Raw genomic sequence first — 143,158 nt, 5'->3', positions numbered from 1 at the left:
CACCATGATAATTGTCGTAAAGCAATGAATGTGTGAATACACATGCACTTTCACAACTAAGCATCGCAAGCTAACATCCGATTAATGAACAATGACAATAGGTTAAACATTGATTTGGATCAAAATTCAAGTATTGATGGCGATCAATTGCGATTGAATCGAGATCGATGATAATGATTTATTGACAATTGATAAATATAATATAGAACATTGATTATATAACAAATTAAATATCAATATGAGAGTCAAGACTCAAGAACAAAAACTAACATATTACTCATGTGATATCAATCATTGATCTCAAAATACATGATATTTAAAATGTCATTATAAGTTGGAAGATATCAAAATCAAAAGATCTATAATTAAATGATTGATATAACATAATCCAAGTGTTAGAAAAATCAATTGACCAAGTTCTACGTGATAGTCGAAATGTGTAGTATGTTCATCAGCTTCCCCTTTTGTTAGACATGGCTTAAAGGAACTTCTCCGATATGCACAATCGGGTGTGGGGTGTCATCTCCGGTTTCGACGATTCCCGGTTGTTCCGATTTCTCTAAAAACGAGACTCTTCATGACTCATCATGGGGTTGGACGCTCCGGAAGTAGTCTTCTTCATCGAGTTAGCCTTGTGCTTCATCACGAAGGCTGGCCCTTTACTGGTTTTACCGGTTTCGGATCCTTCCGATCCTTCCGCGTAGTGCGAGCTTTGCCGGTTCTCCCGACCGGTTTTTCCGGATCCGGATTTGTCCGAATCGGCGCACTTCTTCCAGCACTCGCTTCCCTTGTGGCCCTTTTTGCCACAATACCAACATCCCGTGTTGGCCTTTCGTTGCCGGTTCCCGGCGCCACTTTGACTCCTCCTACTTGTGGAGGGTCCGGAATTGCTGTCGGCACCACCTCTGTGCCTCCGGTCCTCTTGCCGACCGCCTCCATTGCGTGCCGAACCACCTCTCCCAGCACGTCCATGGGGCTGATCTGTCTCCATGTACAACATCCGGTCGTCCGATTGAGTGGGGCTGATGGCGATGCTTCTTCGTATGACGTTGGTTCTCCGGCGTCCGTAAAGAAGATACCAGGAGAGTATCTCTCCGGGGGTTGCGATAGTCTCTCGGATCATCGATGTATGACTGTATTGGTTGCATAAGGTGTCGTGGTCAGATGGTCTAGAGCCGAGTCATTTGGTTGTGTCGTGTCTGACACTACCGAGCTGGTGTTAGAGGGTTCAACTACCTGTGAAGCTAACCGTGTGTTGTGAGTTGGGCCTTCGTGAAGGTTTGGCACATCAAAGAAAATTACCCTTCGGACTTCAATCGGTTTTTCGACTAATTGATGCATGGTAGACTTGTTGAACACGACGTCCGAACATCGGACGATCTGTCTGTGCTCGGTGTCCCAGAGTCAGTATCCAATTTTGCCATCTGGTCCATAACCGAGGAAAATACACTTCCTAGACCTTGGTGCAAGTTTGCGGCGATCATCTTTTGGGATAAGGGCATACGCCTCGCATCCGAAAATCCTCAGCTTGTCATGATTCGGCTTACTGCCGGTCCATAATTCCCGAGGGAACCGAAGTCCTAGAGGCCTACTCGGCAACATATTTCTTATGTGTACTACCGTAAGTAGGGCCTCTGCCCAGAAGCCATTCGATAGTCCGGAGTGTTGGAGGATGGAAATTAGCCTTTCTTGAATTGTTCGATTCATTCGCTCGGCAATTCCATTCTGCTCTGGACTGTGGGGTGCCGTAAATTCTTGTCTTATGCCGCATTGTCGACAAAATCTGATGAATTCCTCTAATTTGAACTCTCCCCCGTTATCGGTCCAAAAGCATTTCAATTTTCGGCTGGACTGATTCTCAGCCATAGCGAGCCAATCAGAGAAGATTGAGAACACTCGATCTTTGGTTTTGATCGGATAATTCCACACCTTCCGAGTTGAATCGTCAATGAAGTTGACATTGAAGTATGAAGCACCGCCAAGAGACTGATGTGGCATAGGAGCACAAATGTTCGAGTGGACCAAATCGAGCGGACTCGATTCTCTCGGGGCGGATGATGGGTGTGTTGCAGCTGTCTATTTGCCATATTGGCAATGCTCGTAGAATTGATGATCCGAGAAGGAGAGTTTGGGGATGTATTCAGCTCTAGATAAGTGCGTGATGCCCGCCTTGCTGAGGTGTCCGAGTCGTCCATGCCATAATGATGACACGAGGATGTCAACCAAAAACAAGTCACCCTCTCTGAGGGTGATGAGCAAAGGATACAATGAGTCTATTTTCAGTCCTCGAGCAAGCAGGAGGTTCCCCATGTGGAGAGTCCACCCTCCTGATAAGAAGCCAACATGAATGCCGTCTTCATCCAATTGTCCGACTGAGATCAGTGGTTTGGAGAGCTCAGATACATGTCGAACATTGCGTAGTACTAATGTAGAACCACCTGCAAGGTTGAGCTCTACCGTGCCGATTCCAATTATGTCGCAATGTTGCGAATTTCCTACTCGAACTGAGTCGGAATGTCGGGCCGTGTATTGCCGGAATTGGGATCGATGAGGAGTCACACGAAAGGACGCACCCGAATCTAAGAGCCATGTGCTCGATTCTTCAGTCGTAAGCAGAACTTCTGATTCGACTGGGTTCTCAATTGATAGTACCTTCAGGTCGTTTGATAATACTTCAGTTGTAGAGCCGACGTAGTTGATCTCCTCGTGTCGGCTACTCTTCTAATCAGCTCGTTGAGCTTTATCGTTTTTGGCCTTGAGTGCAAGACAATCGGCTTTGACGTGTCCGGGTTTCTTGTAGTAGTTGCAGACTCAATTGTCCTGGGACTTGCTCCGACATTGTTGATTGTTCGGGTGCTGTGAAGATCCTCTTCCACGGTTGTTCGATCTATCGGTCGAACCTTGTACTATGTAGACATTGTTGGCCTAATCGTTTGCAAATGATTTTCTTCGAGCCGCTTCAGTCAGAATTGCACTTGTGACTGAGGAGTACTTGACGGCAATTGTTGACGCATTGCACACGGTTGTAACGAAAGTTTCCGAAGAAGGAGGGAGACTACTCATAAGCAACATTGTTTTTAGTTCATCGTCGATAGTCGTCCCCTGGGCCGCAATTTGGGAGCTTAAGCTTTCGTACTCGTTCAGGTGTGTCTGGACCGAGTCAGGCTCTTTCATTTGAAGGTTATAAAGGCGCTGAATCAGGTATATCTTGGTGGCGGCGACCTTCTTCCACAATTGGAAGACAGTCAAACATGATTGCACTATGCAGTACATGGACTCTGATAGGTGCATTCGAATGGTGGCTTGAACAATTCTATCGAGCTTTTCCCATTAAAAAAAGGCATGTATCCTTCTCGAGGGTCTTCATTCTCAATGGGGTCTATTTGCCCCTTGACTAAAATAGTCCTGCATGTGCTCCTTCTAGAAGTTGAAGTTCGATCTGTCGAATTTCCTTAGACTCATCTCTGATGAGCCGGATGTTGATGCCATATGTGTTGGTTTAATAGACTTTGTCTGGAGTCAGCTACGGACTATGGTGGAGTATAGCAGCCGAGCTCACTCGATGTCGTTCTAGTTGGAGTTGGGCACAAGTCGTGTCGGTTTCGAATATAGATGAATCCTGTTCGGAGTGACTACAGTCAACTGACTTAGTCGAATTGAAACCGGATTTTCCGAACACAGGTCGTGTCGGTTTCGAATATCGATATTCTGAGATTTCCCAACACTGATTATGTGTGATTCTCTTGGCCGATCCTGTTTCGGGTACTTGCACTTATGAGAGGGACGGAGCTAATTGGTCCTCCCGAAAGTCGTTCAGCCGAATGAAACACAAATTGGGGTTGCTCCTGGAGTCGTGTTTGCTTCGAGTGGTTACGACGAGTGAGGGGATAACGTCAGATGACCTATTTGATTTCCGCCTAATCGAGTGAGCTAAGGGTGTGACTTCAAGAGTGATTTCGAATAGTGGAGTGCAGAACTTCAGTTGTCTCTCTTCGTCAAATGTGATTTCAAGAGGAGTTGCCAATCAAGATCTTCAAGGTGTATAGAAGAAGAGTTGCCGATGGAGGTTAGATAGATGGTGGCGACAAACTCAAACAAAACCATGCTTTGATAGCATATGTTGGGAGCGTCGTCATTTGATGCGGAACAAGATCAACGCTCCTCTAGTGGAAGATCATAAGTAGATACAAGATCACAATGGATTGATGGCAACATAGACAGAGAGATAGGAATGCAGCTAGTGCGTTAGAGAGAGAGAGAGAGAATAGTTCAACAACTCTATAACTAGGTTACAAAGTCAGTTTATATACTGACTGACTTAGGGCAATTGCCCTTTTCACTATTTACATAAATAGCCTAACCCTAGCGTGTACAAAGGAGACAGTGTGAATACGTCCATTAGAAGCCCATATTCAACACTCTACCACAAGTCAAGACTCCGTAATGTAAGAACGAAGAACACCAAATATCATTTATTGCAATGCAAAGTCTCGATTTCAAACTATTATCACCAATTGCAGACTCCCAGAACTGTCTCCACTGGCTTGACAACAAGTTTCCATATTTCTGGATTTAAATGATGCTCTTGAATAAAAAGAACATCAATCCTACCTATCAAAGACTTCCTTAGCCGACGACGGAAAACACTCCTTACTTTACAACAATGTCTACCTCCTAAGCCCCGTACATTCCATGAAATAATATTTAACCTATCCATCATTAATGTTTTGCCCTCCTACTCTCCTTTCACCAAGTGCAACATCTCTACCCTTCCTTCCATCCGTTGAGGCCTGTAATTGTCTCTTATTTGACCAAATGTCTTTCCTAGTGAACTTATGTGCCCGCACTAGCATATGTTTATCTACTATAGAAACCCTATCGGAAGACCTAGTAGTCGTAGTAAAAGCAACTATATTCCCACAATCCATGTCAACATGTGTAAGGTCTACCTTGCCCACTTCATTTTTTTTAAACTCATTCAAAACTAGGGACCTATTAGCTTGTTGTACTTGATCTAAAAAAAGTTGTTTATCCTTATTCCATTGATTATTAACCTTAGAAACAAATTCTACAATTTGTACCTTCAAAAGTATGGCTTGCGAATTATGTTCCACCTGGTGTTCCTTTGTGAAAACTGGGAGGGAAAAACCGCCATCCACTTTACTAATCCCTGCATCCTTTTCCACTTCTTGCAAAGAGTGGTACGTGTTAGCTTCAAGTAATAACATTGGATTAACCATCGTACTAGTCGGTTTAAAAACATGTTTAGCAAAAATTGTAGACCAACCATCATTATTAACATCTGATCTATTAGGTGGATGGGCTTCAATGTTCAAACGTCGCTTTTGACAATCTCGACCTAAATGACGAAATTGTCGACACACAAAACATTGATAAGGCAAACCTTGATAATATACCTTTTGCACAACTGGTGGTTTATTTATAAGTAAATTAGGTAAAGAAATAGTTGTCGGTAAACAAACAGATCTTGGTGCGAACAACCGAACAACTGGGACCACACCCACTCTATTTGTCCCATAAACCTGTCCATCACGTGTGGCAATGACTTTACCTAACAAAGCCCCAATGCAAGGAAGAACATTCCTCCACTCCTTCCTCAAACCAGGGAATATCGTCGTAAAAACCATACTAGACTCTTGATCCTACAATATCTCATCTACCTTAACATTATGCGACCATTTATGAAAAGATACCCACACACCTTCCACGCCTGCCTCCTTAATTGCTAATAGCCTAGTGACGGATTCGTCACCTGCAAATTCCACATGGACATCCCCAAGACATGAATTGAATGTCGAGGAGGCTATCCGCTTCCTCCGAGAAAGTAGCGTACAAAGTGTCATGGACACACTGTGACATAAAGTATGACGGAGTTCCGATCTATTAATTGGCGAACCCTGTACCTGCACTACCAAGGAGAAAGCCTCTAACCGTTGTACCTTACCCAAGACTGTAGCTTTATCCTCCTCGGACAATACAAGGTCGACTGACTCATCACACAGATGAGGCGAAAGTTGGGGGTGCACCAGCCTCCCCTGCTTGCGTATACGGTGCAACCGTAGATGATGTATGGGGCTTAGTCGTGTTGGAAGCACCTCTCGATGTGGTCACATTGTTCGTGCCACACGCGACCTGTTCATTTTCTGTTTGCTTGCTTTCCATGGCCTTTTGGTCTTCGCTAGACAACCTTACCAATCGGGCTACATCCATTTGGTCTTCTCTTTCTCGTTTTATTTTTGATAATTGGGTCACATCCCATTATTATAATCCATTGTCTCTTGGGCGAAATTTGGGCTTAGAAGATGTTAATCTCCCTCTCTCTCATGCACACACACACACACACACGCACATCATTGCATATACATCTGATCCTCCATAACATTAGTTTTTGTCCTTTACATCACCCTCTCTCTCTATCATATAAGGCAAAGTAAGCACAAATCTTCATTCCATTAGAGGCTCCTTAGCTTATAATCTCACTTTAATAATAAGCAAATAGCTAACCCTCTACCTAAGAGTGCAATAATTGCCTTGGAATAGAGTGATGATTGATTAGTAGAGGCTGGGGCTATCTCAAATTTACTTTGAGGCCTACAAGTGAATTGTCTCAGTAAAAGGTGAGTATAGGTATAACCGTATACATATTTTCCATGTGCCTTTACCTCCAAGCCCGAGTATTCTACCATGCTTTATATTGGATGGTTCTTAGTGCTTCTAAGGGTTAATTCCCTTTAGCACCAACACAAGTGAGTCACATTGGGAAAAGTTAAGTATAGATATACATATTCGCCATGGCTTTGTCTTTCGGCATACTGAGTGTTCTACCATGCTTTATATTGGGTAAAACTTGAAGTGGAAGAATATTCACCAACTAAATTACCATGTTAATAGAGTTGATGGGATACTTTTGTTGTAAATGAGGGGGTGGGGACTATGATCACTTTGGTGAGAAGGCCAGAGTGAGTTTTGCTGAAATTTGATGGTCTTTGATGTACTTTGTTTGCAGTATAATTTGAAGTAGTGTTTTTTTTGGAAAATAAAAAATAAAAAATAAATTATGGTGGCTCAACTCTTATGAAGTTGTGCATGCCTTGTTAGAGTACGAGAAAATAGACACATGAAATGTGATTTATTAAGCTTTATCTTTCATTTATTCCTTATTTACTATTGAGGACCCATAAAAGGGTTTGATTTGTTAAGGTTGGGCGAAACAGTTAAATCCAAAGGGACATGGATTTATAGTGTAGGGTAGCATCGCGTTTCAATGTGCTTCCTGTGGCATGCTTATCGGTTTGGCACATTTGGAACAGGCGTTGCAAGTTTGTTTTTCAGCAATACAAGCTAATATGCAGTGAGATGATGCTAAATATCTTGTTTCAGCTGGTAACTTACTTGTGAGGATGTTACAAATAGATTGGGGAGGAATCGTATGAAGCAGAAATGGCAAGGTCCAAGTTTATATTGAATTGTGGTGGTTCTCCCATGATGGTCAAATCGTCAATAGGGCCTAAGTGGAACTATCAAGCACTTAGGTGGTTGTTTTCGCCGACAACTCCCGATATTGTACAAGGGATGAAAATATGTAAAGTTGGGGCAAAAGTAAGTTGCCATAGTTTCACTACTCAGGTAACTTGGTTGTGCACGTGCCAATAAAAGAGTGAGGTGAGATAAAAAAAGGAGGTGGGGATTAGTATTGGATTCGTGGGGGAGAAGGGTAGCTGTTACCCGTTCCTTTGGGTGAACACCTTCGATAGATCTGCGGCTATCGGTATTCAAGGGCGTGGTGCGTGAAGGCTCGTAACAGAGACGTCGTGAGAGAGACAATGATCAGAGATAAAACACTAGCAAGATCTTGATAGGCGTGGGCGGCGTTGAAATCATAGGTATGAATCAAAGCATAGACACATGGAGCAAAATGGGCACAAATAAGATATATTACTGTGACAGAAAAAGGATTACAGAACACGGCCTACGGCCGGTGACCTTACAAGATTATCTAGTTACGAGGGACTAAGCTAGGTGGTGGCAAGGTGGTCTGGTTGGACTGTCAGTGCGGGGGGTTGAGTTTGGTCCGGGGGTGTCATATCTTCTCGGGTGTCCGCCTCAGGTGCAGTCAATTCTTTTGGTGGGGGTGTGGGTTCGAGGGCGTTGACCTCTACTTCGACTAGATCTGGTATCGTGTGGGCGTCCATGGGAGGTCTGTTGGCCGGGGCAAGTTCCTCCTGTGCTGTGTTCGTGATCCCCTCACTGGAAGGTTCTTCCTTCTGCTTTGTGGCCGTTGGAGGACTCGTTGGGATGGCTGCGAGTCGTTCTCGTTCGAAGGCTTCTGCTTCCAGGCGAAACAACATCTGACCGTCATTGAAGTCCTCCAGTATTTGCTCGATTGCCGCGGTGTGAGATTTTGCCAAGGACTGGTAATCCTCGGTTAAATCTGCACGCAGGTTTTGTATGCTGGCTTCGTCCATTTTGTAAAAGCCGCGGCCCTCCTTTCGTCGGTTCTCGGCGTCGGCGCGTAAAATATGCAATTCGGCAGCTTGGGCTGCCCATTCGTCTCTTGCGCGACTTAATGTTTCCTCGACCTTTTTGGTGAGGTGCTGGCGTTGTTTCTCGATCAGTATTCTGATGCGTGTCTCATCCATGCCGGGCTGTGCTCGGACGACTGCTAATTCCTGTTTTAAGCCGTCGACCTCGGCCTGAAGCTTCTTTGCTAGTAGTTCATAGGTGGCTTGAGTGTTCTTTGCATCTGCGGTTACGAGCTGGATAGACTGCTTGTAATGCTTGGTGAGTTCTTTGGTAGCTTTCTCCCATTCTTTTTGACACGCGGCCCGGACTTGTTCCCGTTCGACGATTCTCTCTTCTTGTAGGGCGAAGTAGGAATCAGATAATTCGTCTTTTTGCTCCGAAAGTAGCTTGCATTTGATGAAAAACTCGTCTGCCATTTCTTTAAGGGTCGTACGCTGACTCTGCAGCTCAACATTCTCCGCAATCATTCTCTCCTCCCGTTGGCGATTTCTTTCCTCCTGCCGGTGGTTCCAGTCTTTCGCATTGTCGAGCGCAGCCTATAGGTCTAGGACCTCCTTCTCTTTCTTTGCCACTGTGGCTGCGTATTCCTCTAGCTTGCTTTTGAGTTCGGCTTCTTTGCCCGCGGCTTGCGCTTGTACCCAACCCAGTGCTTCGTTCTGCTCGTGTAGCCTTTGGTCAGCCTGGGCTCTAATCTCGGCCATCTGCTTGGAAGCTTCTTCTTTTAGGCGAGCCATCGCCTCCTGATGCTGTTGTTCGTGTCTCTCGGTTCGCCGTTGTTCTTCTTTCAGCTCCGCTTGGTAATCCCGGAGCGGGGGTTCTGTCTGGGTTGCCACCTCCTTGGGTGGACGAGGGGGTGGTATCTCGGTCTTCTCCATGGGTGTGGCCGCCTCGGTTGTTGTGCAGGCATCGACCATTTGTAACGAGTCCGTTTGTGTGCTGGCTTGAATCGTTAGGATTGAATCTGTGATGGTGCTTTCATCCATCATTGTTATGCGTGGAGGGGCTAGGAGGGCCTCGGTGGTCGTGGCCGGAAGGCTCAAGAGTTGTTGTTCCGGCCAGTTTTGCTCCCAGGCTGCCAGCTTCTGTTTCACAACGTGCCATAATTCCGTAGCCATCTTAGCCTGTTTTTGGTCTATTTTTATCTTTCGGGCCATGTCTTTGGCTGCCCGCGTAGTGCAATCTAGGTCCCTATATGCCTCGATAAGGGCCGTGTTCAACTCGGGGACCTCCATGAGGAGAGCGGCCTGTTTTGCTTGCTTCTTTCTCCCTATTTTTTGTAAAGCCCTGTCGTCCTGGGGCTCAATTTCACCTAATAGCGCGCGTTGAATAATTTTTGTTTCGGCGTGCTCTTCCGCCATTCGAGCGGCTGCCGCGACTTGGGCTCTGGCGAGGAAGTCGACGAGCTCGAATGTCGTACTGAGGCATAGGAGCACACTAAATTCGTAAGCCTCCGCGGGGAGGTCTTTATACCCGAGGACTTCATCCTCCAAGATCTGCGTTGTTTGCCCATGCTCGATCTTTCCCTGGTTCAGCGATGCCTCCTCAGGGATGATGGCCAGGTTGCTCTGTCTGACAACTAAGGCTTGCTCCTGTTGTGGCTCTTTCTGTTCTGCCGAGGACTTGCGGTTGAGTCGTCTTCTCTTGCTTGGCTGGGTTTGGGGTTCTGGGGCCGGTAGTGTCGTTTCCTCTGCCTGCTTCCTTTTTTGGGGTCGTGGTGGTGCTGCCTGCTGTGTGTTGGGGCATGGGCTAGGCCCTGGGGAAGTTACCGAGGGGCGCGACGTTGGCTGTCGAATGGTGACATCATCTGCCGTGTTGTCCTCCGCGGCTATCTCCTCCTCCCATTCTTGGCAGGTCTCGGAAACTGCCCTTTTTTGTTGGGGTTGGGTGGGTGGTGCGGCAAATGCGGGGTTTTGGTCCGCGGCAGGAGGTGAAGGTGATGTGGGCTCCTCCCATGCTTCATGGCTGATGGCAACGAATTTCTCTCTCTGCCTTCGTGGTGGTGGTGGGGACGTGAGTGTGCGAGGGGAAGGAAGAGAAGAGGGTGGGTATAGAACCACCAAAAAGTGGGTAAGAACAGACAACATCTTCTTACCGGACTGGAATGAGGCTAAGGCGGCGCGGAGTCCTTCGCCTGTGATGATTCCCCAATCGACTTTGTTTCCTTCATACGCGCTGATGATGATGGCTGCCTTGTTTTGCGGCATGCTCGTCGGGTTCGTATGCACGAATGCATACTCCATCAATATACGAGCAATCTCCCCGAAAGCTCTGTTGGGACCGCCATACGTGCGATATGCCTTCCTTGAGGCTGAGTACTCACTGAAGTACTCTTTCATCTTCGATGCCGGGGTTATGTCGACCTCATGGTCCCCTCCCTGTTGTAGGTCCAAAACAGCCCGAAGCACGTTGTTGGTGATGGCTTCGGGACAAATATGTTTAGCCACACCTTGGGCATCTGGGTGCGCGGGGACATCGATGATCTTCAGGTAACCGCCCATTCCTCGTTCCTGGAGCCAGGCCTGGGTTTCTGTTGAAGCGGTAAGAGGCATGGTGGAGATGGAGACGGGGTTTGACTGTGTGGAAGAGTGAAGAAGAGTGATGAAGCGAGGGCGAGACAGAGGAGGAATAACAGGAAGGGGAAGTTCAGCAGAGGGGCTATGAGAGCGAAAGAGGGCTTGAGAGCAAGAGTGTTTAGAGCGATGAGAGCGAGGCGGGGTTTCTGAGCTTGAGAGCGATGGAGATTGGGAGCGATAATGAACTTCAGTGTCTGTGCTGCGTTTTGGAAATGGTTTTAGTAACTTACTCCTAGGGTTTTGTGCCTGAAGCGAATCCTGAAGATTCTGAGTCGTGGGTGCCATAATAAGTGACTAGCACCACGTGTCCTGAAGGTGAGTGGGGTGCTTCTAGTGCTTTGCATGTGCTTAAATAGGTACTAAATGAGTGGTGGCGAGGGGTGCTCCTAAATTTGTGGGTGCCTAGGTGGGTGGTGTAGGTGTAGCTAATCGGTGGCTAAACTATGGTTAATCCTACCTACTTTATTAATTTCAAGAAGGTGGGTGAGTCCTTATTCAGGGGGACATGTGGCCTCCTCCGTGGTGGTTTCCCGAAACGGGTTGGGTGGTGTAGTGCCTCGATATGGTCGAAGTCGGAAACCATTGGCCCAGCTTTTGACAGTGTCGCCGGCGAGTGTGCCGAGCTGGAATGTCCCTTTGAACTCGTCGATAATCCAGAATGGACCGGTCCACCGAAATCTTAATTTTCTTGGCATAGACCCGAGTCGTGTTTGAAAAAGAAGAACCGGTTTGCCGATGGTGAGCTCCTTTTCCAGCCCGTTTCGATGTCGGTCCACGAAAGCCTTGTGTTGTCGTTGGCGTTGTTCGAGCTGGGCCATACTCTCTATCCTATCTTCACCGAGTTCGAGGAGTTGTTCCAACCGGTATTGCTTGGATTGGGCCTCGGGGAGCCGTGCTTTGATTTGAACTCGGAGGCTCAGGACTTGGAACTCGACAGGCATTACGGCTTCTAACCCAAATGCCATTCGAAAGGGGGTTGATTGGATGCTTGTTTTGAAAGTCGTACGATACGCCCACAACGCGCTCTGGAGTTTGTCATCCCAATCGGTCCTGTTTTCATTGACGATCTTCTTTAGTATGGTTTGGAGGATTTTATTGGTCGATTCCACCAAGCCGTTTGCCTGTAGGTAGTATGGTGTGCTTTTCTTGTGCACCACCGCGTAGTGGTGTGTAAGCTCACGTATTATATGATTGATGAAGTGCCCACCTTGGTCACTAACGAGCTCGATTGGGCATCCGTAACGGCACCAGAGGTGCTCGTACATGAATTTAGCCGTGGATGCCGCCGTGTTGTCTCGGAGTGCCTTAGCCTCGACCCATTTGGTGCAGTAATCCGTGGCAACGATAATATACCTATTCCCTGTACGGGCCGCGGGTGGTTTGAAAGGGCCTACAAAATCCAAACCCCATTTTTGAAATGGGTCCAACGGAAGAATCGGCTGGTGTGGCATGCGTGACTGTTCCATTGGTTGTCCCAGTCGTTGGCACAAATCGCACTGCCGACAAAACTCGTGAGCGTCTCTCTTCGTTGTCCGCCACCACAATCCACTTTGCCAAACTTTCCTTGCTGTGGAATCCCCGACGTAGTGCCCCCCAGCTACTCCCTGGTGGGCCTCCTGAAGAACGGCGTTCTTCTCGAATTGCCAAATCGCTCGGCGCCATATGCCGTCTGAGCCTTTGTGGTAGAGAATGTCCGAGACGAGGCAAAAATTCCGGCTACGCACTGCTAGGCGTTTTCTCGTGTCAAGGGACATGTGCTCGGGAGGTAAACCGGTAGTGAGAAAATGGGTCATCTCCGTGATCCATTCATCTTCGTTATCGTCTGGTATCGTGGTCAGGTTAAATAGGCTGGCGTCCGGTAGCTCGTCGTACGTTGTTTTCGCCGGTTCCCCTGACTCAAGACGACTCAAGTAGTCGGCGACGGCATGTTGTACCCCGGGTCGATGCTGAATCTGGAAATCAAACTCTTGGAGTAGGAGCATCCACCGAGCCAATCGTCCGGTGAGGGCTTGTTTATTGACCAAATAAAGAAGGGCCGAGTGATCCACGTGAAAGGTAAATTTCCGGCCCAAGAGGTAATGCCGGAATTTATTAATGCTATAAATCATACCGAGCGCCTCCCGCTCAGTGGTGGAGTAATTCTTTTCCGTGGTCGAGAGCCGTCGGCTAGCGTAGTACACGGGCCTATACCAATTCGGGGGTGTGCATTGCATCAGGGCACTTCCGATGGCGATGTCCGAAGCATCTACGAAGACATGAAATGGTTCGGACCAAACCGGAGACTAGACCACCGGGGCATGTGACAGCATTAGTTTCAGGGTCTGATAGGCCGTGACCTCGATTGATGTCCATTGGAAGGGAAGGCGATGGACTGCTGCATGTAAAGGTGTCGCGAAATCGGCCAGGTGTCGTATCATTCGGCTGTACCACCGGATCTGTCCCAAAAATCGGTTGTGCCTTAGCGTTCGAGGGTGCGGTGGCAGTCAGGATTGCCTTTACTTTATCCGGGTCCATAGCGATGCCTTCTTGACTGACAATGTGGCCGAGAAGGTTGCCGCTAGTGACTAAGAACGCGCATTTCGCCGGGTTTAAGCTCAATCGAGCTTGGCGACATCGGTCAATGCAGAGTCGTAACTGGGTCATGTGTTCCCATCGATGGCCATACACGGTGAAATCGTCGAGAAAGACTTGCATGAACGCTGGGATGTAGTCTTGAAAGATTTCGGTGATGATGCGCTGGAACGTAGCTGGCGCCATTTTTAGACCGAACATCATTACTTCTGCTACAAAAACACCCCATTCCGTGACGAAAGTGGTTTTCTCCTGATCCTCCGGGTGCATTCTTATCTGGTTATAGCCGCTGAACCCGTCGAGGAAACTATAGCATTCGTGGCCGGCTACCGTGTCGAGGACGCTGTCCGTGAATGGAAGAGGGAAACCGTCGGTGACTGTTGCCACGTTAAGCTTCCGATAGTCGACGCAGACGCAGATTTTTCCGTTGTTCTTTGGGACCACTACGATCGGGCTCAACCACGTGGCCCGTTTAACAGGGCGAATGAAGCCCACTCGGAGTAGTTTGTCGATTTCCTCTTTGACTTTAGCGGCGTAGTTGGGGTTCATCCTGTAGCGCCTCTACTGAACCGGCCGAGTGTCGGGTAAGATGTGAATTTGATGTTGGTAGTATTGAGGATCCAGCCCCTTCATATCGGTGTAAGACCAAGCGAAAACATCCTGGTAGTCGGTGAACAAATCGTACGAGGCATGCCCGTTCTCCGGTTGGTAGATTATTGGCAATTTGTAACGTATGGGGATTCTCGTCCGAGCCGAGGTTTATTGTTTCCAAGGTTGATGCTTTGACTCGTTGTGAAATGGCGAGTTCGCGTTCGAAAGCCTCCCGAGCATGGCGTAGCTCGGCAACTGTGGTTGGATCTGGTTCATCTTGGGGTGGTGATTCCTCCGTGACTTCCTCGTCTTTAGGTGGCTCGATGGTTGGTAAGGCATTGATTTCGAAGAGAGGGATGATCGTGGGATGATCATCTAGGAAGTCATCGACCTCCTCATCGGCCAAACCGTCAAGCATATGGACCCCTTCCGCGTATAACGGTGAAGTGTTGAGGGCGACGGGGACTCGTTCTTCAGTGATGATTCGGACTTTTGTCTTGCCTCTTCGGAACGAGATCATGTTGCGTTGCCAATGTGGCTTGATATTCGTTGTACGCAACCATGGTCGACCTAGTAACATTGGGTAGGCGCCTTGTGTCTCCAGTCTTAGCACAATGGCCGAGATCGTGAACATGTGGCCTCCGAGTGTGAAGTCGAGGTGGCGGATTAAACCAATGGGGCGAACAGAGCGGGTGTTGGCCATCTGAAGCCAAAAGGGGCATGGTTCCCATTGATTCAGGCCGAGGTTGTGACACGTTGACTCGCTAATAACGTTTACGCCGGATCCGCCATCGATGATGCATCCGTGCAGGTCTTGTCCCTTACTGATGATTCGCACGGCTGGGTTCTGAGAATCCATGAGTGGTGGACCAGTTCCTGCCTCGGTGAGGTGTACCGGTGGCGTCACGGGCTTAGTATTGGCCTAGAGTGCCGCCAGGGTGTCCCGAAATCTCGGCATGAGTGGTAACAATTTATGTAGGGGCAGCGATATGCGGGAGTTGGTAAGAACATCCCATAGCTGGTCGTCCTCCGACGACGTGGATGGTACTGAGGTTTGTGGTGCTTCACTGGGCCCGTCTCTCATGTCAGTTTGCATGCGCACGACATTATTTTTATTGGCCGTGTCGATCCATTCTTTTGCTGCCTGACGGACTTCATCCTGGATTTGCCATTGAGTAGTCTGCGCTTTACTCCGGGTAGTGACGGTTTGAACATAGGCCATGATACTGTTCACCGCGGGTGCCTTGCCACGGTTGGTTGTTGGACATTGCGTGGCGTAGTGGCCTGGTTGGTTACATTTAAAACATGTAACGTTGGCCGAGCTGCTGGTGTCCGCTCAGTCTGTGTGTGGAAGTTGTTGTTGTTGATTCTCAGTCTCGTTTGGTGGTGGGTTGTTCCGAGGTGCGTTGGAGTTGCGTTGGTCATTTTGAGGAGCGTCCCGTTGGCGGTTGTCGTTAGGTCTTCTATTGTTGTGTGTGTTGCGGTTGCCGTTTCGCCGATCAATGCGTGAGTTCCGTCGATCATACTAGTCATCGTGATCGTCATCATATCGAGCATAATCGTCGTGCCGGTCATCGCGATAGTGATCACGACGGTCATCACGTCGGTAGTCGTCGTCTCAGCGCCGTTGATCCAGGGATCGCGGTCGGTCGTTATCCTGGTCTCGGTAGACATATTGCTTGTCCTGCCGAGAGTATGTATTTCGTGGCTCGATCTGGCGGACTGGTGCCGCCGTTGTGCGGTTCAACATATTATATTCGCACTGCTTGACAGTGTGAGCTCGAGAATGACATATCGGACACTGTGGTCGGTTGGGACATTCGAGGGCCAGGTGCCCTGATCCTGAACACGTCGTGCATTGGAGAGCTTGGCGAAAGCGATTGTCCTCTTGGGGAAGAGCGTTTTGTAAGGATGTCATCGAGAAGGCCGCGCCGTGCTGGGTCCGATCAAGGGCGAGAACCCGCGCTATGACTTGTTCGATAGTATGGTTGGCGAAATTTGTAAGTGCGAGAGTCGTTCGGAGAGGCTCTCGTAAACTGGACAGGAAAGTGTCCGGTATATGTTATGCCGAGACATCATCGGCCACTTGTCTGTAGAGATCTTGGAACCAGATCGTGAACTGCGCGACCGTTTCGTGCGGTTCCTGGCATATAGACAAGAATTGATGGAGCAGTTCCTGTTTAGGCACCTCGCGATGAAAAAGTTCAAGGAACTTTGTGCGCACGATTTGGAAAGTGGTGGCCTCTCCTATTTCGAGGCGAGAGTACCATCGTGTGGCCGGTCCATCGAGGGAGAGTGTGAACTCGGCAATCTTTGACGCATCGATTTCGGCCGGCGTGAGGCGGTGCGTTGAGTGGTTGGCCTGCCACGTGGATATGAAGGCACGGATGTGTGACTCTGCGTCTGGTCCGTCGGTGTATCGTGGGTATGGGTACGGCATGATGTCGTATTCTGGGTCTTCTGGTAGCACCGGAAAAGGGTTTAGTTCCGGTTGATTGACCTCTGGAGGGCTCGACAGGGGTTTTGGCGGTGAATCAACTCGCGATCGAGTATCCGGTGGCGAGGATTGCACTGGGGAAGCCTCCAATTGCTCGGGAAAGGATTGGTCAGTGACCGCCGAGTCGGAAGTTCCTTGGACTGGCTCAGAGCGTCGGGCAGGTGGCCGAGACCTCGTGGTGCGAGAGGGCGCCGTAACGGCGGCTGGTGGTTACCTTCAACGAAGTTTGCTGTGCACTCACAGCTGTAACCGGGCGTGCCAAATTGTGTTACCCGTTCCTTTGGGTGAACACCTTCGATAGATCTGCGGCTATCGGTATTCAAGGGCGTGGTACGTGAAGGCTCGTAACAGAGGCGTCGTGAGAGAGACAATGATCAGAGATAAACCACTAGCGAGATCTTGACAGGAGTGGGCGGCGCTGAAATCATAGGTATGAATCAAAGCACAGACACATGGAGCAAAATGGGCACAAATCAGATATATTACTACGGCAGAAAAAGGATTATAGAACACGGCCTACGGCCGGTGACCTTACAAGATTATCTAGTTACGAGGGACTAAGCTAGTGCTTCCGCCTATATTTTTCTTCTCTCCTGCTCTGAGGTAATGGTCCTCGTTTAAATAACGTTTCCCCTAATACATAGCCGAGCCGTTAGTGGCCCGTGATACTCGGACTCGGCGTTTGCTAATTTCATAATTTTACATTTCTGTCCTCTGGAAAACAGTAGCACAAGTTTTGCTGAAATTGTTTTGTTTGTTTTGGAGTTGATCCATCGAGTTGTATATATTGATCCCTCTAAGGTTAGCCCAATTGGATCTTCCTGCTTGAACTTTGTTGTATTTTATTTTGCTAACTAATGCGAACTAGTGTTTTTTGGACAAACAAAACTGTGATTTGTTGATATTATGAGAGTTTCAAATTTGACTAACAATGTATCATGGCTTGGGGGAGATGTGGAGACTCGTTGTCGCGTTGTTACGCGCGTGCGTGGAGAACAAGGTGGGACCACTGGGGTCTTGGACCGAGGAATAGGTGAGAAAAGGGAGAGAGAGGGAGACACGCTCACACACGTATAGACAAAGAAGCGCACGGGAACGCGGCCCAACAACACAGGAGACATGAGTTGAGCAAGAGATAGAGTATAAGAACACTAGTGTATGTATATGAATATATGTATGTATTTGTATGTATGCAGACGACTCGAACGGTTACAATTGATCAGGTCGGCGAGATGGATGCCGACTCCTGATCACCCACGCACACAGGGGAGCAAGATGGAGATTCTGTCGGAAGCATACGGGGATTCCTCGGAGCAGATTCAGCCTCTCGAGAACCTACGCAAAAGAAAGCTATGGAGAACGACAGAGAAGAAGAGCTCGGTCCCAGTCCGACAACACTTCGTCCCCTCTAGCGCGCGATACCTTCTCTCCTCGTCTCCCTCTCTTTTATAGCTCAAGGAGGGAGGTCGTTTCACCCGTTTACATCACATTAATTCGCGCTCGAGCTGTCGAATCCGCGCCGCCAACAGTTCCTCCCGACTCATCTCATCCCTCTAGTCCACCATGGCCCACGAGGAGATCGTTCGCTCTGTTGGCATGATCGGCTTCTGTCCGAACATAAGGTCTGCCGGCATGAACCCGGTTACCGAACTGTGCGTAGTCCGGTCCGCCCACAAGGCATAAGGTAGCAGTCGTGGCCAGTTCCCGACTTGGCCTCCGCATGCCCGTACTAGCGCTTTGACAATCGGCCCGTGTCCGTGCTCTACCTTCCCGTTCGCCTCCGGATTGTACGTTGTGGTGAGCAAAAGTTTGACTCCTAGCCGGTCGAATAGCTCTTCGGCCTCTTCTGCGTCCAACTCACCACGGTCAGCCACGATCTTCCCTACGCACCCGTATCGACATACCACGTCCTCAATAAAAAACCGACACACGGCTGCAGTCGTCTTGTTCTACAGGGCTCGGCCTTCAACCTGGTTCGTTAGATCCTCCCGAGCCAGCACCACATATCGCATCTGTCCTACCCCCATTGGCATCGTCACCAAATCCACCATCCACTTGAAGTGGACGGTCGGAGGGTAGGTCGGGTGAAGCTCGTCCCGGTGTTGGATCATGGAGTGCACCTAACAGCTTTCGCAAGTCGTCACGAACCGATGCACGTCCCGGTATAGTCCCGGCCACGAGTACTTCCCCTTTAGTTTTTTGAACATGGCCCACGTTCCACGGTGTCCAGCCCAAGGACTATTGTGGTACGCCGCCAGCAAATCCTCCTGTTCCTCCTTCTTCGCCACCACTCGGAGCGGGATGTCGTTCCTCTTCTTTGGGTGCTGCCATATGTACCCGTCCTGGAGAAAGAATCGGTACGCTTTCTTCCGAATCCGGTTGGCCTCATCCTTTGTCCATGCCGCGTCCGGTGTCATTGTTTTCAGGAACCCACCGATCTACAGCCACTCCCCGTTGTACTTGCTCTCGTCGAAATCGTTAAGCGTTGGAGTGCATTCCCTGCCGGTTGTTACGTAAGCTGCCTCGAAGAAGTCCACGCCGACTTCCTCTTCCTCCGAAACCATGCCGCCCTCGTTTTCGAACCTCGCCCTTGAAAGCATCTCAGCTATGGCATTGTCTTTCCCGGAAATGTGTCGTACTTCCGGATTCAGGGACTTGATGTACGCTATCCACCTGAGCATTGCCAGGTCCGGCATCGCGCATCCGGAAACCATGCCAAGAATTGGCAGGCAGTCCGTCTCGATAATTACCTCTGTCCCGATCAGGTAGTCTTTATCGGCCTTTACCGCCGAAACGATACCCCAAAGCTCGCGTTTAACCTGGGCATATCCTCGTTGTCACTCGTTGAGGACCTTCGCGCCGAACCAGATCGGGAAACGCATGTCGTCCTCGTCCTCTTTGTTGACGACCCATCCGATCCCGGTCGGACTCGTGTCTACCGTTACGTAAATTGGAGTGTCCTTTCCGTAGACAGCCCTTCGGAGCGCCGGAGCTGCGGCAAGTGCTTCCTTCACATTCGGACAGACTCCGTATGCTCGTCTCTCCACTCGAATTTTTGCCCCTTTTTCAGCAACCCATATAACGGCTCCGCGACGTGGGCGTAATGCGGGATCCATATGTGGTAGAACGCGAATGCTCCCAAGAACCTCCGAACCTCTGTGACCGAGCTACAATCGTGCTTCATCGTGGAGATGGCTTCTACCTTAGCCGGAGACGGTTTCCGGCCGTACGACCCACATAGGTGTTCGACAACCATGATCTCTGATTGCCCGAAGGCCGATTTTTCCCCGGAGAAGGTGAGCCTCGCGCCCTCTAACCTCCGCAGCACCTTCTCGCAGTCATCGATGTGCGTTGCCACGAATTTCCGGCACCCATCCGGTCCGATCGTCTCGTCCTATTCCTCCACCGGGCATCCCTTGATCAGGACGTCGTCCAAAAATGGCACGGTGATGTCCGGGATACAATCCCTCAGCACCTTGTTCATTGCGTTCACCATGTGAGCCACCGAGTTCGTCCCTCCTTGTGGTAGGGTACACATCTGTACTAGGCCGAGAGGAGTTCGCATTGTCGTGATGTCTCTGCTCTCTATGGCTAGCTGGAACTGATTGTACCTCGAGTAGAGGTCACCGACAGAATAGATCGACCTTCCAACGAAGGCCTCTGCGAACTCGTCTATTGTCGGTCCGATCCCTGCGTTACGGATGGTCACCTTGTTGACCGGTTGTAGGTCTTGGATGAAGCGCAGCGTGCCGTTCTTCTTCGGCACCGTAAACCACCGATTCGAATACGGGGCACTCGACGGTTCGAGGATGCCCATCTCCACCTTTTGCTTTAGGAGCTCCAACAACTTCGGGATGTGAGCTCTTGGCACCGGAATCGGCTTGAGACTCCACGGTACATGCGGTACCGTGAAGATCACCATCGGTTCGACAACTATCGGGTCTACACACCCGATCTCCTTCGGTGAGAATGCGAAAGCTTTCCCGTGCCTTCCGAGCATTCTCCGAAACCGGTCCTCCTCCGCCGGCAGTAGGAAGCCGCCCCCACCGACCTTGAGCTCCCGTAGCGTTATGTCGGTGAACCGGTGCCCTATGCGGGCCGGATTTCGTAAACTCGGGTCCGACGCAACCCCCTTTATTCGCAACTCGCTGCCCTCCGGCAAGGGAGCCGCGACTGGCCTCACCTTCCGGTCCACAGTCTTGTACCTCGTGTCCACCTGGGCCGTCCGATCCGACTCAAGCCCTCTACTGAAGTCCACGATGACTTCGTACATCCTTTCAGAACATACCGGAATCGTCCGGTCCTCTTTAAGGACTCCTCCGACTACCTCTCACAGCTCCCCCAAGGTATCGTCGAAAGAGACCGCCTCCACGGCTCCGTTGATTTCCTCTCCAGGGCCGAGGATACCACATGCCCGAAGTCGCTCCTCCGCCCTTTTCTTCTTCCAGCCAACGACGTCGACTATTGTACACCCTCCGTTGTCGGAGAACCAAAATTTCCTACTTATAGTACAGGTCTTCTTCGCTATCGTACACTTGTGGGGTTTTCCCGGAGTGTCCGGACTATCGCGGCCCCACGCCTTGATAGCCCTCTCTAAAAATCCTCTCGGCTTTCGCCCCCGAGGTTCTCGTGGTTCCGCTCATGGTTCGATCTCACCGTTAGGAACTGGACCGAGTGACGCCCATCCTGGCTCTTGACCCTTGCATAGGCCGAGCTGTTGTCCAGCACCTTGGTCTCCATCCGTGTTGCTGTGATGTACGGTTCTCCTAGTATAACCAGATGTGAGGACGTCTCCTGCACGAAGAAGTGTTGGTCAATCTCGACATCGTCGATCTTTACTCGTACATTCGGGCAGGCTCCATGCAGTTCTTCGGTGGCACGCGTCGCTGCCTGTATTTTCCACCCGTGCTTGGTGTTGATCGGCCATTTCCCCTTCTTGTAGAAGTCCATGGACATCAAATTGATTTCTGAACCGTGGTCCACCAACGCCACCACCGGTTCATGAACATCTCTGATCTTCACGGGGGTCTCCGTGGTCGCTCTGGCCCAGTGCGGCCTCGAATAGTGGCTCTCCGCCAACTCGTCTTCCAGCGCCATGTCCTCTATGTGCGTCGTCCGCACCTCCATCGGCTTCTTCGGTTCTGTCTCTGTCGACAACCTCTTCCTCTTCACCAAGTCTACGATGGAGTCGTGGAACTCCTTCTTGGCGATCCCGAGCACTTCCCTCAGCGACAGTTCCACCTTGCTATTGAGGATTCGTTCTTCCAGGACCTTTCGTAGGTCCGTGGATCTTTCAATTTCTGTGCCCAGCCAGTACCCGCCCCTCTTGGGATTATCCTAGGCGCCGGTTACATCGGCCTCATTCCGCCTTTGCCCGAATCGAGTTTCATATCGTTGCGAGGGCCCGGCCCCTCCGGTTTTTCCTACCCGCTTGTCCTCCACCAGAGCCTCGTAGTTTTGACAAGCGGCTTCGACGAAGCCCGTCTTTTCTTCCATCGGGTCACTCCACCCGATTACCTCCCGGACCCATTTTTCCGCGCAGTCCGCCTCTTCTTTCCTTAGTCGTGCGCCGGTGAGGCCTTCTAGCATCGTCGGCCAGAACCCGGCTTTGTTCGTCTTCGGGGCCTCGCCACCTCCGACCCGAATACCAGTTGACGCCGAGTAGTGGACGGTCTCCGCATGACGAGCCGCCGCCTCCTCCATCAGCCTTTTCATACCTCCTAGCCTGAGTTTAGGTCCAGGGCCCTTCGGGTCTCGCTGGCGTGCACCCGACCGTTCCACAGGTACACCACGTTGCTGCTCATCGCCTCTGCGAAGTCCCCGCAGTCCTTCCGGATGTGGCCAACCGCGTCACACCACATGCACCTGTTTCCAGCCAGAGGTCGTCGGTCACGGGCCTGTTCGCCACCATCCCTCCGTGCTTGGGCGATCTGGAGATCCTTTACCATCCGTGTCAATTCCTCCAGAGCTGCTCCCCCGGACGAGCCCTTGACCATACCGGTCGAAGCCGATCTGGTCTCGAGCCAATCTCGGGTCTCTTCCCTTCGCGTTGGTGGTGTTGGCTCGAGCTTCCTTGCTGCGACAGAGCCCGCCCCTGTCGATCCTTTGTCAACCCATTCTCGCCGTTTGTCGAAACGGCCACAGACCCTCTTCACCAAGTCAGCCCGTCATCAGTTTCCAATAGGAGGCCTACTTGCTCCCGATCTTGCTCGTCAACTGACTTAACAAACAATAGGACACGACTTGTGTCCAGAATGGTCCGGTCAAGCACCGAGAGGCGCGCGAAGCGTTCCTCAAACTCCCGGAGGAGCACCGACACGTTCCTTCCTTTGTTGGGGGTCTCCACCCACTCCATGAAGTCCCGTTTCGAAAGTCGAAGCGCATCTTCAAGCCCGTATTTTTTATGGAGCCGACCTTCGAACTCCTCCCAGGTCTGGCTCTCGGCCCGTACCTCGAGCACCTCCGTATGGATGCCCGGCATCGCCACTCGAGGGAATCCAACTAGACACTTCTCTTCCGGAATGTCCCTCATTACCATCTCAGCCCGGTAGGACGCCAAGTAGCTCGTGTCATCCTTCCCACTAAACCGGCTGATCGTACCGACAACCGCCTCGATAGCCCTATCAAGGGCGTCGGTGCCTTCGTGCGCACTCACTATACGGTCCACAGCCAAAGCCATGGCTTCTGCGAGGTCCGACCCCCTCATCTTCTACTCCTCTGCCGCCTGTTCACGTCGGGTTCACCAAAAGATGTCGCGTTGTTACGCGCGTGCGTGGAGAACAAGGCGGGACCACTGGGGTCTTGGACCGAGGAATAGGTGAGAAAAGGGAGAGAGGGGGAGACACGCTCACACACGTATAGACAAAGAAGCGCACGGGAACGCGATCCAACAACACAGGAGACACGAGTTGAGCAGGAGATAGAGTATAAGAACACTAGTGTATGTATATGAATATATGTATGTATTTGTATGTATGCAGATGACTCGAACGGTTACAACCAATCAGGTCGGCGAGATGGATGCCGACGCCTGATCACCCATGCACACAGGGGAGCAAGATGGAGATTCTGCCGGAAGCACACGGGCGTTCCTCGGAGCAGAATCAGCCTCTCGAGAACCTGCGCAAAAGAAAGCTATGGAGAACGACAGAGAAGAAGAGCTCGGTCCCAGTCCGACAGCACTTCGTCCCCTCTAGCACGCGATACCTTCTCTCCCCATCTCCCTCTCTTTTATAGCTCAAGGAGGGAGGCCGTTTCACCCGTTTACATCACATTAATTCTCTGTCCTTTCGGACAGAGATACTCCTCGATTCTCCCTATAGAATATTGCTACCTAGGATTCGACTTTTGTGCCTACCTATCTACTATACAACAAGGGGCGTGCCCACGTGTAAGGGCCGGTTCACACACGCTATACACGGTTTGCGCCTGGGGATGGTTTTCTTCACGACATCATGTTTCACACAATACGTCATACCAAAATACCAAATTGTCTTCTTTTGTGAAGAAAACCTCACATTCATATACATTTGTATGTTATAGCTCATCCTGTTACAATTTAACTCGCATAAGATGGGGTGCTAAACCCTAGACCCTCGCATAAGATGGAGATTTGACAACTATGCATATTTTTACTTGAACAAGCTCATGAATATTGGGATCACATTCTATTACAATGACTAATTAAAAAACATGAAGGGAAGAAACTTTGATCATTGCCAATGTGTATACACACATATCACAAGTATTATGTTGTCGTACAGTTCGTGGTTGATATGTCGAATCAATGAAAATATAACTATATAGAATAGCTTATCCTAATGGTGTATACCTTATACTTGATGTACAAGGTTAAAGGTTTAAACCTCGTAGATGTCACTACTTGATATAATATTTGAGTTAGTTTTTATATCGTGAAGCAATTAAGTTTAGCTTGTTTTTATATCGTGAAGCAATTGTTTCACGGCACCGTAAGAAAGGGAAAACATCAATTTTCATAAATTACACAAACTAAGATATAGACTTCGGTTTGAAGTTTATCGATGCATATTAAATAGATGTCTAGGAAAGGAAGGGTAACATACAAGTCAAGCACTAGATATAACTAATTTGAACAACATTCTATCCCATCTAAACAAATGAAATGTGAAAGAAAACAAAACATCAATTTACGTACCTCTACAATATTTTAGCTTCAAACAAGTTGTTAAAAGCATAAGTTGCACATTCTATTTAAACTAATGTAAGAAATGTAGGTTATTGACTATGCTTTTACTTAAACTATGTAAAGATTTGTATCCCATCCACATGCACATCAAGGACCTCATGTGAGCAAGCATTATATACACTTTTATTGCATAACAAAGTTAGTCATGTAATATAGAAAGGTAGCTTCCTCTTTACATCTTTTGTATGATGATAAGTATGCCACAAATATATCATGTTATTTGAGGATGCACCTTAGCGAAAGCTAAACAAAGTAAACATTTCAAAACTACTGAAATTTTAGATTCTATAGTGATCTTAACTTTTGGCTTCATTCTTTATTGTCCGTCATTATAGTTCGATTCCAAACTAAAAAAAGTTATAGTAAAATTGTGGAATCAAGTTTAAAAATTATATTAAAGTAATAGTTAAAACAAGTGTTACAAAAGTCAACAACGTGAGAGAAGGTGGTTACGAGGTCTCTTTGCTTATATAAACCTTCAATTTTCTTTAACATATTTGCGCAAGCATAAAAGATCACATTTCATCATCATTAAGAAGCTCTTTAATGTGGGCACGTTAGATTGTCGTAGTACAATATTATACACAAATCATGTTCTCATGTTGTTTGAGAGATTGACAAATCGACATGTCTATCTTTCTTTTGGCAACATGAGTATCCATTTTTGCTAAAAGAGCTCATCATGTGTGGCAAAAAGTGATTATATAAGTAATATATCAAAACTTTTAACTAGAGTACATGTGCAAACATAATTCTAACTTACTAAGATAAATTCATAAAGTTAAAAAATGATTTCATAAGTCATATGCCACTTAGAACACATGTGCCTTTGCACAGAAAGTAATTGATGTGACATTTGTTTTTTGTTGGGAGATATTAGTTTTCTTTTATTTACCAAACGAATTACATTACATACAAGTCGATACCATGCTTACGTTGAGTGAGTGCTTAGGTTAGGGTAGGACATGACCCATGCTTAAATTTGAGAAAATGGGACTAATGCAACTATCTTACAAGACGAAGTCATATCATTTTTTTCTCTCCAACTAAGAGAGAAGAAGTGAAAGAATATTTCATGTAGATAAAAACGACGTAGCTTGTGTCTGTTCATAAATAACTTTATAGAAGTTCGTGGATTTTGTGATCTACAACCCTATTGAACAAGAGAGAAGAAAGAAATATTAAAATATCATGGAGGCCATAATTGTAGACAATCATCAATGTTCTCAAATTATCCAAAAAATGAACAAAAACATTACATGAAAACAAATCTAAATGCATGACATGCAAGTGTAAGAAAAGGATAGGAGTAGTGTGAGTAATGGATGTTATGTTGAGTTCTCTATGAAATCGTAGGAAATGCATTATAGACAAAACCATTTATTGCAAAAGTTCATTTTTGTGCTTGGTTCATAACACTTTGGCAATATTCCTCATTTTAGTCTTGCCTAACCACCATCGAATTGATTTCATCCACTCCATAGACCGACCTAAGATGGTCTTTTAGGCAAACTCAAGCTCCCTTTATCCAACCATAGATTATCTGAAATGGCAAGCTCAACAATTGTTGATAGTGATGATCAATCATGAGATTACAACAATTATGCATCACAAGAAGAAAAAGATGGGCATGCCACAAACTTTTGATGACATATGTACATTTTTGCTAGCAATCAAGTTAACTTATTCATATAAACACAACTAGATCGTTATCCAAGCAAAGCCTCCTGTGCTAGTTTTGTGGCTGAAGCATTGGTGCAATAGTATCAGGCATTGCATTTTCATCGTTTACATATTTGCTCAAGAAGAATTGCCTCATTCTACGTGACTTCGAGGTGTTTCACCAAGAACCTTTTGAGAGAATAACACATATCATGTGTCACTAAAACAAATGCATATATACATTTATCAAACAACCCCTCTTGGTCCATTTTTGTGAGTGAATTATTTGTGCAATATTATCAAGCATTGCATTTTAAGCATTTGCACATTTGTTAGAGATAAATTGCCCCATGCTACATGACTTTGAGATGTTTTATCAAGAATTTTTCGAGAGAATCGGACATATTAGGAGGCACTAACACAAATGCTTGTATAGAAGTTAGTTGTGATTTTATATACTCCTCATGTAATCAATGTTGAAGTTATTGATGACCAAATAGAGTGGGGACTCATGATTCCACTAGAATGGCCTTAGTCATAATGGGATATATGGCATAACTTCAAGGGTGAGATATAAAAGAAAGGTGTGAGTACGTGGTTTATCGAGTACACAAAAGGATATTGGTTAGCCCATCTACCTAGTTTGTAGTTAGGGTCATCCTTACAAGGTGGACCTAAGGAGCAATATTTATGTAGAATGTAAAAGCTCAACGAGAGATATTGCTTGTAGACTAAATTGACCTCGGGATTGCCTACACCCTACAATGTATTCCACTTGGTTTATGCACCTCCTACCTATTTTGATTGGTTATATGGATTGGTTTGCGTTTTCACTCTAAGTTTATATGTTGGTTTTGATTATTTTTGCACTTAATACATTCATGAGGTGTTTTTGTTTAGAGGAGTCAACTTTGGGTGTGTGCATGGAGTTATGAGAGTGTGATAACAAGGTCTCTCATTAGATTTAGGATGAATTCATGTTTTTCGCAAAGTCTAAAAAGAGGGAGTCACTCTATTGCCCAATTATTTGAGGAACTATGCATTGTATCAGCTCATTTAGATATATGATAATGATCATCATGCATGCTTGGTATATCTTGATAGGGATTCCCTTCACCAAAATTTATAAATAGAATGAAAGGGGTTTACCTTTCTCAAGGCTAGAATGGATTGCCAAAAGTGATAGATGAGCCAAGTTGGAATATTTCTATGAATATGGTTGTGGTATGCATGCATTCATATGTTTAGAGAGATGGATCTTTCACATTAAATATTTAAGAGAATTTTACTAATTGTGTGTTAAGGACTGAATTGAGATAGGGGTACATGATGAATGAAATTGTGTTATGGTTTGAAGAAAGAAGACAGAGAAATAACAAGACATGGCATGGTAAGAGACAATATGAAGGAGTTGCCATTAAAAAAGCTTTATACATAAATTTAAAGTAACACTTATAGGTGCACTACATTTCTTTCTAAATTCTAGAATTCAAAGATATAAACATGGAGAGCTTCTGCTCTTGAAGGTTGCTAGTTAATCTCTTGACCTTCGTGTTTAGGAGAGAACTCTTTAAAATATTAGATAAGGATAACACAGATAAACAATTTGCTCCTAAAAAATGGTTTACCCTTTTTCTCCAACAGAAGTGGAAACGATTACATGTTTTTTAAAAGACAATGCTAAAAACGAGTGATTGTAAGGGCTTTTGGCAATAAATAGGCATCAAAGATGTTTTGTTAATCCTCTTTTAGAGAGCAATCATATCATTTTCGTTAATTGTGTTGTGGAGAAAATTTCAATGTGAATGTTGTAAACACAATAGATTAGTGGCAGACTAAGAGTTGCGGAAAAAGTATTATTGTCCATGGCGTAAAGACATTTTTGGAGAAGACTAGTTGTATCCATAGTCTCAGAACAACAATAACAAAGAGTTTTTATAGCAAAGACAAGAACAAACCCATGGGCCATTACCCAAAATGTGAATCAACAATCTTATTGTTGCAAAGTCCACACCTTACCTCTACATACAATCGGAACTGAGAATTTCAGTAAGGTAGCCAAATGAATATATAGGTTTCATGAGTGTTGACATTAATGTCTCTTGTGTGATGTATAAATATTGTCATGCCCTAGTTTAGGCATGGGATCAACGACATATGGCCACTATACATGTGTTGTATATTTGAACTTTAGAATTCCAATAATGTAGCATGAATTTCATAGTTATGGTTCGGGGTTTGTCTAAAGTCCCTTACATGATGTATATAAGATGTGGCCTATCTAGGTTTGGTCATGGGGGTCTGGAAAAGGTTCTCAAACCTGGGGAGCTAGTGCACTTCTACACCTTGAAACCATAGAAGGTTCAAGGTGGAATGGTTGAAGTAGGTGACCAACTTGACCATTCCACATTAGCATCGTGGAATGATCAAGGTGGATGGCCACCTTAACATTCCATTGTTTGAAGATATGTGTACCAATGTATTGGGGTTTTTGATGGGTAGTTACTGTCTTATTAATCTTATGTCGTCTCACCTTATGTAGAAAGGGTCAAATATTATAAATTTTCTGTAACTTTGATTCAAATCCTAGAAAAATTATTTGTAAATCTCCTCGTTATCTATTGAAAACGATGCACTAATGTTTGAAGAAGACATGGAGGTAGATGTTAGATCTCCTCGTCAATAAACCTCCTCCCAAATGTTACACGTGTACACCTACACACACACACACACACACAAAGATACCACAAATACTCACATTACATAAAGAGGTGCATACATTTTCCATGTGCTAACATGACTCGATTCTGTAAACCTTTATCATGGCCCCAAATCCATCTTCCCTTGCTCAAGACTCAATTGGTCTCATTTGCATCTTTCACACCCTTCTTCTTGTGGATTCTTGTGAAACCGATGTATGTATGAAACTATCTTGTGCATTATGTCATACATCACATGTTGAAAAGTAAGGATAAATTTGAAGTTCATCAACGTACAAAAATCAACGTGCAAAGAAAACCTACAAATTGCACAAGAGGCAATAAAGGTGATGTAAAGGTTAAGTACTTGCACTTCATAAATCACGGCTTTATGTGGCCTACTCCGACAAAGTTTCTCCAACTCTATCATTCTTTTATGGATATAACACAATTGGAGCACATTACCTACTTCAAGATTAAGTACTTTAGTTGACAATTATTTCAATAATACTACAATGACCTTACAAGGCGAATGCACTAATGACTTCTTAGAAATTAAAATGTTGTTTCTTTAATAAGATCCTTGAAGATCTTATATGCGAAAGCCTTATGGTTTGATCAAAGGGGGTATGGATTCTTGAACATCTAGAACAAAATTTGACTTAAAATTTCCGAGTTTTGGGGGCATGTTTATGTTTTGAGAACATTGAGAAGAAGATTTTAAATTCTTAAACGTGACGAAACGATTAGCATTTATGTTATCTAGTAAAACCGTTTAGATCCTAGACGTCTCGAAAAGACCATGTGTAAGGGATTTTTCTATCGATTCAAAAAATTAAGTTTCTTCGAGAAATGATTGCAATTTCACGAAAAGCTAGAAAGTGGATAAATAGTCGTGTGGCCTTTAGATGAGGTTCGCTAACCCAAGTGGTTTGCTCATTGAGAAATATTTGCATGTTGATGGAAAAAAGATAACAAAAGGATAGTTATACATGGCCCTTGACTTGCCCAAGTGGAGTTGATAGCATGATTGCACTCGAGGTGTTCAAGAAAATGGTGCCTCATTCTCTAAGAAAAATAGTTGTCCTCATTATACTAGAAACATAGGTCATTTTTTCGACTACGTGGAGCAGAAGGGATATCAGGATTTTGTACAATATTCCCATTCCCATACTGTCATCGTATTTTCTTGTAACTTCCTCACTATTTCAAGCATGGAGGTGACATGGGCTGATTAGAAAAGAACAATTTCCCAAGCAACAACGTTGTATCCCCCCCCTCCTCTTTACACCCTATGAGATTGTTCCCTTATAAATTTCATGTACAGACAAGAGAGGTGGATTGATCCATGAGTAAAGAACAATATTATCCTAGACAACGACATGCCTCCCTCCACCTGATGAAACAGTTTCTGTACTATTAGTAAATCGGACGTGGAAGAGACATGGGTTTGACACGTGGGTATAGAACGAATATGCCCGAAACAGTAGTTGGGCTCCCCATAGCAGGTGAAGCGAATTGCTTACAAAGTGTTCGAAGCACGGACGGGAGAGAGAGAGAGAGAGAGAGAGAGAGAGAGAGAGAGAGAGAGAGAGAAAGATTGGGGGTGGGGGCAGGGCATCCATCATCAGTGAAGAGGAATGGAACAATAGCGTTCGACCAAATATTGTGGCACTGTCCACAAGATCAATCCTAGAATCTATCCCATCTTGTGACCCATGACCCATCCAAGGATCAATCCCATCCCATGAGCCATGAGCCATCCTAGGATCCATCCCATCACATGAGCCATGAGCCATCCCAGGATCCAATCCCATGACCCATGACACCATGAGCCATCCCAGGATCCAATCCCATGACCCATGACACCATGAGCCATCCCGAGGATCCATCCCATCCCATGGGAGACAAGAGAAGAATATATGTGCAGAAATAAATACATAAGTCTTTTAGTCTGTGTTTTATTTAAACTTAAACTCCATGGCTTGTGGGCACAGCTCAAAAGCCTATTGTCTAGCTACCTACCTTCACCACATTCTTTCTCTTTCTCTTTCTCTTTCTCTTTTTCTCTTTTTCTCTTCCCCTCTCTTTTTGTTCTCTGTGTTGTTAATGCTTCAGAACATGGCCTAACCTCACACCAAATGAATTAACAAATCATCAAAAAGCTTTCCCTGAAAATCCTTCTGTTTCCTCTGTCGTTCCCGTTTAAAAACCACCATCGCCCATCTCTTCTTTTTCCTCTCTTCTTCATCAATCGCCATCGCCATCGCCATCGCCATCGCCCATTTCTCCCCCCCCCCCCCCCCCCCTCCCCCTGTTCTTCGCCAGTCACCGTCGCCCATTTCTTTCGTTTCCCCCTCTCTTCTTCGTCAATCACCATCGCCCACTTCATCGCCCCATTTCCCTATTTCATCATTTCTTCCTAAAATCACCCATCCCTCACAAGCTCTCTCTGATTACGATTTTCAGTCCTTTCTTTGATCTGAAATTTCCGCCCAAAAAAACAAAGAAATAGCTTCTATTTTCAACTACAAATGCATTTGGATTGATCTGGAAATAGCTTCAACTTAGTGGGGTTTGCATTTATGGATACGGGGGAGAATGGTGTGATAAGTAACGAAAATGTTGGAAAAGGGTGGAATCTATGTAGAAAGCTCTGGGGAGATCAAGTTTTTCATAGACCATTTCTTCCTCACTCATCATCGGAACTAGAAAGCCCACATAATCATCCGCAGTATCTTCTTCGGCCGACTATTAATTATCATCAAAACCATAGTTTTCAGAAGGCGAATGCTGCTAATAATGCAACTCGTCTGCATAAATCTAATGGAAATCTCACTCATCATCATGCTCTCATGGAAAGTGGTGATGAAGATCCTTTCATTAAAATGGTTACAAAAGCTCTTCTGAGACGGCGTCAGCTCAGTTTCACTCCAGATAAGAAGCTCTATTTTCCTTGTGAGTATTGAACTCCCTTACTTGAGGTCCACATCCATTTATCCAATGTGTGTGTATCTGCAGATAAGCATGGCTATGTCTGGATGGATTAGATGGATGTGTATCTAGATGTGATTTTATATGTCTATGTGGATGTCGTATGCATGTGATTTGCCAGAGATGCGGATGCAGGATTGGATATGTGTATGATTCACAGGATATGGATGTCTATGGAATCACATAATGTAGATTGGATATGTATGTAATTCACCAATGTAGATGTGGATATGAATCACATAACAAATCCAATCCACATTTTAAAATCACATTGATATCCTCAACCATATCCTGATGTGGATTTAGATGGGATGTGAATCACATAACAAATCCAATCCAGATTATAAAATCACATCGATATCCTCAACCATATCCTGATATGTGGATGTAGATTGGATGTGTTATGTGATTCACTGATGTGGATGTGGATACATGGATGTTTATATGCAGTTCTTATGTGATTGAGGATGTAGATGTAGATATGGATGTGATGAATGTATGTTGTTTTGTCTATTTGGATTCACTGATGTGAATGACTGATCGATTGGTTTGCCTTTGTGGATTTTAAACGTGGATTTGGATGTGGGTGTGGATGATCAATGCGTTTATGTGTATGTGAGCATCTGATGGACGATATGTTCTTCTCCTATATGGATGTAAATGTGTATGTTATGTGATTCACTTATATGGATGTGGATGCAGATGTGGTTATGGATGTTAATTTAAGGATGTGCTATATGTTTCACATACCTAGAATAAATTCAAGAATAGGAAGAGCTGGATTTCTTCCTCTTAATAACCATATGCATACGAAGATGCCTTTATATGCCTGTATATTTAGATGAATTTCTTTCTAGGATTCTTACCAGACAATAATACTCAAAAGAGTTTCTTTTTTCTACATATATATGAATTATGCCAGACGAACCTGGGAAACAAGCAACAAGTGCTGTCCGAATCAAGAATGTGTGCCGATGCCCAATCGCATTCAAAGTAGGTTATTTATACTTACGATATATAGCTAATTTGACTAATATGTACTTGGGCAAAGCATTGAAAATGATTTGCAAAATTTTTGATTTCTACTTTCTGATGAATCAAACCGGTAATTTCAGTTTCAAACCACAGCGCCCAAAAGTTGTTTCATGCGTCCTCCTAACGGTGTTCTGGCACCCGGAGAATCGATTGTTGCTATAGGTAAGGTTCTCTTTTTGGTAACATGGTATTGATGCTAATATATGTGTAAGGATATCTGAGGGATCTTTAGGCATTTGGTAGACTCTTTAGAATCCTTTGGATTTTCAATGACCAAAGGCTTAGCAAGATGGCAAATGATTCCTTTTTATACTCTCATATTTGGCATCTGATTCTTTTCATACTTGCAGTTGTGAAACATATTCATCAACGTGAGCGAGCTCATGGGGATCAAGCTCGAGACAAATTTAAGATCCTTAGCATGAAGATACCTCAGGGGCTTGAATATAGTCCTGAAATTGTATGTCCTCTTTTACATGTTTTTTCTTATTGCATGCTCTTTTGTTGACACATATATTTGAATGTACCGAGTGAGGATTTCACATCTCATGCCTGTCATTATCTTGTTTGCAGTTTGATGAGAGAAAAGACCTTGTTACTGTAGAGCAAATTCTTAAGGTTCATTTTTTAGACCCCAAGCAACCAACACCGGTATTTTCCAATGCTTCGGCCTTATGTGCTCTTTATGTAACTTCTATGCGATTTCTACCATGTAAGAAGGGGAGTTGAAGTAAACATCTTGAGAGCTTATCCTTGTTACTTTAGGAACTCGAGAAACTAAAGCAAAGAGTTGCGGAAGCGGATGCGGCTATTGAGGCTGGAAAGAAGTCTATGTATGAGTACAAAGGACCCACTAAAATTGTTGGGGAAGGGGACATTCTTGAGGAATGGGTAAGCTTTTTTCTTTTTTAGTAAATTATATTATATATGTAGTGTATGAATGTATATGGATGTCTTATGTATGTATATGATTTATATATCTGTATATGTATGTGTATGTATGTCTATATCTATCTTTCTCTCTCTCTATATATATTTGTATAGTATATATATATATATATATATCTGTGTGTGTGTGTGTAATATCTACGTGTGTATATATGTGTGCATGCATACATATGATGTGTGTATGCGTGTATGCATATGTATGATCTAAATGTGTGATGTCTATTTGTCTATCTCTCTCTCTCTCTATATATATATATTTGTATAGTATATATATATATATTTGTATGTCTACGTGTGTATATATATGTGTGCATGCATACATATGATGTGTGTGTGTGTGTATGCATATGTATGATCTAAATGTGTGATGTCCATTGTGTCTATGTATATGCATGTATGGAGAATGTTTGTATGTATGTCTATATATGCATTTACATTTGCATAAAACACATTTTAATCAAAAGTGTTGAGTATGCTTTTGTTGAAGTTTGATTATTATATGTTTGCAGAACAAATTGAAACTAGCGAGAAACGTGGCAAAAGAGGAATTTGAATGAATTTGTGATAGCTCAGAAGGAGATGGATGGGAATGGGCTTACAAATGGGGCCCATGAAAGCAGTTTGTGTATATATGAAATGACAATATGTATGGTATGGTGTTTCTTTTAGGGTGGTGCTCAATCTCCTTGTTGTATGTGTAATAGGACACTAGATAGTAGATGAATTTTATGTGGGGAGGTGTACAATATGGTGTATGTATGTAGTATAACACCACAAATTAGAGCACTTCATGTGGCTTATGAAGCTTAGAAAGCCGAAGGTTACGAAAAGCTCTCCTATTTTGTCGCTAATGAAAAGAATGTATTCATACCCTCTTCATGCAAATTGCTTAATTCCATTCACAATAAGAATTTATTTTGGAACCCCCCTTCTCTCTCTCAATAAAAGTAGTGAGGATCTTATGACAAGATAATACAGGAGTACTATTACATTAGTGAAGATCTTATCATGAGTTTGAGTATCATGAGCTACAACATTGTGTCCCTACGATCAATCACATTCAAAGTGCAATCTCAATTGCAATATTCATTAGTAAAATTCTTGGGTGTGGAGAGCTCCATGGGGCTTTAGAATTTTATTCAAAAAGATTGCAAACACTCATTCATACACGGTTCCAAAAAGATTCCTTTTATTCAAAAGAATGGGGTGCAAGTGCTAAAACCTCACCACATAGCAAGGGATGGAAAATATATGAAGAGGAAGAACTTGTTGGTCCAAGCTAAACATGAGGGCACAAGCTTTGTTTTACACTTAAAGCAAGGAATTGGGTACCATGTGGAATTGTCTCGAGTAAGAGCACACCATAACAAAAGAGCAAGCATTATGAACCAAGGAAGACATCACCGCACAAAGAAATGTGATCTCAATCAAAGTGTGGCATGCAAGTGAAGATAAGTGATCAAAGTAGACCAAGGATTGACCACACACGAATCAATCGTACTTGCATTAATAAATTGAAGGCACACTACAATAGATGCAAAACAAGTGGTCTCCTTTCCATCACGATTCACATCTCATGGCAAGAATAGATTTTGAAGTTCCTATAACCAAGGTCTAAGAAAAGGTCGAGAAACCAAGGAGGCCCAAGGAATGGTAAAGTACAATACAAGCTTCTAGCATAACATAGAGGTATTACAAGTTGTGTAACCCATTCTAACCCCACCAATAATAAATCTTGTTGCAAGGCTTATTATTTCTCCATTAATTGCGTAAGAGATTGATTAACCATTTGTATGGATTTTGGGGGAGCTTTTCTATGTTGTGACCTAGCAAGAGTTGTATTCCATTATTGTAGTAACCATTAGGTTTAGTGATAGGGAGAGAAACAACAAACAAGAGATTAATCCCATATATATTGAGGGAAAGAGGCAAATTTTGTGTTTGTGTATTCATAGATCATAGAGAACACAACGGAAGGATTTGTATCCTAGTGTCAGAATATTTTCTTGGACAACCAAATAACATCTACTTGGTCAGGACTCAAATCCAAAAATTATTGCATGCAAGAACTATTCTAGTTCTTCACAATCTTCTTTGTCCTTGCTTTTGGGTTGCATTATTGAGAAGTTCCACCACCTCCCTCATGGACGGGCGTTGTTGAGGAAGAGTATTCGTACATAGCAAAGCAATCTTCAATATGGACACCATGTTTCCTTTATGTTCTTCGATTACCTCTATCCTTGTATCCATCACCTTCCACGCATCCTCCTTTCTTTGTACCATCCTTTTCACCCATCTCACAAGATCCAAATGTTCTTTATCGTTGTAAGTCATTTTATGTATATCCATATTGTCTTCATCATCTAATGTTGCTTCATTATTGAATGTTGCTCTCCTTCCTGTTAACAACTCTAGTAGTACCACTCCATAGCTATACACATCACTCTTCTCGTCCACCTTGAATGTATGTGCATACTCTACATTCAAAACTAACTCATGTTTAATAATTGTTGCAACTTCATAAAGAAAAATATAACTACTTAAGTTTAAGATTAAATAGACTAATAATTTGTTCATAGACATATGGCTTTAGAAATCCCTTTTGGGAAGCTAAGGGTTGAGAACACTGCCATTTCATGTTAGGTTAATGGTAATCTTTAGCTACAACATTTAACATGAGACTTGCCATTACATTTTAAGACACTATTAGTAAATTTGCAAGTTTATACGACAACTAATTTCTAAAAGTAACCCAATTTATGATGGCTAAACATGTGATGGAAACACACCCAGAACGCCCAATGCACTCATCTCTTAAGTGTGTCCATTTGCGTGGAGAAATTTGTAGACTTTCTCAGACCTCGAAAAATATAGGAGTTAGCATGAGCTAAACTTTATGTTGAGACATTCACTATCTAGATGATATAGGTATGAATATGCTCTTGAAGAAAATAGTTGTAATGAAATTACCTGGAGCAATGTAACCAACTGAACCAACAACTCTTGTCAAATACCTTAGCTTAGCATTGGAATTCAAATCCATCGTCTTTGCCACCCCAAAGTCGGCGAGCTTAGGTTCAAAATCCCAACTTATAAGGATGTTGTTGCTCTTGATGTCTCGATGCAATATAGAAGGTCTACAATCATGGTGAAGGTATGAGAGTGCTTTGGCCGTTCCCATTGCGATGCGGCACCTTGTCTCCCAATTCGTGAGCTCGGTCGCAAATCTCTTGTGAAGAATATCTCCCAGACTTCCACGTGGCATGTATTCATAGACTAGGAGCTTGGTCTCATCACTCACACAACAACACAACAACTTCACAACATTCTTGTGCTTGATATTCCCTAAAATGTTCATCTCGGTCGCGAATGCAACAAACTTGTTACTTTCCTTTACAAATGGAGCTCGACACATGATTTTCTTCACAGCCACTATGGTGTCGCATTGTGGGAAGCTTACTTTGTACACTTTTCCACTTCCTCCTGACCCAATCACATTTTCTTCATCTAGCCTCTCCGGTATTTTGGCTTCATTGAAATCTAACCTTTGGAAAGGCATCACCTTCCAATCTATTGGCTTTATCTTTTTAAACCTTCTCTTAGCACATAAGAACCTTGCAATAGCTCCACACAATACCAAAGCACCAATGGAAATCAACACCACAGCTAAAATAACCTTTAATCGATTTTGGCCCTTGTTATCCTTGTTTGTACCCACTGAGGTTGTATAACACAAAGACATATAACAAAGCAATGGATTTCCATTGAAACTACCCGGGAACGTATCTACCAATTGTTTTGGAGCAATCCCCGATAAGTTATTGTAGGAGACATTAAAATTTGTAAGTTCGGTGCTTGCCTCATTCACAAAAGCGTCCGGGAAAGTTCCATTCAAGGAATTGAAAGATAGATCGAGGTGATCTAGGTTCTCTAGTAGGCCTAATTGAGGTGGTATTGGACCTATGAGGTTGTTATGAGATAGATCTAGGAGGTTGAGCCTTTCCAATGCATTAATGGAAGAGGGGATTTCACCAGAGATCATGTTTGAGGACAAATTGAGGCTCTCCAAAATAGTCAAGGTAGTGATTTGAGATGGTAGATCCCCGGAGAGCTTGTTGTGGGCGGCCGTGAATTTGGTTAGATTCCACAATTTTCCGATGTCATCGGGAATTTCACCTTCAAACTCATTATAGTCTATGAACAACACATTCAGTCCTCTTGCACCCTGTGAATTTGTAAGGTTAATGTTACCTGAAAGCATGTTGTTTTGCAAAGTAAGGGTATCTTTGGGTCGGGTCCACAATCCGCTCGGCACACTCCCCGAGAGAAAATTCCCATCCACGCGAAACCGAAGCAAGCTTTCACACTCAAACCCATAGTTGTCTGGGATTGTGCCATTCATCCCATTATTCATGAAGGAGATGTATTGAATAGTTCCACTATGACAAAGATGAGGGGGAAGTGGACCCGAAAAGTTATTGTTGCCCACATCGAATTGGTTGAGGCCGGTGGTGTGGAGTCCCCATTCTGACGAAATCTCACCCCACAAGAAGTTGTTGTAGAGCACCAAGATTGTTAGGTTTGGTAGGGACTCAAGCCCTTGGGGCAAAGTGCCACTAAGTTGGTTGCTGAAAAGATGGAGTTTGTAAAGTGAGGAGAGGGTAGCAAAGCTCTCCGGGATGGTGCCATTGAAGTAGTTTCCACTCATTTCGATGTCGATAAGGTCATCGAGGTGTCCGAGTTGGGGCAGAGGGCCAGATAGTTGGTTTTTGTAGAGGTAGAAGTATTGTATGCTTGTGAGGTTGGCCAAAGAAGGGGGAACTATGCCAGTGAGGTTATTACCACTTAGGTCGAGCATGGACAAGTGGGAGAGTCCACCTAGGCTCGACGGAATGGACCCCAAAAAGTTCGATCCCATGAGCTCAAGAGACTCCAGATTTGTTAGGTTGCCGAATTCCTGTGGGATCACGCGATAGACCGATGGATCGTTGGGAAATGTGTAGGCGAGGTCGAGTTTCTGGAGGTTCGAAAGGTTGCCTAGCTCGGGCGGGATGGGTCCTTCAAGTCTGTTTCCACGGAGTCGTAGTAGGGTGAGATCGGGTAGTCTCCCGAAATCGGCCGGGATTGGTCCAGTGAAGTAATTTGACTCTAGGCTTAGGTACTGGAGTTTGGTCAAGGCAGAGATGTTGGTGGGTAGATCTCCATAAAACGAGTTTTGACTTAAGTCAAGGTAAGTTAAGTGGGGGCAAAGGTCAAGGATGAAGAGAGGGAAGGGTTGGGTGAAGTTGTTGCACCTTAGGAGGAGGTGAGTGAGGTTGGGTAGGGAACACACCGTTTGGGTCAAGGTTCCATTAAGGTTGAGATTTGTGAAATCTAAGCCACTAACAACATTGGTAGAGTTATCTCCATGGTTAGAGCAAGTGACACGTGTCCACGAGCACACGGAGGAGATGGTTTGGGAGGTCCATTCACCAGAGGTTAAGACAAGGGGCGAGTCATTTGGCGATAAAACCTCTTGTTTCAATTGAAGGAGGGTTAGAGCGTCATTGGTGAGGTTGGTGCCACTAATCACGAAGGCAATGGTATGAAACGAAGAGGTTGTGACATGGAAGAAGAAGAAGAAGAAGAAGAAGGGATTAAGGAGTGCCATGGTTGCTAGTGCATATGTACTTTGGCATTAAGGTGCAATTGAAGCCTGTGTGGATCAAAGTTTTGATATGTTAGGGACCATTGTCAGCATTGAGGGTTTGCTTTTTTCTTTTCTTTTCTTTATCATCTCTCCTTTTAACTTTTTGAGCCCATGGTCTTATTCATGGCACACTTTTCTTGACTCTATATATTTGTGTCTCTAATTTCTCACACCCTTCAATCATGTCGTGTTGCTCAGAAACCATGGTCATCATGTGCGCGTGAAATGTTTTCCTAAGTGTAGTTTTCCTATTGGATAAGGCTTGTTTTTAATTTTCATACCAGATTTCATTATTGGGTTTGTTGTGTTAAAAATTCGCAAACCAATTGCAAAGCTTGAAACAATTTTCTAATGTACATTGGAGCACCTTTGTATGCTTTTTGGGGGAATTCCGAGTTACTCTATTGTTGCATTTTTCCCTAGTCCGGCTCAGAAACCCCAAATCCTTAAAATGGCTGTTATCTTGCAACGACTCAAAACTCAAAAGCATAGACTCAATAATTTGCTTGTATCAGCAAGAACTAGGAAATGAATGTTACCCCATCAAAATTTGGAGGCTAGATACTGATAGGATCACCAAATAAAGAGTACCATAGGAGAGATTTTATAGAGAGGGAATGATTTATTTTAGACTATGATACACACACACACACACACACACACGCATATATATATGTAATCCCTTCATACTTACGTTAATCAAATGCCTCAATTGACTTAGAGTGTATGTAACAAATTAATTTATATGAACTCTTAAACTTACAATGTGCCAATGTCCTAAAGTTTAGATTTGTTAATATCATCCACTATCGCACTTTATCAAGTCCCCAATATTTTCTAGAATGTTTGACCATATTTACGAAATAAGTCTATCTCTCTCTCTCTCTCTCTCTCTCTCTCTCTCTCTCTCTCTCTCTATATATATATATATATATATATATATATATACATATATATATATATATATACCTCTTTTTATAAATAGAAAAATTCATTATGGCTATTTTACATAGGCCCAGAAATTTGGATTATTGTAGAAACCCAATAAATTGAACCCACTATTAGCTATGGGGCCACTTTTGGCTCAAACCGAACCAAACCATTAAGTCATGGTTTAATGGTTATCGGCTCCCAAAAAATGGGAACGGTTTGGTTTGGTTTAGATTATTAATAAACGGTTCGGTTTTAGTTTGGTTTGGTTTTAAAACTCAGGCTTATCAGTTTAAATGGTTTGATTTAAAGGTTTATTGGTTAACTTTTTTTTTTTCCCTTAATGGTTTAATTATTATTATTTTATTGATTTAATTAATTAACTTAAATGTTTATTTAATTTTAATTAAAAAAATTTATCGATTAATGCTTATATAATTTAATGTGTTTTTGTTTATTTAGTTTTTAAATTAGTTTAACTTCTTTACTTTTATTTTTGCTCAAAAAGGGGTGAACGTTCTACACAACGCATATATCTTCTCCTGCCATCAGTTTCTACACATCAACATGATGCCAAACTCCCTTCCTCTCCCATTTAGCCTCAAACGTTGACCCACATCCTTCTTCTTGCATTTGTTCGTAGAGCTTCAAAACCTTGTACACTTGGTTCTGTTTAACGTAATCAAAGAGCATAACATTCCATGTAACCACCCCCCGGCGAGGCAATGAAGAGAACACATTCTCTACCTCAACTATATCTCAACATTTGCTATACATACTAACTATGGAAGAGCCGACATGAATATTAGAGCAATAACCATTTTGGCGAGCATGTTCATGTATCTTCTTTCCTTCCTCAAGTCAATCTACAATAGCACAAGCTTTGAAGAGGCAAACAAATGTATAATGGGTTGGTTTAACACCATCGTCAATAATAGATCAATGACCTTCAAGTGCAAATTGGCATTCTTGGTGGAGAGCCTTTCTTTGGCAACATCTTTGAATAGAGTAATGTAAGCCTTATCAAACAACCGAGAGTTATGAAGATTAGGCATTTTTTTATTTTTGTTACTAAAATTTATGGAAAAAAGCATATGGCTATTAAGAAAGCAATGTGATTGATGTTTGCAATGTTGTTAACTTTTTTACCTTTAAAAATAGTTTTACCTTATGGTAAAAAATAAATCTAAAAATATGGTATTTACTATTTACTATTTACCATACTTCGAGGGTGTTTACCATACTCAAATGACTGAAACATAGTTGAATGCGAATACACGTATGGTACACATGGTTCATATTATGCTTTAGACCAAATCAAATGCCATACTCAAATGATTGAAACATAGTTGAATGCGAATGCATGTATGGTACGTATGGTTCATATTATGCTTTAGACCAAGTCAAATGCCAAACATGAATCGGGCCCATTGCTATACCCACTATCATCCTTTAGACCAAATCAAATGACAAACATGATGTCTTGCCTTTGGAAAAAGAAAAAGAAAAAAAAGATTAAGATGATTTTATGAAATTTTGTAAACACTTTCATACCATTTTTGTGCAAAGGTGAGTTGAATTAGATTAATATACTTTCGATGTTGTCATAGTCTTTTAATTGGGCAATGTTATTGTTTTAACTCTTTTGTATCATGGACAATATGTGAATGTTCATGTTTTAAACCCATTGTTTTGAAGCAAACAATCACAAATACTAAAATTTACGATAATTGTCATAGAAGCATGTTATTCATAAATCTACATTTAGTTCTTTTACTTAGGCTAGAATTGACATTTCTAAACTTAAAATGAGTAATCTGAATGTTGCTTATTGATATGAGACCTATATACATGCTACCAAAAATTTACTTCAAACTAATACATACCAATGTGTATACGATAGGTACAACAATGATTATTGCTCAATGTATAATATATGATACACACAAGTGCAAAATAAACAAGCTTCCATGGGGTTTGTATGTATGGCATGATCATTAGTATTACAATGGTGTTATTTATAAAAACTTTATATGCTTGTGCATATCCAAATTCATTATATTCATAAATATGAAGTTACATTTGCATGAGATAATTCATTTCACTACATTGGTACATTTAGAGCCTTTTGTTTAGCTTTTGTACTTCCGACGGCAATTGCCCTTCCAACAAGGCTTGGGCTTTAAGTGAATATGTCGACTACTAGGTGAAAAGATCAACAATATGTTTTGATCCACTTTTGCTTTAAGTTCCCAGTATCAATAGTGTAACCCAACCTCTCAATCACCCCACCACCAATCACATTTAAAAGAGGCCTTGAGAGTGAAAAAGTTAAGGTGTGGAAGCTTACACAAGTAGTCGGCTCAACCGGCAAACTATAGACACTTAGGAATACATAGACAATGTGAGCAGGGATCAAGTACACAGCGAAAGAGAGAGACAAAGTTAGCAGACAACACAAAAAATTCTATTACAAAAAGACTCCATACATACAATGTGCTCATCCAACACATTTATACAAGCCCCCTGAAAGTGTGCCATCACAAGTACTAACAAAGTACTTAATGCTCACTTACGAGCTGTGACATTGACTTGTTGTTTATTACTAAAATAGGGATATAGGACCTAATGACTTCTTCAGACGGTCCTAGCTTTCAACTTCTTCAAGCGACTCTCCTCAGCCGATCTAGTTTTCGGCTTCTTCAACCGGCTCTACTCAGCCGATCCGACTTTCGGCTTCTTCAACCGGCTCGGCCTTTCGGCCTTTAGCCGATTCGGTTCATGTTGAGCTTGTCACTCAACAGAGAGGAGTATGAGGCTTGTCGGCTCCCATTCAACATACCTTTCTTTCACCCACATTGTCCTCAAACAACAACTATAAGTCATCCACGTAATAGTTGTTTGCAAAGTTATTGGGGTTGGCATTTTCCTATTTCAGATAAGGTAGGGGTTGGTTTTCAATTTTTGCTTAACTGCATTATGTCCTTGGGTGGCACTTCTCAAGAGCTTTGAGTGTGTAGTGTGCACCGGGGTTGCTTCATTTAGAAGTTCCACCACCTCCCTCATGGAGGGACGCCGTTGAGGAAGACTACTTGTACATAGCAACGCGATCTTGAGTAGGGACACTATGCTTTCTTTATGTTCTTCCATTATGTCTAGCCTTGTATCCATCACCGTCCACACATCCTCCTTGCTTCTTGCCATTATTGTTACCCATCTCACAAGATCCATGTGTTCCGTGGACCCCGTAATGTAAGTCTTCTTATGTACATCCATATTGTCCTCGCTACCTAGTGTTGCTCTCCTTCCCGTCAACAATTCTAATAATACCACTCCATAGCTATACACATCACTCTTTTCGTCGACCTTCAATGTGCGTGCATACTCTGTATTCAAAATTAAATCATGTTTAAGAAATCTCACAACTTCATAAAAAAGTATATACCTAATTTTGTTTACTATCAAACACATTACTAATTTGTTCATACATTTATAGCTTTAGAAATCCCTCATGAGAACCCAAGCGTTAAAAACAATACCATGCCATTCGGTGGAAATGGTAATTTATTTCAATAAAACATCTTTAGCTAGAGCATTTAACATGATACCTAACATTCCATTTAAAGTCCATGCCATTAACCAATTCCATTTAAAGTCTTGATTTTTATTCGTATCAAGGATTCATGATGCCATTAACCAATAAGAAAATTCTCCCACTAATGTCAAAATTCATATCATAATATATTGTAGATAATCACTATCTAGATTTTATATGTATGCATAAGCTCCTAACAAAAGCATTGTGAAGTAATTACCTGGAGCAATGTAGCCAACTGAACCAACCACTCTTGTCATCTCGACTAGCTTACCGTCTGGCATAATATCCATCGTCTTTGCCACGCCAAAGTCGGCGACCTTAGGTTCAAAATCCCAACTTATAAGGATGTTGTTACTCTTGATGTCTCGATGCAATATAGAGGGTATACAATCATGGTGAAGGTATGAGAGTGCTTTGGCTGTTCCCAATGCAATGCCAAACCTTGTCTCCCAATTGGTGAGCTCGGTCGTGAATCGCTTGTGAAGAACATCTCCCAAACTTCCACGTGGCATGTATTCGTAGACTAGGAGCTTGGTCTCATCACTTACACAACAACACAACAACTTCACAACATTCTTGTGCTTGACATTCCCTAAAATGTTCATCTCAGTTGAGAATGCAATGAACTTGTTTCTTGACTTTGTCAGTGGACCTTGACACATGATTTTCTTCACGGCTACTATTGTTTTGCATTTTGGGAAGGTCACTTTGTAGACTTTCCCACTTCCTCCTGACCCAATCACATTTTCTTCATCTAGCCTTTCAAATATTTTCTCTTCACTAAAATCTAACCTTTGGAAAGGCATCACCTTCCAATCTATTTCGTTCATAAGTTTAATCCTTCTGTTAACACACAAGAACCAAGCAATAGCTACACATAATACCAAAGCACCAATGGAAATCAACACCACAGCTATGATTATTTTTAATCGGCTTTGACCCTTGTTATCCTTGTTTGTACCCACTGAGGTTGTATAACACGAAGACATATAACAAAGCAATGGATTTCCATTGAAACTACCCGGGAACGTATCTACCAATTGTTTTGGAGCAATCCCCGATAAGTTATTGTAGGAGACATTAAAATTCGTAAGTTCGGTGCTTGCCTCATTCACAAAAGCGTCCGGGAAAGTTCCATTCAAGGAATTGAAAGACAGATCGAGGTAATTTAGGTTCTCTAGTAGCCTTAATTGAGGCGGTATAGGACCTATGAGGTTGTTATGAGATAGATCTAGGAAGTTGAGCCTTTCCAATGCATTAATGGAAGAGGGGATTTCACCAGAGATCATGTTTGAAGACAAATTGAGGCTCTCCAAAATAGTCAAGGTAGTGATTTGAAATGGTAGATCCCCGGAGAGCTTGTTGTGGGTGGCTGTGAATTTGGTTAGATTCCACAATTTTCCGATGTCATCGGGAATTTTGCCTTCAAACTCATTATAGTCTATGAACAACACATTCAGTCCTCTTGCACCCTGTGAATTTGTAAGGTTAATGTTACCTGAAAGCATGTTGTTTTGCAAAGTAAGGGCATCTTTGGGTCGGGTCCACAATCCGCTCGGCACACTCCCCGAGAGAAAATTCCCATCCACGCGAAACCGACGCAAGCTTTCACACTCGAACCCATAGTTGTCCGGGATTGTGCCATTCATCCTATTATTCATGAAGGAGATGTATTGAATAGTTCCACTATGACAAAGATGAGGGGGAAGAGGGCCTGAAAAGCTATTTTTGCCCACATCGAATTGGATGAGGCGGGCCGAGTGGAGTCCCCATTCCGGCGAAATCTCACCCGAGAAGAAGTTGTTGTAGAGCACCAAGGTTGTTAGATTTGGTAGGAACTCAAGCCCTTGGGGCAAAGTGCCACTAAGTTGGTTGCTGAAAAGATGGAGTTTGTAAAGGGAGGATAGGGTAGCAAAGCTCTCAGGGATGGTGCCATTGAAGTAGTTTTCATTCATTTGGATGTCGATAAGGTCATCTAGGTGTCCGAGTTGGGGCAGAGGGCCAGATAGTTGGTTATCGTAGAGGTAGAAGTATTGTATGCTTGTGAGGTTGGCCAAAGAAGGGGGAACTATGCCAGTGAGGTTATTACCACTTAGGTCGAGCATGGACAATTGGGAGAGTCCACCTAGGCTCGACGGAATGGACCCAAAAAAATTCGATCCAGCGAGCTCAAGAGTCTCCAGATTCGTGAGGTTGCCGAATTCCTGTGGGATCACGCGATAGACCGATGGATCGTTGGGAAATGTGTAGGCGAGGTCGAGTTTCTGGAGGTTCGAAAGGTTGCCTAGCTCGGGCGGGATGCGTCCTTCAAGGCTGTTTCCACGGAGTCGTAGTAGTTTGAGATCGGGTAGGCTCCCGAAATTGGCCGGGATTGGTCCAGTGAAGGAATTTGACTCTAGGCTTAGGTACTGGAGTTTGGTCAAGGCAGAGATGTTGGCGGGTAGGTCCCCATAAAACCAGTTTTGGCTTAGGTCAAGGTAAGTCAAGTGGGGGCAAAGGTCAAGGAGGAAGAGAGGGAAGGGTTGGGTGAAGTTGTTGAACCTTAGGAGGAGTTGAGTGAGGTTGGGTAGGGCACACACAGTTTGGTTCAAGGTTCCATTAAGGTTGAGATTTGTGAAATCCAAACCGCTAACAACATTGGTCGAGTTATCTCCATTGTTAGAACAAGTGACACGTGTCCATGAGCACACGGAGGAGATGGTTTCGGAGGTCCACCCACTAGAGGTTAACTCGAGGGGCGAGTCACTAGGCAATAAAACCTCTTGTTTCAATCGAAGGAGAGTAAGGGCGTCATCGGTAAGGTTGGGGGCATTACGAGCGAATGCAATGGTATGAAGCCAAGGGTTGGAGACATGGAAGAAGAAGAAGAAGAAGAGGAAGAGGAAGAGGAAGAATGGGTTAAGCACCACCATGGTTGCTTGTGCACACACCTTTTGCCCTAATGTGCACTTGAACCTTTGTGATCAATGTATTTTATCTTCACTTTTTTGGTCTTTTGACTTGTTTCCAAGAAGCACACTATCGACGACTCAGTCAAATATTTATGTATACGTGTATTTGCCTATGCCTTTTCCTAATTGTTTCCTTTGCCTTTATTTTTTGTTTGTACACTCGAAATATTTGTATGGCCGATTTTCTTTCGCTTGTGTTGGATACTTGTGTCAGTAGAGCTTCAAAACAGGTTTTTGCCATGCGATTGAGATATGTTGTAGCCTTTTAGGGAACGCTCCTAGTTACTCATTGATTGAGTTTTGTCCTTGTATTATTGAGAAAAACAAGAAGAAGGCAATTAGAAACTTCTTCTAAGCTTTCTATATTTCTGTAGTAGAGTGTGTCTCTCTTCCATATTAGAGTTTTGTAATAGAATGACTGCATATTTTAAGGAATTCAATAGGAAACATGCTTCATCCTAAAGAAATTGGCAAACATTATTCTTGCAAATTTGAATAGTTTTTCGAGGAATTTTCCTTTGCTAAGAGGTCACGTTTTCTTTTCGTGCATCATGAGACTCTATAGATATTGAGAACATGCTGATTAGCATGAATTTAGGAAAGTTTATATTGGACTTTGTGCCCTTTATAAATAGATAGAAACTCTAAAATGCAATAGTATTTTTCATTATTTTCCCAAATACCCTCAATTAAACACCTCTCTCTCTCTCTCTCTCTCTCTCTCTCTCTCTCTCTCTCGTAAATAATGGCTTTCATTACGAAAGAAAAAACACCACCATGACTAACTTACAACAAACTATAGAACCCTTTGTATCTAGGGATCTAAAGAAAACTACGACACCAAACTCTTTTTCTCTCTCTCTCTCTCCTACATTTATTTTATCCAATGTAGGATTGATACTTCTCAACAAGCCCTCAAAATTTTGAGGATTGCAAAGCCCTTGAAAATGGACGTTACCCTTTTCCGCAAGCGTAACCAGTTACGTTAATTAAAGTTTGATCGTGATCATCAACTAGTTTGACATGACTTTACTAGATCACCATGGACAGAAAGTTAGAAATTCAACACTCAATGATTTGGTTGTTTCAACAACCACTATTAAATGGATGTGATAGTGTGATATTTTTTTAAACCTTGGGGATGAGTCATGACCCCATCAGTAAGACAAAATAATTTATTTTAGAGAGGGAAGAGTGTATGTGAGTAGATAAGCATGCTTTGAAATGCCTTCATCATTAGCTTTTGTGTTTTGAAATTTTCAATCAACATAGAGACTATTGTGCATCGATCTAATCCCTTACATAATAGCTTCAACCTTTGGACGGAGATTATCCAAATAAATTGATTTATTCCCTTACTCTTGCAATGTGCCAATATTATCTCATGATTGAAGGCACCAACATTTTCTAGAATGTACATCATTTTACTTGCTCTCAATTATTGTATTCAAGAAACCTTTGCGGTCAAGGATGGACCCAACCATTGATTCAAAACACCACATCTTAAAGTAATGTTTTTGGTCGAATGTGGAACTTGAATCGTCTCTCTCTCTGTCTCTGTCTCTGTCTCTGTCTCTGTCTCTCTCTTTGTTGAAACCACACAATTATATTAACAAATGAGTGTGAAAAACTCTAGAATGGAATCACAATTGAGTGGTGTCACGGTTCACCACTATAGGTAGTGGAAATCTCTCTCATTCCAATTCAATTATGATGCAACCCAAATACCTTTGAAAATGGAATATAATTTCCAGGTCATCATGTGGACCATTTTCAATATATTGACTAAAGTTTCATCATCTAGGCATAAAGTAACAAGAAGACAAACCTTTCGGATACATTTTCCAAATAACATGTGCGATAAAACCACCAACTTTAGGCTTTAGGTTCAAGGCTTGACTTTGGTACTTCTTTATTATGCAATATTTTTTCTAACTTACAAGATGGGATTAGGGAATGCATTGCTTCTCTCTTTCGCACACGCAATTAACTTATGATAATAATAATAATAACTTATGCAATTAATTACGCACCAAGCGGAGCTTAAGCGTTTGGAGTTTCATGCCAACTAGGACGTAGGTATATTTTATAGACAGCTTTTTGATAAGGTGGAGTGGTTTAACTCAACACCAAAGTATTTATTTAAACCGATGGTTAGAATTTAGAAAAATAGAGGGGATTTGTGGATATCTTGTATGTTTAGCCTTATGGCGTTTTCTAATACTAATGTAGTATCTTTTTTTTGGAAAAAAAAATGTGTGATTTTTTTCTTCATCTAATTAACTAGATGCCATTATGGAATGTATGGATACATGACCTTTTGGTCTCTGTCGAACAACCTTACCAATTCTTTCATGCAAATGATGTTGTGTTATTCTCATAGTTGTTATAATATGCAACACTTTTTTTTCTTTTTTCTTTTTTTTCCAAAAAAAACACTACTTCACATTAGTTAATAAACAAAGTACATCATAGACCACCAAAATTTCAGCAATCCAACTTTGGCCTTCTCAACAAAATGGTCATAGTTCCCACCTCATTTTCAACAAAAGTATCCCAACAACTCCTATAGGCTATAACCTAGTAATTAACTTGTACCATATCTATACATATTTACAACACAATGTCACTAATGGAAGCCATTGGCAAAAACAACCATCAGGATGCTTGGTAGTTCCATTCAGGCCCTGATGATGATCTACCCACCATAGGAGAACTACCCTATTTAAGCAGGAACTTTGACCGAGCTCTTTCAGCTGCATTAGATTCCCCCTTAATTGAGTCGTACCGTCCCCGCAGCCAAGATACCAACTCGAACTAGATATTTAACAACACCTCACCGTTAGGGAGCTTTTGCTGTTGAAAAACATACTTACAATGCCTGGTCCAAATGTGCCAGACCGATAAACAAGCCACCATCATCCATATCTCTTCTAAAATTGCTGAGTTAGTGCCAGGTCAAACTCCAACACGTTGAAACACCTTGCCACCCTGCACTATAAATCCATGACCGTGGGGGTTTAATTGTTCAGCCCAGCCTTCCCTTGTTAACTTTAGGCCCTGTAAGGACCCCCATACAACTCTCCCATTCACATCGCATGTTGCCACTATCCTGAGACTTCTACCCCAAATGCTAATAGCCTCTCCACAATTCCAAAAACAGTGAGGGATTGATTCCAAAGGGTGTCCACATATCTTGCAACCAGCCTCATCACCACGACACCTCAGCCAGTCCCTTACCGGTACCGCTTTATGACGAAGAAGCCACAACCAAAGCTTTATTTTTTGGGGGATATCGAACGCCCATAGTCTCCTCCAAAATGACTTCAACAAGTCATCGAATATGCCTTTATCCCTCCAACTATTGCGAGTTAGAGCAGCACGCATTGCTTTGGAGCCAATGATTTGCCTTCCTAGCTTAGTATTGTACTCGAAAAACCTTTCTAATTTGTCCGTTCCCGGTTTCTACCACCACACCTCTAGTGGATCCCAATCCAAATCACATACGAGCTTGTTGTCAACTATCTGAAGTTTACAATCAGTTTCCAACTTCCCTAGGTCCGGGTTTACTTGCCACTTCTTACCTTCCAATATTGTAACCCGCATTGCCAACCACTGGCCATTGTCTAACAGAGCACTTAGGTTGCCCCACAAACGATACTCATTAGATGGGCACCTGCCACGGATAATTTGTACGTCACCCTCACCTACAAACCACCCAAACCAGACCCCCTCTTCTTCATTCAGCCTAATTAAACCATCAACGGCCTTATCTATCAAACGGGTCACCTTTTCCAGCCTGCCAATAAACCTAGTACTACAAACCAGACCCTCCCTTCTCTTCCTTTTGAAAACCTCCCAGTCTCTTACTAAACTAACATTGTACCCTAACATTTGTCCCCATGGCAAGTATTTTTTCTGCCTAAGCATCATACTGTCATCGCAATATGCAACACTTAGTTGATGTATTTGAAACATTCTATCAAATTAGAGGGCTAACTATTTGCGGACAAACAACCAAGACACTAAACCCCGCCTTTTGCATACAATAGACAACTAATACAAGTGTTGTAAAGCTTCAAATATCTCAGTATTAAATGTGCTATCGACAAATAGGTGTAACGTTATGATTCTAAACTTCAAGTGGGTTGGAATAGTTATTATATGTTGGGGGGCGAATGGCATCCAAAGTGATACTCAAGCATAGGAAGAACTTTAATCACCCCTCCATTAAATGAGTTTGAAAAAGATTGCATTATTTGATAAAGAGGGATGATTACATTGCATGTTGCTAGTCCACATCTCTTTAGAGCTAATCCCAAAGGCTAATCACCAATGAAGACCTTTGTTAGAAGTGACACTTCATAATGTCAACTATGTTTCAAGATGTGCTACCATCAGAATAAGAATTATGTGCGTTCCATTATTGTTTAGCCTTAGAAGATAGCCATGAAATCAAAGAGACTCAATGGAATAATGGTACAAGAGATTGTAAAAATTGAGTTTAACCCCATGAAAGCAAATCAACCCATGGTTGCTCTTCAGTTTATATAGGTAAAGGACCCCCATCAATTTTATATTCTAAAGGCATTGCCAAATAAATCTATAATTGGGTGGGATGAATAATAATACTCCTGCTTTAACAAAATCTAATATATCTAAGATCAAGCATCAACTACATCTCCCACCTCTTTGACCCCCAAACAAAACAGGCGATTAAACTAATGGAGCAATCTCTCCTTCCATGCAAACATAATAATCGAGAATTTCAATGCTCTCTACTAGATGATGGTACCCATAAAAATAACGAGTGCAGTTTGTGCCATCTCCTGCCTATTTACCCCAAAACAAAACAAGTGATTAAGTTGGGGGATCAATCTCTTCTTTCCATGCTAATATAATAATCATGAAGACATGAGTAACTCCTTTTGCACGGAATTTCAATGCTTGACTATATGGGATAACGGTGCCCATAAAAGGAGTGTGTCATACCATAAGACAACCAAATGTTGAGAATATGAAGAATCAGTTTTACATGGAATACTTCCATTAAGCAATTAACACCACAATGCATTAATTCTTATCCTCCCATCTCTTACACCCTCAATGAAATGTTGGACAACTATCCATGGTTGTGAGTTCCAAACACATGTTTGCAATAAAGAAAGTTGTGAGTCATCATATGCATAGAAAAGTCCAATATTGCAACTCCACGTGCTTAGGGGTAGGACTAGTTATGTATTAAACCAAACCCTCCCCTATTGTATATATCACCCTCAATGTACAATATCCAAAACAAATATAACCTTATCAAGTGAATTAGGGAATATCAATCCACTTTAGAGATCACTAAAAAGGTTGTTAACATACTTTAACTCAAAGTAAATTTGATGGTATAATGATGATGTGTGTGTGCTTTTAATAACCTTAGTGTTAGGAGGTCAAGCCTTGAGTGGTAGGCTTGATGTTAGAGTCGTCATAAAATGTGTTCATGCATTTTGTTTGGAAAGGCTTGATGTCAAGTTCACCATAATTGTATTGTGCACTCTAATAGGCTTTTTTCGAAAGCTTGATGTTAGTTTCGTTGTAATTGTATTATGCGCTCTAGTAGGGTGGCTGAGATTAGGGTCATTATAACTGGTGCATATTGAGTTTGCAATTAGAATAATACTTACCAAATTAAGTTTGTATTTGACCACTGAAGTTATTTCCAACTAGAGTACAATTAGTAAATATTGAATCTTTCATCAATAAAAGTCATTCCTTAGGTATTTTTTGATAAGTAAGTTGGCCCTCAATAATAATAATAATAATAATAATAATAAGTCAAAGGATGCAATAATAATAATAATGATAAGTCAACTAGTGAGTCAAACTACATTGGAATCACAACCCATAAACAAATCAAATGGCACTAGAATGGAGTAATTCAAAGAAAATTAACTGAAAAAAATCTATGAGCGACTCAAAGGTCATTAGAATGAGAAAATTCAAGAATAGAATAGAATAAAGATCTCACCAGAACTTTAGAGCTTTTTCATGACCAAAATTGAACCTTAAGAGAGATTAGAGTTATTATTATGACCTATAAACAAACACTTGTCACATCGCTAATTAATCCCTTCTTTATCTTCTTGCATACTATTGGTTAGTGATTCCACGAGGTTCTAAGCTGTGGTATATAGACCTTGCAAAACCTCTCCTTTGTTAGCTCTAATTCTGAGCATGTCCTATTCCATATGTTGTAAGCAGCATGCACTTCACAATTCTCACACTATACATCCTCCCAAACACTCACCCTAAGCTCAACTCTATCCCTTCAGTCTCCTTCCTCAATTTCTGCCTCTTTTTCAACCCTTTCCTAGAGATAGACTTGTTGTCTTATAGTATTTTGTGCCCAGTTTTACTAGACATAGACTGTTTTACTAGGAATCCCTCTTCTAAAGTTGGGATGAATGACCTTATGATGGTCAAGTCTGAATGCAAAGTATGCATAGATATTGACAGTGAACTAGAAGGGTGACCCTTAGGGCTACAATGAGGTATTGCTAGAGATACTGATTGGAACATCGATGTCAAATCTTGACAATAATACAGATTCGGATCAAAAGAGTTAAATGAGTTCATCAACACATGAATATAGTCAACTGTTTGACAGAGGTAGTTAAAAGCAAGGTTAGTGTGTATGTAATGGTTAAGACGATAGAGGTAGTTAAAGAACACAAAGAAAGAATCATGTGTGTACTTATGATTGCTTTGCATTACATTAGTACTCTTCGTTGATGCCATTCCTCTATTGAGGCAAGTTGTGGAGCTTCTCCACACAGCAACTCGTGCACACAATACATTCCAAACTCACGAGAAGTCACACCACCCTGGAGATGGTATTGTTAAGGGCAGTGTTACCAGTTTATACAGTTAACCTTGCTACACTTCTGAAAACTCATCCACGTAATCATGAAAATGATTGATATCAAAGTACCCATATCAAAGAATTTGATTAATCACTCCACGATCTAGAATATTCAATAAGACAGACACACACACCCCATTTATGCAAAAAGAGCACTCTTAGCTATCGCAAATTCTAGCTTTTGCCTGAAAAATAATATGATTCAAATGAAAAGAAAAACAAGCTGCATTAACAAGAACATAAATTTTTTAAAGTCCTAGTCTATTGTTTCTTGACGCCATTTTCCTTGATTGCCACTTCCTCTGAAGGATTAAGTTGCTCCCATGCTTCAATCCAAGTGACCATTGCTTCAGAAAGCTTGACAAAGTAAGGATCTAATGAGCTCAACTTTTCTTTGACTAGTTTTGACAATTCCAAATAACACTTTGGGACCGTGTTGACATCCTTTGGAAGCTTCACTGACTGGAAGAAAGGAATTAGCTCCTCTTGCCAAAAGATACCCTTGTACTCTTTCTTTAAGTTCACAAAGGGATTGCTTGCCTTGCTATGGAAAATATAAGGCAAGCCAGTCTTCACTCCATAACCGAGATGATCACAAATTACCTAACCAATTTTGTTGATTTCAATTAACAATCAATGAGACATTGAGATTTACTGAAAATAAGAAAACAAAAGTCTACACCTTTTAATCAAGCAGCAATCAATAAGAACAAAAAGGTATCCCAATATTCTAAATATCACGAAGCAACCAATGAAATGTCAAAAGCAATGCTACAAAAAGTCAGCATTTCTCAATACCAAGTAGCAAGCAATCAATGATGCATGAAACTTTATCAAAAGATATTTATAAATGCATCCAGGACCCACATACACAAATACAGATTTAAAGATAGTAAATTTTCTATAAAAAGGCCATGTAATATGGTCTCATCCTTCATACATGACATGAGCCTAATTTTCAGCATGTTTATAAAAAAATAGAAACACTATGAATATTAAAAATGAATAAAACAGTCTTCAAAGCACTGTCCCCCATAAACACACACAGGCCACAATTTTTTAAGTTAATAAAGATTTCGATATGCCAAAATTTCAGCATGTTTCAGACACCATCGTTGAATCATTTATGCACCCTACATTTTCAAGTATCCTCGTTGAATCATTTATGCACCTTTTTTTTTTTTAAACACCAGTTATATGTATACCTTTGCACACCATCCGGCCCACATATCGTCATATCTCCCAATTGGTTGGCCATCTCCCATGAGTCCAAAGTACATGGCTGGTCCAATAAGCTCTCGGTTAAATGCCAGATTCATCCCACACAAAGGAAACAAGGTACCCTTGGGTATTGTCATAACTGCATCTACATATCTGACAAAACAATCATTTCCAAAAATAAATAACAGTACATTAATTTTCTATTGCTAATGCACATTGTTTCTATAGCTATTACTAATGTCACTTGTGCTTCATAATCTAAGTCAATATCAACCCTTAAGGTTGTGAGCTAGAATCTAAGGGAAACAGATCTAATGCTAATGTACACCATTTTCCACCTTCAGTCTACATCAACTCTTAAGAGTTGTTCGTTTCCAGAGAAATTGGATCTAATGCTAATGTGCGTTGTTTTCACTCATGTTTTGTAACCTTAAGTCTACATCAACTCAAGGTTGTGGGTTCAAGTCTAGAGAAAACAAGTATACTTTTAATGCTTGTTACAATAGAAGCCATTTTTGGAATGTTTTAAACGACGATATGTTTTAATCACCAATAATTTACAATGAGGGAGAATTTAATATAAAAAATCTCACCTTGTATTTCGCTCCGATGGCTTCACAAGCTGAGTAGGAGCATCATAATCAGGGATGTTGAGCCAAAGACCGTGAGAAATTGCAGTCGGAACACCCTCACGGAGACTAAAAGGATAACCTCTCACGAAATCCGCACCCTCACGATACGGATCGTACAGAGTGTTGAAGAAAAGAGGTGTTGATGGAGTCAGAAGATTCTTTATGTGTTGCTCCAAAGCATTTATGTCATCACCAGCTGGATTCTTGGCTACCTACAAATACCCAGATACATTTTGCTTTTCAGTTTTTATGCCAATGGAAAATAAGATATATAATTGTTTAGGCAAATTACCAAAATATGCATGCTTTCACCAAATTCTCAAACTATCCTTCAAAACACCCCACATTTTCCCCAATTTTCAAGAATGCCATCCACAATTAGTCCCTCTCTCTGTCCAACTGGCAACTACAGATTCTCCCTTTCTACAATCTCCCTCACAAAATTTCTCATGGTCTCTATAATCTCTTGAGAGAGAGAGATAAGCAAATTGTAGGCTTTTGGAGTATCCTGGGAAAGTCATTAAAATACATGGGTGTTTTTATCATACATACACATGCGTATATGGGTGTGAGTATATCATCATGTAACATGAAAATACAAAGAAATAATGGCTTACCAAGCAAAATCATCATCGATCGTGTACATGTAATTCTTAGAGATCATATAACCAAAGCATATATAAATACCCAAATATAAGTATGCTATGTACATGTATATGTCAATTCTGTCATGAACCCCAGAAAACTTAGGAAGAAGGAGAAAATTCATGACATACAAAACAATCATCATCGATGGTGTAGATGTATTTCTTCTTGGAGACCATATAGCCAAAGCATCGACATGCACTATCTTTGAACGAGATGCAAGAGGCTTTGGGGCCCAAGATCTTGTTGATGTCATTGCGGTTATAGAGCTCGTAATCGAAACCCTCGGGCACTTTTATAACCTTTGTCGGATCACCGTCTTGCACAATGATGAGATGATAAGGTTGAAAGAATGGGCGCCACATCTCGAGGAAATCCAAGTTTCGGATCGTTGGAATAACAATGTCAAGTTCATCTCTCAACGCCATCTTCATGGAGAGAAAAATAGATCGGAAAAAGGAAATAATAATGATAGTAATACAATATATCCACTCATAGGCATTTTAACGGATAAAGGGTTTTATTTTCATAACCACATTCCTTTTGACAATAAACTTTTAGAGGCATTCCGCTCATATGAGCACAGATTCTGTTTGATCTTAATAATGACCAAATTTTATCTTAAAAATGAAAACTTTAATGACACAATCTTTATGAACATATGAACACCAATTTTGTTCAATAATTATGTACCGTATAGCATTACTAGATAGTAACAATAACAATTCAACGTGTAAAACAAATCAGAAAAGTTGAAACTTGTACATGGAAAGGGTTTTTTCCATTTAATAATTATCACCATATGAAAACATAAATGATAATTCAAGTAATTTGACATAGTTCAATTCCTTCAATAATAATGCAGCATTCTTTACTCGGTTTTTCTTCTTAATAATCATGTTGCATATGACAATGTACTGTATGATGTTAAGAAAAATTCAATATATTGGCATAGCCTTATATCACAACATATGAAAAATAATAATAAAATCAGGAAAAAAAATTGCTAGACACAATAAAGAAAAGGAATTAATTTAGCAAATGGATCTACAAAGATCTGGCATAGGAGCATCTAAAAAACAAAATTATTAATAACCAGAAAAAAAAGCATCATTAATAACCCCCAAAAAAACATCAAAAACATATTTCTCGTTTAAGATGCCAAAAAACAAAGCTGTGGATCTGATTAAGTGCATCAAAAAATCAAAAATCGATGGATCGAGCTAAGTGGAGTAAAAATTCAAAAACAAATGAAACATCTTCTTATCTAGCTGTGTGGATTAAGAAAAAAACAAATCCTATGGATCTAAGCAAGTACATTAAAAAGATAATAATAGAGAAAATGGAAATGTCTCTTCCTTAGTTTGAATACTTCCAATAGAAACGCAAATGCAAGGAAACCCTAATAATGCCATGAAAAAAAAAAGCTTACACAGAGGGGGAACGAGAGCGAGAGAGAGAGTACCTTCAAGATCGCCGAGAGAATTATACAGAGAACAATGGAGGAAAGGAGAAAACCTACAGGACGTGTTCAAAGACAACCACAAATATACATATATATATATATATGTATATATATACAAGTACATAGATGCGTATATGTATGTATACGTATTCGTATGTCCCCTCTCTCTCTCTCTACATACATACGTATATGTTTTTACTCCTACAAAGTGGCTTGTATTTTAACTAGAGACAACCATAAACTTACCAAAAAAACACCCAGATTACTACACATTGTCACCACCACTATAGCACCGGAATATCTCTGTATAGGCCATATTACGGCCTCTCTTAAAAGACATTAGTTAATATATATCAATCCGTCTTTCTCCTCTCGTAGCTTAAGCCTTACATTATTGCCCACCAGCTCTTTATGCGGGGATTTACACGAAAAGCGAGATTCCTCATGACCTGCATTGCTTTACCACCATGACACTGAAGCCCTTGACCTCTTGTAGCACTCCAATACAAGACCAAGCATGGGTTTACACGTCCGCCAATTGACCACCCTTCACCCGATAGCATGGCAAAAGGCCATATAACAAAGGCCCTTTTTTTATTTGGTTTGCAAACGTGGCTTGGAATACCAACCGTGATGCTCATAGACAAGGAAATGGTAGTGTGCATTCTCCCAAGTAAGTATGTCAAACCCTCTCTCTCTTTCTCTCTCTCGTTCTCTCCATCGCGTCTTGTGTGTGTTTAGGCGATCGAGTGACTTAATCAAGTTTCTAGCAACCACTAGCGTGGGCTCAATCAAAATAAACTAAACCAATTTGGTCTTTAAGCGTGTGATTTTTGTCGAACTTTGGAGTTCCATAAGTTGTCTCGAATGTGCCACAATCAAAGAAATGACCTACATACAATCCTCGATACAATTGGCAATGAACAATTCACATACGTTAAGGGTTCAATGAAATCTAAGTAGTAAGGTTCTTCTTACTCATATGTCAAAGCATGTACAATTGGTATTTTGATTATGGGTCTTGGCACTCAAGTCAACAATCACCTTACTTGATCGTTCCATATCTTGTTGAATAACATACTATAAAGGAGATAGGTACTATCCACCTTAACCTAGATTGGGCATTCCAACTCAATGATTTATTGAAATTCAACCAAGGGCTTCCACGGAACCACATAGATCAAACTATCATTTAATGATATGTAGAAACAAGATAGAATTTCTCCCAGTATATTCCTTTATTGTGAACATCACTTCAAAAAACCTCTCCCAACTTTATAAACATCTTCAATGTACAATTGCAACCAACTATGGCATCAAGTCATTGGTGCACCCATCCACCAAATGAAGTTGTTTGGTAAAAGTATGTATCACTCTATGATTGTAAAACTTAGAAAATATTTTAGCACGTCTTTCTTTAAGAGGGATATTTCAATGATGTCGCCTTACGTTGGGGCTTTTAGCCTAACCTTATGTGGGGACAATGTTTAAATACATCATCAACAATCATGAGCATGTATCAAATATTGGTTGACAAAGACACTTGGCATACTTTTTTCTACAATTGCTATATTGGATTGCAATTAAATCATGTTGACATTCTTGTGATGACCTCTTAAATAACTTTTCTTTCTTTGAGCCCACGTACCTAAATATCTTGATTGGTGAGTAGGACATAAAAAAGGTCATCGACACAAATCGTGACAAATAATGAACACCCACACATATGGGTGTCATATGAATAATTAAGCAAATGTCGTCCTATGTTACTTCCATGTTAGTTATTTAAACCAATCAACCGCAATGTTATTTTCATCAAATATCAATGGGGCCAACAATTTTTTATAGTTTGTTTCTAAGACCAATATAAGCTTTCGATGTGGTTTTGTACTAGTTTCCTACTGGTTTTGTACTAGTTTTGGTAGGAATATTTGAAAGTGTTTTGTACTAGTTAGAATATCACGGAACATTGAAATGATTGGCCATGAAGATATATGGGTGTCATATGAATAATTAAGCAAATGTAGTCCTATGTTATTTCCATGTCAGTTATTTAAACCAATCAACCGCAATGTTATTTTCATCAAATATCACTGGGTCCAACAATTTTTTATAGTTGGTTTCTAAGACCAATATAAGCTTTTGATATGGTTTTGTACTAGTTTCAGTAGGAATATTTGAAAGAGTTTTGTACCGGTTAGAATATCATGGACCATTGAAATGAGTGGCCATGAAGATATATTTTTGGACAAAGTTATTGTCGAATGGTGCCATTGCAATGCATAATTATATATGAATGTGTCAAGGACACCTTAAATAGCAATAACGATTCATAGAAGATAAGAGTTATAATCTTCATTTATTTATACATTATACAAGATATATACATTTCACGGTTAACACTATTTACCTACCATTCACTTTAAGTGATTACAATACCTATTTAAATTCCTTGATTAATGACTCATTAATAGTAACATGCATGACAAAAGGATATGGTCTAGTTGAGAATAATTTACACATCCAAAGATGTTAATTGTTCTTTCAAATACGTCACTTGTATATATTAGAAGAATCATCTCTCTCTCTCTCTCTCTCTCTCTCTCTCTCTCTCTCTCTCTCTCTCTCTCTCTCTCTCTCTTTGGTAAAAGCACACAATTATATTAATTGTAAATTTGTATGTAAAATCCACTTAGTTAGAACACTTCTCAGTCTCCTCTACCTATCATATGCCTATGTAGGGAGAGCGACGTTCTGTAATGCTATTAAAAAACTTGAATATGCATTTGAGGAAATGATCCGCACATGCTCTAACATCCAAAAATTCCACATGAGAATACCTTTAAGCTTCTTTATATAGGCTCACCCCATGTCTATTATCAAACATGAAGGCATTACGCATATTCCAATTGTGTTGTAGACCCCAATAACATAAAAATTGGAACAATATCTCCATCTCATCATTCAATTCTCGAATGATTGAAACATTCTCGAATGTCAATGCACATATGGTATGTATAGTTCATACTAGTATGTGTGTGTGTGTGTGTGTGTGTGTGTGTGTGTGTGTGTCTTTTATGGTCCACAACCCTATTAACTCATTGTTTTCCGTCCAACAACTTCCATTAAATAATAAAGCATCCTTCATTTATAATGCATATGAAGAATTAATGCAAACTAGTATTAGACCATTATTGGACAAGGGCTTACTATATAAGTCAATGAGGTTGCTTGTGCATAGAATACATGCATGTATCCACCACCTTTGTGCAGTAGATGCAAATATACATATTGGTCAATGGCTTACTACAAGCCCATGGTTGCTCATGCATGCCTGTCTTGAGATTTATAATCGGCAAGACAAGCAATGGATTTATTTCATTTTTGTTTATTCAAGGCTTCTACCTCGTATACTATAAATGTAGCTTGTGTAACGGATCTTGATTGAGTAGTTACGACGACAAACATACAAACAATGATAATGGTCTCATATACAATTTAAGTTGTTTTAATTGAATGTATAGTCAAGAAAAATATATCTTCAAATATTCAATGAATTTTATGACACAAGTTACTATGCAATAATTGTTAACCAACATGTAAATAAACCTTTAAGAAACAACCATCTACCTGAGTAACTAACACATACAACTCTGTTTAATGAATGGATTTATAATGTTGTTTTTACATTTTGTCAAGTTTATAAAACACTTAATGCTTATAATCATCTTCAAAAACTTCATACTTTTGTAAAGTTGGTGTTATCATGAAAAGACTATGTACAAGGATCAAGCTAAGAAAATTACTTCATAGAGTTGTATACTTTTCCATCTCACAAAATCTTCATGGTATTCAAGATGAGATTTGGAAGCATCAAAGATGTGCCAATGCAATTGTCCTAGATTGGGTGACCCAACCTAGTGGTTCACCCAACCTAGTGGTTCAACCTAGTGGGTGACCCATAAGCTATGGCTACAAGGGACATCTAAGAGAAGCCACTCATAACCAATGTGTTGGCTTTGTAGATAGTTTGCTATTAGGTGGAATGTTCTTTGTTGTCCTTGCTTAACTTGTTATTGCGTTGATGGTTAATTTGTTGTCCTTAAGCTATTTTTCCTTATTTGAATAAAAGTAAAAAAATTGTGTTTCTTTGAAAAACATGGCTCTTCCAAAAAGAAAACTTTGAATTGTTTGGTACATATATATTGAGGCTAGACAACAATGGCATGAACTCTACTTGTGCTTCATATTAGTTAAGACATTATTCCACTAATAGCCATTCTCTTCTTGTCAATCTCTATATATCAATACCGCACCATAGATTAGGATATCATATCCAATAAAAAGATGTTGATATACATGTTTTATGAATCATGCGCTTCTAATTTCACACAATTTACGCATTTAATATAATTATATTTCATTATTATTCAACATTTTCACCTAGACCATTACATGCTAGATCTAAATTTTTCAATAATTAATTCATATTTATCTTTCCTACTAGAATTCTATATACATCAATTACAATTCTTAAAAATGTAATTTTGATTAATGATATAATTGTTTCTGAATATTTGCACTTAATTTGATGCAATTTTGTCATGAAACAAAAAAAATAAATCTCAATTTTGCCCTCCATAAAAGGCGAACTTAATAGAAATGCACAGTTACGTGGACACACACTTAACCAAATCTTTACTGTATGCAATGCTTCTCTTGAGTATATTATTCCATTCCTTCTGTACACAAACTTTTTTCTACCTCCGCAAAAAGTATGACATTAATCACATACCATGATTATGCATAGAGTATTGTTCATAACAAAATATGAAATGGAGTATAACTCATTGAATTCCATTTGCTAAAGAAGAGTCGCATCACATCATATTAAAATCATGCAACTTAGCATTTACAAATTGCATACGTTAGTTAAATCCCAATTCAGTTGGACGATTGACTTTGTTATCCAATTCCTACCAATTTACTCATAATTACACAATAGGAAGTTTATCAAGCAAGGTGGACAATCAATCAATAAATAAAAAAAGCCTCAAATAAAACAAATGATAAAACGCAATTTAAATGGCATGATTGTATTGTTCCACTAACATATCTCTGCAAAGAGAAGGGAAAACAAGAGGGAGTTCATGATGTTTCAGATATCATTAATATGGTTCCCATACTCACCTATTACTTTCAATTTTTCTTTTCTAATAATGATTCATTCAATCATTCAAAATTTTAATTACCAATCCTCTTTTTATGTGTGCATGACATCACCAACAACACGATTGATTCTTTATATGAATTTATAAAAGCAATCCTTGTAAACGTTAAACCTACGTTACCAATGCACATATTCTATATTAGCATTTCAAACATCAAATAAACCACATCTTAATTGAAGCATGGTAGTAAGTGACTCTGGAAAAAGGAGAAGAGCAACACTTAAATGATGCACTACTCCATCAAGATGTAACCCTCAAATACATACAAAATAATTCTTCTCATTATATTTGTTCAAATACTCAAAAGCTACTCTTGCAGCCATATGCACCACCATGTTGCCATATCTAAATGTAGAATTCAGTTGATTTCTCTCCATGACCTGCTTAAGGGTATTAAAACCCTCCAGCCTAAACTTTTTCCTAAAAATCTAGCCAGCCGTATAGGAAACGTGATTTCTGATGCATATTTTATCTAGTTACAGCGTTCACCATTTTCCGCAATTGTTACTTTTGATGCATACTGCTCTTATAAACATGAATTTCAATAAAACTCAAAAAGCTACAAGATATTTAAGCAAAACATTTTAAACTGACTTGAGAGGACAGATGGACAATCTGTGTCCGAATGACTACATAAGACTGTTGTTTACCAGTTGGTATGTTATATATCTAATGCTCTTCCCTAGTGAGGAAATTAGCATCAGAAATGATATATAACTCCAGCAAAATGACTCTGAATGTGTTAATGCTTTTGCAGTCTTATTCATATTCTACCAACGGTTAAAAAGGTACTTAGAATCATCTGTTTTGGTGTTCTCTTTTTTTTATCCAATCAATTTTTTTACTTCATAGTTGTTGGGTTCAAGTCTTTACCTGACCTTATGGTCTCAACATAAAGGAATCAGGCATGGCATGGCCCTCATCTCGCTCACATCTTTAAAAGGAACATGACACAAACCTGACAACCAAAAGGGAGGATATTTTCACAACTCTCAATGAATGTTGAGAACTAACACAAGGATGATTATCATAACAACTAAGTCTTACTGCATATTGAGAACCAACACAAGGATGATCATCATAATCACTTAGTCTTAATGCATTTTGAGAACTAACACAAGGATAATGACTGTAATCACTTATTCTCAATGAATTTTGACAACTAGCATAAGGAAAACATTTTAATATCTCTTAATGAATGTTGAAAATTAAAAGAAGATCATCCTGAGTACTTTTAAAGAATTTTGACAACTACAGAGGAAAATTAAAACTTGAATGAATTTTCACAATAGCAAAAGTCCTTAAGAACTCTTAGTGAATCTTGATCGCTAGTAAAAGGAAGATGTAAGTACTCTCAATGAATGTTGACGACTTAGCAAAAAAGGACGACTGTCTCAAGCATTCTTAAATGAGTTTTGTCAGCGAGCGAAAAGGAATATTCCTTCTGAATAAATCTTGATAATTAGCATGCAGAAGACCTCAAGAAATCTTAACAAATGTTGATAACTAACAATAGGAAAACTGTCTTAAGAACACTGAGATCTTAAGAATGTCTGGATGAAAGTTGATAACCATTGGACATCGAGAGGTTCTCCAACATATTTCCAAAAATATTTAGAAAATGACATGACTATTTAGTCCAAAAAGAGAAGTGCAAAAATGAAGTTAGTGGACTACAGCTCAAAACCATTTATGGTAGAAAAAGAACGATATACCAATGACTTTTATGAGGGCCAAAATCGCCCATGAGATGAGAAATTAAAACTGTCAATAATCTTACATCTTAAAGAGAAATATAAGTTAATATTCACACCTGAAAATATTCAATTGGTATGTGAGCATGTAGATGGCCTCTAAACTAGCTTGAAGTTTGATTTTGTAGAGCAACTTTCATCCAAAATGACATCCCCACAGCCAAAATGATCCAACCAAGAATGTCATATTTGAGGTCGCTGCTTTTCTTCGTAGTTGGACCCTGCAACAAATTATTATTAAAACAGAAGTTTTACCTTTCCATGACTGGAATGTTTTTAGGATGCAAATCCAGAGGGGAAGATCTGCTGATAAGAGAACTTAACATATAGACATATAGATACAAACGTTTGTGATATTGAATCAAATCAAATATATACTACGAGAGAATAGTTACATCATGCATGGCACGGAGTACATGCTATAGCACTCTTACTCAAATTTGATAGTGACCAGGAATAAGTATAGTTTCATATATCAATACTAAATGAAAAAACTCTGAGAATGGATACATCAAGATTTGAATGTAATACACATACCTTGGATGCTGCTGGCCGTCCTGAAGTTGCAGTTTGCTGGCTCAATTGTTTGTGGAGCTCTTCATGCAATTCTGGTGCCTGCGATTATTTGTGAACATCAGAGCTTTTCCTAATCAAAATATAAATAACTTTATAAACCACGGTCCGTAATTAAGTAGACTTAATTGAATGGGTGAATGTGAGAGAATTCTGCATTGCAGCGTCTTTATTGAATGATCAAAAGAGTCGTAACTGCTAAATTACTACATAGCTTCAGAAATTCCACACACCTTTGCAGACATCTCCAAAGCCTTCTTAAAGAGTTCATTTGTCGGTTCCTGAGATGTGAAAATTATAGTTAGTTATATCCTCTTAAAAATATGTATCTTCGACACTGGTGACTTCATAACACACATATGACATCACCCAGCCTGAACCAAACTAAAGTTAAATCTAAATCTAATGATTTCAAGATGGCAATAAGATGTCATCCAAATGAACTCATTTACTTTTGACCTTCTGAAAAATAAGCATAATAAAAGAACTAATGAAACACCTGGAAACCCATATAATAATGATTACAAGAAATGAACAGCAGATTACTGTTTATCATAAGAGTAGAAGTATTAAAAAAAGAGCACATATAGATGTTCTCATATCCCATAGGTCATCACAACCATGTAAAGGTTGCCTGAATAAAACCTGAATGTCCAGTGTGGGTAGGGCATAGGTTGACCTTAATGTTGCTATCATACTGACTGTCTATAAAACCTAAAATATAACCCATACAAAGAAAATTGCCAATAGCTGTGGTGCCCAAGATGTGTATCGAAATAGTGAAAGAGCCTACTGCAGTTACCTATTAGGTATACTCAAGTGCCTATAACTCTTTCCTTGTTATAATCTAAGCAATGAAGAGAATAATGGAAATCCTCTTTGACTTCAGGATGAGACGAAGACTAATGCTTCGAATTAACAAATTTCAGCAATGAAATTCTTTGAATTAAGTTTACATAAAAGCCTTTTGTTATATGATCACTCGCTCATCTTATCTCCACTTTCGCAAGACTCATATCAGAAGGAACAGAGTCGCTGCACCAGCGTTTGCTGGTGTTTCCAACTGTTTTCCTTCGACTAAGGTGTGGAGACTCATATCTACAATGGATCACAAGTTGTTTGGTGATGATCATTGCTCTTTATTCTAGACCACATGAGGGAACTCCTGAGATGAGCTCCCCTCGCTTTGTATGTGTGGCTGTACTACTGGCTTCTCACCTATTTATAGGAGTATCCCAGCTTGATGTGCCATTTATTCCATTTCTAGTGTAGTTAACTTATGTAGACTTTCTTTTCTCCATATACTTTTCCTTATTATCAGGATACTGTATCACATCTCACCTGGATGTAATTTATTGGGTCTCATGGATAATTTTGGACTTTCAAAGTTGATAAAATATCATTCATTCTACGTCCATCATGGCCTTATAATTTGGGAAATTTTTCAAATGTTTCAAACCTGATTCTCAAGTAATATACCCATGAATTCCTGCTACAGTCATCCACAAGAACCGCCATGAAACTAGTATTCAGTCATCTGAAGTGCAGCAGAACAGAAATATAGGTTTCATTTTCTAAGCACAAATAATAAGACAACAAACACAACATGCATCAAATATTGAAAAGTCACATAACCTGGCACATTCACTGGTACTTGTTAGCATTTGAAAACAGAAACTACAACTTATAGCTTTATAAGACTAGAATAGTTTGGACTCCCAGTTAAGTGTCAATCTACTCTTCCAAAGAATATCACCTCAATGAGTGACCTGGATGACTCCATATTGTGCGGTTGATGTATATCTGGTTGCATGCATTTATCATAAATGTCAGCATCCAAACTAAGAGGATAATCGGCTTGTAAGATTTCAAATCTACAGAACTGCCGGTATTAGCATTCTCAACATATTTTTAACAGATTTCCCAACTAACAAAATGCCCCCGTTGAAGCATCAGGATTGTAAAAACAATAAGATGGGGGATAAGGAACCACTTCAATAGAGCCTGTAGATAATCATATCCACATGTGTATGCATGAAGGTAGGAATAAATAAACCTAAGGCTGATATTGTTATGGAGGGTTTCATGGCATGATAAGTGCATGGAGGGCTACACATATGAGGCATGAGACCGACAAAGGCCCACTTAGTTGGCTGGTATCAGAGGGCTGAGACCATATCAACCTTGAGCAACAGTATTGCCACCAAACTCACAGAAGATATGCATGGAGATAAATTTGGATCTCATCCAAAGGTTGAAGGTTGTCAACATAGTATAAACGTGTCAACCTTTGGAAATTAGAAACTTCTTTAGACAATTTTGCAACATGAAACTCATAATGTTGCTTGTAAAACATCATTCAAGAATTCAAATCTTTTGGTCCAATCTTTATTGGAATATCCTCCAAAGTAGGTATCCCTTCATGTCACGCTGCTTCAAAAACTGTATTTTTCCTAATGCATCCTCTAAATCCTAAGGCATAGACATCTTGCCAAAGAGATCCTACAGTTTCACCCCTTGAGAAAACCTGGGAACATAGCCACTAAAATGTGTATTTCATTTCTCAAAGAGCTATAGGATACAAAAGCCTTTTGACACTTAGCACAAAACAAAAATCTAAGAGAAACAACAAATGTGTACATACCATAGAATTAAGAGGCTCCAAAACTTAGCGCCCACACAAATATGTCATTATCATTGATTGATAGTGGAAATTACAACAGATTGTAGAACCATTTACTGATGGACCAGACAAGTAGATATTTGTATATAAACTTCTAGATGTTCCATGTGGTTTCTCAAATCTTATGTTTAAAACCTAATATTGTCAAAACCCTAGGTCTTCATCAAAACTCCAAGAAATTGAGAGCAAACCAAGAGTAAAACAAAGACACATACCTACATAAAGAATTATTACTGCTGTACCTAAAACTAGATGCATGTAGCTAAAGGTAGTCACAACATAAAATAGAAGTGCTTCCATTTTGTCCACCAAATATAATGTGCTCTATAGTATCAATGCATTCACCTGCCAATAGCTATAATGCGGCCTTCTATTTATAACCTTTGGCTTTCACTTATCTTTAGACAATGCTACAAGCACATTTTTGACAATCATTTTATGAAGGCATCATTAAAATCTTCAGAATTCATAGCCGCTCTTGTAATGCTTACATCCTCGACAGATGTTACTCTAAAAATTATTTCATGATTTGAATTGAAAGACATCTCGTTAAAAGGAGCTGCTCAGTCTCCTTTAGAATGCAGCAATTATCCCAACAATGACACCACAACTAGACTTCACCTACTCCAAGGGCAATAAAACACAAAAGTTTTTGCTCTTATGAACAAATGATAGGAAGTAGAAAATAACTCCAAAGCGGGGCTTTATTGATTATATCTAAAGTCTCAGAATTTTTGTGGTCCAATTCTGAAGGAAACCTAAGCTTACAAAACAAATCATAACCCACTATAAATATGACCACAATTGGCTATAGAAAACGAAATCAAACAAGCATGACAAGTGGTGCAACTAGAAAAAAAAGATAAAGCCTCGAAATACAACTTTTCAGAGAGTGTTCATTGCCATCTAAACTCCAAAAGGACCATTTTTCCTCCAGAATTTCTGAAGCTTCAAGCTTCAAAACTTTCCCAGCTTCTTCTATGTATCCACTTGATGCTGTTAACAGCAAATTCTTTTTCTATGGACAGTATCCCTATTTTGACCCAATTTCCCATCGGTTCTTGTCATCGATGGCAGGATCCAAATATAAAGCCTTTGGAATGTTAACTAACCAATCTGGCTGAAGAATTCAAAGTGACTGGCTTTGTCATCAACTATGTAGGATGAATCCTTGAAACCTCTAGGAAAAAAACATCTAGCTTCCAAATCATATCAGACTCTTTGAAGCACATCTTCAGTTTTCACCTTCACCTCTTAGAAGTTAAGAGTTTTATTCTTATTCAGCAGCTGAAGTAGATGAGATGAATTTTCAACGTTAATTATAGGCACTTTAGAGTTTTGACTAAATTGCTAATACTACTTAGCGACTGAAGTAGATGAAATGAATTTTCAACATTAATTGTAGGCGCTTTAGAGGTTCAACTAAATCACGAATAGCGTATGTGCTTCAAAAGTTCAAGTTATTCATGTCAGCAAAAATTGGCATTGGATGATTTATATCTTTGAATGAGATTGAGGGTCCACATGTTGCTGACATGCAAAAATCACCATTATTATATAAATGGTTCTATGGCAAGGGACAACTAAACAGTGTTATCAACTTTCAGCAATCTATGCATAACAGGTTACTTTCACTTTTGAAGAGTGCAGGCTTGAGCAAAATAGCAGTAAACTAAGAAATTTACTTTGACTCAATCAACGTATTAGAAGTGAGTAGATTCTAAAGTATATATGTGAGCTGACCTTCTGATTTACATTAGCTGCATGAAATGTAATATAGAGGCTAAATTTACTGCACCATATTTATGTGCAAGACCAGAATATTATCATGTGAGACAACTCAATAAGTAAATCCTTCATGTAAGAAAAGTAAATCCTTCATGAACAGACAATTATGCACATACGAAAGGCCAGAAGAAATATCGATTCAGTCAGTACCATGATTTACTATGCTTTAAACTGAACTACAACAGCCACAAAATGTAACAATACCTGTTCTAAAGCTTGTTGGAAACACTTGCCAGCCTTCTTAAACAGTTCATTGGCCTGATCAGGCTCTGACAAAAGAAATCCATGTGATGTGTGAGCATTGCCAAGACACCAAAGTGCATTAGGCAAATTCGGATTGATTTGAAGGGCTTCTTGTAGCTTCGCTTCAGCATCTTCACCATCAAAAACAAAGAACGACAATCGGCATTGGTGACTTACTACTTCAAAAGAATCAAAGGACCAAATAGCAGGACAAAACCCCATTGTTTCATTGCAATACTAACCTAGAACCATGTCAACTGATCCAGCACCTGAAAATTGAGCAAGCTCCAGAAGCGCTCCACCCCATCTTATCAGGTTCTGTGTTGAATTGAATAAAAAAAGCATACATAAAGAAACAATGGATGTAATTTAAATAGAAAAGACGTGTACATAAGCATTTCTACGTAGATTGTAGAAAGTGTGAAACACAGATACTCCATCACTATATCAGATATATGATGTACCTGAAGTTCATTGGTTTTCCATGATCACATCAAAAGGCATGCATAACTCAACTCAAGAAGTGGTCAGCAAGAGTGGTAACAAAATATCTGCTAGAATTGTCGAAGTACTATCAAAAGCATTGTTATTTCTCTGAGATCTGGGCATAATCAATTCTAATTTCTTTTTATCCCATCTACTACTTATTGTTGCATTAATTGAGACGACTAATGAAATAATGTTTTTGGCATTTGGCATTACAAGAGAATGCAATGAAGCAATGAAGTACGCGACATATCATTCATATGCTTTAAATTTGCGACTAGGAATGAAAATGGAAGGGATGGATTCTATGTCTATGCATTTCTGATGGGTGAATAAACCAAATGTCAAAGCTTGTTTATGCCAAACTTAGAAACAGAACTTGTGTTTATTTCTCCTCAAATTAAACCCATTTCTAAACCTGTGGTATATTAATTACTGCGATTAAGCTAATTTGCATGATTAATAACATAGTTCCTCACATATATAAACTTCAATGTATATTGTGAATGATTCAAATCAAGGTAATATTCTTCTTGTGCTATGCACAATGGAATGGTCAACCATATCAACTATATACATATTTTTGTGCCTATGTAAGATGCAATCCCAAAACAATTGTATTTTTTTAATGAATCAACTCAGCATGGATTCCCACTAACACTAAGATGGAAAGATCTACATAAAAGAAAATTTCTAGATGCAATTCAAATGGTATGAAAAGAAAGTCTTCAGAACTCATGTTTCATGTAGTTTGCACCTCCAAATTTTGAAAAATACATTGAACTTTTCAGTAAAAGCTGCAGAGTACAAGAGATTTTATAAGAAAATAAATCCTTGACGATTTGTGATTTGAAAAATTCCCCAAATTTTAAATGAAGGTTGTCAACTTTTTCATGAAAGAATGTTTTTTTTTAAATACTGGTATTACTATGAACATGCATACCTGCAATTTCTGAATTAGATAAAATTTATACTGGAGACAATAAATAAGTAACCTCAGATGTAATTACTAAATATAAAACCCAAATATTTGGCTTATTCTTTCAAATTTGCACAATTCTTTAACCTTTTCTTTGACGAGTATTACTTGTATTATCCTTAGTTTCCAATGAATTGGGTAAATCATTCAACAAATAGGGAGCTTCATGGGTGGATACTTAAATACAAATGGATGGACATATCTATAGGTAATGAAACCCTATAAATATGAAAATTTGGGCTATTCTTTCGAATTTTAACCATTATTTAGTCTTTTTTCTTTGGCGAGTACTATTCGCAAATCCTTAAGTTCCAATTAACTGGTCAATCTTTCAAAAAGCTTAAATCATAAAATAGCCCTTTGGCAATAATTTGTCCTCTATTATTTTCCTTGGATCTACACACAATTGCTACCCATGACTTTTTCAGATCTATGAGCTCGTAAAAGAACAATTGTTTGATTAGTCTCTCTAAAGAAAGATTAAAATGGGAATAAACAATGAATTTTTTCTTGCCACCGTATCAAGAGGTTCACTGAAGTTCAAATCGTCTCTACGTTTTTCATATTTTCTACCACAGATTCAATTCCGGTTTAACTCCATGAATCGGTATGAATCAAGGATACGATCAAAAAACCACTTTGATTTGGACCAAAAGCAAATGGGTTTAAAAGGAAAGGAACGAAGTGGTGGATGTTCATCTTTACCTCAGCATCGAGGGGATTCCTGCAGTAATCTTCCGCAGCCTTTTCTCTGGCAGCTTCGAAGAAGATGAGACGCTCGTAATCATCGCGACCGATCTCCATGGCCACGAGTGCTTCTCTCTCTCTCTCTCCCTCCCTCCTTTCTGTTCTTTCTTTTCTTCCTTTCTTTCTTTCTGCTAAGTTATCCTTCTGTATGTTTCTTCTTCGCCTTTGTTTTCTTCTTCCTTCATGAGCGCTTAGGCTTAAAGCCTAAAGGAACAAACACCACATTTTCCCTTAATCTCCAAAATACCCCTACCCACCCCTTTCAAGTATTTCCCACAAATTACCCCCCTTCATTCACTCACTGCCTTTGTGTGTGTGTGTGTGTGTGTGTCTCTTGAGAATGTTTCTCTTTACAAGATATATTGTGTCTGTAGCCTATAAGCAAAGTTTAGCCTTCATAAGATTGTGGTGTGTTGTGGTGTGTGTGTACACATTTTGTAAACAAAGTTTCTCTTTATACGACTCTATATTGTGCATGTATGGAGACTCTGTAGGCAAAGTTTCTCTTTATAAGACTTTGTATTGTGTAGGTATATTAACTTTGTAAACAAAGTTTCTCTTTAAAAGACTTTGTAGTGCGTGTGTGTGCGTGCGTGCGTGTGTGTGTGCGTGTGTGTGCGTGCGTGGACTCTGCAAACAAAGTTTCTCTTTATAAGACATTGTATTGTGTGTGTCTGAACAAACTCCATAGACAACATTTCTCGCCATAGCTCTGTATGGCCATTGGCTTGGTGGTTTACGCCATAGCCATAATTTAGGGCAAACGAAAGTTTGATCCTCATCGTAGATTGCAATCAATCTTCCGTGAATGTTAAAAAAGGTATATAGTGAATGTTCCTCTTGACTCTCCTCCTCCCCCCCTAAATAGATCTTGTAGAGAAATTTCTCTTTACTTTTCACATTATAATCAACATGGTGGACATTGTGGATAAACCTTCTCTCTACTCTCTTTCCCCCTCTAATAATCGGATAATGAGCTTTTAACATTTTGTTCTCTCTCTCGAGCCAAATTTAGGTTATGAACACAAGGTTGTGCATCAAAATATTGTGAAATGCACATAAGAGATCAAAACTAGCCTAGTTAGCGTCTTACTCCTTACTAAATTTATAGTTGATACAAAGGTACCCATTTGGGTTGGCTTAGCTAAAAAGGGTGTGCTAAAAGGGTTGGTCGGCTTAGGTACATGCATCCTAAAAAGGGTGTGCTAAAGGGTGGCACTAAGGAACTCATGCACACCACATTTCTGTTGGGAATATGTCCCTCCAATGGGAGGAGGAACCGACTGTCCAAAAGTTGCTGACAGTCGATGACTACGAGGTGCCGACAATTGAAGACAGGGAAGATCCACAGTCGAAAAGTCGAAGAGTCGAAAACAATGAGTCAACTATTTTATAGTTTGATTATTATTATTATAGCAATAATAATAATGATACGTAGTAGAGGCTACATTTGTAAATAGCCCATACAGTGTATAAGTATAAATACACTTACGGCAAAAATGAGCGGGCGTGTAGAACAGAAGTAGCGTGAGAGCGTGGGAGATAGAGAGAGAGAGAGAGAGCGTGGCGCCATAGTTGTGTGCGTAACAGTAGACGCCAAGAGCCCTGTGTGGCTGATACACTTGAAGGAGTGTTGTAACATTCTGTGTTGTATATACACTATACATAGTGAAGCTTTGTTCCCGTGGTTTTCTCCCGTTTGAAGGGTTTCCACGTTAAATCACTGTGCACCATTGTTGTCCTATTTTCTGGCATATCTGTGAAAAATAAAATTCAGCACAGTTCGTTTATTGTGATTCGACGGAACGATTTCTCAACAGATTGGTATCAAAGCTTGAGGTGCAAGCATGGAACGAGGTGTGAGCGGTTTCCTAGGTATGATAGTTCTAAACTCACAGAACTATGCCGACTAGAAGATAAAGATGGAAGAACTCCTCATCGTGAAAGACCTGTACGAGCCAGTCGACAGAGCATACATACCCAAGGGGGTATTGGAGTCGGATTGGAAACTTCTAAACAGAAAGGCAGTGGCCACCATCCGACAGTGCGTCGACGTAAGTGTCCTTCAGCATGTGGCGAATGGCACAAATGCCCACGAGATGTGGCAGAAGCTATCGGGACTATATGAGAGGAAGAACGCGCTCAATAAAACCTCGTTGATGAGAAAAATCGTACGGCTGAAATACAAAGACGGTGAGAGCATCGTTGAACACATCAGCACGTTCATGGGGTATGTAAATCAACTTGTTGCGACCAAGTTTCCCTTGGATGATGCAATGCAGGCCATCCTGCTGATGTGCACACTGCTGAACAGTTGGGAGAACCTGGTGGTTACACTCAACACCTCCTGTCAAGAAGAGAACTTGTCTTTACAGACGGTGAAGACAAGCATCCTAAATGAGGAGGCAATGAGGAAGGACATCTAAGGAGTTTTGTCCCAATCGGAGTCGAATGTGACTCAACAAGCAGATAGAGGAAGGAGAGAAAAGTCCCAAGCCAGACTGAAGTCCAGAGGTAAGCCTGTGTGCTTTTATTGTGAAAAGCCTAGACACTTCTAGAAGGACTCTCGACACTTAAGAAAGATAAGAGTGTCGGAAGTAATGTAACAACAGACGCCAAGAGCCCTGAGTGTTGTAACATTATGTGTTGTATATCCACTATACATAGTGGAGCTCTGTTCCCGTGGTTTTCTCCTGTTTGAAGGGTTTCCATGTCAAATCACTATGCACCATTGTTCTATTTTCTAACATATTTGTGAAATTTTTTTTCAGCACAGTTCGTTTATTGTGATTTGACTGAACAATTTCTTAACAAAGGAACACATGCACACCACATTTCCCCCCTGAGAGAAACACGAGACTGAGGAGCAGTGGCTTGTCACAGGAACACGAACACAAACAAGAGCCGTGGCTTGTCGAAGGAGGGGGAGCATTTGTTGGAGATAGAGCTCCCAAGTGGCATTATCCATGTCGATAGGTTTCAAATGGACATCAATGGAAGATTTTGGTGGGAGGCAAGGGTCACACCCATAGAGTGCTCGAAAATGGTTGATCTGTGTCGACGCCTATACGGATGTATTGTAGGTGTGGGTGACGAAAGGCAAGATTTGATCCCAGGTTTTGTTGCATGGATCGATGTAAGTGGCAATCTCCTTCTTGAGGGTCTTGTTGAGGCGTCCAGTGAGGCCATTTGTCTGAGGATGGTATGGGGACTTAAGCACCTGTTGGACACCTAGTTGATCTGCAAAATCGTTGAGGACATCCCCGTGGAATTGGCGGCCCCGATCAGATAATAGTTGAACGGGGCTAGTGACGGAAAACAAGCTAGCAATTGGCAGATAAAGATCAATTCCTCCTGTGGATTGAAAGCCACCTAGACTTGGCTGAGGTGGGGGACATGAGGGCTACCGTGCCGAATCGGGGAAAGATCAAATGGTGAAGAAAGATCAATCCCTCTTTGTGGACTGAGGGCCACTTGGACTTGGCTGAGGTGGGGGACAAGAGGGCTATTGTGTAGGAGGGGGGTCGGGGAATCTCATGGGACAAGAAGTTAGTGGGCAACCTAAGGTGAGGAGGAAGAAGTGGATGCTTAGACGTGGGGGACCGGTACCCCGCATCTCCACCAATATGTGAAATGCACATAAGAGATCAAAACCAACCTAGTTAGCTTCTTACTTCTTACTCAATTTATAGTTCATACCATAGTTCCTAATATTCGCATACATCTAACTTGGTGGACGTATGCGAACGTTTGCATACATTCGCGTATGATACGTGATATTCGTTTAGATTTTTTTTCCTTTTAGGGTTTTTTTTTAGAGTTTTTTTTTTCAATATTCGGCGTGAACAGAAGTCTAAGCATTGAGGAGTGGAACAAAATTCAAAGGAATGCAAAACAGGGGTCGAATACCATTTTGCAAAAGTTGATTCCCAACTTGGTGAAGAACAATTTGTTTCTTGCATAGTGGAGAGGGCAATGGTCTTGGTAGGAACTGGCCGAGATATGGCAGCTCTAAAAACATCCATAACATGATCCCGCTCAGCATGGCAAGAGAGGATCAGTGGGGCCCACTCATGCGGTGGTTGGCTCAGATGGATTCAGAGAGGTTGCGTTTGGGACTGAGACTGGGGTGTGGAGGAGGAGGAGCTTCTACCATGGCCCATGGCCAATAGCAATTCAACCACAACAAATGCATAACTGAAGAAGAAGAAGAAGAAGAAGAAGAAGACTCTCTCTCTCTCTCTCTCTCTCTCAATAATAACGTTAGTAAGATCTAGTCATAACAATAATTGATTGAACTCATTGATGATGATGATTTTAGGCTCTAATTTGTACAAAGTGTTGATGAATTTGATGACGAAAGTGTTTTTACTGAAATTGCTAACAGAATATTTGGAAAATTTAGGTTCTAATTTGATGAAATGTTGATTGATGTGATTTATATGAAGAAAGGGTTTTCGTAATGTAATTGATACGACAAATTTTGGGAATAGGAATAATATTTACATTCTTTTATTTGGGTTACCAAATTCAAGTTCCTATTGATCCAATATATTATGAATCTCTCTCTCTCTCAGTTTTTTTTTTGGTAAAAGCACACAATTATATTAATTGTATGTAAAATCCACTTAGTTACAACACTTCTTAGTCTCCTCTACCCATCATATGCCTATGTAGGGAGAGGGATGTTCTATAATGCTACTAAAAAAACCTGAATATGCATTTGAGGAAATGATCCCCACATGCTCTAACATCCAAAAATTCCACATGAGAATACCTTAAGCTTCTTTATATAGGCTTTCACCCCATGTCTATTATCAAACATGAAAGCATTACGCATATTCCAATTGTGTTGTAGATCCCAATAACGTAAAAATTGGAACAATATCTCCATCTCATCATTTGATCCATTTTGAACATATTGAGAAAAAACCCATTGTTGAGGTCTCCAACAACAACGGGTTAAAACTTGCCAAATGTCCGATAAGTACTTCCAAATGGTACACTCTATAGGACATTTAATGAACCTATATGTACTATCCTCCAATGGAATGGTGCAAAAGAAACAAGTGCCAGACCCTAGTCCTCGTCTCTTTAAGGCCGAACCTAATGGGAGCCCACCAATCATGACTCTCCATATGAATACCTGTGCACGAAATGGTAGATGGGAATACCAACCACGTTGTAATATTTTCCACCACCTTGCATTTGACTTATATACATTCCACACCTTCGTTGATTTAGGAGATAGCCAAGATAATGATGCAATCGCATGATGATACAATATATTTGTAGTGACTTGTAACAAGCGTGTACTATCTTGAAACCACCAATCTCCCCAAGGTGCAAATTTGGTTTTCAATGGCAAAGGTCCTTGCAACAATGGTATATCATGACATAATTTCTCCCAAATAAATCTATAATTTGGGGGAATACATAACCATCTCTTGGCATCTTCAAAATCCAACAACGTTTGAGATTCATTATCAACCACATCTTCCAAATGTACAATCCCCAATCGAAATAAACAATTGAATTGGGATCTCAACTTCTCTTTCCCATGCCAAAACAACACTCGAGAAGAAACAAGCAATTCGTTTTGTAATGAATTACAATATTCTCTATCAGTCTCTCTCTCTCTCCCACACACACACACACACAATGTACACCATATGTATATATCTATGTATCGCGTATGGATTTCCATCATACTCGGAGCCTTTTCACGTATGAGTATGATACGAATATTGGTGTATGAGTATGGCACGAATGAGAAGTATGGCTAGAACTATAGTTGATACAAAGGTACCCATTTGGGTTAGCTTAGCTAAAAAGAGTGTGCTAAAAGGGTTGGTCGGCTTAGGTACATGCATCCTGAAAAGGGTGTGCTAAAAGGGTGGCACAAAGGAACACATGCAAACCACAATATAAAGAAATTTCTATGTACTTTATTTCCTCGTAATCTTCTTACCACAAACATTCCATTTTGTATTGTTTTGGGGCTTAAGCCCATTCTATTTATAAGCTCTAAGTTATCAACAAGAGGTCATGAGTTCAAATATAAAGAAGATTCTCTCTACTTTCTTTCCTTATAATCGGCTTATCATACCATTTTGCTTTCTTGAGTTATAGAAAATGTGATTGTCCTTGCTAGTGGCAAGCTATATTTAGGATATCAACACAAGGTTATTGACTCAAAACCGTCACTTTTAGCAGTCTTTGCTACATCATACATCACTTGGTCCTCGACCAATTTTTCATTTTAGTGTATATAACTATTTCTCTTAAACTACATTATTGCATTGATGCATCAAATTAATGTCCACATAGTCACCAAACAAATTACAGTTATGTGGAGTGTGGCTTGATGAGCTCTACTCTCTTCCTATATCTCCAGGAAGTGTGGAACTAGAGGGAAGAAAGACTTTGTTAAATATCACAATGGACATGAGAGATGAAATGAATGTACAAATCTATATGGTTGTCCACTATTGAGAATGATACCAAAAAAGAGTACATAAATGATGGCAATGGAATGTGAGATGCCTTTTTATCCCATGGTACTCTTAGGATGATGACATATAACAACTTTCATAGCTAGTTAATGCCTATACTATTATGGTATTACATTTCTTAGTTTTTTTTGTTCTCTCTCTTCTTGTGCTTTCGGCATTCGCTTGCCACGTATCATAAATTTCTTCTCATGTATTCCCCTTATCGTGTTTTATCTCTTACTTTCATGATTCAACATCCCTAATAACCATTAATTGACGTTTTTTTGCCATGACTTGCTTTTTTTATGCTGCCTTTTCTTTCTCACCTTTTGTTATGATATGAATTAATATGACTTGTCACCCTTTATGACTTATTATAATTTTGTGTGTTTGTTTGTCGTGTCCTGTCTTAGTTTTCGTGTTTTCTAACCTTTCTTTCATGATTGCTTTTCCTTTCAAGACTTTGGCATTATGCCTTGCCTTCTTTCATCGTGTCTTCAACCATTGTTTGTGGCTTGAGGCTTTTGCTTAACAATCGGCAACGGTTTAGTTTGAATCGAACCGAACCGTGAAACCGTGACTTAACGGCTTAACGGTTTAAACGGTTCGGTTCACATTCAAGTTTATTTTTAACGGGTTGGTTCGGTTTCAAGGATTAGAAACCGCGGTTTAACGGTTTTTTAATTTCAATTTAAAAAAAAATAAATTAAATAATTGTTTTTAAACAATCTTTTCATTTTCAGGCCTTATTCTCACATTTTAGGAAAATGTTTAAATTTTTGGTAATTTAAAATAATGAAATATTTAAAATTTTGAATTTTGACCTAAGTTGACATCGAAACCGCGGTTTTAACCGTTTAACGGTTTCGTGGTTTGGTCTGGTTCAGGTTTCAAAAAATTTAAACGGTTCGGTTTTCACCCTCTCAAACCGAACAGAACATAGTTGCTGCTGATTGTTCAATGGTAAACATCAATGTAAGCAAATCAAAGGAAGATAATACAATGGTTGAAGAACAACATTAAACGGTGGAGATGGGAGCTCATGTACTATTAATGTGAAGAAAGAAGAACAATTCAAAAATGAGGGGGAAAAAAGGGAAAGAACATGAAACAACCAACACGTTGATTGGTAGGAACACAACTCACTATAAGACTTGGTTTTAATTATGGTCTCGCATGATGGATTTATTATCATGACCCTTTACATACGTACACATCTCATCACACACTTTGTAACGTGATAGGCCATCATCAGACCTCTTCACCACCAAAGTTAGAGATTTGGTCATCAAGATATGATCACAAAGCTATGAGTAAGCATACCTACTACTTGCACCATTGAGAGATGCAATAAGAGGAGCACTATGTTTGTCATTGTACTTCTTTTTATGAAAATGCAATTAGCTTGTAGGAAAAGGTGGACAATCCAATAATGCAATGGAATATGTCGACCAAGATTCTTAGAATTGGTCTCACAAAATATCAAGACAACAGAGAGAAGTTATTGAAGGACACCACAACAAAACCATGTCGACAAACAAACACAATAACTTTCTTTAGCATCATTGCCCTCATTCCAATGGTACACAAATACGGGCACTCACGGGTTACACATGTGGATTCTTGATCATAACATTTGAAAGGTCTTGTGATAGATTGGAATCATCACGAGCAAAGGCTAATTCATTTGGACGATGATCTCGGCATCTTTGTTATCGACGAATCACAATGACCAAAATCCAACATAAGAGGGGTAATACTTTCCTTCCTTTGGAGACCAGCCCATCTCGGACAAGTTGATGCTGGAAACTTGTCAAAGACAGAAGTTTCGGTCCATCAAACAAAGCTCACGATGTTAAAAAGTGCATGGATAGAGTTATTTCTCAAGAGCATGGATGTCTCTATGTGAATGTCCACAGGGAGCCAAAAATGACACGCAGGGGGGGTTGCCAGGATACGAGCTTCATGGGGTGGTTTCTCGTTCCGTGTGGGAGGCTGGCCATTTTGGCCTCTTCAGGGAAGACACTATGTAATGTGAACAAGAATGAGAAACTCTCGATGATGTTTCCATGGGCACACACATTCTCCCTTCTTAGTTGTGAGTCGTGACTCGATAACAATGGCAGCATTAAGGTGATCATAACAGGGTGTCTTTGTCCCTCACTTACACACTCTCTCTCTCTCTTTCTCACACACACACACACAAGAGCAGAATTGTGGAGAAGAATGAGAGACTAAACATATGAAACATGGTATTATCAGATGGAAATCAAGGAACTGGTTATTTTGCTTCAGTCTTGTGCAAAGACAAGGGATGTTTGCAAAGGCACTCGAATACACACTACTATTCATCAACGAGGATTGCTCGAAAAAAGCGTCCGTTTAGGTACCACTTTAATCCATATGTATGTGAAATGTGGGATACTCGGAAAAGCACATGAAGTGCTTGAAGAGCTTCCGATTCGCAACGAATTCTCGTGGTCGGCAGTTATTTCAGGTTACTCACAATATGGAAAACCTCATCGTGCATTGAACTGTTTGGAACAAATGCAAATTGAGGGTCTTTATCCTGATGCCATCACTTTCACTTGCATCTTGAAAGCTTGTGGTGAAATTGGATGCATAAGTAAAGGAAAGCAAATCCACGGAGAGATTCTCAAGAGAGGCTTGTTGGATAAGGACACTGTGCTTGGAAATGCTTTGGTTGATATGTATGCTAAATGTGGTATCCTTGATGAAGCCCAAAAAGTAATTGAAGAGCTTTCTAGTCGTGATGTGATATCATGGTCGGTTTTAATATCTGGATACGCTGATCATGGACAATGTTGTGAAGCATTGGAGTGTTTTAGACAGATGCAGAGTGAGGGTCTTTGTCCAGATAGAGTTAGCTTCATTTGCATCTTAAAAGCTTGTGGAAGCTCAAGTGCAATCAACAAGGGTAAAGAAATCCACAAAGAGATTTTGAGTAGGGGCTTGCTAGAGAATAATGATGTTGTGCTTGGCACTGCCGTGATTGATATGTATGTCAAATGTGACGTGCTTGCAAAAGCTAAAGAAGTTCTTGAAGGCCTTCCTACTCGAAATGTAGTCTCGTGGAATGCATTACTATCAGGATATGCCCAACAAGGTCTAGACCATGAAGCACTGAACTGTCTAGAAAGGATGCAAAATGAAGGCGTGCCCCCCAATGTAGTTACATTCATTTGCATTTTGAAGGCTTGTGGAAACATGGGATCAACAGGCAAGGGTCAATGGATTCATGGGGAGGTTTTGAATAGAGGCTTACTCCATGATGATATTGAAGTTGGTAATGCGCTAGTGGATATGTATGCTAAATGTGGTTTGCTTACGAAAGCACAACGGGTGCTCGAAGAGCTTCCAGTTCGAGATGTAGTTTCTTGGTCCATAGTCATTGCAGCTTTTGCCCTACAAGGGCAAAGTCATGAAGCACTAAACTATTTAGAAAGGATGCAAAGTGAGGGTCTCTCTCTCGATGTGGTTACTTTCATTTGTGCTTTGAATGTATGTGGTAGCATATCTGCTTTAGATAAAGGGAAAACCATTCATGAAGAGATCGTATGTAGGGGCTTGCTTGAGAAGGATATTGTGTTGGGTACTGCCTTGGTGGATATGTATACCAAATGTGGAGAGCTCGTAAAAGCTGAAAAGGTCCTTGAAGGCCTTCCTATTAGAAATGTAGCAGCTTGGAATGCATTGATTATAGGGAGTGCTCAACAAGGCCGATGTCATGAAGTTCTAAACTATTTCGATGCGATGCAAAGTGAAAGTCTCTCTCCTGATGCAATTACATATACTTGCGTCTTGAAGGCATGTGGAAGCATAGGGGCTATAAATAAAGGCAAACAAATTCATGAAGAGATTTTAAATAGGGGCTTGATTAGGAGTGATATCGTGCTTGGTACTGCATTGGTGGATATGTATGCAAAATGTGGCCTTCTTGCAAAAGCACAAAAGGTGCTTGAAGAGCTTCCAGATCGAGATGTAGTTGCTTGGAATGTGCTAATTGCAGGGTATGCTCTTCAAGGAAAAGGCCATGAAGCACTTGAGTGTTTAAATTGCATTCTTACCGAGGGCATCTCTCCTGATGAGGGCACATTCATATGTGTTTTGAGTGCATGTGGTCGCAATGGGCTAGTCAATGATGCCGAAATGCTATTTAGGAACATGTCCTTGAAATATGGTATTGTTCCGAGCATAGAGCATCATATTTGTATGGTTTTGGTTTTTGGTTGTGGTGGGCACTTTGATAAGGCAATGTCAGTGATTAAGATTATGCAATCGTTGGATTATCCTACTGTTTGGCTTGCACTGTTGGGTGTCTGTAGAAGATGGGGAAATTTGAAGCTTGGTAAATTGGCCTTTGATCAAGTTATACAACTAGATGATAGTCACTCTGCGGCTTATGTCCTTATTGCTGGTCTTTTTACAGATTCTGGCATGGAAGCGGATGCCAAAAATATTGAAGCCATGAGAGGGAAATATGCTGCTTGGAAGCATGAACAAGGAAATGCTACTTGGATTGATCCAGTAGATGATTTTCATGATTCTTTGTGTTGGGGATAGAACACAATATTGTCAGAGCAAAGACGCACATACTGCATAGCTAGAAGCTATTTCCCTTGTTGTGCCAGAAGAAGGATATTTTAATGTAGCAAGTCTCTATGGCCCTGTAAGGCTAGGTTGAGACTGTTGATGGTGTGGATGGAAATCCGTGTGGATGTGGCACAAAGTCATTAGTGGCAAACAATGTGGGACAGAAAATTGATTTGGAAGTCCATGATGATATGGCTACAAAATTGCTGATTGTGTAAAAATGTGGGAGTCTAGTCTTGTGGGGCATGGATGGAATCCATGCTGATGTGGCACAAATTTACTGATTGGGGAAAAAAATGAGGTCAGATGGAAATCCACTTCGACGGGGTACAAAATCATTGGTTGTAAAAATGTGGGGCCAAGAGCTTCTTCTTCAATGGGATCAACAGAAATCTATGTATCATTGATAGAGAAACAATTGTGGGGCAGATAAGGTCTTGTCTTCCATTTTGAGCTGTACAATAATTGGTTTGAACCAACAAGCAAAGAACTCCAGCAGCTCGTTTTGACATCCGCCATGTTTAACTGACCTCCATCTTGTTTTTTCTCTTTTATTTGGGAAGGAATCTGAATCATCCTTCAAATACATTAGTGGAGCAATGGAATTTCACAATGAAGTGGAAAGCTAAATGAGCGTTCACCGTTGTGAATATCTCCAAGAGGATTGTATATATACCAAGAAGAATAAAAATAATGTGAAAGTCTGATGAAACCATAAAATTGGTTGCAATAGCGCAAACTACACTCGCTTAGCACACATTGAAACTCAGACAATCCTAATGTATACCTTGTAGACTGAAAAGGGCATGTTTACAAAAGAAATGTAAATCATTATCTGATAGAGAAGTCAAATTGATAATAAAAAAACAGTATAGAGTTGAGAGAGAAATGTGCATGTCGCAAAAATAAATGCACAGAAATTTGTATCAGTAAAATTGGGTGATAAAACTACTGGAACATACCTAATTTTTGAAAATTGTTGATATGAATAGCAAAATTGGGTGATAAAACTACTGGAACATGCCTATTTTTTGAAAATTGTTGATATGAATACAAAAATTGGGTGATAAAACTACTGGAACATGCCTATTTTTTTAAAATTGTTGATATGAATACAAAAGCTGGTTGGTTTGCCCATTTTGACATACTATCCGATCTGTTTTGAGACATTGAAAAAGGGGAGGATAATTAAAGGTGTCAATGAAGATTTAAAAAATTGTGCATGACGAGAGTGGGATTTGAACCCACGCCCTTTCGGACCAGAACCTTAATCTGGCGCCTTAGACCAACTCGGCCATCTCGTCATGATGCGATAGTTTTTAAAGATCCAAAATAAACCAGAACTAACAAGTTTTCATGAAAATGAAGCCCTAACCATCGCCAAGTGAATGGTCTAACAACGAATAAAAGCGCAACAGTAAGAAACGATCGAATTAAGAGGGAAAATAACCCAATACGGCAATGATAATATTCTTGGATTCTAGGGCAAGCAAGAACCATTAGAACTAGACTTCATCCAATATTCATTCCCATCCAAACATGTCAAAACCTATACTCCTAAACCCTAAACCCTAGGAGCTTGATTATAAGCAAACGGAACGAAGACAATGTTTAGGGTAGAATTCCAATCACAATTATTCATGTATGTATGTTGATGAACTCGTGTTATTTGTAGTACACAAAGAAGCTATCCCAATCTCCACCGAAAACTTTATTGTCATCCAAACGCTTCAAAATCTACCAATCAGAAACATTTCGTGTTCAGATTAATTGCATGTATATATCGTACCTGATTACAATCCGATAACACTCGAACTCCTAATTATATGATCCAGAGAGCCATTAACTAAATGCAGTAAATCCATTAGCTTAATCTAAGTGATCATCTCTATTTTATTCTTTTGGCAGCATCTGATCGACGCAGATAATCTGCTAAATTCGATTGGAAGTGGAGTGGCGAGATCAAATTTCAGTACAAAGTAGAACATGCTCACTTTTCTAATTACAGAAAGAGAAAGCAGTAACAAAAAGCTCATAGTTTCCTGACCTCCTCTCCTCCTAAATCAACATAAACTGATACCTTCACAACCCCATGGACATCATGGCGCGTGAAGCACAGGTTAAGTTATTGGTTGACGAGAGTGGGATTTGAACCCACGCCCTTTCGGACCAGAACCTTAATCTGGCGCCTTAGACCAACTCGGCCATCTCGTCATATTGAAATCAATTTATCAGGAAATCAAGTTATTATATAACAACAGATTTCTATATCTAACGAAACAGAGGCAATATACATACATGTCGGGTTCTTTCTATAATATCGACACGACTGTCATCTTTGCCAATCCTTAACTGAATGGGTAATGAATGCTCTACAGATTTATAATACATAAACACTGGTTTATGCTGGGAAATACTCATGAAGATCTCGGCTACCAAGAGGTACTATGTGGCATAGGATTCATATTTCGTTGCTCTGCTTCTTCTTCTTTCATAAGGATGTGTTTAGTGTGGGCTTTTTGGCCTCTTAGGATCATGTCAATCATCCTTCATGTGCCACATTCCTGGCATGAGTCTTCAAGTTAATGGTTGCTTCATTCACTAGAATGTAGTCGAAATACAAAATGAGGGCCAAACCAAATATTCCCTCCTCGTAAAAGATCACTTCATTTGTTCTATGCTATATCTCTATATCCATGATTTATAGCCATCCTTTGTCTTACTTGTCAGTAGTAAGTAACTGGTATCGAACCATATCCTCAGCTTAGATAAGGAAAATAATCCATTGTTTAATCTAGATCCTACTAAGTTGCATTTTCAAAAGGATGGGTATTATGAAGAGATCAAATTCAAAGATCATGCCTAAACAATTGTTATTTTTCTCAGGCAAAATATGTTAAACAATCTCAATCTTTACAAAGATGGCATGGAACTAGTGAGATGGATAACAGGACCTTCATATATTTATTCAATTGTTTTGGTGGGCAAAAGAGCTTCACATGACATATCTATCCCAAAAATTTGAAAGGCAATTACAAAATGGGAATGAAGAACAAAAGTGCTCGAATGCTGTGATTTTTACAAAAGGGCACCTTAAACGGAGCTTTTTGTTTTGTTTTTGTACACTCTTACAATGAAACACCTTAGGAGAGGGATGGATGACAACATGAGCATTAACCGAACCATGATACAACTCAAAACACTCTCTTGACTCTCAAAAAAGAGTGCTGGAAGAATGGCAATGGCAATGGAAATTTGATAATGGATGTTGTTTTTCAGTCCAAGCCAAGGGGCTCACTATCTCGATGCTCGACCGATAATCTCCATTTCCGATATCGAACTCCTAGCTTGTCATATGCAACCGGAAGATTCCATACATTTGCACCTCTCACCATCCTGTCTTGTTGCCCAACAACTAGCCTCAAGTCCTCATCAAGCACCTGTGTGATACAAGCATTTTCCAGGTTATAGCGAATACTTCTAGCAATGCATATATGCATGCGTGCGTGCGTACACATATGTGTGTACGTATGATTGTCATACATATTACATATACATGTATGCATACATTACACACAATTGTGATTCATTAATCCTCACCTTGTTAGCCAAATACTTCCAGAGATTTTCAATGTACGGAACATGCTTTAAGATGGGAAGGAAGTCAAGTGACAGGCGATAAAGAAGGCGAGTTTTCCCGCGAGATGAAGGGACACACACATGCAGCTGATAGAGATGCTTAGCACAATCACTGGTACTATTTCCCTCCAGTTTTCCAGGTTTTGAGATGCCGATTGTGGAGCGTACCATACAAGGCGGCCGAAACTCCATGTCAATTGGATATGGGTCCCAGTGTCCACCAAGAGCAGTTACTGGGGTACAAAACCTCACAAGACTGCTCATATAGACACATTAAAACATCTAGGTTAATCAAGTAGTTGGTTGCCATCATATGGTTTATTGATTACAAAATATGTAAGCAAGACATATTTAATATGACTATGGAACTGGTTGGCAATCATATATGGTTTAATGAATGATGCAAAAACAAATAACAGAAATGTCGCATCTTGAGACAAATCCTGATCTGTAATGTTTGTGGGTGGTGAACATAATTTCTGGATTTTATATCACACAACAGGTAAGAGATAGTCAAGAAATTCAAATATGAGAGCAACATAAGAAATGGGCCCCTTTACATACCTTGGGACTGGCCATCCTTTTGCAAACGTGGTCGTATGTGTGAAAGGAGCATGGGCTAAATCTAGCAAGTTCTCCATCAGTAAACCATGCTCAACTGGTAATTCCATAACTATCTGATAAAAACAAAAGAAATTTGGTCACACATTGCGATCACTTTTGTTGTTTATGAAATGACACCACAAACACTCAACCATGGAACCTGTGCATGAGTCGTGAACCCAGTCGGAGCCTCCAATGATGGTAACTCTGCATCTGGAACACCATCCCCAGGCCATATCCATACCATATCTTCATGTTCAATACATGGTAATGCTTGTATACTTACATTCACTGGCTTGGTAGAGGGCATTTTCTCACAAGTCCCATTGGTGGAATACTCCCAACCTTTTGGTAAAGGATAAACAGTATGTTATATCGACATAACACGATGCAAAACATGAGCCTATTTCACAAGTGATACAAAAAATGTTGCAATTTTTAGTAGCATCTTACCATGGTAAGGACACTGGATTCTCCCATCCTTTACGGCTCCAAGATGTAGGGGACACGCTCTGTGTGCACACGAGTTTCGAACACAACCTGCCCGCCCATCTGGGCCACGGAACAACACCCATGGCTCTTCAAAGCATTCAAATGGAACCTACACATAGGAAACATAGGCTTGGATCATTATGCTTCTGATGACACGTGGGTAACAATCCCTTTACACACACATATATGCCCTAAGCTAAGCATCCACACCATGGTTACTTTAGCTAGATTTTCTGGTGATCATATAAGCTTATGCATTCTTCATAACAAGCTTGTAGATATTGACAATAGGAAATCTGACCACGCCAATATTACATTACCATAGTGTCTGACTTGATATTATCTGTAAATGCAACTGGATACCAAAAGTTCTTGAGGGCAGGTGCATATTTCTTTACGGGCCCTGCAACCATCAATCCTTGAGTTGTCCTCTGAGGAGTATTGGATGCAGCTGTAGTAGTTCCAGCCTCTTTTCTCTTTTCAACTTCTTGAGGATCTTGTAAAAGCATGTTGTTTACCACAGCTTCCATATCGGAAAGCTTTTGTAATGCATGGGAAACCCTGGATTCTGAGAGGTGAACCTGGAACAGATGAACAGATACCACATCAAAACGCAATATACATGCATGAAAGATGCATACAAACACAGTACATACTTCTTTAAGTTTTATCATAACCACCAATGATATCTTTTGGGAGTTGAGGGTATAGAGTTCATGAAATGTATACATATTAATGTACTCATAATACCTGTTCATGGGCCTTTGCGAGACTCTTTTGCAGCTCCGCTAATTCCTCGCGTAAAGTTTTCACAGACTTCAAATCTCTTGCTATTGGATTCAGCACATCAACAACCTGTATACGCCTTTTTCTCAAATTCTAGTTTGGGGTTTCATACATGGAATATAACTAAACTGTATGTCATGCTCTTCTTCATCGTGACAATTATATATGTAACATACAGTACTAAGAGCAGAGTTGGGTCACAGCCTCCCTATAAGGATCCAAACAGTAAGATTTACTTTTCCACATTATATGAGCATCTCCCACACCAACTGAAACTCTCTATGCTAAAGTTTACTAACCCTTATTGATACAGTCATATGTATGCTCATAATAAGCATCGAGGGACAACATCCCTATAAATAACTAAATTAATTGTAGAATTGGCACTAAAAAATCTAAAATTTTGGAAGACCTAGCAGTGGGATATTCTCACTTCAAATTGAAAAAAACTGCTCAGAAAATCTTGAGGTTGTGGTACAAACTCATTAATTCAGGCAAGATTTGCAAAGGACTTTTGTTACATGTTCTGCATTATAACGGAATGAAAGAATTATATGCATCCTGGTGCTGTGATAAAAGCATTCTTATGAGGCATGCTTACAATAATACGTTATTCAAATAATGGACCGTATCTTATTCATAGTTAGTGAGTAAGGTCTTGTAAGCATATTTCTGAAATTTCCCTTATTTCTATACCTCTTCTGATGGCAAAATTCGTAACATTGTATGCGATCATAATAAAGCAAGCATACTAAACATGTTTTCTTATCCAGATTTTTGCCCTGGGAGATAGGGATCCGGATTTCTTATACAATCCCAATTCAGTGAACCTAAAAATGACTGATGATAATATTCCCAATCAAGCAAGTATGCACAACATTTATCTGCATGTGTAAGCACACAAAGAGATGCAATTCAGTGAAGAGGTGTATAAATCATCAAGCAGGCCCAATCATAGGAAAAGAATGTGCCAATAATCTCTTAAAAGTTCATCCCTAGTATGAGTGATCCTATATTCCTAATCATAGCAAAGAATGGAATACTGCAATAGTGTGATTGATCATAAATTCCTAATCATAGAAAACCAGGTAATTCTATAATAGTATTGATCCAGGCTCAATCATAGCAAAAGCATGTGCCTATAATATATAATAGTATGAGTGATCCTACATTCCTAATCATAGCAAAGTATGGTATATTGCAATAGTATGATTGATCATATATTCCTAATCATAGAAAACCAGGTAATGCTATAATAGTATTAATCATTTCCTAATCGTAGCAATGGGTGCAATGCTCTCTTAAAACTTCAACGTCAAGGTACCTTATCATGTAAAGCCTTCATGGTAAGCACATCTTGTCGAGCTTTCCAACTACAAAACTCAATATCATGTCGAAGAACATCCCACGCTTGAATTGCTTCAAATGTCCTTCCTTTCCATGGAGGTTCTCTAACCCTTGGATCTTGCACGTTCAACCATCTTTCCTTTGTCAGATCACAATGATAATGCTCTGAGCCATCATCACTAGAAATGGCAGAATCGTTCCTAGAAATAGAAGTAATATATATGTCATTTATTCTATTCTTGTTGCTTCTATGTTTAGTCTTCTTTTTTCCATACAATCCGTCCCGTTTATGCAAACGGAGTTCGCTATAAGCATTTGTGTTGAGAACAGAGAGAGAGGTGGAAGGGCATGTGGTTCCTTCTGCCTTGTCAACTAAATTCCAGTCTGTTCGAGAAAACCTTGGTGAATAATCTGCAGAGAAAATCACTGTTTTCATGAAAGAATTCACTTCACTTAAACAGAGAGGAGAATGATGAAGCTTCAATGGAGTCCCTGCAAGAGCAGGGGCCATCTTAGATCAAAGACAAAAACCAAGATTTCATCTCTCTGGAAAAAATGATTAAGATGAAGCAAAAACAAAGATAAGGAATTGTTCGGGTTTCTAAGGAGGCTAATGTTTTAGGGTTTCGGGGCCAGTACTAAGGGCGTTTGACGAGGGAACCATTTCTGCCCCTGCCCATAAGAATATGGGCGAAACAAAATTGGTGGGTTTTGCTCACAGCAGAGTAGGGTGTCCAGAAAATGGAGATAGGATGAGCGATTAGGGTTAGGGTTAGGGTTTTAGGGTGAGAAAGTGCAGAGGCTTGAGAGGGAGGGGGAGGGGGGGACACAACAGAGAAGGAGGGAGAGTATCGCGAAAACGTTGTGGATGAACATCGAGGGGTGAGCCAATGAGAGGAGGACCTTGGCCAATCGTGCGCCGCCACGTGGATGGATGCGTGGATAACGTTTGGGCAGGCCACCGGGCTCGCCCTCCTGCCACGTCGGAGTCCACGTCAGTGTCCAGGTGGCTATTGCCTCCCCCCCCCCCCCCCCCGATTTGCCTGGCTGGGAGCCCTGCCACGTGGACTCTGGCACACACACACTTCACCAATTTCCTCAAGACGCAAGCTTCGTTTTGGGAGCGAAAATAAAAAGAAAAAAAAAGGAATAAGAAATAAGAAGTAAGAAAGGCTTTTGTTATGGGGAGTAAATTCCAAAAGCTTGAGAGAGATATGTGACTTGACATTGACTTCGCGAACTTGCTCCGCACCACCCTTTCCGATTGTGAGATGAGAGCTCGGACAACGAGACCCTTCGCTTGGACACCCCCGGGCTACGAAACTCGACCGTATGGAATGGGCCGTCCATTCCACTGCCCATTCCATACAGTCACTATCACGCAAAAAAGACCCTCTATCGCACTCCCATGCAACCCAACACTTCAGAGTTATGAGTTCCTACAACATTGTCATCAAGCTTGTTCGGCTCCGAGACGTATTTCTCTCACAGCCACAATGTGCACACCGCAAACACAATATTCATTCGTATAAAATTCTTGGCCATGGAGAGTTGTTGCGTAACTCTACACATACTGCCCAATTTTACTTTTGAGGCCAATATTTACCTATGGGTCAATATATGGCCTCTCTATGGACACCAACAATCTCTCTCTCTCTCTCTCTCTCTCTCTCTCTCTCTCTCTCTCCCTCCATAGGTTGTATCTAACCTCCAAGGGCAACAATAAAAATCTATTTATTTATTCCATCCATGCTTGGTGGCTCAAAACTGTAGCATTGTAGGCCCAAGCCAGTCCCATAGGTCGCATTCAATCCTCTACTGACATACATATCCTATTATTTGGATCATGTGCTATATTCCAACGATTAAGCATCATATGTCAAAGATTAAGTCACTCAATTGTAATGCACAAAACGTGAAATTTGGGCAACGTGTTCATGAATGATAACAAACAAGAATGTGGAACACAAATAATTAAATTAACTATTAGTACTTTGGACTAATTCAAATGGCTTTTGTGGAAGAAACTTAGTGGGCCATCACAAGTAATCCAACATTATAACTAAGAAGAGAGACATTGCCGGCTAAAACAAATAAAGGATTGCTACCTTTACACACAATATAACGCAATCAAACTTTAGATATTCCCGCAAATTCATTGTAACAAATTATGTAGTGCGTTTGTCCATCTCTAATCGATTTAGTAGATTTTGTATAGTGATGCCTCATTGCTCAGCCTAGTGTCTCCAATAGGCATCCTCCAAAGATAGAAATAATCATCATTCCAATTTTAGGTTGAATTGTATTCAAGATTGCACTCTCTTTCAATAATCTCTCTTCCCAAGACAAAACCTACCAAAGTGGATTACCATGATGAGGTGTATTAATTATGGTATGTAGAGTAATTATTGTCCAAGTAATCGTTTATAAATAGTAGAGAACCTTAGAAAATATAGAACACCAACTAGGCGGAATGATAATTGAGTAAGATAGTGTTGGAGTTCATTGTATGTACTATGAAAGATAAAGTAAATTCCAAATTGAATTGGATGACACCTAAGAGGGAGTGCTCGGTTTGAACAAGCACTAACAAACCCACACATGTGAAAATTAGGAAGAGGTGTAATAAATATGGTAGGTTGTCCAAGTAATTGTTTCTAAAATAGTTGAGAACCTTAGAAGACATACATACTTGGTTAGCCTATTGACCTTAAAAGACATAGGTCTTGTTGCATTGAATTGTCTTGTAAATTAGTTTATGCTTTTTCTCTTTGTTTCATCAAGCTTAAGTGTATGTTATTTTGATTTTTTTTATTCATTGTCTTGTATTAAATATGTTATTGTGTAATATTGATGTATTTGCACAATATAAAAAAGCTTTCCAATCAATTCACTTTAGAACATGATTTATAGAGTATACTATGCATCAAATAGATATGCACTTATTCCCACATTTAGATCATAATTCCATTTGTCAACTCAATTTATTCTAATGGCAATAGCTATTGACTTGGAACACCGTTTGAAACGTGTAGACTTTCTCACTCTCACATTTTACATATCTTACATTATGGGTCAACGAGACGCGTTGGATTCACATGCATGTGTATGTGATGTCCTCGCTATGAACAATAATACTAATATTACTCATGTTAGCTAAGTTACTTTTTATGCCTTGAATAATTGTAATTTGAATTTTATGAACTCTTCCTTCATGGGAGGGATTTGCAACTATATTGATGCTCTTGCATGTAAACGTTCATTATGTTCATATGAACAATCGTTTTGTCAATAATGCTTTAATGTATTACGTCCCAAGGTTTTGAAGGTAAAATATTGGTTTTAAGGTTGCATGATGGCTTGTCTATGATTGGCATTATTGCACTACTTGAACATTGTTGACATTCTTGTAAATGAGGAATGGAAGGATTGGATTGAAATAGATATGAAAAATATGGATACTCAAGCATTAGTAATGGTATTGACCATGAATGACAAGTGCTTGGTGAACTTGTACAATTACCTAGTGTAGAAGCAAATTACACTATAGTCAAATAATATAGTGGGATTTATGCAAGTTACAACAGGATTGGTGAAGTACCCTTATTTTTATTTGAACCTAGAAGAGACAATATTGTCTACATACTTGTTGACCCACACATGCTTAAAATTTAAAGAGTTAAAGCAATGGTCACAGATGGCAAGGCCTTGTTTGACACATCTTGTGGAGAGCCTTAGTGAGGGCTAGTTGTGTTTGGCATAGAAAAATGATTGCTTGTTGTGTATACTTGATTGCAATTTCATGGTTTCCTAGATGTTAGCAAGGTTATTGTTGGTAGGGCAAGGATGTGTTATCAAGGTTGTTGGTTTTAAGGGATCACTATATGGTGTAATCTAATCTAATGTATTAAGCAAACATGCTTGCATTGTAATTTGTGGGAAGTGCCCTTGATTAGATAGTAATGGCTAATGCTCAATGTGGTTATAATGTAAAACAAATCATGTATGTCGTATAAAAGAATAAAAGAAGGCTTAGGGTGCCCCATTTGGTTCGCATTCTATACAAAAAATATGTTTGCATTATAATTTGTGGGCAAATGCCCTGTATTAGATGACAATAGCTAAAGTGAAATGGGCTTATAACATGCAATGGACCAAATTGTATAAAAAGTAAGGGCTCTCGTATAAAAACCATTTTCTAGTGTGGAGGAAAGCAAACATGAAGACCCAAATTGATGGCTTGGTCTTGCTATTTTGGTATCATCCATCATGCCACTTCATACCTAGATTACCATTCACTAGCTTGAGGATTTGAACTTTTCATTTGTGTCAAGATATGCCATTATCTAAGAATTGTTTTACTTGGCAGGAAACATTGAATACCTAGAATACACTAGTGTGATCACTTGTAGTATGAGTAGCTATTAAGTGGAACAACATTACCAAGATGTTTGTTTTGTAACTTGTTTAATATGCCATATCACAAAATGCAATTGTTGGTCACAATAATTAACAAATTTCTTCAAAATGGTTTGAATCATTTTGTTAGCATACTAAGCTAGCTCATTGGCTTGTGGATAATTTGCCATGTTGCACTTGTGAACCATGACATACGGTTGTCTCAAATGAGTTCATTGATAAATTGGTTGTCGTAATCACTAACCAACATGATTAGGCACCTACATGAAAGTATATACTATCGTGTAAATTTTGTGCCACAAAGTTTTTGTGCCCTTTTGAAGTAGTTCAAGTTTGGTCCACCGGCTAGAATAATAGTCACAACCATGACATTGGCTACCTAAATAAGCCATTGTGGGTTTAAAAAGGGCTAACAATATCGAGGCCCCACATTTAGAATGGTTCTGGAGGTATAACAATCCAATCAGACATGTGCATTGCTTTTGCGACATAAGCTGCCTATTACTCATTATTTAATGCAACCACTTCTAGCTATCGACTTACAATCCTTTCTACATAGTATACAAATCATTTTCATCAACACGGCTGATTTCCCCTATGTAGTAGAAAACCTCTTTTAATTTTCAAGGTAAATACATTAGCATATTCATGATCTATTATTATTGCCATTGAAAATATGAATTAATTATATTATTTTCAATTGACAATCATACCCTTGGATGTGACTGGAGATCGTGTTCTACACGAACACTTGCTTTAGTTGCCCACCACCTGTAATTGGTGAAGTGTTATGATGTGCATGTATCCAGAAGACATACATGTGAAGAAAACCCTAGGATTATTTTAAAAGGGCTCCATGATATCGTCTTATTGGTATTACAATCAATGTCCATCTACAGTGAAAGTAAACATCTCTTATATATATGTTAAATGCAATGTGGTGGTGGTTTTAATCTATTTTTAACCCCATAAATAAGAATACAAAAAAATTTACTTGTATCATAAAACACTCAACCATAGTAGAAATCTACTATGGTAACTTGTGCACTTTGTCTAACTATTTGATAAATAATCGTGTTAGTTGTTTGCGTAAGTATTTAGAACAAGCACAATAAATATGTTTTCTGTTTGGGAATAGTTTACCATTCTCAAAGCCAAGCTAGCAATGTTAGAACTTTTTAACGACTTAGGCCGATGGAAAGATCCCCAATAACATAAGATGCATGCACAAAAATATTTACTATTGGTTTTTCATAAGCCCTTGGTTTCATTGTGTTGCAATATAATCTTCTTTGCATATGGGTGAACGTCTTGCAAATTATCTTGAAATCGAGGTTAGTGTTTTTTAACTTTTCATAGGTTTAATTAACTCACAAAAACATCAAGTTCAAAACCTTGAGATAATGTCAATGATACACTACATCCAAACTTGAGGGTAATTTAGATTAGAGATTTTCTTGCATTAAATGAAAACAAAACGTTTCTAAGACGAGCCAACCATCTGGATAAAGAACCAAAGCTAGGCCAATAAAATGACAGATTAAAGTCTTGCATACTATCAGAAAACTTAATGAACTTAGTATTTTACCTCATGAATTTTGCTAAGAACATATAGTGTACCCTTTCTCTTTAGGTAGCACATTATTATATATCTAGAGATGACGTTTGGTCTTTATGGAATTGCTTCCAATCTTTATACAAGAATTGGAATTTAAGTGCCACAATTCTTTTCCACACTTACATAGGACAGTTTCTTACATGTCAGAAAATGTATTGTTTGTCCTATAGTTTTGTCATGTTTCATTTCTAGTTCCATGAATTGTAAGATCGTTTCAAATCAACTATTTGGCAGTATATGAGAATTTCAAGCTCATGTTTTGTCATGTTTCAATTCTCAGAAATAAAACCAATTAAGGTATGAATTGATTGCCAGGTTACTAAAGAGGTATTATTTCATCCTCGTTTGTAAGCCATACGTGTCTAGAGTTTTAACCCAACTCATGCCTCCTCTAAGAGGAATGTTTAATAAATAAATGTTCACTAAGAGGACCACCTGAGGAAAGAATTAAGAGGAATGCCAAAGCTAATGGCTTAAAAAGAGACAATAGATTTTTAGTCTTCAGAACTTTTGCTCTTTATGCCATACTTATTCATGTCATAAACCTCCTATAGTTTTACATTCAGTCTTTCTGATATCTAAAAGGCCAATGTACCATAATCCAATCATGTATCCCCGTGACATTGGTAATCGTAACTAAGATGTTTAAAACCTTGGTCAGATTATATGTTTCTTTACTTTTTAACCATTCCTTCACCCCATTTCTTCAAACTATTTTCACATGAAAGTTCGATATTTAATTAACTGAAGCATTGTTTCCCCACTCCTTTCCAAGTGAATTTCGCAAATACCTTTTCTCAGGTAAATTCGTCGTCGTTTATTCTCGAGTCTTTCACTAAAAAAGTCTCCATTTAGATGCTCACTACTTTTTTCTCCTTTAGGTTCTTTCACCCATAGATCATATTTCAGTCTCCCATGGACATTATCAAATATTTAATACCTTATGAATTTCCATCCCTAATTCTCTATAATCTTCCACTAGAAAGTATTCATTTATTGCTCTCAGTGCATTTTCTTCCTCTACGACGTTTTCCACATCTTGACATGAAAAAATTTCCACAAGAACATCTCAACACAATTTACAGCTGTCCTTTTGTGAATATGTTATTATCATGGCTCCAATTCTTCATCAAAAAGACCGATAAAAGTAAGGTATCAATATTTCATCCATATTTGGAACTTTAACCCATAGTTGTTAAAAAATGCGTATTTTACGTTTAGAGTATGTCTAAAACGTGTATTCTACGTTTTAGAACTGCCATTTTAAAATATTTCATGTATTTAAATATTCGACATATTTAGCAAGTATTTGACATTTCCAAAAACGTTAAAAACAATTTTAAAAATAAATAATAATAAAGTTTTTTCAAACCTTTATTTTTAAGAAGTATTTAATGTAGTTTACTTGTATTCTACGTATTTAACATATTTTCTCTGTAGAATACGTAGTTTAGAATACTTAGCATATGTGTTCTATGTGCATTGTACGCTAGGTATTCTACAACTATGCTTTGATCAATTTGATTTTAGCTACAGAAATGTTGGCTTTATTTTGTATGATACAAGGAAATTACCTTAAACCTCAAGGATACAAACTATTTACTACTTATATATCATTTCATGACTACCTAAATTTGGCTAAAATGTCCAGGTGTAAGTGGGGTTTGAATTAAGTTTCTCTCGAAGGACAGAGTTTGAATGTACTCACCGTTTATCAGCAATCCATCCCCAAGTGCACATATTCATTTAATTATTCATTCTCTTGGTTTCTTCTTCTTTATGCTGCTATACTGCATTGCGTCAAAATAACAAAGGGTTGACCTGAAAACTTAACAGAATTACGAGATTCATTCAAGGATGATTTATCTTTAACTCTTGGCGGAATCGCGCACCCGATGGATATACACAGTAATATACACGTGGAAGAATGAAAATCGCTAGAGTAGCCTTTATTCCACGGTATCTATTTCAGATCAATTAGACATGAAACAGCTGAGAGCACTGACCTCGATGAGAGAGCATACTTGAATGTATACATCTGCAATGGCATACTCAGAGTACAATTTGTACAACGTCTCAAGAATCCAGAATCTAGATTTCTTTGAGGAACTTGGTATGAATTTGTAGTGTCCATCAGCAGAGCATGAATTGAATTTTCCTTGTCAATTAAGTACTGAAGCCATCCAAATAGGAAAGAACATAAATATGGAGTCAATTTTGAAGTAAAAACTATTGCTTCCATAATTTCACCTCATCTAAGTATGTTGTCTATGTCACAGCCTCCATTTTGTTGTTGTGACATCATGTCTGGCTTGATTTGCTACAAAGATACATTTCAATTAGAACCACCGAATAGATAAAATATTTTCCGTAAGTGAGACAATGATCATGTCAACTTACTTGTCACACTAACAATTGAACCCCCACCTATTCCTTGTTTGTTTGTTGAATATATTGCATTTGGATTTTCATTGTTTCCTACTAATGCCATAGGTCTTCCTACTGCTATTACAGATTCTGACTGCTGCATACCCAAAGTTTTCCCATGTGAATGGTTCCTCCAGTTGTGATGCATTGTATCATGATTTTGTCCTGCACCAGCACAAGCCCAAAATCCATAAATACAAATAGTCTAGGTAAAGACTCTGAAATGCCTGAGTTTTCCTTATTTCTCTGAATGTCCCTGAAGTTCTATTACTCCGCCAAACATCGTTGGTCAATGCATGAAAGAGAAAGAAAGAGGATGAATTAAACATTCAATTGCTCAAATAGCACATAAGTTCACAAAAAGGAGATTTCTCATACAGTTGCTCATATAACACTTTCAGGGGTTGCTCTGAGAAATTTTAGGAATTTTTGTTTGTTAACAATGGTTAATTGAGAGATTCAATATAACAAAATCATAATATGATAAACTTTACCTCTATCAGGCGAAATATTCCCCTCAAGCCTTTCACTGCTAAGGTCATTATATGGATGACGATGACCATGTTTTACATGCAACAATCTGTTACCTCCCTCGGTAGAAAGGGAAGAATAATCCTGCATAGATTTTGGGTTCCCATAACGAAGTATCCTGGGAGATATAGAAGGTTGTAAAGGGACCTGTGAATAGGGTGGTTGATAGTATACAGTTCCATGATGAGTCTGGTGAGTTTCTGATATATTGTGCAAACCAGAATTAGAATTATGAAATTGAGAAACATATGTTCCTCTCTGTACTGGAGAGTTATGTGAAGGATTCTTATGCAATGGCAAGGGGTTTTGCACAGGGTGAAATTGCTGATGATGAAACTTGAGCATATATGCCTCATCATCAGTTACACTGTGACCATTATAGTTTCCCATTATAGACATAGCATTTTCTTGTTCTCTACACACTAAATTATTAACAAAGCTAGGTGCTTCCATCGTAGGTGAGAGTTCAGAAGGGGTTAAATTTCCGAATGAGTGACCTGATGAATGCACAACAAACGAAGAATATGGCGGCAGTAGTGATGGTGGTGGCGGTGGTGGTGGAGATAATGGAGATGTCGGTGGAGGAGATGGTGGCAGTGGCGGTGGTGGTGATGAGGGTAATGGTGGAGGTGATGAGGGTGGATCATCAGGAGGAAGTGGTGGAAGATGTAAATCATCATGAATTGATTCTCTTTCTTGAAAAGAATCTATTCTTACAATTGACTCAGGACATGCATCCTCCATCTCTAGTTCACCCTCAACATCTTCCAAAATATGTCTGTGTTTATCAGGAGTCCCTTCCAGAGGCTTCTCTACTACTTCAATAGTTGTTGTAGTCGACAAGAAACCTCCACCCTGTTTTATAATACCAGGAGAATCAACATCATCCTCGAACATGCAAGAGCTAAGGAACCCATTCAGCCCAAAAGCTGCATTGCTGTTAAGATAACGTTATTATTAGGATTTCAATTCCAGATGATAACGAATATGACACATCTACTTATGCTTCAGAAACTCTTTAAACTCTTCCTCTTTCTCACCTTCCATACTCATCAACACACATTCCTTCCATCTCCCTGATCGGGTCATCTACAGCGCGTTCAAAGCGTGTGGGCTTTCTAAGTGAGATGCTGCATGCCTTGTTGTCAATCTTCTGACACTCAAACTCATCCACATACCGGCGTAAAACTGACTCTTCCATAACTTGCCGATCAATCCAGATATGTAAAACCTGGAAACATAGAGAAAAATGTTATAATAATGTCTCAACTAGAAAAGCAATGGAACTTTTTCCTTGCAAATAGAGCTCATTAAGCTTTCACAAGGCATGTACTGACATATCTGTGATTTAGTAGTGTATACGAAGCAAACTCTAAGAAAACTCTGCAATTCTAGTTAGCAATTTACAATTGCATAGAAAATGGTGAGGTTGTCATCAAGCTTGTAAAGGCTGCAATACCAAAATGGAAGCAGTCATATAGGATAAGATTAAATCTGCAAATAGTGATAACTGCACCTGAACAATGCTTCGAACTTTTTTCATTGCAATGACCCACAATTTGAATGCATAGAACTAACCTCACTGAAGACTTATGAAGCTCAAATATATTGCATTGATTTGCATCAACTTTTCACAGATTTGATTTCAAGAGGCGGACATATTGATTTTTAGCAATTTATCATGTGCTTGCTTCCATGTGATTGAGCAACCTCATTCATGAGTACAAAACAGTCGATAGTTTCCAAAAACTTGCTTAAAAAAGCTCACAAGCAACTGTAACTGAAAGACTCATTTGAGCAGTGTTCTACTGATTTCGTTCTCAAGCATACCAGCACAATCGCTACTTATTAAGATGTAAGGAAAGGTTCATTCAATAATAATTACAGCTCCATATAGACACACTGCATGCTCTAATGTAATTCTGTCATTACAAACTGATATCTTAACATTGAAAAAATGTACTGAAATGCTTATGGATGCGATGCCTTCAAGTGCGAACAAAATGATAGTGAATATTGTAAGAAACAAGAGAAACACATCACTATTCACCTTCAAACACTGCAACCGATTCTCCTGGGCAGAACTTCCTTGAGGTGCAACTGCATGCAATATTCTGGATAATGAACCCTCCACAGCAGAACGATAAATTGCTCCTGACAAACCTGAGCATTATTCGCATTAGTACAACTTAATAATACAAACAGAAATTTTGTACAGAAGGAACGTACCCTCCATATTCCTGGAAATCTGTGTGATAGAATCCACAAGATAAAACAAATTTAATCGATGACTCAGACTATGCTCCTTTTCTAGTCGCTGTACAATGATGTCTACAATCTGTTTCAAATTCAAACACAGTGATAATCTTATTACAATCATGGTAAAGACAGATTAAACCCAAATCGTGTGGACCTTCAAATTAAAAAAGAAACCCAAATGACAGAAATTAATGACTCGAGAACAACAAAACATGGGAATCTTGAAAATCGGGAAGGAACCCAATACTAGAGAAAGTTTAAAATAACCAATAGGCAATTAATCACCCAAGAACAATCAACTACCATATGGAACCTGAAATTCAGAAAGAAACCTACTGATAAATACAAAAGTTTGTACTTAATAATGTGCACCTTATCATAGTAGCTTCTGCATAGTGCACCATTTGGAATGACTCCTATGAAGGTAATGCAAAACTCTAAATGGGGAAGAATTTAGATGAGATATTCAAATTACTAACAGAACGTAAATCAGCCAGTTATTTGGTTTCACATAATATGGCTGATGGAGCTTGCTTTAATGTACAATTGGAGATATTTCAGTTCCCAGTCAGTGTGAAATATGAAAGATGCACATATTTAGCTGGACAACAAGAACAAGGAGTACTTTGGATTCAAAAGAATCCTCACTATCAGGAGGAAAAAACCCTCAGCTGTAATAATGACAGTGCTTGATTTTTACAGCTGTTTTCATAGCTCTTTTGGAAGACCAAGTAGATATATAATATATTTACATATAGCTTAGTTGCAGCTACAGTAGATGGATGCTAAATCATCAACAAAATATAAAGTTCATAAGGTTTGGATAAAAAATATCAAATCGTTTGAATAAATGGAACTAATAACCCTTTAGTGGAAAAAATACCTGATCAACAATACCAAATTTTGCACAATCAAGAGCATGACGTGTAGCACGTGCAATGCTATCTTTGGCTCGTGATAATGTTTCTAACATTCCTTCAAAAGTGTCTCTAGCAACCAATGCTTCCATCTGCTCTTCAGCAAGGACGGCCTCCCTTGGACTATTAATTGTGTCCTCGCATGCCTCCACTCTAAGGTCTCTTCTCTTGACACTTGTTCCCACAATCTCACCTGAAACATCTTGAGGAACATGCAGGAAATCACCAGAATGTTGGGCTTGCCAATGAGCAGGTGAATCAGTGGCAGGGGTTGTCTCTGCAGAAGGACTAGAAATAACTTCAGTTGAAAATTTATTCATCTTCAGGACCTTCGAAGATGCAGCAAGTCGTCTCTGTTTCTCTCTAGCAGCTTCTACCCTGCATAGATTCAAAAATAAAGTGAACATAATTACGGGTAGAACTCTGAAATACCAGGTTTTTCTTTATTTCCCCTGAATGCTGCGAGTGTTTGCTTTTCCCCGAATGTCCCTGGGAAAACCCCAAAACATTGTCATGGGATGAGTTGAGCATATAATTGGTCACGCGGAAAATCTTGTTGCTCCAATCTTTCGATGGTTTTGCAAGGAAATTTGGGGAAATAACAAAAACTCAGGCACATAGGAGAATTTTCTTTGTCCCTGGAATAAATAAGGTGAGGATGAAATTTTGAAATGATTACTTACGCTGCCCTGACTTTGTTAGTACTGGATTCTAATTGCACTTTAGAAGCACCCAAATTCTCAGATGGACCTCTTAGGCCTGAATTATTGATATCATTCATTGTTGGTTTTGTATCTGATGGCATCGTTGGCATGATAGTCGCACCAAATTGGCTTACAATTGGTTGCTTCACTACTTGATCCTGATGTGTTCGTATTGTTTCATGTGCAACTTCCTCAAAACTCTCATCATGATGAGGAATGTTCTTTGACATCGCTCTAGACTTGCTCTCAGATTTATCCATAGAGTTGATCCTTCTTTCTACAACTTTTCCAGTTTCCAATTTCTTCAGAGATACTGCAACCTCACTGTACTGCTTCACTTTCAACTCACTTCCACCCATGCTAAGTTTTCTCTCAGACTTTGCAATAGCAAGCTCTGAACTCATAAGATTGTGTATCTGTAGACTATTGGTTTTTTTATGCATAGCCTGTGCCTCTGAATTAGGGCCATGAAATCTTTTCAATGAATTCTGGGAGACAAAGTTATCCGACGATATCACCTTCGCACCCTTTACGATACTATATTTTTCAGCTTCATTACCCTTGACAAGGTCAGTGTTTCTTGCACTCGAAATTTCAACCAATGATGAAACCTCAGATGCGCATGGATTAATTGTTGCAAGTGCCCATTGCCTGTGATTAAATGGTGAGAGTGTAGTCTCTCCATCAGCAGTGCTCCTTATGCGATATTTCTCAGCCTTTGGAGGAAGACTAATGTCTCTCTGAGAAGGAAATCTGGATTTATCATCTGAGCCAGATAATAAACCACTTGATCTATCCAAAGCAATCCCCTTGGTCCTTTTTAGATCAAACCCCGTAGGGGAGTTAATTCCCAAAGGTTTTTTAAATGTATTCTTTATACTCTTGTTTTTTCTCAAAGACGAGCTGTCAGGACTCTGATGTTTTACAGAGTCATGCAAAGATATGCCTTGGGTCTTGGATTCGGCCTCGTATGTGTCAGAACCATTATATTTTGCAGTATTTCCACTCACCTTTTGACAAAAGTAAAACAATAAAAAGCTGAAGAAAGGATTACACAGGTAGTGTAAAAAAAGCGAATTCTTAAAGCAAAGGGGAATGGAATCTAATGATAGGTACAAGCAACATACCTGTGAACTCAGCTGTGCTTGTTTGTATAAGGAAGTTGATGTTTTGTTGTGCCTTTGGTATCCCACAATGGCTAATTGATCCTGTGCCTCTGATCTAGCTGATTGTTGGTCTTCTGCATTCCTGACCTCAAGTTTCCTCTGCTCTTTGAATTTTTTAGAAGATTGTGATTCACTAGAGGCTAGTTTATGACCATTAGATTCACCAAACTTCTCAAGAGACATCTTATTCCTGTAAAAATTTGAGTCGCTTCCAGACAGACGTAAGCTTGCTTCATCAGCCAGGTCTTTCATATTTGGGGAGAGCATGTTCTTAGTGTATATAGCAGATGAATCTTTCATTTTCAAACCATCAACATGTGAGACCATTTTTCTATGCTTCTTATTACTCTGGCTTTCCTCATCAAAGATTCTCCTTACACAACCATCAAAGCTCTGGCCTTCTTTTAGTTCTGTTAGTGCCTCTTTCAAAATATCATCATCTTCATCTTCCTTGATCTTCTTGTGATCATCATCGACGAGTATGAACTCATTATTTTCAATCTCCAATCTTTGGTCAGTTTTCCGACTGTCAACATTTTTGTCAACGGCCAAGCATTGATCTGCTTCACAAATTTCTTTTACAGCCCGACTAAAATCTGAAATAGTATTTTTGAGTGATGTTTTCTCCACCAGAATTCTCTTTGTATCTGCAGTGAAAGCCTTCACATCTACTGGTTGAACAGATCCTCTAAAGAAAAAGAGAGGGGTGAACATGGTGCAGCAAGGAATAAGAAATGGCATGATCGTGTTGTGATTTAAATGTCATTCATCATTATTATTGATATGAAGAGAATTAGTTACCAGATGTTCTTGAACTCTAGAATATGTAAGTGCTACTTATACACTACATATATTTAGATATATATGTAATGTGCATTCAGATATATATATATGCACATACGATGTGTGTGCACATTGAGTAACAAATGCTGATAAAGACAAAACATGAAGTCACTCACATTTGTTGAGTTCCAAAGAAGCAAACAAATACTTTCCGATGATCCTTTGGATGGCCAAATTTTTCTGGTTCACTCACCTGTAATCAGACACTTCTGTTCATATTATTTCAAGCACAGATCATCAAATGTTTGACTTACAAACTAGACATCATGCCATCAAAGTGGGTAGGCAATGGTAAAGAATTTCCTAAATTCACGTTGAACAATTCATTTAACTAATCATGCTTGGGATGGATTCATCATTCAAATTTCTGACATATCAGCTTTCAATGGTCCATTACAACAGGGATCAAAATCATTTTGGTCACCAGAACTTCAAGAAGATCAAAATGCGTTCCATCTAAATTTGATAAATTTGACTTTATAATCATCAAATGGGACCAAGAACTAGTAAGTGTCTTTAAAAAACCTCAATTTAGCTTCCAAAATTTTGGTTAACCATGATAGATTCATGAATCGCAGGGCCTTCATACCCCCAATGATTCATTATTAAGCCCCTGCCATACCGCACTCAACATATGACTCATAACAACCGCAGCACCAGCAAAGACAGGGGAAGACTAACAAAAGGGTTTAGCCACTTTTTGTGACTTTTTTGGCTTCGTCCATAAACTTATGGCTAAAGCCCCCTTTGTAACTTGAGCTAGAGCTTTCTCTACCCTCTGACTCGCCCTTCACATTAATGAGTGATCACTGCGAGACCTCCTAACCCAAGCATTAATCACTCTTTCTATTGTATGCGTTAGGTTGTGATAACTTAATGGTGTTGAGGTGTGTTTAACATGATATTTTGTGCATTTGTGTACCTGTCTTAATCTAGCTAATGCTAAAGCTTCTATCAGCTTCTATTAAGTTTTAGTTAGCTTCCTGTTAAAGTGGTATTTGTGAGGGCGGTAAGTAGGAGTTCACCAAGTTAGGATACACAATACTAGTCGCTCGAGGATGATCGACAACCATTCTCACCAGGTTCACCACCTAAAGTGTATACACCAGGTCTGGACTCTTTGGCCAACGATTCCAACAAGGGGAGGGAACCCCTCATGGAGCATATTGGCGTGCCCTCGGAGTGAGACACCTTGAGGTGACACATTCATTTAATTTTCTACCCTATCAATTTTCAATACTTCAAATTTTCTGTCCTGTCAACTACCGATACTTGATTCAGGTTTTTGCATCTCTACTTTAAATGTCTCATTCGATTTTCTGCCCTATCAAATCATAATTTTCAATTAAAGTATCCACCCTATTGGCTTCAATGCTTCCTTCAATTTTCTGTTTTTCACTTTTTCCATTGTATCAGCTTTACTCGTGTTTTCTGCCCTAAAATCTTCTGACACTTCAGGCAAACAGAATTTGACCCATTGGCACTTCATTCAAAGTTCTATATTATCAACTTCCAATGTTCAATCAAGTTTCTGCCCTATCAATTCACGTCCTTCTATTCAAGATTCTTCCCAATCGATTCATGATGCTCCATTCAAGTGCCCACAATATTAAATTCCAATCTTTCAACTCGTGAACCTCCATACAATTTTCGATCCTCTCAGCTAATGCTTCAAATTTCCATCCTGCCAACTCTCAATGCATCATTTTGAGCATATTTCCTATCAACTTTCAATGCTTCAAACATCTAGCTTCAGATGCAACATTCACGCTGCAAAAGAAATCTAAACTTTAGGGTTAACACAAAGATCATATCAAAATCTTACTCTTGCCGGCCACCATGGATGTCCTTTCACCTTCGCAAGAACCAGATCACCAATATTCCACACACAGTTTGATGCAGTTGCAACCCTAACACCTTTCTTTCGAAAGGGAGCCATGAATTCCCGGAATTTCTGAGCTCAAAATTCCCTACAGATGAAAGACGCGTCAACATTTCCAATAAGAAGCCTGAATTTTCAGAGAAAAACTAGAAAAAGAAAATAAATGAAATTTTGTTCAAATCTTTCTGGAGTTACCTGTCAAAAATTTCCCACAAAACATCTAGATTTGTGATAAGAAGCCTGAGTTCCCAGCGAAAAAGCATGGAAAACAGCAGGATTTGCCTGTTGGAATGTTTTCATGAAATCATCTGTACATCATTGCACGAAATTTTTACTGAAAAAACATCAAATTTTTCTATAAGAAGCCTAAATACTCCAGTCAAACATGGAAAGAAACAATATCTATGTTCAATTGACCTGAAAAAATGATGACACGGAAAATTTAATGAAGAAACTTCAAGATTTGAGAAAAGAGACCTGAATTACAGGAGAAAATGATGGAATAAAACAGAATTTATGCACAGTTTAGTTGTTAGATTTATGAACACTTCATAATATTTCAAGAAAACTACTGGAACAACATCAACTTTCTTTAAGAAGACGGAATAGAATGTTTTCATAGGAAAATTTACAAAGAAAGAGCAAAGTTTAGGCAGGACCTTATCCGACAATCAAAGCTACACTAGGGAAACAAGCTCAAATATTTCAATGAGAAAAAAAAAGAGAGTATATGCTGGAAGTTACCGGTCCAAATGTTTCCATGAAAGCTTTACTGTAGGGGGAGAAAGGTACTTTCTTCTCGATGAAGACTCCCTTTCTCTCTCAGAGACAATCCCTGGAAGAAGAAGAAGAAGAATCACGCGGAAAAGAGGATCGATCGGATCGTTCTTCTGAAATCGATCTGAAACAGAAGAAATGGAGAAGAGAAGCGTCCACGACAAGCGTGAGACGGACACAGGTGCCAAAAAACATCCTCGTCTTTTTTTTTTTAACTAGGGTTAAATTCTAACCCACCCTGGCCTGGTTAACCTTTAACGACGAACGTTATCCTTTGACGTCGCCGTTAGAGAGTTTGTCTGACCCTCACGAATGAACCAACATTTGTGTGTACACACGTGCTAGAATCTGCTTCTTCCTTTAACAACCTGAACCGAACCGAACCACGAAACTATGGTTTAACGGTTCGGTTCGGTTAAAAATGGTTTGAACCCGTGGTTAAACGGTTTAAACAATTTGATGGTTTTGTTTGGTTGGTAGTTGTTGTTTTTTTTTTTTTTTTTTAACAACCCTTTTCATTTTTAAGCCTAATTCTCAGATTTTAGGAAAAATCTTTAAATTTTGAAATAATGAAAATATTTTATTTTTTTTTAATTTAAATTTGAAATTTTGAATTTTGACCTAAATTGAAATCCGAAACCACGATTTTAACAATTTAATTGTTTAAATGTTGCCAATTGTTATCTTCCTCTTTAGCCTCGCCATCACACAAATCAGTCCGCTCACGACCAACCAAACGTGTTGATCCATGAGGCACTCATTTGCTTGCCTTCCATTTCACGAGAATCATCCTAATGAAGCATCAAAAAAAGCATAAACCATGCTTTACGTATAAGCATGAGCCACTTGAAACCATTGACAGCTTCAAATACCTTGGCCTTCAATCTCCCTCGAATCATAGCTAAAATGCTTTAGGTATTTGATCATCGCAATGGTTAGGAAGTAATGTAGTTAGAATGTTTTAGGCGTCATGAGATCATCGCAACGCCACATTACTTCCAATGCTTTACGTGTTTGATTGTCACAATGGTTAGGAAGTAATGTACCTAGAATGTTTTAGGTGTCATGAGGTCATCACAACACCACATTATTTCCAATGTTTTTTGCTTGATCATCGCAATTGTTAGGAAGTAATGTAGCTAGAATGTTTTAGGTGTCATGAGATCATCACAACGCCACATTATTTCCAATGTTTTATGCTTGATCGTCGCAATGGTTAGTGTCCACTTTGGCCTCCAACTCGTTTGTATGTATTGTGTGTAGCAAGAGGTAAGATAAAAAGAAGAACATTAGCTCTTGCTTCGCTAAAATTCACACCATCTTGGTTTCCCTTATACTAGTAATGTGCATGTTGCTCATCATCAATGAGGTGAGAATTGTTTTGTATTTTACATATTTCAAGATGGAGATTTGGATAAGCAGTTAAGTGGGGTGGGAGTGTTCTGTGCGGTTGGATTTCATTTAGTTTTGGACGTAATTCACCGTTTCCAAGTTGAGACTTGGGTATGAAAGTGATATGTTTACAAGAGCTTTTACTTTTGTGAAACTTTTGTTTCCTCTTCCTCTTCACTATTGTTAAGTGCTATGTTCATGTTGTGTTGAGTATGTGCGTGGGTGATTGGTGGAATGCTAGTGGTTTGGGATATTGTTGGTGGTTTCCCATGGTAAGTAGTAGAAGCGTTGCCAAATTTAGGCTTGGTTGTTGGTTGATGAATGCACTCGTACATTTTTGGTATTTATGGGCCTTGGGTATTTCCACATTCAACATCTCTACCCATACTAGCGAGCTATTTTTGGGAACCTATACATTTTTTTGAGGATGGATAGGATCTTGACTAGTATTTCAAGGCATTTGTCATTGGTTAGTTGGTCTAATGAAAGATTGATCTCTTTATCAATGCCTTCTGTTCAAGCAATGCACCATCCTCGGTATATGCATGAGGGCTCCTAAACTCAAGTACCACAAACTCTTCTCAAGAGAGAAAGTGTTTTACTATACATATTGTGAGCATATGTAGTGTAGTTTTCTTCTCCTTTTTTATTTGTATTTTATGTTGCCACACTGTCTCACCACTATGAGAGTTGTTGTCTTTTTCTTCACGATGATTCCTAAAGTTCTACATGATCACCATGTTGATATTCCATATGACGTTTGGGATTGATCTCAACGTGATGGTTATCAATGACCTCATAATGGTAATTATGGTTGAGATTTTTAAACATCAACATGATGGTTATCAATGAGCTATGGATGATTGTTCTAGATGAGGTTTTAAACCTCAACACAATGTTTGAGAATGTTTGTCTACACAACAATTTTAGTTGAGGTACACAAACACATATGCAACTTAGTCATATAACACATTAGAGGGTCTACCTTGCAATAAGATCCTTGCTATTGTAATTGGCACTAGGGACATCAAGTATTTCAAATTGTCACGGTGTTTGTATGTGAGGGATAGATAAATAGATTTTAGCATCACTGTCTTTGGAGGTCAAATATGACTAATGAGACCACAAATATATCATTTTCATGTAATACATGTGAAAGTTAGTAGCAATTCTCGATGTTCAATATATGTAGTAATGAATGTCACCATCAAGAGTGCACACTATGATTGTGGGAGATAGGTCTCTCTCTATCTCTCTCTAAAATAGGTATAAGGGTTTAGGATTAATGAAAGTTAACCCATATTGTGTGTATATGTGTATTTATGAATTTCTGTATACGTGTTTTATGTTTGAGGGAGAGAGACATAGATTGAAAAAAATGTTCAAGAGAGCGAAGGAAAGAAACATGCTTGCAATGACAAGATCAAGGGCGTGATCTTGCTTGACATTTGGTCACATGTAGAGGAGGACACGACCAAGAACATAAGATAACAAATATAAGAAAAGGGGAATTTTGAATCCTCTTTTGCTTATATTATATTTTCAATTAATTTTAAAATGTGATGCTAAATGTCAAGCTTTACAAGGTAATTTGCCTTGCATTCTAGTCTTCAAACGAGGCTAAACATTGGTGATGAAGGTTAGCACCACATGTATTTTTTGCAACGATTAACGTCGTGTTTTTAGTCGAAGGAGCTATGTCAAGCTTTACAAGGTAATTTGCCTTGCATTCTAGTCTTCAAACGAGGCTAAACATTGGTGATGAAGGTTAGCACCACATGTATTTTTTGCAACGATTAACGTCGTGTTTTTAGTTGAAGGAGCCCAAAACTAACACCCCCATTAGTATTAATCCCGAAAGTTTTTTAATAAGTATTTAAGCTTCAATTTTTTGTGTTTCCATGGGAGGACACTCAAGAATAATACTTGAGAAGTGAGAGACGAACATGAATAACCACCTTGCAATTTGAGCCACTTTCCATACTACCTTTAATCATTATGGCATGAGTTAGTGACATTCTTCATAATGATGGGCTATCGACAATAAGTAAAAAATTTGTACCATGGCCCTAGGATAATTCTTCATCGTGATCAATCATGGTGGTTCTAGCTATAACTAAAAAAGACACTTTTATTTATAGTAATGTTGAACTCATGCATTGTCTCCACCTAGTTCTCATGCATGATTGCCACTTGCATGGTTACTGTGTAACACTATGATATCGTTGATATTGTGGGATGTTACATTAATTTCATAATATATAGAACTAAATATTGAATGCTAAACTGTGTTGATGTAAAATAAGATATCTTAGTATTTGAGGTTGAAGACTCTCATTAAGGATGTCATTAGTTTGAATTTGAAAAGGCAATGCATTTTGTATGTATTGATGAAGACGATTTAATGAGTTTTGTTCCTTCCTTTGCCCTTAGAATCTTAACTTCAAAACATGTAGTATGTACTTAAAAAAGAAGAAATAAGCTCTTTCATGGTTTCATTCCAATTCCAATGTGACTGCTTGATTATTCCTTCTTTTATTTGTAGCTTTTGTTGTTTCATAAAAGAAGAAGACTTGGTCTTGCCTTTTTGCTAGGTTCAATCATTATGAATGGTTAACAATGTTAGTGTGGGATACATGGGTTGGATTATTTATAGCTTTTGTTGTTTTGTAAAAGAACATTGTGAAAAAAGATACAAAATGTAATGTTTAGATTACGGTAAAATTTCAATAACATTGTGAAAAAAGATACAAAATGTAATGTTGTTGGATTCAAGCCTCGCCTCAAACAGAGCTCAAAGAATATGGATAAAAAACACCTACCTTGTCCCTAGATAGTAGAGACAAGAGAAAGTTTATTAGCTAGATGGGGTGGAATCCTTTTGATACTCACGGGAATCCACAAACCTTTACAACTTTAAGAAAATATAAACCTACAAAATTGATCAAAACATGTTTAACCAGCCAAAATGATTACATCCTTTATATGCAAATTATTTAACACAAACCATAGCTAATCCAAGACGCTCCTTAATACACAAATCAAACTTGCTTGTTGGGTACAAAGGGAATACAATCTAACACAAGAATATGCAATCTATATTGTAGATCGTGGACCTCAATTCCGATTATTTCATGTATTGATAGGGATTTTGACCAACAATCCAAGTGCACTACATTAAAACTCAAAAGCCCTCTAAATGGCATAAAAAGGTGCTTTTGAGAAAGAAAAATAGCAATTACCAATGTTTCCGAAAAACAACTACACTTGGATAAAAACTTACTCTTCAATCTAGAGAAGGTATTTGAAATAAATATCAATTTATTTTAAGTAGTTACTAGTTTGATAAATATGTTGATCTGTCGAGAAATTCACTCACAGTCCCCTCAATATTTGCATCCACACAAACTCTCCCGTGCCCCATAGGTAAACTTTTGTTAGCATATTGAGTACCATAACGAAGTGCATATATCAATCTCCCTCACTAGGCACTCCAATTAGTCATGGCCCATGGGTGAGATTATCTTTAAAATACATGAATTAGTTGGCTTTTATTAGGAGGGGAGAACTAATATTCTCGAAATTGGGCGCGTCGCCATGGTTCTTAATGATAATTTCGTCATCAATTCTCGTTCTCTATTTATTTATGAATCTTTTTATTAAGCTTTTCTTTTTTAGAAATCAATTTACCCTAATGGCAATCTTCTAGGTTACCAAGAAAAAGCGTTTGGTTCAAATCCCAGCTTATACATCAATGTTTGAATTTACCCTAATGGTAAATTTTTAGGATAGAAATATAAAACGTTCAATTTGAGATCTGCACTTCAATTTACCCTAGTGGTAATCTTTTAGGCTAGCAACACAAAGCCTTCGGTTCAAATCCGGACTTTAGAAATCAATTTACCCTAATGGCAATCTTCTAGGTTACCAAGAAAAAGCGTTTGGTTCAAATCCCAGCTTATACATCCATGTTTGAATTTACCCTAATGGTAAATTTTTAGGATAGAAATATAAAACGTTCAATTTGAGATCTGCACTTCAATTTACCCTAGTGGTAATCTTTTAGGCTAGCAACACAAAGCCTTCGGTTCAAATCCGGACTCACACATCCATACATGTGAATGACATACCGCACTTTTTTCACTCCGATTCACTCATTCTGCCCGATTAGATAGTTCAGAATGAGATTGTCTTCAAATTTCATTGATTAGATGATTTTTTAAACGAAGGGTAGAATTTGATATTTTTCAAATGAAGGTAGGTATTTTGTCGATTAATTTTTTTTAATTATTTGGGGTTTGGGTGGGGTACTACAAATTGCTAATCATATGTATATGATGGTGAGCTGTCTAGGGTATGGTCAAAAGGCATCATGCATCATCATCTTTGTGTGTTTTTTGTTTTCTAATCAAATCAATCATCTTTACATGCTTTTCCCTCTTCCTCTCTTTATTGTCTTTTTTATTTATTATGTGGGGCCTTCATGTATAAATCAGCCATGGATTCTTCAAAAGACCTGCTTCATCATATCTATCACAGGTATGTTTACCTTCTATTATCCATCATTTTGATGAGCCTCATTTGCAATTCAGAACAAAAATAATTAATTAATTCAAGTAAGTTTTGCATCTTGGTTAAGCGATTTTGTTTTGCTTAGATTGATTTATTGGACTTTTGTTTTTTTTAAAAGTCGTTTTTATTTAATCGATGCAGAAAAATTATCCCTGTTTGTTGATGAACAAAAGAAATCCCAATTTATTGATGATAAGAAACTTCTGTTTTATGAAAAAACTTCCCCTTTTTTATGACGAAGAAAACAAATCCCGTGTTCTGTTTATTGATGAAAAAGAAAATCCCCTGTTTATTGATGAAAAACCAAATTCTCGTTTTATTGACAGAAAAACCTTTGTTTATTGATGAAAAGAAATGCCCTGTCTATGAATGGAAAACAAAATCCCCTGTTTTATTTAGTGATGAAAATGTATGTCTGTATTTATTGACGAACAATATCCTGTGTTTAATGAAAATTGCTCCTGTTTCAAACATATTGTAATCAATATTCTTTGGTTTTTCCCTTTAATTCTTCCGTTCTTTCCCCTCGTGTTATAGTGTGGCCATATCCCTAACATATAAATAATCTTTTCCTGTTTGAACTACAAATACATCAATAATCCTGGTCTAATCCCTTAAGGCTATCTAGTTAATCCCCTTCTTTAATACCTTTAAGGTTATACCAATTAATACTCCCCTGTTCTAATCCAGAAAAAAATAACGGCTATTTATAGCAATATCCCCTGAAACTCAAATTGACATTCTATCATTTCTATGATTTTCAGTTGTAATTATCTCAAGTTTCAACTACAAAGAAAAAGAGGTACAATATGTCTTGCAAAGGCTTCCTTCAGTTTTTGTTGGAGGTCATCAATTTCGTCTTCCTACTTTGTGGTCTTGCAATGATCGGATATGGCATCTTTATGGTTGTGACATATGACTCGTCATCATATCCATCTGATATGAGCTATTTCATATACAAATCATCTCCGTCACCGCAATCATTATCACCTCTTGATTCAAATGATATTGAATACAAAATATATGAGCAAAACTTTGAATATAAAGTAGATGATACTCGCCATGAATACAAATTATCCAGGGAATCATCACCCTTATCAACCCCTCCATCTCCCCCATTGGTAAGCAGTTGGTATTTAACCTCCAATGTTATGTGTTTGCATCCCTCTATATGCATGTTATGATATTTGGATTAGTTTTTTGAACAAGGCACATATCTTGCAAAACTATTTAGAGTATAGATACGATATAATTGCAAGGACCCACAATCTCTTTCTAAGGAGGGGTAGTAGGCTGCAGCTAGTTTTCTATTGTTGTGGGGTCTCTTGTGTGATATTTGAGTGGTATATATATTTATACTTATCTATTTCCTTCCCCACCAATCCTGTTGGTAATGTATTGGTATCTCACCTGCACAATCATATGTTTGAATGACTGGCATCCATAGTATGATCTCTGAACTAACTTGTAGTTTTGAGCACATATCTTGCACAACCATTGGGAAATAGACACAGTCATTGCCAAGACCCAAAATCCCTTTCTCCAAAGAGAGAATGGGCAATAACTAGCTTTCGGCCTCCTTGGGATGGGTAATATATAATCTATCTTTTTCCTTCTCCATCGCTTGCATTCGTAAGATGTTGATCTCTCACCTCCATCACACGTGTTTAAATCCTCTGAATATTGGGACCATCAGATTAACTTTTAGCATTGGACCATACTTTATACACCATTAAAGACTGTAGAGACAAGTAATCATAGAGACTCAAAATTCCCATTCTGGAAGAGAGCTAGCTAAATGAGAGTCAATCTCACCAATATAGTGGTGGTGTTCTTGTACAGCTTAAGCTGAAAAGGTTTCTACTTCAAAGTGGGCGACAGTTCAAGCCTCCATCATTATCTTCATTCTGGGACAATCTTCCTTATGCATGGTGAGCTCACTGTAGGAGTAATTTCAGTTTTTATAATGAAAAAGATGTGTGTGACGTGTGAGTATGCATATAGCAGTGTAAAAGATATGGCAGTCAGTTGCTGCAGTAATGAGGAACTATATGTATGAACTGAATGGCTCTCTCTTTCTCTCCTTAAAAATGCCAGTGATTAATGACTAACAATCATTCTAATCTATCATAATCATCTTTAACTGAAGTTTCTCTCGAGCCTTGTCATAATTATCACATTTAGATTTTTAATGAAGATTTAGACTTTTTACTTTGTTCTAACCTTTAGGATAAAACATTAAAATAACTCACTGGCGTTGCTTGAATGAAAAAATCAGTATTTGTTTTCCAACATCCTGTCTATAATTTGACTTCCTCTTTTTCCTTTTAAGATTAGCATTTCTGTTTTCAATCCCCCCTCTTTATAGATGTCTTGGAGACAATATCAAGAATAGAAAGACGAGACTGTAAGAAGTACACTAAGAAGAAATATTAAAGGACACTTGTCATTGGCACTGAAATTGATACCCTCTGAAAATATCCATCATGGGTGATCTAGTATGGAAAGGTCAATGGGAAAAGGAGAGCAACTCCAATGCCGTGTGATGATGGCTTTGATCTTATAGATTTGCTCAATGGGGTGTGGTCTAGGTTGGGCCAATATTCTTAAGCAAGATCAATAGCACTAGATGTCATTACCCCTTTGAGTCATGAATCAACTTTGGCCAGGATATATTGTAAAGAATCTAGCTCTAATAGAGTTTAGTATTTAGAAGCGTAGTGTGTGTGAGAGAGAGAGAGTGAATGTATAAGCAAGAGAAGGAATTACAGAGAATAACCAGAAAAATAAGAAAACACATAGTAGGGGGATGACAACTTATGCACTTAAGAGAGCTATATCAATTATCTAAAGATCATCAACTAAAATAAATGGCCAAAGGGGGTTTTATATACAATTCCTCAAGGGACTGCCCTATTAAATGTGTTGGTGGAATCTAACCAAGATATCCACTTGAGTACGATTTTGACATAAGAATATCTAATATTCTTTGACCACACTAATACTCGACAACTACATGGATTACAATAAAGTGTGCTCACACACTTTTTCACACATCGTCCTTTTCTTCATAAGCACATGTTCACACAAGTTGAGCTTGATTCTCAACACGCCCCCTCAAGGTCAATTGTGTGTCCTCTTAAGCTTGGTTGTCTTGGTGTAGTTGAAGACCCAATTGCAGTTGGTCGGACTACTAGACCGTGGTTTTCTCATTGTTCCTATGTACTCGATCTTGATCTAGCAATATCGATCTTGCCAATCCAAAATTTCGAGATTCAAAAATTCCGGGCTTTGGAAAGTCTTCCTCTAACTTGCCAGGTCAAGTCGGATTAGATGTGCCGGCCTTACTTTGCCGATGCCGGTCTCACTCTTCCTCTTGTATGGTGCTGATTCTCCATGTTTTCCTTCGTCTTTGTACTTGTACTCTCCCCCAAGCTAAGCATATCGAGTGGTCTAAGGCCTAGATCCACTGAGAATTGCCGTAGCTTGTTGAGACCTAGTGCCTTAGTGAAAATATCAGCCACTTGCATGTTGGTGCCAACGTATTGGAGGTCATGTTGCTGGCCAATATGCGTTGACGGATGTAATGATAGAGCACCTCGATGTGCTTAGTCCGGGCGTGAAACACCAGATTCTTTGCGAGCTGGATGTTGCTGAGTTTATCGCAGTGGATCAATATTGGCTTGTTCACCAATTCGTTGAAGTCTTTCAGCAGTCTTTTAAGCCATACAGCTTCGCAAGCAGCTACAGCTGCAGCCCTATACTCCGCCTCAGTGCTCGATAGAGCGACTGTTGGTTGTTTCTTGTTGCTCCACTACTGAGTGAAAACATAAATCCCGAAGTGGATTGCCTATCAGATGCATTGCCTATCCGTGAAGCCTTCGAGTAGAAGTGGTGCTCCACGTTTATAGAAGATACCATAATCAAGTGTTCCACTAATATAACGTAACACTCGCTTAGCACAATCCATGTGAGTGTCGCGGGGGGTTTCCATGAATTGGCTAAGAACCCCGACCGGATAGCTGAGGTCTGGTCGGGTGATAGTTAAGTAGATAAGACTCCCAATTATTTGGCGATACTGTGTCGGCTCACAGAAATTTCCAGAATCTGATGTTAGCTTCATATTTCGATCAAGGGGTGTCAAGATGGACTTACACTCGGTCATTCCGAACTTGTAGAGCAAGTTCAACACAAAGTGACGTTGTGAGAGTAGGAACCCTTGTGGAGTTTGAATGACCTCGATGACGAGAAAATAATGTAAGTCATTCAGATCCTTCATCTCGAACTTCTGCAAAAGCAACTTTTTAATCTTTTGTGTCTCGGTGAGGCTTTCTCCACCGATGACAAGGTCATCGACATACACGATTAAGAAGATGGGGCTTTTGGGATTGTTCCGAATATACAACGAGTTATCAGATTTTGACATCCGGAAGCCAATGTCGTGAAGATATGATGTGATCTTTGAATGCCATGCTCTTGGGGCTTGTTTCAGTCCATAGAGCGGCTTCTTCAATCGGCACACTGCATGTGGATGTTTGTTTGATTCGTAGCCAGGTGGTTGCGTCATGTAAACTTCCTCCTCGAGCTCACCTTGGAGGAATGCGTTCTTCACATCCATTTGATGCAAGTGCCATCTTTTCGCTGCTGTGAGTGCAATTACTGTCCTCACAGTGGTCATTTTTGCCACCGGGGCAAATGTCTCTTCATAGTCTATGCCATGGGTTTGAGCATACCCTTTGGCAACTAGCTGAGCCTTGAACCGATTGACCGTGCCATCCGTATTATGCTTTATCTTGAACAGCTAGTGGCAACCAATTGGCTTTTTCTTGATTTCAGAGGATGGGACTAAATCCCAAGTATCGTTGTCAAAGAACGCACGCATCTCATCCCTGATTGCCTCGATCCACCGGGGATCTTGGGCAGCTTCTTTGTAAGTCTCGGGTTCTTGGTCTGCTGCGACCTTCATCATGAATGCATAGTGGTGGGCCATGTACTCATTGTACCCGAACCTAACTATTGGGCTCTTTTGTCGGTTCGATTGACGGAGTTTTCATTTGGTCATTTCCGGGGCCTTCTTCATTTCATACTTGCTGTGGACTGATCAGGGTGAATGATCTGAGTCTTCACTGGATGTCATGTCCTTGGCCTCTTGCTCAGGCATCTTGCCCTTTTTTTTTTTCTACGGGTGTAGCACCAAGGTGACACCACATCAGAGGTTTCTTCTTGCTGTGCAAGACTCTGATTGCTGGATGACACCTCCGGTCCAGTCAGCTGGAGTGTGCGCAGACTCTCTGCTGGTTCTCCACCCATAATGGTCGTTTGCATCTCTTCTTCTTCACTCTGAGAATCTGCTCCAGATCTGCTTGTTTCGAGCATGGTGGGGGTCACTGATGTTGGGCCATACCATGATGTCACCTCATCAAATACCACATCTTGGCTTACTCGTGACTGTCGAGTGATGGGGTTAAAACACTTGTAACCCTTTTGCTCAAGTGAGTAACCAACAAAGATCATCTTCTCCGATTTTGGGTCAAGCTTTCTCCGCTTCTCATCGGGTACATGCACAAATGCAATGCGGCCAAAAACCTTCAAGTGTGAAAGGTCTGGCTTTGTCCCAAAATACTTCTCGTGAGGGGTGGTGTCATGGACACCCTCGGTCGTGTACCTATTGATGAGATACACAGCCGTAATTGCTGCCTCTGCCCAATAGATCTTGGGCATGTTCTTCTCATGCAGCATGGTGCGGGCGATCTCAAGAATTGTGCGATTCTTCCGCTCAGCGACACCGTTTTGCTGTGGTGTGTACTAGCAAGAGAATTCCCGACGAATCCCCTTCTCTTCTAGAAAGACCTTGAACTCGGTTGAGAAGTATTCTTGGCCACCATCAAACCGTAAGCATCGAATCTTGCGATTCGTCTCATTTTCCACGCGATTCTTTGACTTGAGAAAGTGGGAGAAGACCTCACTTTTCGACTTCATTGGGCATATCCAGGTATGCCGCGAATAGTCATCAATGAAGGTAACGAAGTACCTACACCCACCGATTGTTGCTATTTGAGCTGGGCCCCATACATCTGAGGGGATGACATCCAGCAAGCCTTTACTCACATTTCTTTCGCTTAGGAATGGATGCCTATGTTGCTTGCCTAGTTGGCACACATCACATACATTATCAGGATGTTTCGAAGTAAATCGTGGCAATTCGTGCACAGCCCCTTTTGTTTGCATTGATTGCAGTTTACCGAGGTTTACATGGCCAACCCTTTTGTGCCACAACTCAATATCAAACTCAGCCTTGAGTCCCTTTGCATACATTGCTGTGTTCACCTCAGTCACATCAAGAATAAACATGCAACCTTCTCTTCTTGGATGAGCGATAAGTTGGCCCTTATCCTCGATGAAGCAACCTTCTTGGTTGAATCATACTTGCATTCCTTGTTCGACAATTTGGCCAACCGAGACCAAATTCTTTGTGATTGTCGGCACATGGAGTACATCCTTCATGTAGCCCTTGTTGTCGTGATTGTTAAGGGCCACATCTCCAATGTGCTCAATAATATGTGTGGAGTCATCACCGGTCTCCACCACGCCATGTCTCTCGGGTTCCCTCAAATTCATGAACCATTCTTGATGATTTGTCATGTGATTTGAGGCACCTGAGTCCACGAACCATACATGATCAGATTGGGAAATACTTGTTATCATGCTATTCGCTCGGTGTCGCATAACAAACATTGGCCCTTTGTTTTCTAGGTCAGCCATCACAACATAGTTTGTTTGCTGCCGGGGTGAGGCAGCTGAGTCATTCTTCTTCTTCCGACACTCGGCTTCAAAGTGGCCAGGCTTTCCACAATACCAACACTCAGTTTGCTGGTTCTGCCTGGTTGATGCAGGCTGGTGGAAGCTCCCCTTTTTGCCGGAATTCCCTTGGCTGTTTCGACCTTCTTGCTGCCTGGAATTAAACTGTTGTGGATGTCGTCCACCTCTTCCTCGACCATTCCTCCCCCGATTTCCACGACCATGACTGTGACCCTGACCGAGATCATCATGTGTATATAGTATCTGCCCATCAGATGCCGTGCTTTTCGACCGTGTATGGTTCTCCTCAACCATTAGCATGGATTGCAAGTCGAAAAAGCTTGGGGGGTTCTCCCTTGTTGTTATGGCGGTTCGAAATGAGCCATATTTTTGTGCGAGGCCGCCAAGGCAGATATGCACCATCTCGTCATCATCAACTGCGACATTGATGGAGCCAAGTGAATTGCATAAGTCTTTGATCTGGAGGGTATAGTCCGTCACAGACATATCCCCCTGCCGAATATTGTTCAACTCCTGCCGGAGTTGAAGTTTTCTCGCTGTGGTTGAAGCCGCGAAAATCTTCTTCAAGTTTTTCCACGCTTCTGTTGGGGATTTTGCATCATGAATATAGCTTAACATGTGATCTTGCATACATGTTGCCAAACAATACATCACCCTACTGGCGCCTTGTTGCCATGTGGGGTAGTTGGGATTTGTATTATCGGGGGCTGTTTCTTGAGCTCCCTCGATATAACTCCAATACCCTTGCCCAACTAGGTATTGCTGCATCTTATATTCCCAAGATGCGTAGTTGTGCCTATCCAACTTCTCTGTTGGAAGTGCGCTACCCATCTGTGCATTCATTTTTCTGATTTAGCTTGATTCGTATGATCCTGTTAACGTGAGCCTCTTGCTGTGCAACACTGCAGCGACAATAGCAGATTTTAAACAGCGTCTCTAGCTGCTCACACAGTTTCAATGGTAGAGTTCAATGAAGGATCTCTAACCCTCACGCTCTGATACCATGTAAAGAATCTAGCTCTAGCAGAGTTTAGTATTCAGAAGTGTAGTATGTGTGTGTGAGAGAGAGTGAATGTATAAGCAAGAGAAGGAATTACAGAGAATAACCATAAAAATAAGAAAACACACAGTAGGGGGCTGACAGCTTATGCACTTAAGAGAGCTATATTAATAATCTAAAGATCATCAACTAAACTAAATGGCCAAAGGGGGTTTTATATACAAGTCCTCAAGGGACTGCCCTATTAAATGTGTTGGTGGAATCTAACCAAGATATCCACTTGAGTACGATTTTGACATAAGAATATCTAATATTCTTTGACCACACTAACACTCGACAACTACATGGATTACAATAAAGTGTGCTCTCACACACTTGACAACTACATGGATTACAATAAAGTGTGCTCACACACTTTTTCACACATCGTCCTTTTCTTCATAAGCACATGTTCACACAAGTTGAGCTTGATTCTCAACATATATGCTTGTATATCACGAGGAGTGTCCCTGGTCACGTTCATGCAGAAACAATCTGTCAAATGTTATCGGTTTACGTGAATGTGTGAGTTTCTCCCTTCAGAACCGTTCTCCATGTCTCCTTATCTCTAGAAGGGAAAGAGCTTAGCATCATTGATCATTGTACTCAATCACTTGTCTAAGAGAATCAAGTTCTCCTCTAAAGAGATAGTGATCGATCTCATAATAAACTAGTCAGTGACATACATAATGATTCTAAGCTTCATCCTTTGATTGCAATTCTGTTAGTTGTGGTCCCCTAAATCTACGTGTATAATATCCAGTCTTTATCTTCATTTAAGGAGATGATGTTTGGATCTTCTCTATGACTGCTATTTGCAATCATGGCATAGCAAAACGTGGAACTATGACCAATGGAGGAAACACAGTGGCAGATCTGCATGCCTCACAGAAGAGTGTCTCCATATACTTCACATGAATCATGAAACCATCCATTGACATATGCAGTAAGAGAGATATGAATCAACATATTTGTGCTTAGTTGGGCTTCCCGAATTGATACAATTTGTTCTGCATCCACTTGAATAATATTTTTCCTCATTGCATTATTTCTCTCTTGCTTAGTCAGATTGAAAAAATGGACAGTCAAGGCTATACCCAAATGGTGAATGTGGGGGAGAAAAGGCGAGTCAGTTTGGGTGTGCATGGAGTGGGTGGGATTGGGTGGGTGCGTTGAACGGGAGACCATGAAGCAAGGTGGGGAGAGGTTGGCGGGCTAGTTTGGTTAGTGGGGTTAGCCGCCAAGAGGAGTCGTAGGTGTATCCAAAGGTGACCCATAATTTTCATCATTGCAATCACTATCATCTGTAGTGGCAAGGGTACAAACATACGCTTCCTCAAAAGGACATGTGTGCAAAGTATTGTGTGAGAGACCAAAATGTGAGCAGGCAGTTGTTGGTTGCAACACTACCATGATATGGTATGTGCAATAGAAGAAAAGTGCAAAAAGTCGAAGTTTTACATCAGCTCGGGATTCTGGTCGAAATGGTCATCGAAAGAAAAAGTGAAAAAAAGAAATTTAAGACCACAAAACATGTCTCAAATGGTAAGACGTAGCCATTGGAACAAAAGGGTCAAAACCTACTAAGGTGGTGGAGGAAAAAAGATGAACTGCAATGCATAAGTGACGACAAGGAAGCATGTGTGCGGTAAATTGCAAGTACATTGAATTGAATTTACCAAACTTAGGTTCCCATGCAACCATATGGACAAATGCAGGCTCAAAAGAGAGTAGTGGTGCATGTCAAAAGAGAGACCGCTATTTTGATATGGCGAGAAAGCTCTTGAAAGATATATAATGAGCAAAAGAACTCCTCGTGACGCCTTGGTCCCGCTTCTTGCACTCATGTTTAATAGAACTTGTTGTGAAAGTTTCCCTACGAGCTATACAAAACCCACCATTGTACTAATCTTCAAGGGTGAGGATCACATAATTCCTAGAAATAGGACAAGTACAATACTTGGCTCTTGTCCCACGTAGCTGACTCACTGTGACTAGAGTCCCAGTAGATATGCAATGAGGAATAATGTCCTATAGGAAACACATTCAAGAGAAATGTCCTCCTAATGTATTGTCAGAGGTAGTGGCTAGCCTGCTTGGAGAGAAACATAGATGCCCATTTTAACCCCATTCTCATTGGTCTTTATACATATGAGGTATCTAATTATGTAAGATGTATTGTGTGGCTCAATAGAATGCTTGGCAGACAGTCATACCTATATCACTTGCTGATTTTGGAGGTGTTTAGATGCTGTAAAGATTTGTCGGTAAACCTTGCGAAAACTACAGTGATTGTGTTATGCTACTCGAGTATGAATAAGAGGAGCAGAAACATACTTTTTATTGGGAAAGGGAAATGTGGCATACACATGATCCTAAATAATACCTAGGATGCATTCTTCGGTTTGGCCTCATAGGTTATTCCACATCTTAGAAGAGGTTAATATATCTTTGTTTATTTTTTGCTTCCTCAAAATGACATTTTGGAATCAACTTCTATGTTTATTTATGTAAATTTCTCTATAATGACCGTATATGCACTTGAATAACCTTAAAAACCATCAAGAACATCATAAAACTCTTTCAGTGAAGAATCTGTTAATACTATAATGGATATGTTTTCTCTTATTTCTCTTGCAATCCCGCCAAGAATTTTTTGATCCTAATCTTTGCATTATCCACTTAGCATAGTTTTCAAACCATAATCATATCACTTGCCTTAAGTTTGATAAACCTACAAAGAACCTTAATTCATCTCAAATTTCTCAAGTAAGGATGCTAAGACACCTGTAGGGATGACCTCTTAATGTCTCTGACATCCACACAATGAATACAAAGAAAAACTGTGAAAATGGATGTATGCCCAACTTTCCTTCTCTTGATGTTTTGGAGGGGGGGTTCATGCTATTTATTGTTACAATATATTTATTTGGAACTCAGGCGATCCAAGAGTCATCTTGATATAATTCATCTATGCAGGTTTCTATACGTGGTATTATTTCTTGGAGCAATCATAACTTTGATTGCATGTTCTGGTTACATTGCAGCATCTACAGCATATGAATCGTGCCTTCATTGTGTATCCTTCTATTCAATGCAAATATTTCAAGATCTTTTTCTTCTTCAATATTTGCATTCTTTTTTGTTCTTTCTCTGTTTCTGTTAACCTTGTTTAAGTATTGTCTATTTGTGCTGATTGCCATTGCGGCAGAGGTTTCGGTAGCTGCATTTATATGTTTGAATGGAAGCTGGCAAAAGGTAAATAATTCACAACACATGTATACTACCTTTATTTTATGGTATGAATTCTATGAGCTTATTGATCATTTTAATCTAGATTGGAAAACACAAAATCATTAATTTCAAATTATTGTAGATTATACCAACTGATTCAACTGGACAACTGGACATTCTAGAGGAATATATCGAAGACAGGCTTGAAGTATTCAGATGGATTGCATTGGCAGTAATGATTATTCAGGTCAGCTACAATTTATGGGTCAATGGTGTTGTAACAGTGTTTGTGTATTGCATCCTTGTGCTGTCGTTTAATTTGGTGGTTTTGCTAGCTAAAACAAGGTTTGTGAATTCTCTTTTGCATAGACGTAGTTCTCTTTTATCAAAGTTTCCAAATTTGGGTAAAGTTTACTCCAACTTTTATTGACTTCTCTTTTGCGCTCCTCATCTCTTAGGGAATTATTTTCTTCAGATTTGTTTTTGTATTTTTGTTTCTCAGTATGTGTAGGAATGTATACGTATCATAATACATGTGTTTAAAAAAAATTTAAATATGGTATATTATACATGTCGTATGTAACTGATGAATGATGAAATGCATACACCCAAAAACATATGTAGCCATGTGTATTTTTTGGGTTTTGGAGAGGCGCCACAATGTATGGCATATTTTCATACTAAATTCATGAAAAGAAGAAAACAGTATTTTAAAAATCCCTTAACTAAAGCGTTAAACTGGAAAAACCATTTATATTTTCTGTACATTAAGGTAGATCTTATGAGACATTTGAACTAAATCAACTACACAAATCCAGGTGCTTGCACTGATATTGACTGTAATATTGAAGGCACTTTCGTGTGATGCTAGTTGGAATTATGACACTGATGATGAGTACCTTTCTCCGCGGATCCTGCGGCAACAGTTATTGAATAGGCAAACAAGTATTGGGATGAATACAAACATAGATGGTTATAGTATCCGATCTAGCCAACGGGGTTCTCGGAGTCCTAGATTGAGATAATGTGTATACCTTCGTACATCATGTAAATGCATTGTGTGTTGTGCTATTGATAGTCTTGATTATTGATGGCATCTGGGAATTTCCATAACGAGGTAAGAGAAACCATTAGCATTTCTCTGCGATCACGACCACTAAACAGTTGGAAAGTCAAAATATCAAAGTACTTTTTTGTGAAACAGATGCCTTGAGTTGAGAAACAGACAACAAATTTCTTGCATCATGTAATTAAATAGTTATTGCTAGAAGCAAAAGGAAAACAGAGTCATATAATTGATACTTCCACCCTGTAAAAGAGGGTTTACTAGTCCATTTTTCTTTAACACCAATTCCTTTGAGACTCTGCTGTAAAATTATAATTCTATTTTTTCTTTTTACATGCAGAATTCTGCATGTAAATTGAATATATGATAATGAAAAGTTAAGCATGTTACTTAAAATTCCAATGATATGCTAAAATAATTTTTGTTTTTTATAGAGGAGTTTGTAGTGTTACATATGTAAGTAAAGCCACTCGATTAAAAAATTGTTGATATGTTTGTTATACTCATGTCATCAATACAATGCTAAGATAAGCTTTGGACCATGAAATCATGAGAGCTCATGACACATGAGTCAAAGAGTATAGGAAATTATCAAAAATAAAATCAATTGTGTAATACTTTCTTTTAATGCATGTATCTCTGTTAATACACTTGATGCAAGTAGTAACCATTATTTGAATAAATGGTACTTGTTTACATTCATCTTTTGATATTTACTTATTTTCTTAACTCACATTGTTGGGATTTGGAAATTGAACTGGTGCTCTAGTAATTTGAAATGCACATTTCTAGTTTATTACGTTGTACATTGTTTCAAAAATGTTTTCTGGTTCATACATCAAAAACTTTACCAAGAGATAGGATATTTTAAAATGTTATTCAAATTAAACAATTGTTAATGTAAACAATATGTTGATTGGGAAATTGAAGGGGCTTTAGCTAGATTATATGTTAATGACAAAGTAAAATGGGTGTTTAGCTGGAGTTACACTAGCAGCACATCCCTGATGAGTTCATTAATGCTATTATATACGTTACCTTCAGATATCTCAACATTTGGCCTCTTAACAATAAATTTTCTCCACACTTTCTCTATCCAGCAGTCACTGGAGCACTTTGCATGTTGCAGTAATAAGACATAGAATGCATCTCAGTTAAGAAGGAATTATAAGACACCCAATATTTAACCTCCACTATAACCAAAATTTATTTGCTTTGTGATTCAAAACTATCTTTTACTCTTGATAAAACAGTAATTCATATTTACAGTATAAATTTCATGTGCTTTATCAAATCCAAAAATTTCTGAGCTGAAACAAAATTTGGAGATGCTTCACAAGGAAGCAATAATGAAAAGTTCTAGGGAGTGGATAGCCATATACAGATGGATTAACAAAAAAAAAATCAGCAATTTTATTTCATCTTTACAAGAAATTGTCTCGCCTTCGAAAGATAGATTTACATAATCTCTATCATTACGAACAAAGAGAGATTGAGGATAAACATCCTTCTATCCTTGAGAGCATTTAATAAGTCATGCTACATAAGGGATATGAGGCTTCAAAATTAGTTTGTATGCCTACCAGTCAACAGGTGGGCAAAACACCCAACCTTTGATATGTCGTGTGGCATTATAGATGAACACATCATTCATTCAGTCCTTTCAAACACTAGGACAACATCATCAGGAGCAGATGCATACCACTTCCTTATTAGCACCACGAAGATATTGGAGAAGATAATAACTTTGTAAAAAAACACCACCACCTTTTGATCCTCAAATAAATAAGGAAATCGAAGAAGCAAAAATAAATAAATGTTCACCCACCCGAATACGAAAAAGAAAATAAGAAAAAAAATCTTTTTATGCAAGTGAACCAGATCCCAAAAAAATGCAAATAAGGTAAAGTGAAGTTCCAAGGACAAAAAACAAAATACGTCACGAATGCCGCCGCCTTCTAGGTGCAACATCATCATCAGTATCACGACCAATGGCATGTTTCTCTCCACTTACCAGTCTCTCGTCTTTGTTTAGCATCTTATGTGGATCTCTCCTTCGATCTTCGATATCTGTCATATCCCTATCCCTATCCCTATCTCTTCTATAGGAGAAATATCCCTTATACCGGTCCTTATCATCTCTAGGACTTGCACGATCCTCTAGTTCCTTAGATTGTGATCTGAAATGCTGTGGTGGCCCTCCTTCATCTCCTTCTTCACCTCTCCTTAATGGCTGTTGCCGGGCTTCCAAACTACTACTCTCAGGGGCACCTTTTAACAATGGAGAAGGAGAATGTCGCGTCACAGCAAGCACTTGCCGATCCCGCTCATCCATTAGAGAGGACCCATGCACAACATGTGGAGAGGTCCTTTGAGGAGGAGCATGGAGTCGGGATACAGAGGAACGCCTTATATCCCTCTCTCTTTGGCCATCTCCTTCTCTCTTATCCATCGACCATCTTGATGATGGAGGTGGGGAACGTTGTTGACTCCTAGTCGGAATATATTCTGATGGAGAGTTTCTCGACTTCACAATTTGCGACTCAGACCTCATGCTTGGCATCCGATTCGATACATTCGGATAATGATGATGGTGATGATCCATACGATGAGAAGACGAAGATGAAGATGACCTTCGTGGTGATTCACTTCTTCTTGATTGTTGTGGTGGTGGCCCCCCGCTGATACTTCGGTATCGATCAACCAAGCCTCGTCCAGAAGACGACCCATTTCGAGGGTCATGTATAACACCCAAGCCACGACCTCCTCCAGTCATTCCATTGGGCCTATTTCCTGCCCTCATTGAATAATGCATCCCTACATCCATGTCCATTGGACTTGCTCGACCTATCTGAAGAAGTGGGCCACGGCCACCTCGATTAACAAGTGGACGCATTCCACCCCGACCACCACTTATGATTCCGCTTCCTGGCTTCGGAATAGTAGTAGTACCATCATGAGCTAGAATGAACCCACCACCACTGCCTACCCGTGCTGGAGCCATTCCTGTTGGTCCACCATAAGAAGACGGCGTTCGCTGTCGCCCCCATTGATTTATAGGGCTTCCCTGACCTTCAACCCACCCCGATCCTCTTCCCCTGCCGCCAAATATCCCTTCTCTCCTCCCAAGGTTTCGGCCTCTAGCCACAGCAGCATTATGGGCACTGAAACCATCATCTGATCTGTGCAAAATAAAATAAAATTCACATCCATATCTGCTTAAAAAAGGTGCACGGAATAAAAAATGTTAGATTGAAATGTAAAAGTAGAAATCCCAATTTTTTACCTTCTTCCTCGATTGAAGTTCTCTCGGTCAGTCATATTATCATCAGAGCGCCTCTCGCCATAATAACCACTATCTATTCTACCTGCTGAGTATCCATCTCGTGGAGTGGCTCCCACTCGATTTGACCCATTAGATCCCCGTCCTCCAGAAGCGATCCATGTTGTAGATCGGCCACCGCGACGAGGAGCCATCTCTTTGGCCGCTTTTAGGGCCTCTTCAGGATTGTCAAAACCTTCTGGGAGCTGATCCCAACCTGTAGGTCTCCTCCTACCTGATGTTATAAATTTTCCTTGATTTTCATTACGAACTCCGTCTTCATGAGACGAAGCTCTACTCTGTGTTTCATCCCTGTCGGAGCGTGTGTCACCAGTACGTAAGACATGCTTCCCCAATTCACTATTTGAGTATCCCTCGGTTTGCACCATTGAATCGGTTTTGTCATCTATACCCAAACCAATCTCATCAACATCTCTGAAGTCAGAATCACCATAATCAACATGCTCCTCTCCTTCCGGCTCTTCGGACATGTTCCAATCTCCAACATCTTCTGATTTGATTTGCTTTTCCGATTCTGATATATCCTTTTCAATGATATCATTTTTGACACCATCTGATCTGATATGCTTTTTTGATTCAGAAAAGCCCATTTCGAGAATATCATCTTCAGCATCATATGATTTGATATGTTTTTTAGATTTTAACAAGCTCCTTTCAACAATATCCTCTTTCCCATCATCTGCACTCATGTTCTTTTTGGATTCTGATATGCACTTTTCAATGATATTATCTTTGGCATCATCTGATCTAATCTCCTCAGATTCTGATATGCCAACTTCAATGGTATTGTTTTTGACATCATCTGATCTAATCTGCTTTTCAGATTCTGATAAGCGCCTTTTGATTATATCATCTTCATAGTCATTTGATTTTATCTGCTTTTCAAATTCTAAAAAGCCCCTTCCATCAATATCATGTTTGCCATCATCTGATTTCAACTGCTTTTTGGGTTCTGATAAGACTCTTTTAGCAATATCCTTTTCATGATCTTGTACCTCCAATTCATCATGGATCTCTCCAAGATCAGATGTTGGCTCACGTCTTCCATATCTCATATTATACACCCCATTATCCAACTCCCATCCAGTGTGTCTAGTTAACAGTGATGTTTTTTGTTTCATGCTGCTGCAGTTCTCTACTAGTGCATTATTATGGTCAATTTTTCGCTTCGCCTCTTCATCCCTCTCTTCCATGTCAGCACTTACACGATGCACCCTTCTCTCACCATGACTACTATCATCGGAAGCTCTGCTAGTTGAAGTGTCAGGACTTTCTGCACTTTCACAATCAACATTCTTGCCACCATCCTGATCTGAGACGGTATCCCAAGCTGCCATATCTGTATTCAGATCCCAATGCAATCTATCATCTCTACCAATGCTACCTGATTCAGATCTGGCAATCTCATCATGTGCCCTTTCAGGTGAAAGATCCTCAATATTCTGCCTGACAATTTGGGAACTTATCTTATTAGTGTCTTCACAATAACTCTCCGACAAACCCCTATCTGCGCTGTCAATGGCGCCTTGGTATTCTTCGATCTTTGTTATACCTTGTTTTTCTTGCTCCCCTTCTTGTCCCAAGAACTTTTCGATCTTGTTTGATGCAAGAAAATTCTGATCTTTACAAATGCTTAAGGAGTTGGGTGAGGAAGGTGTAGGAGAGGGTACCATGCAATGTGAAGAGGATTGCCTTGATGGAGAGCACGTATATAATGCAGAAGCCAATCTGTGTGAAGAAAATGTCTGAGGCGATGGTGATCTCGGTGGTGATGATGGTGATGGTGATGGAGACCTCATAGCTTCAACAATTTGAATTCTCCGCTTCTTTATTGGCACAATGGCCGGGGTATCATTGAATCGCCGACCCAGCACCATTGACTGTATCAAAAACATTTATTGAAACTTCTTAATCCATGAAGGGATCATTTATATTGATATTGCATGAAAAACATTTAAGCTAACGCTAACCACTCCTACAATAACTTCACTTCCTAATAGATAAAGAGGGATCCTCCGTATTGATGCTGCAAAAAAAAGCTTTATAACAGAAAACAAGGGATCCCAAACCATACATGTGGATGTAATATGAAAAAGCTTTTCGTTACAGCTAACCTTTGCAGAACCACTTTCTTTGGACTCGATATCCGGAATGCTTTTAATGCTAGAACTTGTTTGAGTTGAGTTCATGGGGCACTTCAAACCAACTTTATCTGCACTGTGATCTTTACATCTACCATTTTGCGAAGCTTGCCCGTGACAGAAATTGGTAGGCAGCATGTTTGAAGCTGAGGATTCCTTCCTTGAGGTAGCTACCTGAAGAAAATAAATCAAGATTGCAGTCACAATATGTATATTGAATCCTTAGACTTTCAAATGCTTAAAAGGTCATAGGCATTCACATTCTCTTGACCTCTTATTTCCATATAACTTGACCTCAGTCCACTAGAAAGCTTTTCCACACTCGACCTCTCCAATCTGTTATACAAAACACAAATATTTTTAGACAATCCAGATTAATGCACATGAAAAAACTTAAAAACCAAGAAACTTCTCAGTGACATTAATGCTGGAACGTAGTAATCCTAACAAAACTTCAATCTGAATCTTTTCCTTTTAAAGGCACAATGAAAAGCAAAAGAAGAATTGCAATACAAAGTATATTTTGAATCTTAATGTAGAAAATTCTAATATCTTTGTTCAATTCACCTAGATCGTCTTTTTACATAGTTTGAACCAAACCAGATGCTTCCCCAAGACTAACCTGTGGATGGAGTTACTTCTACACTCATTCCAGCAAAGGGATCAATAGTAAATCCTCGTGATCGCGAGGATCCATGTAAGCAAACTGAATACTCAAACAAGATTCCAGCAGATATCATCCTCTCAAATGGCTACTGCTCCTTAATATACACATGCTCAAAGAGATATGCTAAATCCAAGAATGGATAGATGGCCCCTTTTCCAAGGGATTATGAAACCCAACCTATTTCTGAGCTCTTGTGAAGTTAATTATAACATGAAGATTGCTCCATGCCTCTCATATCTCATAACCTGTTTATCCTGTGAGAAGGTTCTAAGCAAAATTTCTGTTTGACCTAACCATTCTCAGGTTTCCACTTGAAGCTGAATCATACCACTATTATGACAGTACATTCGTCAACCTACGAAGCAATTTCCGATGAACACGCTTCAAATAGTCAATTATTGATAAAAGAAGTCATGCTTAAAACTTTTATTGGTCACCTGGATGCTTATTGCTGCCAAAATGTACACAGCTAGCAGCCACAAACTGAACCATGATCTTCTAATATTCCAAGTATATGAGAGCTTGGTTTCGTTTTGGGAAACCCATAGTGCCAAAAAAAGCAAGCAAAAAATTACATGCCAGTAGGACATCAGAAAGGGGATCTTTATTGCAGCCCATGAAGATTGTTCACCTCATTGAACGTTTTTGTCCATGCATTAAACCCATGGAAAAGGGTAAAAAAACACTTGTGATGCCATGAAAAGCAAAAAAAACCTATATGCCCATAGGGCATCAAGAAAGGGATCTTTGTTTGGCACACCAAGATTGTTCGTCAATTGCTGTCATCCACGAGTGCAAATAGTTCTCTCTTTAATAGCAAGAAACTTCAGTAAGTTCCATTTGATGGAAGAGAAACAGAAGGCCTGAACTTTTCAAGAATCTGATTGATTTCCACACTCCTTCTGGGGCTGAGATGGATCCAAGCTTGCGCACATTGTTCTCCATGGCTGCTTTCCGAGATAGAGAATACAATGCAACCTTGATGAACTCAACAATTATTGGATCATTCATGGTTTGAATGACTAGGAGAGTAATGGATTACTTGAATTGATGACTGGTTCTTTTATGGCTTGATGCTAGAAGAGCAATGGATCTCGGAAAAGAGCTTGATATTTCCTACCTAAACTTAAAATTGAATGCATAGGTCATGTGTTGTCGCACCTGTTCTAGGCAAAATGCCCTACCTTGCTATGTTCCTTGGCTATCGTAGACATACTTCGCGAAACATGGTTTAAAAGTCAAATCGTTGTCCTCATGTTTTCTTTCCTTTGAACACTTTCATGCTCTACTTCACTTTGTATTGTAATGTTTGTTTGTTTTTTTCCCATCCAGCTTATCTAGCTCCAAGGAATTATTTCCTGTTCACCTGTGGGATTATTCCTCATTTACTTTATAGACCTGTAATTGCTTACCAGCCATGATGGATCATAGATTTTCTCACAATGTTCTCCATATATATTCTCTGAAAACTTTTGAGTTTCTACCTTCTGTGTATGTTTGTACATCTGTGAACGTGTGCATGTGTGTGAAAGCAAAATTGAAGATATGGGTCATGTCGGCGCACCTGCTCTAAGAAATATTCTATCCTGCTATTTATTGATCTACTACATATAATCAACCAAGACATAGGTTAAAGGTACCTCATTTTATACAATTTCTTCGGAAGTGTTTCGTGATCTATGTTCAGCTACAAAGCTGTGATGCAGCTATATTTCCTCTTCACCTGTTGGGGATTTTTTCAATCATTTTTTCTACTTCCTTCAGGAGCCATTTCAATTTCTACATCAAATTTGTATTGTATTGTGATGCATGCTTAACAACACTCAGCATACACAAAGCAAAAACCCTGTTCAACCGTGCAGAAACAGTTCTTCCATTCCTTTTAATGATCTGTAAAGAAAGCTTATCTAAAGCTCTCTATCTCCCCCCCCCCCTCTCTCTCTCTCTATATATATATATATCAATGTCCGAATGCATCGCAAAAACCTGATTATATCCTCATTACAATCTGATCATAACCTCACAAGACCTGTTTTACAACCTGATTATAATTCCATCCACAAACTAAATTCCCTGTAAAACACTAGTAGGAATGCAGAAGAAAAACATGTAAGAGCTCAACCTGGAAGAAAGCAACAGGATTCGATCCTGAGAACAAAAATCCCCAACTGGGTCTTCAAAATTGTGAATTTTCAAAGCTCCTCGGAACTGGTAGGATCATTCCAACAGTGGAGAGACAACATAGGAAGGAAAACTCTGACAGTAGAGAGAAGGGGGTGGACCGATCTGTCGTTTGATCGAAGGGGGGTCGATAAATCAGATGGTTGGCAGAGACAGAACAGGAGTGGATTTATCTGCTGGTGAGGAGAGAGGGGGTGGAACAAACTGACACTGGAGCGTACAGGGAGGGGTGGAAAAATTTTGATGTCGAAGAGAAGATAGGAAACAAGGTCGATCAATCTGATGATGTAACAAAGGGGATCAATTTATATGACAGTGGGGAAACTGTGAGAACAGGGGGATTGATGGATGGAACTATGGAGAACAGGAGATCCATTAATTGAAACTGTGGAGAACAGAGGATTGATGGATCAAACAGCAGAGAAGAGAGGACCAATGGATCAAACAGGGGAGAAGAGAATACAGATGGACCGAGCCGTGGACAACAAAGGATCGGTGGATCGGAACAGCGAACAAACAGAGGGGCCGATGGATCGTGTGGAGAACGAACGGAGGGATTGATGGATCTCGAACCTGCGGAGAACAGCAGAGGGTAGATGGATCAAAGGCGGTGGAGAACAGAGGATCGATGGGTGGAGCCCCTGGAGAACAAACCACAGAATATATGAGTCTTCTGCGGATCAAAGTATGCGACTGAAAATGGCCTCAAAATCTGAAGTTAGGGATAGAAACCTGTGGAAGAGGAAGGAGAAGAAGGGGATGGGGATGGAGATGCGATAAGAGAGAGAGAGACCTGCGGATGGGTGGGTGGGTGGGTGTATTGTCTGTCTGTCTGTCTCTGTCTGTGTGTTTTGCGTTTTTAAGCACTTTGTTCTTCGCAGCTTCGGGCCTGCTGCACCTATCCAAACCTAAATCCGAGCCTGGCCTTCACCGAACGTCCCCCGCATCTCCCTGTCTCTCTCTCTCTCTCTCTCTTTTGTTTTTTAAGCCCTTTGTTCTTCGTAGCTTCGGGCCTGATACACCTACCCAAACCTAAATCCGACTCTGTCCTTCCCCGAACCTCCCCCGCCTCCCCCTGTCTCTCTCTATCTCTGTTTTGCGTTTTTAAGCCCTTTGTTCTTCGCAGCTCGGGCCTGCTACACCTACCCAAACCTAAATCCGAGCCTGGCCTTCACCGAGCCTCCCCTGCCCACACTCTCTCTCTCGCTCTCTCTCTGTTTTGCGTTTTTAAGCCCTTTGTTCTTCGCAGCTCGGGCCTGCTACACCTACCCAAACCTAAATCCGAGCCTGGCCTTCACCGAGCCTCCCCTGCCCACACTCTCTCTCTCGCTCTCTCTCTGTTTTGCGTTTTTAAGCCCTTTGTTCTTCGCAGCTCGGGCCTGCTACACCTACCCAAACCTAAATCCGAGCCTGGCCTTCACCGAGCCTCCCCTGCCCACACTCTCTCTCTCGCTCTCTCTCTGTTTTGCGTTTTAAGCCCTTTGTTCTTCGCAGCTCGGGCCTGCTACACCTACCCAAACCTAAATCCGAGCCTGTCCTTCCCCGAACCTCCCCCGCCTCTCGCTCCCTCTCTCTCTCTCTCTCTCTCTCTCCATCCCTGATCGTTGAGACTCGAGACTCGCGTAGTATACGTAATATACTCGAATGCATTGGCAAACACTCGTTTTCATACGAATGCAAGCGCATGCGTATGTTTTCAATACATTCTTATCTTCTTTTTTTACACTTTTTACCTTAAAATTTGTTTACCTTATATGTAATAAATAATGAATACAAAAGTATGGTATTTACCATACTTCGATGGTGTTTATTATACTCGGATGATTGAACCATTCGCATATGTACGTATGATTCATAATATGCTCGAGATCTTTGCTTTTTCCTTATTTGCTAATTAGTCTTTATTTTTAATTATTTGTTATTTATTTATTTACATATCTATTTATTTATTACTTTATTTATCTTTTATTTATTTATTGATTTATTCTTTTATCTATTTATTTATTATCTTATTATTATTATTATTATTATTATCTATCTATTTTGTTCATAGTTTTTTGGGAACTATCAGAGATGTGAGCCCTAGTTGTCCGACTAGCTCAAATAAATCAGCCTTGAAGGATGACGTACAAAAACCCGGAACCATATGCACATCTCCGATATCAATTGGCCTGAAACACCACTGAATCCATCGTGTTCTCTTACAGAACATTCGAATACGACCAAATAATTAAAACGTAGGCAAGCAAACCCCCCAATGCTAGCTACTTGGGCTCTTTCTGAGTTTCCAAGCAATGTGCACTACATAGTGCATAGGAACCCAAACCCCACCCCAAGGCTAGCCACTTGGCCTTTCTGAATTTCCAAACTAAATTTAAAGCATACAAGATTTCACACTGTGAATTGCGTGATGTGCTCCGGTGTTACAATTGCACGAATCGTGAAGCAATAATATTTGTTGCGACGAGGAACGAATATGATCATCAATCATGTTCTTTCAAACTTGCTTGCTTCGAACCCTACGAAGCAATATCTATTTTTTGTGCTCGAGAAATAGCCATCCACGCATTGATAAGCTCTGCCATAGGTCGTTGCCAAATATGGCATATATCAACACAAATTCACCGTACACGTCAAAATCATGCTCAATTTAATAAGGAATACCTTTTCCTTTTCTTCTATTTCAGTCTACTTGTGTGATTTGTTTGCATGTTTTCATCCCATGCATTTCATTTGTCTGTTTTTTCAGTTTATTGTAAAACCCTGATAGGATTCCTAAAGCAACACCCCCATTGCACATTGTCATGCACACTTAAACCATTTTTGAGTTATGTGCATGCCTCGATCATTGGTAAGTACTAAATTCATTGTAGCATTTTGACATGAGAAAACATGAACAAAGTAAAAAGACATTCACATCCCGTTGAGAAGTGTGCCTCGGCCAACTATAGTTTAGATGGGGCTTTTTGGCACAACATTGATTACACAATTTGCATTGTGTTTATTGATGGGAAACATGACTAATCACCTCTCTCATTGTATTGATTTGGACATATTAGCTCAACAAGACCACGTAAAATAAACTTGTTTAGTTTAACAATGTACCTTACATTGCATGATATAATTTTATGAATATGTGAGCGCATCATATTGTGAAACCTCTCATCTCACATAATACGAATTCCATCGTTGACATAAAACATGGTTTTATCAATATATGTATATTAAAACCTCTCATCTCACAACATGTAGCCATTTTTACAACATGGCACCCACAAAAGGTTTGTTTACCATGTAGCCATTTTTACAACATGGCACCCACTTGAAGTGCCCAAGAGCTTCCAATACATTCCAACTAGCATGGCATTCACCATGGGGTGGCTCGAGGTTTTGAAGAAGAGTTAATGTGAAATTGAATATATGTATGTGCATTAGAACATCAAATAAATACCTTTTTGATCCACTGGTCTTACAAACCTTCTTATATAGGTCATCACTAACTAATGAGCGATAGTTTATTGGCTACCATGGAGTAGCAACATTTTGGCATACTACATTGCCATTAAAGGAAATATTGTTTTCATGGCATTGCTTACTTGGGATGTTACCAATTGGGTTAAATTCCCAAATATAAATGGCCTCAAAACAATGCAAGAGATATAAAATTAGTTCCAACTTGGTTAAGCACTTGTTCAGATAATGCCAAAAAAATTAGCATTGCTATATTTGTTTCCCATGGCTTTATTTTGGATAGTTCATCTCATTACTAGCAATGTGTCATTTACATCCAATTTTTCATTTGGGGAAGATCGGGGGAAGTATGAACTATACTTTGGGGATATCATGTCAATATATGGTCTTCAATCAAAACTATTGTAGGTGAATTCTTTATCGGTGAGTGTTCTCTTCAACCATTTATAAATTGTTGATTAATAGATGGTGCAAATCACTATCTTTGTGATGTGTTACAATCAAGGCAAAACATGTGGTTCTAGTCTTGAAAACGAGTAGTTGCGTTGAAAATCCTTAGAGAATTTTAGTTAATGGCTACAAGTTTTGGTGCACCATGATCAACTTAAGAGAGACAAATATTGTTTAGAGAGTAAGGCCTAATTAAAAAAGTTGTTATTTAATAAACTAGATGTAGAGTGATATTTTGTTCTAAATGACAATATATCATGTCCGCCATGCAAGATCTATCATGGTGGTAGCAAAACCTTGCCACTTGAGGTGATCCTAAGGGTCAAAATCAATTGTGATTCACCTCCTCCATCCTCTCAAGGGTGGTGAAGGGTACGAATTGACCCCCCAACATTATATATAAGGATGGTAACAAGATTGCACTAGAGTGGAGGAGCAATGTTATTATGATGTGATATTCATTAAATGCTACACCTTCAAACTTTATGTGCATCTATGATGGATGATATACTTTGTAAATTTAAACTAACAATCTTTAATTGTATCATCAACCACATGAAAGAAACTTAAGAAATGTGTCACAATTTACATTAATGTTGAAAATAGAGTATTGGAACACGAGAAATATTCAGCTCCAATATATATATATATCCCATATTCTCAAATACTTGTTACTAGTTAGCATTTAAAAAATCATAGTGTAAAGTTGGCCTTGCATTCTATGACTGCACAAACTTTCAACTACAAACATCAACAATGGCTCTACTTCTTGCATCTTGGTAAGGTATTGGCAAAGAAAGAAAATTGGGGTAGTGGAAAACCAACTCCCCTTTTATCGTCACCATGAATCCAAAGCTCTATGAAGCCAAAAAATTATGGCACTTTATCATTCAATTTCCAAACCTAATGCCACACCCAAGCACATTCTTTTTATATCATATAAAAAAACAGAAAAACATCAATTTGGTTCATTAAGTTCATTCATCAACTAAAAGACGTTAGAAAGTTATTGATTACCATTGATGATATATAAATAAAATGTTGAACAAGGTCTTGCACAATGGCTTAAGCAAGCAATCCCAAACCAACAAGAGATAGGGACACAATTCAAGATAGGGACACAATTCAAGCAGCATACTTTCCACCAAGACATCATAGAGTGTCAAAAAGGCATTTTAAAATTAATATCTCACATCAACAAAAGGATCTCAAAATTATGTCATGTTTGGACAAGATTCAAATAATAATATAGCCAAGGATCGTAAACCACAAACTAACAAAAACCCATGGAAAAAGTCTAGACTCTAGACTCTAAACCATGGCAAATATCCACTTTGATCACAGCTATAAAAATGTTTGAGATAGGACATCCAAAATTTTGTGGATAATATTGTTGCAATGTCGCAAATGATGTTTTCGAATGACATGTTTGACATTAACATTGTGGTCACAATCATATAGCATTAAAGAGCATGTCATGACATCATTGTCATCGATGACAAGACATAAAGACCTCTTAATTTGTCTTTGCCTTCACTTTCTTCACATCGATTGATTTAAATTTCTTCATTCCCAAAAAGAAAGTAAGTGCACCAAACAAAGCCAAGTTCTGCAAAAGTTTTTAGTTAATACATGTTCTCAGATTAGAAAACTTTACATCATTAGAAGAAAACATACTATAAAGTTTTAATATGAAAAAATCATGTTTAATAATACGCTTTTGATTTCCACCCTTCCTGATGACTGATTATTTACATTACCCAACCACTGAAGTTAGAAGTTTAGCTACAGTAGCTAAAAAATTGTTGTTCCACATCGCAGTGTGACTATATGGAATGTTTTGGTCAACTATACTTCTTGATGCCCAACTAACCTTTTCATGTGATAGGTACTGCCAGAATTCTCAATAGATTATTGCTGAATATTTTGAAATGGTATGAAATGACTTCATGGATAAGAGAGATATTGGAAACCATAGGTATACCCTTGATTGGTTGACCAAAAGCCATTCCACACAGAACTCTTGTATCGCTATGACAGACATTCGTTCATGTTTGACTGGTAAGTCTTACAGTCAGGGAGGCTTACACAATTATACTCATAAGCTGTCAGAGTATTAGCCTAAGCCTACATTTGCCATACAGCTATGTTAATTAGTCTTTGGAAGACATTCGCCATAAACTACGAAACTTACAATATCCTGCTTCTGACATACAATAACGAGAGAGTGATATTGCAGAGACATTACGTCACATTGCTGCCTCTTTGAGACATTTCACGATGAAGCCCCCTAAACAAGCCAGATGAGATCTTGGAAAGACTTTAGAGGGCGATCTATGTTGTAAACACACTAAACATAGAACCTTCAAAGGGTTCATAAGACATCTTAGGTTTTATACACTAAACCCTAAACATAAAAACAGTGCACACACAAAAAGAACAACTCCTGAATGAATTGCACCCAGACAGAAATAAATCCATTTGCTAATAACGCCAGGAAAATGCCTTATACCCTAAACCGTAAACCCCAAAACAATGAACACACAAATGAATTGACTCCTGAATGAATTGTACACAGATAGAAATCAATCCAATATTACCAGGAAAATATTGAACTGACCTCACTGACAATGCATACCCTGAGGTTTAATAACTAGGAAGAAATTTTGAACAAATATTTGAAAACAAGGAATATATATTTTACTGTAAATACCTTTAAAAACTGTGTGAATTCTCGTGAATGATCTGTGCTTGTCGAATCATAATTGTAGAAATCATGCATTATTGGTGTAACTGATGCAAGGAAAATCAGCTACAAGAAAGACAATGCCCTTATGAATGAGAGAGAAATGATAAAAAAATGATTTGATGCCAAAAATCTCAAAAGAAAGCTCTTACCAATAAATAAGCTCCCAAGCTACTGCCGAAAGTGAATAGTATTCCACCAATGCCTTCTAAAGCTATAGCAGCCATCAATAAGTGCTTTGTCTGGAAAGAGAAGAATTTCTTAACTACAAAATTTTCATGAAGAGACCCGACCTAAAGATAGGATTTTCAACATCTCTATCAAGGAGCGAAAAATCTAAGACATACAGCAAACCAAAGCCATATACACATTGAGAAGAAAATAATTTGCATACATCTGTGTGTGCTGTGTCCGTGTTACCTCCACGTGTGGGATGTCATAGCCAAGAGCTGCAACCACATGGCCCTTGAAGAGAGCAAGCTTGGGCTCCATAGCTTTGATAGCACTGCCTCCATCTCTACCAAAGTCTTCGATTCTACTCATTCAACAGACGCAAAACCATAATCTTGTTAGGAAAAAGACAGAAAAACTCAATATTAACCTTCTCTCACTCTGGCTACACCTTAGTGGCAGTGAGCCATGAATTTCTATTACTCGTGCATTGGGATTCAAATCTCACTAACTGCAGTACCATACTAGATGCCACTGTGGAAGGTAGAGCTGAACACATACATGGCCTTCTGGTCTCAGCCAGAGAACCTAATCAAATGAGCTCTCTCTCTCTCTCTCTCTCTTTAATATATCTTTCTTTCTCTCTCTATACCCGAGTATTAAGCCAAAAACTTACTAACCCATGCACCACCAGTGTTGAACTCTCACTTACTGCACTGCACGCCTATACTAGATGCCACTGCGAATTGCATTATGCAGGGGTGGGGTGCATGACCTTCGCCAGGCAACCTTACCCACAGAGCTACAACTTCAGCATTTTTCTTTTCTCTGTCTTCTCCTCCCCTCCCCTCCCCTCCTCTACTCTCAATGCTGTCTCTTCTATGCAGTGTACGCGAGTCTGTTACCATTTCCGGAAGAACGCTTACTTGTGCCAGGCAGCTAGGATGAAGATGGCAGAGAAGAAGAGGCGTCCTGCAGAGGAGGTGATGCCCATTGGCGATGGCTTCCTCTGTTCTTCTCTTGCAAGTGGAAGAAGAAGGAGAAGAAGGAGAAGAAGAAGAGAGAAACAGGGGCCAGCAGCATTTTTGTTCTGTTTGATTTTTCTTCAGCCAGTGTGGGACACATTGAAAAAACAGCCCGCCCATCGCATGGGTGTGATGGCCACTCATTTGTCTTCTCGGGGCCCCGGAATGTCCGAAAAAACCAGCCACACCCAAACCGGTCTCACGCTCATCGCTCGTTAAGAGGCAGAGGAGGGTAGGTCACTGCCTGCGGTTTACGTAAGTCAAGGGGGGCATGTTCACTAAATGTTAGAAAGGGACTACTACTTGTGATTGGATAGAAAAGGAATGATAGGTGCATTGCATGCACTATCATGATCTTGACAACCGATGAACTTAGATCTAGAAAGACGTTAATAGTAGTAGGGTTTGTCACATCCATCATTCTTCTTATTCTTCTCTCTCTCTCTCTCTCTCT

At 39.8% G+C, this 143,158-nt stretch overlaps 10 protein-coding genes and 2 non-coding genes across 30 annotated transcripts; 3 read left to right on the top strand and 9 right to left on the bottom strand.

Moving 5' to 3' along the window:
- The first annotated feature begins 31,737 nt into the window (after positions 1-31,737).
- On the top strand, positions 31,738-35,264 carry LOC147864685 (vesicle-associated protein 4-1-like). Its single transcript, XM_087318812.1, has 7 exons — positions 31,738-32,322; positions 33,281-33,351; positions 33,474-33,555; positions 33,744-33,853; positions 33,967-34,044; positions 34,159-34,284; positions 34,851-35,264. The coding sequence occupies exons 1-7, from the start codon at positions 31,950-31,952 to the stop codon at positions 34,896-34,898; spliced, it is 888 nt and encodes a 295-aa protein (XP_087174938.1). The 5' UTR covers positions 31,738-31,949; the 3' UTR covers positions 34,899-35,264.
- A 966-nt stretch (positions 35,265-36,230) lies between these two features.
- On the bottom strand, positions 36,231-47,590 carry LOC147864684 (uncharacterized). The gene is made up of 4 exons (XM_087318572.1): positions 44,776-47,590; positions 43,898-44,346; positions 37,312-40,018; positions 36,231-36,818 (listed from the first exon to the last, which is right to left on the bottom strand). The coding sequence occupies exons 1-4, from the start codon at positions 47,468-47,470 to the stop codon at positions 36,424-36,426; spliced, it is 6,246 nt and encodes a 2,081-aa protein (XP_087174698.1). The 5' UTR covers positions 47,471-47,590; the 3' UTR covers positions 36,231-36,423.
- A 6,995-nt stretch (positions 47,591-54,585) lies between these two features.
- Positions 54,586-58,500, bottom strand: LOC147864683 (putative UDP-arabinopyranose mutase 2). The gene is made up of 5 exons (XM_087318809.1): positions 58,386-58,500; positions 57,052-57,348; positions 56,237-56,487; positions 55,628-55,796; positions 54,586-55,025 (listed from the first exon to the last, which is right to left on the bottom strand). Exons 2-5 carry the CDS (start codon positions 57,346-57,348, stop codon positions 54,684-54,686), a joined length of 1,059 nt encoding a protein of 352 aa, XP_087174935.1. The 5' UTR covers positions 58,386-58,500; the 3' UTR covers positions 54,586-54,683.
- Positions 58,501-64,140: 5,640 nt separating this feature from the next.
- Positions 64,141-73,005, bottom strand: LOC147864682 (mitochondrial import receptor subunit TOM20-like). Its single transcript, XM_087318807.1, has 7 exons — positions 72,828-73,005; positions 70,900-70,975; positions 70,619-70,788; positions 66,177-66,224; positions 65,908-65,985; positions 65,430-65,591; positions 64,141-64,574 (listed from the first exon to the last, which is right to left on the bottom strand). The coding sequence occupies exons 1-6, from the start codon at positions 72,924-72,926 to the stop codon at positions 65,475-65,477; spliced, it is 588 nt and encodes a 195-aa protein (XP_087174933.1). The 5' UTR covers positions 72,927-73,005; the 3' UTR covers positions 64,141-64,574; positions 65,430-65,474.
- An 8,620-nt stretch (positions 73,006-81,625) lies between these two features.
- LOC147864681 (pentatricopeptide repeat-containing protein At3g53360, mitochondrial-like) lies at positions 81,626-84,195 on the top strand. The gene is made up of 2 exons (XM_087318571.1): positions 81,626-83,911; positions 84,064-84,195. Exons 1-2 carry the CDS (start codon positions 81,626-81,628, stop codon positions 84,193-84,195), a joined length of 2,418 nt encoding a protein of 805 aa, XP_087174697.1.
- A 1,005-nt stretch (positions 84,196-85,200) lies between these two features.
- TRNAL-AAG (transfer RNA leucine (anticodon AAG)) lies at positions 85,201-85,281 on the bottom strand. The gene has a single exon. It is a non-coding gene; the product is annotated as a tRNA-Leu (tRNA).
- Positions 85,282-86,110: 829 nt separating this feature from the next.
- Positions 86,111-86,191, bottom strand: TRNAL-AAG (transfer RNA leucine (anticodon AAG)). The gene has a single exon. It is a non-coding gene; the product is annotated as a tRNA-Leu (tRNA).
- Positions 86,192-86,916: 725 nt separating this feature from the next.
- On the bottom strand, positions 86,917-91,477 carry CH1 (Pheophorbide a oxygenase family protein with Rieske 2Fe-2S domain-containing protein). 2 transcript variants are annotated; one of them, XM_087318805.1, is made up of 8 exons: positions 90,822-91,468; positions 89,462-89,566; positions 89,032-89,292; positions 88,673-88,820; positions 88,380-88,564; positions 88,181-88,293; positions 87,578-87,872; positions 86,917-87,417 (listed from the first exon to the last, which is right to left on the bottom strand). In XM_087318805.1, the coding sequence occupies exons 1-8, from the start codon at positions 91,353-91,355 to the stop codon at positions 87,253-87,255; spliced, it is 1,806 nt and encodes a 601-aa protein (XP_087174931.1). In that variant the 5' UTR covers positions 91,356-91,468; the 3' UTR covers positions 86,917-87,252. The 2 variants fall into 2 exon arrangements, with proteins under 2 accessions (XP_087174931.1, XP_087174932.1); XM_087318806.1 differs by lacking the exon at positions 87,578-87,872 and having other exon boundaries at positions 87,208-87,417; positions 90,822-91,477.
- Positions 91,478-95,882: 4,405 nt separating this feature from the next.
- LOC147864677 (ENHANCER OF AG-4 protein 2-like) lies at positions 95,883-108,570 on the bottom strand. 9 transcript variants are annotated; one of them, XR_015529711.1, is made up of 17 exons: positions 108,355-108,570; positions 107,806-107,944; positions 107,554-107,698; positions 105,845-105,921; positions 104,847-105,573; positions 103,699-104,729; positions 102,982-103,393; positions 102,069-102,177; positions 101,890-102,002; positions 100,880-101,070; positions 99,803-100,776; positions 99,282-99,473; positions 99,132-99,201; positions 98,872-99,054; positions 98,590-98,656; positions 96,505-96,585; positions 95,883-96,034 (listed from the first exon to the last, which is right to left on the bottom strand). XR_015529711.1 is itself a non-coding variant. In XM_087318799.1 (14 exons), the coding sequence occupies exons 3-13, from the start codon at positions 107,665-107,667 to the stop codon at positions 99,155-99,157; spliced, it is 3,987 nt and encodes a 1,328-aa protein (XP_087174925.1). In that variant the 5' UTR covers positions 107,668-107,698; positions 107,806-107,944; positions 108,355-108,570; the 3' UTR covers positions 98,391-99,054; positions 99,132-99,154. The 9 variants fall into 9 exon arrangements, 5 of the variants coding, with proteins under 5 accessions (XP_087174925.1, XP_087174930.1, XP_087174928.1 ...); XR_015529712.1 differs by lacking the exons at positions 96,505-96,585; positions 98,590-98,656 and having other exon boundaries at positions 98,888-99,054; XR_015529709.1 differs by lacking the exons at positions 95,883-96,034; positions 96,505-96,585 and having other exon boundaries at positions 98,391-98,656.
- Positions 108,571-114,904: 6,334 nt separating this feature from the next.
- LOC147864676 (tobamovirus multiplication protein 2A-like) lies at positions 114,905-126,871 on the top strand. Of its 2 annotated transcripts, none has more exons than XM_087318798.1 (6): positions 114,905-115,472; positions 116,194-116,282; positions 125,189-125,288; positions 125,387-125,467; positions 125,586-125,690; positions 126,295-126,871. In XM_087318798.1, the coding sequence occupies exons 1-6, from the start codon at positions 115,161-115,163 to the stop codon at positions 126,466-126,468; spliced, it is 861 nt and encodes a 286-aa protein (XP_087174924.1). In that variant the 5' UTR covers positions 114,905-115,160; the 3' UTR covers positions 126,469-126,871. The 2 variants fall into 2 exon arrangements, with proteins under 2 accessions (XP_087174924.1, XP_087174923.1); XM_087318797.1 differs by having other exon boundaries at positions 114,918-115,472; positions 126,262-126,871.
- Positions 126,872-127,904: 1,033 nt separating this feature from the next.
- Positions 127,905-134,906, bottom strand: LOC147864675 (uncharacterized). Of its 7 annotated transcripts, XM_087318790.1 has the most exons (6): positions 133,098-134,904; positions 132,616-133,015; positions 132,254-132,329; positions 131,967-132,167; positions 129,796-131,732; positions 127,905-129,691 (listed from the first exon to the last, which is right to left on the bottom strand). In XM_087318790.1, exons 3-6 carry the CDS (start codon positions 132,275-132,277, stop codon positions 128,449-128,451), a joined length of 3,405 nt encoding a protein of 1,134 aa, XP_087174916.1. In that variant the 5' UTR covers positions 132,278-132,329; positions 132,616-133,015; positions 133,098-134,904; the 3' UTR covers positions 127,905-128,448. The 7 variants fall into 7 exon arrangements, with proteins under 7 accessions (XP_087174916.1, XP_087174917.1, XP_087174920.1 ...); XM_087318791.1 differs by lacking the exon at positions 132,616-133,015 and having other exon boundaries at positions 134,783-134,906; XM_087318794.1 differs by lacking the exon at positions 132,616-133,015 and having other exon boundaries at positions 132,265-132,329; positions 134,783-134,905.
- A 5,161-nt stretch (positions 134,907-140,067) lies between these two features.
- On the bottom strand, positions 140,068-142,716 carry LOC147864674 (uncharacterized). 3 transcript variants are annotated; one of them, XM_087317683.1, is made up of 5 exons: positions 142,606-142,716; positions 141,929-142,043; positions 141,661-141,801; positions 141,476-141,574; positions 140,068-140,371 (listed from the first exon to the last, which is right to left on the bottom strand). In XM_087317683.1, the coding sequence occupies exons 1-5, from the start codon at positions 142,671-142,673 to the stop codon at positions 140,279-140,281; spliced, it is 516 nt and encodes a 171-aa protein (XP_087173809.1). In that variant the 5' UTR covers positions 142,674-142,716; the 3' UTR covers positions 140,068-140,278. The 3 variants fall into 3 exon arrangements, with proteins under 3 accessions (XP_087173809.1, XP_087173810.1, XP_087173811.1); XM_087317684.1 differs by having other exon boundaries at positions 141,661-141,750; XM_087317685.1 differs by lacking the exon at positions 141,476-141,574 and having other exon boundaries at positions 141,661-141,750.
- Between the last annotated feature and the right edge of the window lie 442 nt (positions 142,717-143,158).

The sequence above is a fragment of the Azolla caroliniana genome, unplaced genomic scaffold, assembly GCF_043228905.1.
Source record: "Azolla caroliniana isolate FFs.n. ecotype wild unplaced genomic scaffold, voAzoCaro1.0.p SCAF_4, whole genome shotgun sequence".
Taxonomy (NCBI): Eukaryota; Viridiplantae; Streptophyta; class Polypodiopsida; order Salviniales; family Salviniaceae; genus Azolla; species Azolla caroliniana.
The sequence above is the reverse complement of the archived record's forward strand: the minus strand, read 5'-3'. Positions and strand labels throughout refer to the sequence as shown.

Coding starts and splice junctions, on each gene's coding strand:
- LOC147864685 (XM_087318812.1), top strand. CDS start 31,950: ATGGATACGGGGGAGAATGGTGTGATAAGTAACGAAAATGTTGGAAAA. Junction 33,556..33,743: donor AGAATCGATTGTTGCTATAG/GTAAGGTTCTCT, acceptor TCATACTTGCAG/TTGTGAAACATATTCATCAA. Junction 34,285..34,850: donor GGGACATTCTTGAGGAATGG/GTAAGCTTTTTT, acceptor ATATGTTTGCAG/AACAAATTGAAACTAGCGAG.
- LOC147864684 (XM_087318572.1), bottom strand. CDS start 47,470: ATGGTGGTGCTTAACCCATTCTTCCTCTTCCTCTTCCTCTTCTTCTTC. Junction 44,347..44,775: donor AGTTGGCTACATTGCTCCAG/GTAATTACTTCA, acceptor TTTTGAATACAG/AGTATGCACGCACATTGAAG. Junction 40,019..43,897: donor AAACCAACCCCTACCTTATC/TGAAATAGGAAA, acceptor ATTGCACCTTAA/TGCCAAAGTACATATGCACT.
- LOC147864683 (XM_087318809.1), bottom strand. CDS start 57,348: ATGGCGTTGAGAGATGAACTTGACATTGTTATTCCAACGATCCGAAAC. Junction 56,488..57,051: donor CCATCGATGATGATTGTTTT/GTATGTCATGAA, acceptor GGGTATTTGTAG/GTAGCCAAGAATCCAGCTGG. Junction 55,026..55,627: donor GGGCCGGATGGTGTGCAAAG/GTATACATATAA, acceptor AAAATTGGTTAG/GTAATTTGTGATCATCTCGG.
- LOC147864682 (XM_087318807.1), bottom strand. CDS start 72,926: ATGGAGATCGGTCGCGATGATTACGAGCGTCTCATCTTCTTCGAAGCT. Junction 66,225..70,618: donor TCCAACAAGCTTTAGAACAG/GTATTGTTACAT, acceptor TTCACATCTCAG/GAACCGACAAATGAACTCTT. Junction 65,592..65,907: donor GACGGCCAGCAGCATCCAAG/GTATGTGTATTA, acceptor AATTTGTTGCAG/GGTCCAACTACGAAGAAAAG.
- LOC147864681 (XM_087318571.1), top strand. CDS start 81,626: ATGGAAATCAAGGAACTGGTTATTTTGCTTCAGTCTTGTGCAAAGACA. Junction 83,912..84,063: donor ATGCTACTTGGATTGATCCA/GTAGATGATTTT, acceptor CTGTAAGGCTAG/GTTGAGACTGTTGATGGTGT.
- CH1 (XM_087318805.1), bottom strand. CDS start 91,355: ATGGCCCCTGCTCTTGCAGGGACTCCATTGAAGCTTCATCATTCTCCT. Junction 88,565..88,672: donor AATCCAGTGTCCTTACCATG/GTAAGATGCTAC, acceptor CTTTACCAAAAG/GTTGGGAGTATTCCACCAAT. Junction 88,294..88,379: donor GGTTCACGACTCATGCACAG/GTTCCATGGTTG, acceptor TGTTTTTATCAG/ATAGTTATGGAATTACCAGT.
- LOC147864677 (XM_087318799.1), bottom strand. CDS start 107,667: ATGGCTCCCTTTCGAAAGAAAGGTGTTAGGGTTGCAACTGCATCAAAC. Junction 102,178..102,981: donor AATTTGGTATTGTTGATCAG/GTATTTTTTCCA, acceptor AATTTGAAACAG/ATTGTAGACATCATTGTACA. Junction 102,003..102,068: donor GATTTCCAGGAATATGGAGG/GTACGTTCCTTC, acceptor AATAATGCTCAG/GTTTGTCAGGAGCAATTTAT.
- LOC147864676 (XM_087318797.1), top strand. CDS start 115,161: ATGTCTTGCAAAGGCTTCCTTCAGTTTTTGTTGGAGGTCATCAATTTC. Junction 125,289..125,386: donor ATGAATCGTGCCTTCATTGT/GTATCCTTCTAT, acceptor ACCTTGTTTAAG/TATTGTCTATTTGTGCTGAT. Junction 125,468..125,585: donor TGAATGGAAGCTGGCAAAAG/GTAAATAATTCA, acceptor AAATTATTGTAG/ATTATACCAACTGATTCAAC.
- LOC147864675 (XM_087318791.1), bottom strand. CDS start 132,277: ATGGAAATAAGAGGTCAAGAGAAT. Junction 131,733..131,966: donor AAGAAAGTGGTTCTGCAAAG/GTTAGCTGTAAC, acceptor TTTTTGATACAG/TCAATGGTGCTGGGTCGGCG. Junction 129,692..129,795: donor AACTTCAATCGAGGAAGAAG/GTAAAAAATTGG, acceptor TATTTTGCACAG/ATCAGATGATGGTTTCAGTG.
- LOC147864674 (XM_087317683.1), bottom strand. CDS start 142,673: ATGGGCATCACCTCCTCTGCAGGACGCCTCTTCTTCTCTGCCATCTTC. Junction 142,044..142,605: donor ATCCTAGCTGCCTGGCACAA/GTAAGCGTTCTT, acceptor TTGAATGAGTAG/AATCGAAGACTTTGGTAGAG. Junction 141,802..141,928: donor ATGACATCCCACACGTGGAG/GTAACACGGACA, acceptor TCCTATCTTTAG/GTCGGGTCTCTTCATGAAAA.